The sequence below is a fragment of the Pogoniulus pusillus genome, chromosome 9, assembly GCF_015220805.1.
Source record: "Pogoniulus pusillus isolate bPogPus1 chromosome 9, bPogPus1.pri, whole genome shotgun sequence".
NCBI classification, from domain to species: Eukaryota; Metazoa; Chordata; class Aves; order Piciformes; family Lybiidae; genus Pogoniulus; species Pogoniulus pusillus.
The window spans coordinates 39,083,897-39,224,459 of record NC_087272.1 but is presented as its reverse complement, the minus strand read 5'-3'; the positions used below and the strand labels follow the sequence as shown (position 1 = coordinate 39,224,459).

Here is a 140,563-nt window from a genome sequence, read left to right as displayed (position 1 = left end):
TGACCCTGAGCCCTCTTTTAATTCCACCCCCCCCACCATTAACTGTGGTGTTTTCCAATGGTTGTTTGCTTAGAATAGTGTTTAAACACCAACCCTGGCTGAACTCCCTTCATTTCCTTGCATGTAGTGTGCTGGGGAGGGGAAATGTTAACTGTTGTGGCCCCACCTGGAGTACTGCTGCCAGCTCTGGGCTCCCCAGTTGAAGAGGGACAGGGATCTGCTGGAGAGTCCAAGGGAGGGCTGTAAGGATCCTGAAGGGACTGCAGCACTGCCCAAAGAGGAGAGGCTGAGGGACCTGGGGCTGGGCAATATGGAGAGAAGGCTGAGAGGGGATCTGGGCAATGTCAGTCAACAGGTGAGGGCTGGGGGTCAAGAAGGGAGGGACAGGGACAGCCTCTGCTCACTTGTGCCCTGGGATAGTCCATGCACCCAAAGAGTGGCTGGCAATGGCTCCATGGCCAAGTGCAGGCCAGGGACAAGCAGAGTCCCTCAGGGGTCAGTCCTGGCACCAGTCTTGTTCAACAGCTTTGTGGGTGCCATGGACAGAGGCACTGAGTGCAGCCTCAGCAAGTTTGCTGCCCACACCAAGCTGTGTGGTGCAGCAGCCAGGCTGGAGGGCAGGATCCATCCAGAGGGACCTGGGCAGGCTGCAGAGGTGGGCACAAGCCAAGCTCAGGAGGTTCAGCAAGATCCAGATTTATAACCCTTGATTAGATCCCCTCTCAGCCTGTGATCCTGCAGAAGCAGTGAGGCCAGCAGACTCAGTGACTAATCATTCTGATCAGACTCATTCTAACCAGACTCTAATCAGTGAGGTCATTCCACCTTGCTCTGCTGAGACCCCACCTGGAGAACAGCGACCAACTCTGCACCCCTCAACACACCAAGGGCAAGGGCCTGATGGAGCAGGTCCAGAGCAGGGACATGAAGATGCTCAGGAGGTTGGAGCAGCTCTGCTATGAGGACAGGCTGAGGGAGCTGGGGGTGTGCAGTCTGGAGAAGGGAAGGCTTCAGGCTGATCTAATAGTAACCTGCCAGTACCTGAAGGGGGCTACAAGAAGGCTGCAGAGAGACTGTTTGCAAAGGGCTGCAGGGACAGGACAAAGGCAATGGCTTCAAACTAGAGCAGAGCAGATGGAGACTGGAAATGAGGAAGAAGCTCTGCACCACGAGGGTCATAAAACACTGCAGCAGCTTGCCCAGGGAGGTGGTTGAGGTCCCATGTCTAGAGATACTAAAGGTGAGGCTGGACAGGGCTGTGGCCAACCTGATCTAGTTGGGGATGTCGCTGCTGAGTGCAAGGGGGTTTGGACTGGGTGAGCTTTGGAGGTCCCTTCCAACCCAGCCCACTCTGTGATTGAGTGAAAGCTAATCACAGCAGGATGCTGATGGTCTGGATTGCTGCTAGGCTAACACACAACCACTACATCAACAAAGGAGGAAAGGGCAGGAGCAGGGAAGTTCAGCAATAAGCCTTTGTTTGGGATCTTCTTTCCCATCTATTCTCTCTTAAATAGTCAGGCTCTGGCACTATGCCCCAAAGTAAATATAAAAGGAGGAGGTTGGTTTTTTGTCTGCTGCACATCAGCAGCATGCAGCAGATGTTTGAAAGCTGTGACTGCACTGACAATGACATCATACAGGGTCTGATAGCTGCACAGGGTGAAAACCATAGACTCATAGAACCAAGCAGGTTGGAAGAGAGCTCCAGGCTCAGCCAGCCCAACCTAGCACCCAGCCCTGCCCAACCAACCAGACCATGGCACTAAGTGCCCCAGCCAGGCTTGGCTGCAACACCTCCAGCCACGGCCACTCCACCACCTCCCTGGGCAGCCCATTCCAATGCCAATCACTCTCTCTGCCAGGAACTTCCTCCTCACAGCCAGCCTAGACCTGCCCTGGCACAGCTTCAGTCTGTGTCCCCTTCTTCTGGTGCTGGCTGCCTGGCAGCAGAGCCCAACCCCACCTGGCTACAGCCTCCCTGCAGGCAGCTGCAGGCAGCAATGAGCTCTGCCCTGAGCCTCCTCTGCTGCAGGCTGCACCCCCCCAGCTCCCTCAGCCTCTCCTCACAGGGCTGTGCTCCAGGCCCCTCCCCAGCCTTGCTGCCCTTCTCCAAACACCTTCCAGCACCTCAACAGCTCTCTGCAATTCAGGAGCCCACAACTGGACACAGCACTCCAGGGCTGGCCTGAGCAGTGCTGAGCACAGGGGCACAAGAACCTCCCTTGTCCTGCTGCCCACACTGCTCCTGAGCCAGCCCAGGATGCCATTGGCTCTGCTGCCCACCTGGGCACTGCTGCCTCCTCTTCAGCTCCTCTCTGCCAGCACCCCCAGCTCCCTCTCTGCCTGGCTGCTCTCAGCCACTCTGGCCCCAGCCTGTAGCACTGCTTGGGGTTGTTGTGGCCAAAGTGCAGAACCCTGCCCTTGGCCTTGTTCACTCTCATCCCATTGGCCTCTGCCCACCCCTCCAGCCTGGCCAGATCCCTCTGCAGGGCTCTCCTACCCTCCAACAGCTCCACAGCTGCTCCTAGCTTGATGCCATCTGCAAACTCACTGCTGCTGGACTCAATCCCCTGCTCCAGATCATCAATAAAAATTCAGACCTGCTCTCCTACCATGGACTTGCTCATTGCATCCCAAAGCCTTCAACAACTCTGACTAGGGGGGAAGCATTTTCTGATGTCCCTGAGGAACTGGGCAAGAAGGCAACAAGGAAAACCCTCAAAGCTTTTTGATCAGGAAAATGGAGGTTTACACAGATATTTTTTTTCCTCCCCCCCAAAGTAGCTGCTTAAAAAGATGCCAATTTTTTTTTTCCTTCTGAAAGACTCTAAGTTGGGTTAGAAAAAAAATGAAAATTTCATTTCAGAGAAGTTTTCAGGCTCTGATCAGTTTAGTGCAGTGAAATCTGAGAGGGGATTTTAAGTGTGGGTGGGGGGGAAATATGTGTAGTGTGATTTTTCCTTTCTGCTTCTGCATAAATCTTCCTGGGAACAGGATCCATGTTCAAAGAAAACACAGAAGGTCTCCTCTAGAAGTGCTACAGTTTACTACAACTGCCACAAAGGAAATTCATGGAGACTTTTTTTTTTTGATGAGCAAAAGAGGAATGTGTGAATTTAGATCCAGAGGTGAAATGGAGGAGGAGGAGGAAGATGCTGGCAGTTTTATTCTACTTGTTAAGGGGGAAGAAGAGCAAAGGAGTGGGTTTTAATTCACATTCTTAACCTACCTATTCAGAGTCATAGAAGCAGTCAGGGTTGGAAGGCAACACAAGGAGCAGCCAGTTCCAACCCCCCTGCCATGGGTAGAGACATCCTTTCCTATATCAGACTGCCCACAGCCTCATCCAGCCTGGCCTCAAACACCTCCAGCCATGGGGCCTCAACCACCTCCCTGGGCAACCCCTGCCAGCCTCTCACCACTCTCCTGCTCAACAAATTCCTCCTCATGTCCAGTCTGAACCTACCCATCTCCAACTCTGCTCTGCCTCAGCTCCAAACCATTGCCCCTTGGCCTGTCTCTAGACCCACTAATGTGAAGTCCCTCTGCAGCCTTCCTGCAGGCTGCCTTCAGCTCTTGGCAGGCAGCTCTGAGGTGCCCCTGGAGTGTAATGCTTTGAAGGACAAGGGAGGCTCTTCTGCCCCTGTGCTCAGCACTGCTCAGGCCAGCCCTGGAGTGCTGTGTCCAGCTCTGGGCTCCTGAATTGCAGAGAGCTGTTGAGGTGCTGGCAGGTGTGGAGAGAAGGGCAGCAAGGCTGGGGAGGGGCCTGGAGCAGAGCCCTGTGAGGAGAGGCTGAGGGAGCTGGGGGGGTGCAGCCTGCAGCAGAGGAGGCTCAGGGCAGAGCTCATTGCTGCCTGCAGCTGCCTGCAGGGAGGCTGCAGCCAGGTGGGGTTGGGCTCTGCTGCCAGGCAGCCAGCACCAGAAGAAGGGGACACAGCCTGGAGGCTGTGCCAGGGCAGGTCTAGCCTGGATGTGAGGAGGAAGTTGCTGGCAGAGAGAGTGATTGGCACTGGAATGGGCTGCCCAGGGAGGTGGTGGAGTGGCCGTGGCTGGAGGTGTTGCAGCCAAGCCTGGCTGGGGCACTTAGTGCCATGGTCTGGTTGGTTGGGCAGGGCTGGGTGCTAGGTTGGGCTGGCTGAGCTTGGAGCTCTCTGCCAACCTGCTTGGTTCTGTACTTCTGATGCCTGATGGATGAGTGTAGAGCTCCAAAATGCAACAGAGCCAGGAACACAACAAGGAGCTTTTCAACTTACTGTTGGCTACAACCAGAGTGCTCCTCAACCGTAAGGCAAGATAAGCAGGTGGCAGTTATTAGTGTCAATGACTCATTAAAGAGTAGAGAACAAGTACATAGAGCTTTATCTCACCTCTATAACCACCACAATCCATGTTTCCACCACTCCAAGGAACACTCTGTTGTCACTGACCGTCAAAATAAGCTACAGTTGAGAACTGCCTGCACCTCTGAGCAAAACAATATGGTGAATTGTAGCAAATTAACCCCACAGTGGAAAGGATGAGGTCACTTGGATGGGGGAAAAGTGGCATTTTGTGCCCTGGGCTTAGAATCACTCAGGTTGGCAGAGAGCTCCAAGCTCAGCCAGCCCAACCTAGCACCCAGCCCTGCCCAACCAACCAGACCATGGCACTAAGTGCCCCAGCCAGGCTTGGCTGCAACACCTCCAGGCACAGCCACTCCACCACCTCCCTGGGCAGCCCATTCCAATGCCAATCACTCTTCTGCCAACAGCTTCCTCCTACCATGCAGGAAGCCATTGTTTGAAGCCATTGCCCTCATCCTATCCTCTGGAGCCTTTCAAGGCCTGTCTGGATGTGCTCCTGTGTGCCCTGAGCTAGATTGTATGGTCTTGCTCTTGGCAGGGGGGGTTGGACTGGATGATCCCTTTGGGTCTCTTTTTTCCCAGAGAGAGTGATTGGCATTGGAATGGGCTGCCCAGGGAGGTGGTGGAGTGGCCGTGGCTGGAGGTGTTGCAGCCAAGCCTGGCTGGGGCACTTAGTGCCATGGTCTGGTTGGTTGGGCAGGGCTGGGTGCTAGGTTGGGCTGGCTGAGCTTGGAGCTCTCTTCCACCCTGCTTGATTCTATGATTCTATGAACCCCTGACATGCTGTGAGCCTGTGATCATCCTGTCCCTGCAGGCAAACAGCCTCCCTGCAGCCCTCTTGTAGGCCCTTTCAGATACTGGCAGGCTGCTTTTAGGTCTCCTTGGAGCCTTCTCTTCCCCAGGCTGAACACCTCTCAGCTCCTTCAGCTGCTTCTCCAACTGCTCTGTCAGCCCTAGGAGGTGAGACCTGCCTCAGTCTCTGTGCTGCATGTCCTGAGGAAGCAATCCCAAAGCCAAGGCTTGACAAATCATCAGCTGGCAAAGGCAAACAGACCCTGATCCAGCAGGAGCTATGCAAACACAATCCCTCCTGTTTGTTATCCTCTTTTTATCCCCTTACCCCCCTGCTCTTTGAGGCTTTGGGTATATGCATGGCTCATATTTGAGCTTTTATCTGCAGCCATTAGGGCTGGAAACTTCCCTTTTTCTGTTTTTAATGCTGAGATGCTCACAGGAGCTGAGGGAAACATCAAATAGCAGGAGGCACGTGAGAAACATCTTAAAGCTGGCAGCACTGCACATGAAAAGAGGCAGCTCTTGCCTTGAACAGCTCCAGTCCAAACAGGAGGCAAAGGCTGGGAGGAAAGCATCACTGCCACAATTCTTACAGACACAGCAAGATGAAAGCATCACCTGGCAAAGGTGGAGCTGAGCCTGCATCCAGTGAGGCTGTTTAGAGCCCAAAGTCACAGGGCTGCTTTCCTCCTTCATTATGCAGCCTTAATTGCCACGGGGGAAAGGAACTCTTTTTGCATGTTGCCAGGGGATTGTGTTTTCCTTCCTTAAAGCCAGGCAAATGAGGCAATTGCTGTGATAAACCATGCTAGGAGATGGCTTCAGTGGGCCATGAGCTCCACAAAGGCAATTTGTTGTGTTAAGGGATACTTGTATGCTGCAGCAAGAGCAAGGAGAACAGTGGCACAGCATCCAGGGAAAGTCCTTCTGGGACAGATTCAGTGAGTGGTCTTCATTTGAGAGTCAGGACAGAGTCACAGAAGCACAGAATCAAGCAGGTTGGAAAAGACCTCCAAGCTCAGCCAGCCCAACCTAGCACCCAGCCCTGCCCAACCAACCAGACCATGGCACTAAGTGCCCCAGCCAGGCTTGGCTGCAACACCTCCAGCCACAGCCACTCCACCACCTCCCTGGGCAGCCCATTCCAATGCCAATCACTCTCTCTGGGAAAAAAGAGACCCAAAGGGATCATCCAGTCCAACCCCCCCTGCCAAGAGCAAGACCATACAATCTAGCTCAGGGCACACAGGAGCACATCCAGACAGGCCTTGAAAGGCTCCAGAGGATAGGTTGAGGGCAATGGCTTCAAACAATGGCTTCCTGCATGGTAGGAGGAAGCTGTTGGCAGAGAGAGTGATTGGCATTGGAATGGGCTGCCCAGGGAGGTGGTGGAGTGGCTGTGGCTGGAGGTGTTTCAGAGGAGGCTGGCTGGGGCACTTAGTGCCCTGGGTTAGTTAATGAGAAGGGTAAGGTGCTAGGTTGGACTTGATGATCTCAGAGGTCTTTTCCAACCTGGTTCACTCTGTGATTCTCTGACTCTGGATGTGGTCAACCCAAGTTACCATTTCCTGTGATTCATGCTGAAGCAACTGAAGTTATCTTCTCCACTGACATCTTGCAACCCTCACCAGAAGTTCTGTTAACTTCAAATACTCAACTTAGTCTTGCAGCCCTGCATTTAGGGATTTACAGCAGGACTGGCCCAGACTCCTGAGGCTCATTCTAACATTCCTCACAGAATCACAGAATCAGTCAGGGCTGGAAGGGACCACAAGGAGCAGCCAGTTCCAACCCCCTGCCATGCCCAGGGACACCCTACCCTAGAGCAGGCTGCACACAGCCTCAGCCAGCCTGGCCTCAAACACCTCTGGGGATGAGGCTTCCACCACCTCCCTGGGCAACCCCTGCCAGCCTCTCACCACTCTCCTGCTCAACAACTTCCCAACATCCAGCCTGCATCTCCCAGTTTCTAGCTTGGTTCCATTCCCCCCAGTCCTGTCACTCCCTGACAGCCCAAAAAGTCCCTCCCCAGCTTTCTTGTAGCCCACTTCAGATACTGCAAGGCCACAAGAAGGGCACCTGGGAGCCTTCTCCTCTGCAGACTGAACAGTTCCAAGTCCCTCAGTCTCTCCTCCCAGGAGAAGTGAATCACAGCAATAACCAGGCTGGAAAAGACCTCAGAGATCATTGAGTCCAGCCTAGCACCCATCCCTTCTCATTAACTAACCCCTGGCACTGAGTGCCTCATCCAGGCTCCTCTGGAACACCTCCAGGGATGGGGACTCCACCACCTCCCTGGGCAGCCCATTCCAATGCCAATCACTCTCTCTGCCAACAACTTCCTCCTCACATCAGCCTAGACCTGCCCTGGCACAGCCTGAGGCTGTGTCCCCTTGGTCTGGACATTTTCCAAAGCAAAAGGGAAACTGTTATTGAAGAGCACAAAGTTCTTGTGTTGTAAGAACAGGGTAACAGAAGAGCAGGAGCAAGGAAGGATGATAACAGGGAATCTCCTCAAACATATTTAAACTACCAAGTATCTGGCAGCTGCAGTTCCAGGGGCACTTTGAAACAAACATGAACTGAGCCCCTTGGCCAGCCTTGGTGAACACAGCTTTGGGCAGCAGGATTGAGAGACAGATCTGCAGGCAACCTCCTCCTTGCTAGCATCTTGCAGTCAAAAATCTCTTCCTAGTTCTTAGGCTAGTCCCAGACTTAGAATCATAGAATCAGGCAGGTTGGAAGAGAGCTCCAAGCTCAGCCAGCCCAACCTAGCACCCAGCCCTGGCCAACCAAACAGACCATGGCACTAAGTGCCCCAGCCAGGCTTGGCTTCAACTCTCTCTGCCAGGAACTTCCTCCTCACATCCAGCCTAGACCTGCCCTGCCACAGCTTGAGACTGTGTGTCCTTGTTCTGTCCCTGGCTGCCTGGCAGCAGAGCCCAACCCCACCTGGCTACAGCCTCCCTGCAGGCAGCTGCAGGCAGCAATGAGGTCATAGAATCATACAGAGAGTGATTGGCATTGGAATGGGCTGCCCAGGGAGGTGGTGGAGTGGCCGTGGCTGGAGGTGTTGCAGCCAAGCCTGGCTGGGACACTTAGTGCCATGGTCTGGTTGGTTGGGCAGGGCTGGGTGCTAGGTTGGGCTGGCTGAGCTTGGAGCTCTCTTCCAGCCTGCTTGATTCTATGATATTCCATGGTGAGCTTCTCCCTAGGCTGGATTCAACTGCCAAGGCTGAGTTTACAAGCAGGTGACATGCATGAAAGGATCTAATTCAGTGGCTGCAAACTCTATGCTCACATCTCCTGCCACCCCATGGCACACAGACTGCAGCATTTTAGGTTGGCCTGGATGATCTTGGAGGTCTCTTCCAGCTTGGTTGATTCTATGATTCTATGAAATCATGGAGCCAGGCAGGTTGGAAGAGACCTCCAAGCTCAGCCAGTCCAACCTATCCCCCAGCCCTATCCAGTCAACCAGACCATGGCACCAAGGGCCTCACCCAGGCTTTGCTTGAACAGTGAAAATACACTGAAGGATATCAAGTCATAAAATCATAGAATCAACCAGGTTGGAAGAGACCCCCAAGATCATCCACTCCAACTTAGGCACTCACAGGGTGAATGTGATCAACTGATGTGATGCTGCCAGGAAAACAGAGGTTCAGCTGTGGGGTGCATCAGCTCAGTAGTCCCTGGAGTGGGAGATGTGCTCATGCTGCTGTGTGTGACTGTTAGGATCTGACCTGCCCAAGCCCATAGCATCTGAATTCCAGCTGGGAGAAGGGCAAAGAAAGGGCATTAAGAATAAGAGAGAGGTGGAGGATTCACTGCACAAGCAGAGAATAAAGGAGTGTGGGTGGCTTAGACTAGAAGGCAGTCAGCTGGCTCCTGGATGTTCACTGCTAAGTGGCTAATCAGCAGGCAGTCATTAAAGAATTAAGGGAGATGGCAACCCTGGCACAAGGACAGCTGAGCAGAAAGTGACAATGGATAATCTGGAGTGGGAATTCAAAAGCAAGCTCTCATCCTGAGGCACCTTAGAACGTTGTCTCCAGTGGCAGGAAGGAAGAAGATGCTTTTAATGTGGGCTTAGTTGTGACTAAGGCTAAGAGGCCTGAAGCAGGGGTGGGGCAAGCCAGGACTTCTGCTGAAGCAAGGGTGGGAGGGAAACAAAGGCTTGGGCCAGTATGTCCCTTCCCAAAGTGATAAACAGGTAGCCACAGGTGCTTGTTGGTGTTTTGCCCAAATGAGGGAGAGCAAGCCCTGGGGTCACCTCATATGGTGAGTTTGGCAAATGCCTTCCTGATTGGTGAATCTCTGTGGCCAAAAGGAGCCTTTGCACTTGGGCAACAAATAGAAATGGAGCCTCAACCACCTCCCTGGGCACCCCATGCCAGCCTCTCACCACTCTCCTGCTCAACAACCTCCTGCTCACCTCCAGCCTCACTCTCCCCACCTCCAGCTTTGCTCCATCCCCCCCCATCCTGGCACTCTCTCACAGCCTCAAAAGTCCCTCCCCAGCTTTTTTGGAGCCCACTTCAGATGCTGGAAGGCCACAAGAAGGTCCCCTGGGAGCCTCCTCTGCTCCAGCCTGCACAGCCCCAACTCTTTCAGTCTGTGCTCACAGCAGAGCTGCTGCAGCCTCTCAGCATCCTCCTGGCCCTGCTCTGGACACTCTCCAGCATCTCCACAGCCCTCTTGTCCCAGGGGCTCCAGAGCTGGATGCAGGACTCCAGGTGGGGTCTCAGCAGAGCAGAGCAGAGGGGCAGAATCCCCTCCCTGGCCCTGCTGGCCACACTGCTGCTGCTGCAGCCCAGGCTCTGCTTGGCTTTCTGGGCTGCAAGTGCACACTGCTGGCTCCTGTGCAGCTTCTCCTCCAGCAGCACCCCCAAGTGCCTCTGCTCAGGGCTGCTCTGCAGCCACTCACTGCCCAGCCTGGAGCTGTGCTTGGCATTGCCTCCACCCAGCTGCAGGACCTTGCCCTTGGTCTTGTTGAACCTCCTGAGCTTGGCTTGTGCCCACCTCTGCAGTCTGCCCAGGTGCCTCTGGATGGATCCCTGCCCTCCAGCCTGGCTGCTGCACCACACAGCTTGCTGTCATCAATCAAACATCCCTGACTTCCAGCTTCTTTTCCCCAGTATCCTGACACTCACACAGTCCTTCCTGCTCTTAGTCCCAGTATCACAGGATAAGGCAGAACATGGGAGGATGGGTCAAGGGTAATAATGCCCTTAAAAACCCCAACCAACCCACACCAGAAACTGCCAAAACAGAACTGATGGAATTAGAATGGAGCTCAAGGTTTTCTTTTTGCCCTCAGACAACAGAAGTTCTCTCTGCATGACACAGTAAATCTGGTTTCCTGGTGCCACACTAAAATGCTCAGAGAGCAATGCTTGTTCTGAAAGGTGGCTTTGGTGTTTCCCACTCCCCACACACTTTGTAGTTCTTCCATCTTAATTCATAGAACCACAGAACCAGTCAGGGCTGGAAGGGACCACAAGGAGCAGCCAGTGCCAACCCCCTGCCATGCCCAGGGACACCCTACCCTAGAGCAGGCTGCACACAGCCTCAGCCAGCCTGGCCTCAAACACCTCCAGCCATGGGGCCTCAACCCCCTCCCTGGGCAGCCCCTGCCAGCCTCTCACCACTCTCCTGCTCAACAACTTCCTCCTCACCTCCAGCCTCACTCTCCCCACCTCCACCTTTGTTCAATTCCCCCCACTCCTGCCACTCCCTCACAGCCTCAAAAGTCCCTCCCCAGCTTTTTTGTAGGTTCCCTTCAGATCCTGGAAGGCCACAAGAAGGTCCCCTGGGAGCCTCCTCTGCTCCAGCCTGCACAGCCCCAACTCATAGGAGTGCTCATAGGAGAGCCTGGAAGAGTTTGGGCTGTTCAGTCACTTCTGAATTCATGCCACTTCTCCTTCAAATGTCCTGCTTGGCTCTGGCTTATGTTTTTTTATCTTCCCCTCCCTCCCTTCCTTACTCCAGATGAATGAAAGAGGCCCCCTGGAAAGATGAAATGTGAAGGACAGGTCCTGGCAGCTCTGATTGGGTTTGAATAGTTTCATGTCCTTTTCTAGTTTCAAGTTCTTTAGGGTTTAGCCTCCTCCTTAGAAGCCATTAAAAGCCATTTCTGATTCACTGAGCTGAGATTATGCAGATTGCTGCTGAACTCAGAACAGCAAAGGTTGCAGCCCTGAATAAAAAGAATCAGCAGGCACTGAACAATGAGGCACATTCACCTGTGCACAGCACATTTCACCTGACTGCATCACAAAACACTGCTGAAACTCAAGAACCACCCTGGAGGCCTTCATTCTTCCTCCCATCCTCACCAGCTCAGCCTGCTGACAGTCCTTCAGTTGTTGGTACCTCTTTTCCAGTGGGAATCACAGGCAAACCAAGCCACAGCTTCTGCCAATGGATGACTGGAGTCAATAATTCATCCTGGGCCATTTCTTACCTGATCATGAAAGCTTGGTGCAAGTTTTCTCCAGTTGTCTTCCTCCAGGTACTCACAAAACCCTGAAAAAAAGGGAGAGAATAGAATAGAATCAACCTCCAGGCTCATAGACTCATAAACTCATAGAATCAGGCAGGTTGGAAGAGACCTCCAAACTCACAGACTCAAGCTCATAGAATCCAGCAGGGTGGAAGAGAACTCCAAGCTCATAGACTCATAAGCTCATAGAACCAAACTCAAAGCTCAGCCAGTCCAACCCAGCACCCAGCCCTATCCAATCAACCAGAGCATGGCATTTAGCTGTTAGCACACTCACAGCTGACACTTCATTAGATTAGGAGGGCTTTAAGTAAGTCAGCAGTAATTGGCTGGGAGAGCCTCATGCAGATGGGCCAGAGCTGGAGAAGGTAACATTCTCTACATTTAGAATAGAATCATAGACTCAAGCAGGTTGGCAGAGAGCTCCAAGCTCAGCCAGCCCAACCTAGCACCCAGCCCTGCCCAACCAACCAGACCATGGCACTAAGTGCCCCAGCCAGGCTTGGCTTCAACACCTCCAGCCACGGCCACTCCACCACCTCCCTGGGCAGCCCATTCCAATGCCAATCACTCTCTGCCAGGAACTTCCTCCTCACATCCAGCCTAGACCTGCCCTGCCACAGCTCCAGGCTGTGTCCCCTTCTTCTGGTGCTGGCTGCCTGGCAGCAGAGCCCAACCCCACCTGGCTACAGCCTCCCTGCAGGCAGCTGCAGACAGCAATGAGCTCTGCCCTGAGCCTCCTCTGCTGCAGGCTGCACACCCCCAGCTCTCTCAGCCCCTCCTCACCCCCAGCTGCTCCAGGCCCTTCTCCAGCCTCCCTGCCCTGCTCTGGACAGGCTCCAGCCCCTCAAGGTCCTTCCTGGAATGAGTGACCCAGAGCTGAAAACAGCACTCAAGGTGTGGCCTCCCCAGTGCTGAGCCAAGGGGGATGATCCCCTCCAGTCCCTGCTGCCCAGCCTGTTTCTAACCCAAGCCAGGATGCCATTGTCCTTCTTGGCCAGCTGGGCACTGCTGGCTCATAGTCAGTCAACTGCCAGCCAGCACCCCCAGGTCCCTCTCTGCCTGGCTGCTCTCCAGCCACTCTGTCCCCAGCCTCTAGCACTGCAAGGTGCAGTTTTCCAACCACATCCCCCCCAAGTCTGTAGCTTGGCATGGAGCTGTAGAGAGCAACGAGGCCTCCCCTCAGCAGCAGCTCTCAAGTCTGGCACCATTGAAGAGGGAGGGAGGAGGAGGAGGAGGAAGAGCAGAGGCAGAAGATTTTTCAAGCACTGTTTGTCACCAACACCCTTGGTGCTCTGACATGGAGCAGGTCTGAGATGAGGAACCAGAGATGCTGATGGCATTGGGAAAGCCTGAGGGCTGCCTGACTGCAGCTAAGCATCCCCTCACACACAGCTAATTAATTAATGTGGCAGTTAATTACCAGGCTGGTTTGGTCTGCCAGAGCAAAGCTTTGATAGGCAGTGCCTGGCCAAGGCATTTACTTCAGTCACAGAGTCCCAAAGTGTCAGGGGCTGGAAGGGACCTCCAAAGCTCAGCCAGTCCAACCCCACCTGCCACAGCAGGAGCACCTAGGGCAGATCACACAGGAACACATCCAGGTGGGGTTGGAATGTCTGCAGAGAGGGAGACTCCACAGCCCCCCTGGGCAGCCTGTGCCAGGGTTCTGGCACCCTCCCAGGGAATAAATTCCTCCTAATCTTCAAATGAAGCTTCCTCTGCTTCAGCTGCCACCCAGTGCCCCCAGTGCCTGGCTCCAACCTCCTACCACTCACCCTACACACATTGAGAACCATTGCTGAGGTCACCTCTCAGCTCCTCCTCTCCAAGCTCCAAGCCCCTACTCCCTCAGGCTCTCCTCACCAAGAAGATGTTCCACTGCCCCCAGCACCTTTGTGGCTCCATGCCAGACCCCATGCCAGTCCAGCCAAAATGAAAAGCAAACATTTTTGCTCCTGGCCCCTTGGCACAGTTCCATTATTACCCTGATGGCCTCAGCCTGGCACCCCCCAGGCAGTCGTCTGAATCCAGCCAGAGTTAAGCTGAGATTACAAAAGGTACAGAGAGGTCAGGCTAGGTCGGGAGGGGGGTGGAGAGGGGGCACAAAAGCAGCCAGAAGGCAGCCATAGACAAGCTGGGTCCCTGATACAGTGCACCTGGCCTTCCACAGCCTCTTGTTTGCTGCTTGGAGTTCTTTTCCTCTCAATCAGAACAAAACTGAGCCAATAAGCAAACAAGACCTTGAGTTATACTTTTTCCCCCCTCCCTCTGCAATACTTCCTCCAAATGCCTGAGAGATGTTTGAATGGAATCACTGCCAGCATAGCTGAAACTCTTTGCTAGCCCAAATTCCCCTGGCACATGCATGATCACAGGAGGTTAGGGGTTGGAAGGGACCTCCATAGACCTCACAATGAACCAGCTTGGAAGTGACCTCTGAGGTCATCGAGTCCAACCTATCACCTAACCCTGCTGATTAACTAACCCCTGGCACTAAGTGCCCCAGCCAGGCTTGGCTGCAACACCTCCAAGCATAGCCACTCCACCACCTCCCTGGGCAGCCCATTCCAATGCCAATCACTCTCTCTGCCAGCAACTTCCTAACAACATCCAGCCTAGACCTGCCCTGCCACAGCTCCAGGCTGTGTCCCCTTCTTCTGCTGCTGGCTGCCTGGCAGCAGAGCCCAACCCCACCTGGCTACAGCCTCCCTGCAGGCAGCTGCAGGCAGCAATGAGCTCTGCCCTGAGCCTCCTCTGCTGCAGGCTGCACACCCCCAGCTCCCTCAGCCTCTCCTCACAGGGCTCTGCTCCAGGCCCCTCCCCAGCCTTGCTGCCCTTCTCTCCACACCTGCCAGCACCTCAACAGCTCTCTGCAATTCAGGAGCCCAGATCGAGTCCAACCCAAATGATGCTACTAGGGTGGTCAAAGAAGCACAGCAAGGAGCAGGCTGTCCTGCTCTGGCAAGGGGGGTTGGCCTGGAAGAATTTTGAGGTTCCTTCCACCCCCTAACATTCTATGATTCTGTGTCATTTGCTGATGATTGCAGCCTCAGTGTCTACAGCAGCACTGAAGGGAAGATATTTTCCTCTCTAGGCACGATCTTGAGCAGACTTCCCTGCCTACAAGGGGAGATTGGAACTGGATGACCTTCAAGGTCCCTCCCAAACTCAACCATTCTATGATTCTATGACTTGGGTCTTAACTATGGGTCAAGAACTGGCTGGAGGGCTGGGCCCAGAGTGTGGTGGTGAATGGTGCCACATGCAGCTGGCACTGGTGCTGTGCCCCAGGGATCAGTGCTGGGCACAGTCCTGTTCAGTGTCTTCATTGATGATCTGGAGCAGGAGATTGAGTCCAGCAGCAGTGAGTTTGCAGTGACACCAAGCTAGGAGCAGCTGTGGAGCTGCTGGAGGGCAGCAGAGCCCTGCAGAGGGACCTGGCCAGGCTGGATGGGTGGGCAGAGGCCAATGGGATGAGAGTGAACAAGGCCAAGGGCAGGGTTCTGCACTTTGGCCACAACAACCCCAAGCAGCACTGCAGGCTGGGGCCAGAGTGGCTGAGAGCAGCCAGGCAGAGAGGGAGCTGGGGGTGCTGGGAGAGAGGAGCTGCAGAGGAGGCAGCAGTGCCCAGGTGGGCAGCAGAGCCAATGGCATCCTGGGCTGGCTCAGGAGCAGTGTGGGCAGCAGGACAAGGGAGGTTCTTGTGCCCACCCCTGTGCTCAGCACTGCTCAGGCCAGCCCTGGAGTGCTGTGTCCAGTTGTGGGCTCCTGAATTGCAGAGAGCTGTTGAGGTGCTGGCAGGTGTGGAGAGAAGGGCAGCAAGGCTGGGGAGGGGCCTGGAGCAGAGCCCTGTGAGGAGAGGCTGAGGGAGCTGGGGGTGTGCAGCCTGCAGCAGAGGAGGCTCAGGGCAGAGCTCATTGCTGCCTGCAGCTGCCTGCAGGGAGGCTGTAGCCAGGTGGGGTTGGGCTCTACCTAACTGATTCTATCACTTGGTCAACAGATAAGTGGACTGGAAGTCAGGGGAGGGAAAGCACCACCCCAGGACACCACCAGGGTGTCTTTGAGGCATCAGAACATTCAGAGCTGATTCTGGGAGGAGGCCACGAAAGAGAAAGAGTGGTTTAAAAATACCTCTGCCCTTTCAGGAGCTCTGCCTTGCCTCTGCCAGGAGCAGGGAACGGAAGCTCACCTTACACTTTAATCAGTGTTTCCCCCCTCACTTAATTTTAATCTGACCCTGAGTAATGCCCCCTAAGAAGATTGATTGAGAAGCAGATTACAGCATTCTAATTTGCTAATGAGGAGGCATCATCCTCAGAATCACAACCTCCAGTAGGGACTTAGGAGAGGCAGCAGGAAATAAGATAAATGAAAGCATTGAGCTCCCCTTGGCTTTGTCTTCCAGCTGCAGCACTACCCCCCAGAGCTCCCCAGCCCTGCCTCAGGTGGGAAGGGCCACAAGGAAGGGCCTAGGAACACCCTAGAGAGGGATACACATGGGGCAGAGATTTGTATGGAATGAGGTGGTTCCTGCAGTGCAGTGCCCCAAGATCAGCAGGCTCAGGTCAGGATGCAAGTCTGGGTTGCAACTGGCCCAGGGCTTCCAAGGAGATCTGGGGGGTCTGTGCACAGAGGATAGACCCCAAAGGCTCACAACTTACAGCCAGAGGGAGGGAGAGCAGATCTGCCATCACAGAATCAAGCAGGTTGAGGCTGTGGGCAGCCTGATCTAGTGTGAGGTGTCCCTGCCCATGGCAGAGGGGTTGGAGCAGGCTGATCCTTGTGGTCCCTTCCAACCCTGACTGATTCTGTGATTCTGCTTCTGAAGCTGTGCAGTCATAGAACCATAGAACCAAGCAGGTTGGCAGAGAGCTCCAAGCTCAGCCAGCCCAACCTAGCACCCAGCCCTGCCCAACCAACCAGACCATGGCACTAAGTGCCCCAGCCAGGCTTGGCTGCAACACCTCCAGCCACAGCCACTCCACCACCTCCCTGGGCAGCCCATTCCAGTGCCAATCACTCTCTCTGGCAAGAAGCTTCCCTAATAACAAACTTCATGGCCAAGATTTTCTGGGAACAGCAAATTGTGAACTACAGGACACCCCTGGGACTGAAACACAGGGAAGCACAGAGCTCCTGTAACGGGGCAAGGAAGGGAGGAAAGGGCCTCCAGGGAGATCATCGAATCATGGAATGTCAGGGGCTGGAAGGGATCTTGAAAGCTCTTCTGGTCCTGGCTCCCCCTGCCACAGCATTAACACCCAGAGCAGATCACACAGGGGCACAGCCAGGCAGCCCTTGACTATCTTCAGAGAGGGAGACTCCACAGCCCCCCTGGGCAGCCTGTGCCAGGGCTCTGGCACCCTCACAGGGAGAGGCTGAGGGAGCTGGGGGTGTGCAGCCTGCAGCAGAGGAGGTTCAGGGCAGAGCTTATTGCTGCCTGCAGCTGCCTGCAGGGAGGCTGTAGCCAGGTGAGGTTGGGCTCTGCTGCCAGGCAGCCAGGGACAGAAGAAGGGGACAGAGCCTGAAGCTGTGCCAGGGCAGGTCTAGGCTGGATGTGAGGAGGAAGTCCTTCTGTGATTCACAACCTCCCTGGGCAACCTGTGCCAGGCTCTCACCACCCTCACTGCAAACAACTTCCTAACATCCACTTTCAATCTCCCCTCTGCCAGTTCAAACCCATTCCTCCTCATCCTCTCATTTCCAGACCTTGTCAGTAGTCCCTCCCCAGCCCTCCTGCAGCCCCCTTCAGATCCTGCAAGGCCACTCCAAGGTCTCCTCCAAGCCTTCTCCTCTCCAGGCTGCACAGCCCCAACTCTCTCAGCCTGTGCTCACAGCAGAGCTGCTGCAGCCCTCTCAGCATCTTGGTGGCCTCCTCTGCACTGGCTCCAACACTTCCACGTCCTGCTTGTCCACAAAGGATTCAAGCCTTTTGTGTATTAACCTTGCCTCCCTCTCTGGACCTGCTGCTTGAGGCATCTCAGCGTTCACCCAGAGCCCTGCAGAACCTCTCAGTGGGGGCCACTGGTGGGCATCCTCCCTAGGCAGGGGCAGGATGTCCTGCTTTGCCAAGAGCAAGCACTTGGGATGCCTCCTCCTTGCTGATTCCCTGCTGCACCTCTCCACCTTCAGTGTCCCTGAGGCCCATGCTGCCTTTTAGGGTTTTTTAAGGCCAGGCTAAGTTATAAGGCCAGGCTTTTAAGAGTAATCACTCTAATATTAGGTTCAAGGCACATCTTGGACCTAAGGCCAGGCTTTTAAGATGAATCAGTTTAATATTAGAAACAAATATGCCAGGATTAAACCCAAGGTAAAACTCAACACTGCTCTGTGAATCAGAGTATCAGTCAGGGTGTGAAGGGACCACAAGGAGCAGCCAGTGCCAACCCCCTGCCATGCCCAGGGACACCCTACCCTAGAGCAGGCTGCACACAGCCTCAGCCAGCCTGGCCTCAAACACCTCCAGCCATGGGGCCTCAACCCCCTCCCTGGGTGGGAGCTGTGGGTGCTTCACACAGCTCTCACTCTGTCATTTCAGTGTGGATCACACAAAGTCCTCCCAATGTGGCCAGGCTGAAGAGATGGGAAATGAGCATCCCCACAGCCATCCATCTCCTCTCCACCCCTTTCCCTGCCCACCATCTCCCACCTGAATCATTTACCTCCATTCTAGCCCTCAAACTGCCCAATTTTGCCTCCCAGCTCTTGATTTGCTTACACTGCAAATGGAAATGTAATGACCTGAGCTATATCATCCCTTTTTATTTGCACCTCTCTCCAGGCTAAGGAGACTTAACTCACCTTTTGAAATGTTCATAACATTGTCATTGCTGGAGGTGTTACCAAAAAAAGCCTGGCTGGGGCACTTAGTGCCATGGTCTGGTTGGCTGGGCAGGGCTGGGTGCTAGGTTGGGCTGGCTGAGCTTGGAGCTCTCTGCCAACCTGCTTGGTTCTGTGATATGGAACATACAACTCTAGAACATATCCACTGCACAACCTAGAAATGGGTAGATTCAGACTGGGTGTTAGGAGGAAGTTGTTGAGCAGGAGAGTGGTGAGAGGCTGGCAGGGGTTGCCCAGGGAGGTGGTTGAGGCCCCATGGCTGGAGGTGTTTGAGGCCAGGCTGGCTGAGGCTGTGTGCAGCCTGCTCTAGGGTAGGGTGTCCCTGGGCATGGCAGGGGGCTGGAACTGGCTGCTCCTTGTGGTGCCTTCCAGCCCTGCCTGACTCTGTGATTCTATGACTTTATGATCCTATGCCTCTATGAATCTACAATTCTATGCCTCTGTGGGTCTATGACTTTCTATGACTCTATGGTTCTGTGCCTCTATGGTTCTATGACTCTATGATTCTATGACTCTATGATTCTATGACTATGATTCTATGACTCTATGATTCTATGACTCTATGATTCTGTGGCTCTCTGCCACTATGACTCTATGGTTCTATGCTTGTATGACTATGACTCTATGTTTCTATGGTTCTATGACTCTATGATTCTATGCCTCTATGGCTATGATTCAGTGACTCTTTGACTATGACTTTATGATTCTGTGACTCTGTGGCTCTATGATGCTATGACTCTGTGACAGTATGATTCTGTGACTCTATGGCTCTCATTCTGTGACTATGACTCTGTGATTCTCTGACTCTATGATTCTCTGACTCTGTGATGCAATGACTATGACAGTATGATTCTACGACTCTATGACTCTCATTCTGTGACTATGACTCTGACTCTGTGATGCTGTGACTCTATGACAGTATGATTCTATGACTCTGTGAGTCTCATTCTGTGACTGATTCTCTGACTCTATGATGCTCTGATTCTATGATGCTATGACTCTATGACAGTATAATTCTATGACTATGACTCTCATTCTGTGACTATGACTGATTCTGTGACTCTATGATGCTATGACTATGACAGTATGATTCTATGACTCTCATTCTGTGACTATGACTCTGTGATTCTCTGACTCTGTGATGCTATGATTTATGATCCTGTGACTCTGTGATGCTATGACTATGACAGTATGATTCTATGACTCTCATTCTGTGACTATGACTCTGACTCTGTGATGCTATGACTCTATGACAGTATGATTCTATGACTCTATGAGTCTCATTCTGTGACTGTGATTCTGTGATTCTATGACTCTATGATTCTCTGGCTCTATGATGCTATGATTCTGTGATTCTATGACTCTATGACAGTATAATTCTATGACTATGACTCTCATTCTGTGACTATGACTCTGATTCTGTGACTCTATGATGCTATGACTATGACAGTATGATTCTATGACTATGACTCTCGTTCTGTGGCTATGACTCTGATTCTGTGACTCTATGATGCTATGACTATGACAGTATGATTCTATGACTCTATGACTCTCACTCTGTGACTATGACTCTCATTCTGTGACTCTATGATGCTATGACTATGACAGTATGATTCTATGACTCTATGACTCTCATTCTGTGGCTATGACTCTGTGATTCTGTGACTCCATGACAGTATGATGCTATGATTCTGTGGCTCTATGACTCTATGTCCATCTCTCCATATAGACACAACACACCTGCAGCATCCAATCACCCCATCCACACCACTTGCCCCTGCTTTCCCTTCCAAGACTTTGACCTCACAGCTCCTACAGCGAGCTAAGAACTGAGCTGGGCTTATTCTACTTATTTTTGGTTCTTTTTTTGGTTTGGTTTGTTTTTCCCAGGTAGCAGCAGTGCAGAGTTGTGCTCATTAGTATTCATTAATACTTTTCCACGAGGAAATTAATGATTCCATCCTCACTGCAGAGTCTGAAAGGTACATAGTGATTAAAAGATGGAAGGGCTTGCATAAGTGCCTACCTTCTGAAGCCTGACTGTGACGTGGGCTGTGCAGGGGGTGTGGGGGGGAGAAATGATCCTAAGAATATCCTAAGGACTGTGTCAAGATTCCTCCTTGCATCAGACATGTTAAGACTGCCTGAGGCACCTCCTTTCAGTCGTCTCCTGCTCTGCATCTGATTACACAACCCAACCATGCCTGCAACTTAGAAGTGGGGTTGAATGGGCTCCTAAACCACCTTCTCTCCCAGGAAGGAACATTTCAGGTGCCTTAAATATAAGAGGAGCTGCCTAATGTCATTTCAGACGGCTCTGAGAAGCCTGTCTGGCTTGCAGCTGCTGCTCCAGCAGGGCACAAATCCTGCCATAAATCCCATGTCAAAGCTGCCAACACGTTTCGATGACTCCAGCGACTGCCAGCATCTCCAGAGACATTTTCTGTCTGGCTACCTGAATCCCTCCTCTCCCCCCCACCTCCCCAATTCAATTACAGCTGAACAGGGAAAACAGAGAGTCAGCAGATAAACTCAGATAGAGCTCCAGCCAGCATTTCCCAGCCACGCTGCACGTTTGGGCTCTTTTCTCCCTTTCAGTCACTCCTCTCTGCATTGAGCTGATTGCCTCTCCGGGGTGGCTTTGGTGAAATGGCTGACAAATGAGCAGCAGCTGCAGCAGCCTGGGCTGAGGAAACGCTTGTCTGGGTTCAGAGAGCAGCAAACCCAACATCTCCACCCTGCCTGCTGATCCTGCTGGGGCTGAGGTTGAAGTCATAAGGATGGGAGCACTGCCTCTCCTCAGCCTGCCTGCTGGCTTGGGGACTGGGCTTCTGCCACCAAGCCATCCCTGAGGGAGGCATCACTTCCAGGCATCATAGAGCCATAGAACCAAGCAGGCTGGAAGAGAGCTCCAAGCTCAGCCAGCCCAACCTAGCACCCAGCCCTGCCCAACCAACCAGACCATGGCACTAAGTGCCCCAGCCAGCCTTGGCTGCAACACCTCCAGCCACGGCCACTCCACCACCTCCCTGGGCAGCCCATTCCAGTGCCAATCACTCTCTCTGCCAACAACTTCCTAACAACATCCAGCCTAGACCTGCCCTGCCACAGCTCCAGGCTCTGTCCCCTTCTTCTGTTGCTGGCTGCCTGGCAGCAGAGCCCAACCCCACCTGGCTACAGCCTCCCTGCAGGCAGCTGCAGGCAGCAATGAGCTCTGCCCTGAGCCTCCTCTGCTGCAGGCTGCACCCCCCCAGCTCCCTCAGCCTCTCCTCACAGGGCTCTGCTCCAGGCCCCTCCCCAGCCTTGCTGCCCTTCTCTCCACACCTTCCAGCACCTCAGCATCTCCCTTCAATTCAGGAGCCCACAACTGGACACAGCACTCCAGGTGATAGAGAAGGAAAAATGCTTCTGCAGCCTTAGGACAGGAATGGAAACAGGAAGAGAGGACAAAAGGACTGTGCCAAGGTTATGAATGTACCTTCCATGCTGTAGAGCAGCTGAGGTTGAAAGAGAGTTCAGACAAACAAATCTCCTTACCAGTCAGTTCTCTGGGATGTGATGTTCCAAGTTCTGCAAATCTTCCAAACTGAATGGAAGGGAGCTCAGAGCTCTTCTCCTCCACCCTCCCCATCATGCCCGGGGACACCTCTCAACTAGGCTCAGCTGCTCAAGGTCTCATCCCACCTGGCCTGCAGCACCCCCAGCAAGGAGGTAGATGCAGCTGCTTGGGCAGCCTGGGCCAGACTCTCTCCAATCTCACACTCAACAGCTTCTTCCTCAGCTCCACTCTCAGCCTGCTCTGCCTCAGCTCCAAACCATTGCCCCTTGGGCTGTCTCTAGAGCCCCTGATGCAAAGTCCCTCTGCAGCCTTCCTGCAGGCTGCCTTCAGCTCTGGGCAGGCAGCTCTGAGGTGCCCCTGGAGCCTTCTCCCCTGCAGGCTGCACCCCCCCAGCTCCCTCAGCCTCTCCTCACAGGGCTGTGCTCCAGGGCCCTTCCCAGCCTTGCTGCCCTTCTCTCCACACCTTCCAGCACCTCAACATCTCTCCTGAATTGAGTGGTCCAGAACTTAAGTCGAGCTGTTGCTGTTAAACCTCAGAGTAGGTAGCCTGCAGCAGCAGCCAAGGCTGGCAGTGTAAACACAAGAGGCAATCATTCTGTGTAGGAAGTGTGCTCTCCCCTTCCCTGTCTCAAAAGCACACTGCAAACCCCAGAGCAGGCAGGCACCAAAGCTGAAAGAGAGGAGGGGGTGAAAAAAAAAGACACCCCCCCCCCAAAGAAACACCTCCTTAGTTCCCCCTAGTTCCATTACTTTTGTATTTCATAGAATCACAGAACCAAGCAGGCTGGAAGAGAGCTCCAAGCTCAGCCAGCCCAACCTAGCACCCAGCCCTGCCCAACCAACCAGACCATGGCACTAAGTGCCCCAGCCAGGCTTGGCTTCAGCACCTCCAGCCACGGCCACTCCACCACCTCCCTGGGCAGCCCATTCCAATGCCAAACATTGTGGTTGCCATGGTAATTATGCCTTTAACAAGGTAAGCAAGAGCCTGGAAAGTTCTGCTGGGGATGGGGGAAAAGGCAGCAGCCCAAGGTCACAGATGATGGTTCCCAAAGAGGCTGAGATCCTTTCTTCTGCCATATGCTTCTACTGCAGCTTTACCAGCCCAGCACGAGGAGTACCCAGCCACATTCCTCCCTCCTTGCTTTGTCTGTCACTGCAGGGCAGCTGCTGGAGCACAGAAACTAGGGGAAGGATTTGGGAGCCACATCAGCCTCCTTGCTACCCTGCTGAGAGGATGGCAGGAGAACCACAGAAGGTCAGGGGCTGGAAGGGACCTCCAGAGCTCATCCAGTCCAAACCCCCTGCCAGAGCAGCAGCACCCAGAGCAGATCACACAGGAACACACAGAATCAGTCAGGGTTGGAAGGAGCAGCCAGTGCCAACCCCCTGCCATGCCCAGGGACACCCTACCCTAGAGCAGGCTGCACACAGCCTCAGCCAGCCTGGCCTCAAACACCTCCAGCCATGGGGCCTCAACCACCTCCCTGGGCAACCCCTGCCAGCCTCTCACCACTCTCCTGCTCAACAACTTCCTCCTCACCTCCAGCCTCACTCTCCCCACCTCCAGCTTTGCTCCATTCCCCCCACTCCTGCCACTCCCTCACAGCCTCAAAAGTCCCTCCCCAGCTTTTTTGGAGCCCCCTTCAGATGCTGGAAGGCCACAAGAAGGTCACCTGGGAGCCTCCTCTGCTCCAGCCTGCACAGCCCCAACTCTTTCAGGCTGTGCTCACAGCAGAGCTGCTGCAGCCTCTCAGCATCCTCCTGGCCCTGCTCTGGACACTCTCCAGCATCTGCACATCCCTCTTGTCCCAGGGGCTCCAGAACTGGATGCATCCACAGCCAGGCAGCTCTTGAATATCTCCAGAGAGGGAGACTCCACAGCCCCCCTGGGCAGCCTGTGCCAGGGCTCTGCCACCCTCACAGGGGAAAAATTCCTCCTCCTGTTTCCATGAAGCTTCCTCTGCCTCAGCTGCCACCCAGTGCCCCTTGTGCTGTCCCTGGGCATCACCCAGCAGAGCCTGGCTCCAGCTCCTGCCACTCACCTGCACACATTGAGAACCACTGCTGAGGTCACCTCTCAGTCCCCTCCTGTCCCAGCAGCACAGCCCCAGCTGCCTCAGGCTCTGCTCCTAACAGAGCTGTTCCATTCCCTTCAGCACCTTTGTGGCTCTGTGCTGGACTCTCTCCAGCAGTTCTGTGTCCCTCTTGATCTGGGGGGCCCAGATCTGGACTCAGCACTGCAGATGTGGCCTCAGCAGGGCAGAGCAGAGGGGCAGGAGAACCTCTCTCCACCTACTCACCACAGCCCTTCTAATCCAGCCCAGAATGGCATTGTCCCTCCTGGCCACCAGAGCACATTGCTGCCTCATGCCCATCTTCCCATCCACCAGGACCCCCAGATCCTTTTCCCTTTGCTGCCTTCCAACAGCTCAGTCCCCAACCTATCCTGCCTCCTGGGGCTGTTCTTTCCCAGGTGCCAGACTCTCCCCTTGCCCTTGTTGAATGGCACTGAGCAGCTCTGTTCCTCTGCCTGCCCTCACAGACCTTTCTGTGGCTTCTAAGAAGCCTTTCTCTGCTTGGTGAAGCTGAGGTTCTTCTGAGAAGTGACAGAAAAGAGATTTCTCTTTTTCTTCCCTCTCTGTGCATCAGATAATCTAATTTGGAGAGCTTTTATCTGCTGTTTCCCCCTCCCCTTTGCTCTGTGTGGGTTTTTCACCTAACACCACCAGCAAAAAAACAAGGAACTGAAAAGAGACTTTAGAGGAAGGAAAATGTAGAGCCTCATAATTTAACAGAGAGGTTCAAAAGGAGGTGAGAAGCTAAGGAGCTAAAAAATCTGTTTGTTTTCATCTGCCTGCTGCCTTCAGGGCACAAGTCTTTAAATAACTCTAGACTCAGTGGCTTCTGCTCCACCAGAAGAGCCTGGGTTTGGTTGAGTCTCCCTGGAAGCAGGGCAGAAAGCTTTGCACCTGGTTTGAGCAGAGCAACCTTTTGTCTTCCTGTGATCAATAAAAATCTGAGAATCAAGCAGGTTGGAAGAGACCTCCAAGCTCATCCAGCCCAACCTAGCACCCAGCCCTGGCCACAACCTCCCTGGGGGTGTCCAAGGTTGGATGAGTCCTTGAGCAACCTGTTCTAGTGGGAGGTGTCCCTGCCTATGGCATGGGGTTGGAGCTGCCTGAGCTTTGAGGTCTCTTCCAACCTAAACCATTCTATGTGTCCAGTTGTGGGCTCCTGAATTGCAGAGAGATGCTGAGGTGCTGGCAGGTGTGGAGAGAAGGGCAGCAAGGCTGGGGAGGGGCCTGGAGCAGAGCCCTGTGAGGAGAGGCTGAGGGAGCTGGGGGTGTGCAGCCTGCAGCAGAGGAGGCTCAGGGCAGAGCTCATTGCTGCCTGCAGCTGCCTGCAGGGAGGCTGTAGCCAGGTGGGGTTGGGCTCTGCTGCCAGGCAGCCAGCAGCAGAAGAAGGGGACAGAGTCTGAAGCTGTGCCAGGGCAGGTCTAGGCTGGCTGTGAGGAGGAAGTTGCTGGCAGAGAGAGTGATTGGCATTGGAATGGGCTGCCCAGGGAGGTGGTGGAGTGGCCGTGGCTGGAGGTGTTGCAGCCAAGCCTGGCTGGGGCACTGAGTGCCATGGTCTGGTTGGTTGGGCAGGGCTGGGTGCTAGGTTGGGCTGGCTGAGCCTGGAGCTCTCTGCCACCCTGCTTGATTCTATTTCTATGATCCCCACACCCAGCCCTCAGGTATTTATAGCCAAGTCCCCCCACAGCTTGTCCTCTGCACACTAACCAGCCCCAGGGCTCTCAGCCTTTCTTCATAGCAGAGATGTTCAAGTCCCCCCTAGTCCTCCTCATAGCTCTTCATGAGACTCTCTCCATCCCTACCTCTCTTTATGTACTGGACACTAATTACAGCTCAGAATTCACCTCAGGAATCAGGCCCTCCAGATCTCATCAACCTGAAAGCTTGGAAGAGGCAGAGGAAGTTCCATGGAAACAGGAGGAGGAATTTTGTCCCTGTGAGGGTGGCAGAGCCCTGGCACAGGCTGCCCAGGGGGGTGTGGAGTCTCCCTCTCTGGAGATATTCAAACCCCACCTGGCTGTGCTGCTGTGTGATCTGCTCTGGGTGCTGCTGCTGTGGCAGGGAGGTTCTCCTGCCCCTCTGCTCTGCCCTGCTGAGGCCACATCTGCAGTGCTGTGTCCAGCTCTGGGCCCCCCCAGTTCAAGAGGGACACAGAACTGCTGGAGAGAGGCCAGCACAGAGCCACAAAGATGCTTTCCCTCTTCCTTAAATCACTTCTTTGATCTCTTTTTTTTTTCTCACTCATTTTTCCCTCTCATATCTTTTTTCCTCTCGCTTTTTAAGTCTATTTTTATCTCTTTTTTCTCTTTTTCTTTTTTCTCTTTTTCTTTTTTCTCTTTTTAATATTTTTTATCTTTTTTCCCTCTCTTTTTTAATCATTTTTAAATCTATTTTTTTCTCTCTTTTTTCCCCTCTCACATCTTTTTCCTCTCACTTTTAACATCTATTTTAATCTCCCTTTTTTCTCCTTTTTCTTCACTCTTTTTTCTCTCTTTTTATCTTTTTTAATCTTTTTTCCTTCTTTTTTAATCAGTTTTTAAATCTCATTTTTCTCTCTTTTTTTCCCTCTCATATCTTTTTGCTCTCACTTTTTATGTCTACTTCTATTTCTTTTTTTTATCTTTTTTCTCTCTCTTTCTCTCTTCTTTCTCTAATATTTTTAAATCTTTTTCCCCCTCTCTTTTTTTAATCACTTTTTAAATCTCTTTATTTATCTCTTTTTTCCCCTCTCATGTATTTCCCCCCTCACTTATTAAGTCTATTTTTATCTCTTTTGTATCTTTTCCCCTCTCTCTTTTTTCTCTTTTCAATCTTTTTTTATCTTTTTTACCCTCTCTTTTTTTTTAATCACTTTTTAAATCTTTTTTTCCTCTCCCTTTTTCTCTCCCTGTTTTTCCTCCTTCTTTCTCTTTTTTATCTCTTGGTTCCTCTTTTTTTCTTCCTTTTTTACCTGTTTCATCTATTTTTCCTCACTCTCTTTTCTATCATTTTTTTCTTTCTCTTTATCTCTTTTTTCCTTTATCTCTTCCCCCCTTTTATTCCTTTCTGTAAATCTCTTTTTCTCTCCCTTATCTCTCTATCTCTTTTTACCTCTCATTTTTCTCCTTTTTTTTCCTTTTTAATGTATTTTTTCTCCCTGTTTTATCTCTTTATTTTTCTCACTCTTCTCTCTCTCTCTTTTTATCTCTTTCTTCATCTTTTTTTCTCTCTCTTTAATCTATTTTTTCCTCTCTTTTTTAGATCTCTTTTTTTCTCTCCTTTTTCCTTTCTCTCTCTTTTATCTCTTGTTTCCTCTTTTTTTCTTCCTTTTCTCCCCTCCCTGTTTTATATCTCTTTTTTTCACTCTTTTTTCTCTTTTTATTTTTTCTTTTTTTCTCTCTCACTTTTTATGTCTTTTTTCCTTTTTTTTCTCTTTACCCCCTTTTTTCTTCTTTTTTTTTTAAATCTCTTTTCCTCTCTTTATTCCTCTCTTTCTCTCTTTTTTTCCTCTATTTTTTCTTCCCCCACACTTTTAACTTTTTTCTCTCTTTTTCTTTTTTCTTCTCTTTTCCTCTCTCTTTTAGTTCTCTTTTTCTTTCTTGTTTTCTCTTTTTTCTCTTTTTACATCTTTATTATAATTTTTTCTCCTTTCTCTTTTAAATCTCTTTTTTCTCTTTTTTAATCTCTCTTTTTTGTCTCTCTTTTTTCACTGTTTTTTCTCTTTTCTCTCTTTTTTCCCTCTCTTTTTTATCTTTTTCTTTTTTAAATATTTTTCTCTTTTTTCTCTCTCTTCTTTTTTCTTTTTAATCTTTTTTCCTTTATTCCACTCTCTCTGATTTCTTTTTTCCCTCTCTCTTTTTCCCCCCTCTCTCTTTTCCCCCCCTTCTCTTTTTTCCCCTCTCTCTTTTTTCCCCTCTCTCTTTTTTCCCCCTCTCTCTTTTTTCCCTCTTTCTCTCCTTTTCCCCTCTCTTTTTTCCTCTTTCTCTCCTTTTCCCCTCTCTCTTTTTTCCTCTTTCTCTCCTTTTCCCCTCTCTCTTTTTTTCTCTTTCTCTCCTTTTCCCCTCTCTCTTTTTCCCCTCTTTCTCTCCTTTTCCCCTCTCTCTTTTTTCCTCTTTCTCTCCTTTTCCCCTCTCTCTTTTTTTCTCTTCCTCTCCTTTTCCCCCTCTCTCTTTTTTTCCTCTTTCTCTCCTTTCCCCCTCTCTCTTTTTTCCTCTTTCTCTCCTTTTCCCCTCTCTCTTTTTTCCCTCTTCCTCTCCTTTTCCCCCTCTCTCTTTTTTCCTCTTTCTCTCCTTTTCCCCTCTCTCTTTTTTCCCTCTTCCTCTCCTTTCCCCCTCTCTCTTTTTTCCTCTTTCTCTCCTTTTCCCCTCTCTCTTTTTTCCCTCTTCCTCTCCTTTTCCCCCTCTCTCTTTTTTCCTCTTTCTCTCCTTTTCCCCTCTCTCTTTTTTTCCTCTTTCTCTCCTTTCCCCCTCTCTCTTTTTTCCTCTTTCTCTCCTTTTCCCCTCTCTCTTTTTTTCCTCTTCCTCTCCTTTTCCCCCTCTCTCTTTTTTCCCTCTTTCTCTCCTTTCCCCCTCTTTCTCTTTTTTCCCCTCTCTCTCTTCCCCCCCCCCCCCCCCTTCTTTTTTTCTTGTGGTTTTACGTTTGTTTTTCCCACATTTAAAACATTCATTTCTCTTCTCTATCCCCAGTTTTCCAGCAGGGATCTGAAAGCAGACAGCAGCAAACCCAGCTCAGCATCAGGCTGCCCTTGCCTGGTCCAAATCTGTGTGGAGTTCAGCAGCAACAGATGGCCCTGCCGTTTGCATACCAACTGACCCCAGCTCTAGCCACTTCCTCTGCTGCAGTCCTTTCCCGTGTGCTATGCAAAATCCAGCAGGCAGATAGTGTCACCAGCACCTTAGTCACCCAGCAGACACCTCCCCTTTCCCTGGAGCCTCCCAAAGTCACATCCTGCTGCCATTCCCAACCCCCACAGAACCACAGAATCAACCAGGTTGGAAGAGACCTCGAAGATCATCCAGTCCAAGTGTTCCATGGAGCACAGAATCATCACTGAGGCTGGAAAAGACCTCTGAGATCAGCAACTCCAGCCAATAACCTAGCACCATGACAAAGAAGATGCTCTGATGGGCTGGAGCAGCTCTCCTATGGAGACAGGCTGAGAGAGTTTGGGTTGCTCAGTTTGCAGAGGAGAAGGCTCTGAGGAGACCCTGGAGTGGCCTTCCAGTGTCTGAAAGGGGCTACAAGAATGCATGGGAGGGACTTTAGAGGGTGTTGGGTGGTGATAGGACTGGGGGGAATGGATCCAAGCTAGAGGAGGAGAAAGTGAGATCAGGCAATAGGAAGAAGTTCTTGCCCATGAGGGTGGTGAGAGACTGGAGCAGGTTGCACTGAGAGGCAGTGGAAGCTTCATCCCTGGGTGTTTTTAAGGCCAGGCTGGATGAGGCTCTGGACAGCCTGATCTAGTGTGAGGTGTCACTGCCCGTGGCAGGGGGTTGGAACTGGCTGATCCTTGGGGTCCCTTCCAGCCCTGACTGATTCTGTGCTGCTGTGCTATGGTACCACAGTGGAGAGCATCTGCTGCGTGTTGGCTTTGAATCTTTGCTGTGGCAGAGGAGAAACTGCAGGAACCCTGCAAAGGTTGGGAACACTGCTAAGAGACAAACAGCCTCTTAATGCCCACCTGGTCAGGTGGAGGTGTCCTTGCCCACAGCAAGAGGGTTGGAACTAGCTGATATTTAAGGCTGGGGAGGGGCCTGGAGCAGAGCCCTGTGAGGAGAGGCTGAGGGAGCTGGGGGGGTGCAGCCTGCAGCAGAGGAGGCTCAGGGCAGAGCTCATTGCTGCCTGCAGCTGCCTGCAGGGAGGCTGTAGCCAGGTGGGGTTGGGCTCTGCTGCCAGGCAGCCATGGACAGAAGAAGGGGACAGAGTCTGAAGCTGTGGCAGGGCAGGTCTAGGCTGGATGTTAGGAAGAAGTTCCTCAGAACAAGAGTGATTTACATAGGAATGGGCTGCCCAGTGGAGCCCCCATCCCTGGAGGTGTTGAAGAGGAGGCTGAATGAGGCACTTAGTTAATTAGAAGGTTTAGGTGATAGGTTGGACTCGATGATCTCAGAGGTCTTTCCCAACCTGGTTCATTCTGTGGCTCTGTGATTCAGACGGCACTGGGATGCTGCTTCCCATGCTCCAGAGATGCTTTTCCTCCTCTCCATCCACAAGCTCCCTGCCAAAGCCAGAGGGAGAGCAGAATTCTCCCCTCCTTTCTGCTCAGGCAAACATCCTGGGAAACAGAGCCCTATGCCAGGATATGAGGGATTTGCCTGGAGGGTCCTGGAAACAGTGACTAAGCCCCCCGGGGGTGTCTACAAACACATCAGAGCTGCAGTAAACGTTGCAGGAGCTGAAATCTGTGCCCGGGCTGCACAGGTAGCCCTGGGCTGGGCTGGCTGCCACTGCTTCCAGAGCCACACAGTGCCTCTGGCTTGGGGCTGGCAGGGAAAGCCAGGAGCATCCCCAGACACACCCCCCCCACCCCCACCCCCCCAACCACACTGTCTGGTTGTGCTGACTCCATAACATCTCACTTCTCTCATTAAGAGCAGAATATTCTGTTCCCTTTCCAAATGTCACTTGGTGATTATCTCAGCACTCCCTTAGGCAAAGCAGGGCTCTCAGCAAGCCTTAGAAAGGCGGCAACAAACATACTCCTGCTGCCCACCCATGCAACATAGAGGGGGAGGCTCCAGTGGTTAGCCCCCAGAAGAGAGCCCAGCCCCACTCACACTTGTGGCTTGGACAGATTCACTCTGGTATGGGTCAAGAACTGGCTGGAGGGTGGTGGGGAATGGTGCCACATCCAGCTGGCAGCTGGCACTGGTGCTGTGCCCCAGGGATCAGTGCTGGGCACAGTCCTGTTCAATGTCTTCATTGATGATCTGGAGAAGGGGACTGAGTCCAGCAGCAATGAGTTTGCAGTGACACCAAGCTAGGAGCAGGTGTGGAGCTGTTGGAGGGTAGGAGAGCCCTGCAGAGGGACCTGGCCAGGCTGCATGGGTGGGCAGAGGCCAAGGGGATGAGAGTGAACAAGACCAAGGGCAGGGTTCTGCACTTTGGCCACAACAACCCCAAGCAGCACTAGAGGCTGGGGCCAGAGTGGCTGAGAGCAGCCAGGCAGAGAGGGAGCTGGGGGTGGTGGGAGAGAGGAGCTGAAGAGGAGGCAGCAGTGCCCAGGTGGGCAGCAGAGCCAATGGCATCCTGGGCTGGCTCAGGAGCAGTGTGGGCAGCAGGACAAGGGAGGTTCTTGTGCCCACCCCTGTGCTCAGCACTGCTCAGGCCAGCCCTGGAGTGCTGTGTCCAGTTGTGGGCTCCTGAATTGCAGAGAGCTGCTGAGGTGCTGGCAGGTGTGGAGAGAAGGGCAGCAAGGCTGGGGAGGGGCCTGGAGGTGTTGCAGCCAAGCCTGGCTGGGGCACTTAGTGCCATGCTCTGGTTGGTTGGGCAGGGCTGGGTGCTAGGTTGGGCTGGCTGAGCTTGGAGCTCTCTTCCAGCCTGCTGGGTTCTGTGATTCTCTGATGCTATCAGACAAGCTGCAATGTTATCTGCAGGATTCACCACAGTGAGCTGAAGCACTGAGCTGGAGCAATCTGTCTGGAAACCTCTGTTAATTTTTTTTCTTTTAATCTAGGTTTCTGATGCTTCCTGATCTGTCCTGAGCAGCACAACACCAGCAAAGCCACTTCTCTTTCCTCTCTGGATGCCTTTGCTGCTGCCAGATGGAACTGGGAAACAAAGAAATGAGAACACTGCAGATTGGAGACAGTGAAATGAGAATTGCTTCTGAGGAGCACAGAATCACTGAATGCTGGAGACATTGAGGGTATAACAGCACAGAACCTTACAGGTTGGAAAGGACCTCCAGAGAGCATCCAGTCCAACCTTCGCTGGCAGAGCAGGATCACCCAGGGCAGGTCACACAGGAACATATCCAGAGGAGAGCTGGAAAGTCTCTAGAGAAGGAGACACCACAGCCCCTCTGAGCAGCCTGCTCCAGAGTTCTGGCACCCTCACTGGAAAGAACCATAGAACCAAGCAGGCTGGAAGAGAGCTCCAAGCTCAGCCACCCCAACCTAGCACCCAGCCCTGCCCAACCAACCAGACCATGGCACTAAGTGCCCCAGCCAGGCTTGGCTGCAACACCTCCAGGCACAGCCACTCCACCACCTCCCTGGGCAGCCCATTCCAATGCCAATCACTCTCTCTGCCAGGAGCTTCCTAACAGCAGCCAGCCTAGACCTGCCCTGGCACAACTTCAGGCTGTGTCCCCTTCTGGTGCTGGCTGCCTGGCAGCAGAGCCCAACCCCACCTGGCCACAGCCTTCCTGCAGGCAGCTGCAGGCAGCAATGAGCTCTGCCCTGAGCCTCCTCTGCTGCAGGCTGCACACCCCCAGCTCCCTCAGCCTCTCCTCACAGGGCTCTGCTCCAGGCCCCTCCCCAGCCTTGCTGCCCTTCTCTCCACACCTTCCAGCACCTCAACAGCTCTCTGCAATTCAGGAGCCCACAGCTGGACACAGCACTCAAGGAAGTGTCTACCCATGGTGAGGTGACAGTTCTCTGTTCCAGTTTGCATACATTGCTGTGTGGCTTATTGCTGTGCACCACCTAAAAGGCATTGGCCACATCCACTTGATGACCACCCCTTACATACTTAGAGACATGGATCAGATCCCCTCTCAGCCTTCTCCTCTCAAGACCAAACAGCCTCAAAGCTCTCAGTCCCTCACTGAAGGTTCAGACCTGTCCTTTCCTTCTGCTTTTCACTATCAGTTACAAATCTGTCCTCAAGAAAACTCATTCCCCAAAGAGTGCTCCTGCTCCACCTTCAGAACTGAAAGTTCAACATCTTTGTGGGTGCCATGGACAGAGGCACTGAGAGCAGCCTCAGCAAGTTTGCTGCCCACACTAAGCTGTGTGGTGCAGCAGCCAGGCTGGAGGGCAGGATTCATCCAGAGGCACCTGCACAGGCTGCAGAGGTGGGCACAAGCCAAGCTCAGGAGGTGCAACATGAACAAGGGCAAGGTCCTGCAGCTGGGTGGAGGCAATGCCAAGCACAACTCCAGGCTGGGCAGGGACTGGCTGCAGAGCAGCCCTGAGCAGAGGCACTTGGAGGTGCTGCTGGAGGAGAAGCTCCACAGGAGCCAGCAGTGTGCACTTGCAGCCCAGAAAGCCAAGCAGAGCCTGGGCTGCAGCAGCAGCAGTGTGGCCAGCAGGGCCAGGGAGGGGATTCTCCCCCTCTGCTCTGCTCTGCTGAGACCCCACCTGGAGTTCTGCCTCCAGCTCTGGAGCCTCTGGGACAAGAGGGCTGTGGAGATGCTGGAGAGTGTCCAGAGCAGGGCCAGGAGGATGCTCAGAGGCTGCAGCAGCTCTGCTGTGAGCACAGCCTGAAAGAGTTGGGGCTGTGCAGGCTGGAGCAGAGGAGGCTCCCAGGGGACATTCTTGTGGCCCTCCAGCATCTGAAGTGGGCTCCAAAAAAGCTGGGGAGGGACTTTTGAGGCTGTGAGGGAGTGGCAGGAGTGGGGGGAATGGAGCAAAGGTGGAGGTGGGGTGAGTGAGGCTGGAGGTGAGGAGGAAGTTGTTGAGCAGGAGAGTGGTGAGAGGCTGGCAGGGGTTGCCCAGGGAGGTGGTTGAGGCCCCATGGCTGGAGGTGTTTGAGGCCAGGCTGGCTGAGGCTGTGTGCAGCCTGCTCTAGGGTAGGGTGTCCCTGGGCATGGCAGGGGGTTGGCACTGGCTGCTCCTTGTGATCCCTTCCAACCCTGACTGATTCTATGCTGCTCTGCCACCTCCTGTGTAAAGCAACTTAGCTCCCAGCAGCCTGAGGATGTCTGTGAGCTGCTTCCCAATCTGCTTTGCACTGAGCTGCAATTACAGCAAAGCATTTGAGATTCAGAGTAAGAAAAAAGAAGGCAGGAGGGGGCAAATAAAAATCATTTTCTTTACATATCTTCTTTGTTTTTTATTACTTCTGTTACGTTTTGATAGCATTGCTGGCAAAATATTGAGCTGCAGATAAATGTGGCTGTGGGTTCATGACTTTGCTAATGATCATGAGTCAATAGGTCTCATGATACCTCCAGCAGCTTGCTAGATAAAGGACTACACTGATGCTTGTCTCTGCAGGAAGACAGTTGGGAAAGCTAAGTAAATGCTGACTGTCCCAGCCACCACCAGAAGAAGGGGACACAGCCTGGAGCTGTGGCAGGGCAGGTCTAGGCTGGATGTTGTTAGGAAGTTCCTGGCAGAGAGAGTGATTGGCACTGGAATGGGCTGCCCAGGGAGGTGGTGGAGTGGCCGTGGCTGGAGGTGTTGCAGCCAAGCCTGGCTGGGGCACTTAGTGCCATGGTCTGGTTGGTTGGGCAGGGCTGGGTGCTAGGTTGGGCTGGCTGAGCTTGGAGCTCTCTCCCAACCTGCTTGGTTCTGTGATTGTAAGGTAAATGCAAGTCCAGCTGCCATGTAGCTGCAATTCCTTCAATGTTGTTTGCAGGAGGGTTGGAACTGGCTGATTCTTGTGGTCCCTTCCAACCCTGACTGATGCAGGGGGTTGGAACTGCCTGATTCTTGTGGTCCCTTCCAACCCTGACTGATGCAGGGGTTTGGAACTGCCTGATTCTTGTGTTCCCTTCCAACCCTGACTGATGCAGGGGGGTTGGAACTGCCTGATTCTTGTGGTCCCTTCCAACCCTGACTGATGCAGGGGGGGGTTGGAACTGGCTGATCCTTGTGGTCCCTTCCAACCCTGACTGATGCAGGGGGTTGGAACTGGCTGATCCTTGTGGTCCCTTCCAACCCTGACTGATGCAGGGGGTTGGAACTGGCTGATCCTTGTGGTCCCTTCCAACCCTGACTGATGCAGGGGGTTGGAACTGGCTGATCCTTGTGGTCCCTTCCAACCCTGACTGATGCAGGGGGTTGGAACTGGCTGATCCTTGTGGTCCCTTCCAACCCTGACTGATGCAGGGGGGGTTGGAACTGCCTGATTCTTGTGTTCCCTTCCAACCCTGACTGATGCAGGGGGGTTGGAACTGGCTGATCCTTGTGTTCCCTTCCAACCCTGACTGATGCAGGGGGTTGGAACTGGCTGATCCTTGTGGTCCTTTCCAACCCTGACTGATTCTATGATCCTAAGTATCTGCCCATGGCAGGGGGCTGGAACTGGCTGATCCTTGTGGTCCTTTCCAACCCTGACTGATGCAAGGGGCTTGAAATTTTCTGATGCTTGTGGTCCCTTCTAACCCTGACAGATGCAGGGGGGTTGGAACTGGCTGATCCTTGTGGTCCCTTCCAACCAGTGAGTCTATGGTTTGCTTCCCAGGCACTAGATGGAGCTGGGCAACTGAGGCTCATTCCCTGCCTCCCTGCAGGGGAAGCTGAGGGAGGTGCTGGGGACTGGCAATCACTCAGGCTGCCACCTCTTAGAAGCTGGTGCCAGGGCTCTGTGATAGGGTTTGCTTGTTTGACTAGCAGCAATAATAGCCTCCCACGGCAACTCTAAGCCTCATCCTGCCATGGCCCTGAACTAGGGCAGCATTTGGATAGACAGCTCTATTGTGCCCTTTGCTTTGAGGCTCGACGGCTAACACAAACAGCTCTTTTCTTCCCTGGGGAGCCAGGGCTCACTCCCAAACAACTGCAGACTTTTGGACAAACACAGCTCTCCAATTAAGAGCAGTAAACAGGATTATCCAGGCTGAAAAAGGCTCTTTATCACTAAAAAGTTGGGGGGGGGGAGAGGGAAGTTGTCTCTTTAGCATTCATTGTAATTCTATTAAACGGCAGCCTAATGACTTTGTCACATCCCGAGCTCAGAGCCTTCAAAGAGGGGGCAAAAAGCTGCTTGAAGGCAGCCAAGCCTTGGGAGGGGAGAGATCTGTACGAGTCATGCTGTATAATAAATGCAGAATTCATGGGGGGGGGTTATTTTGGGAGGGGGGGGGTTTGGGGTTGAATCAAAGCCCTTAAGATGCAATCTTTGCTTGAAGGCAGGCAAAGAAATAAGTCCTGTTGAGCTTTTTGCTCCAGATGAGAGATTTTGGTGGTGGCTGCTTGAGAGATAAAAGAGCATTTGCCTCTAAATGGGTTAGGAAATGCTTGTCTCTAGGTATAGAAAGGAATATTTGCCTCTAAATACATCAATCAATGCTTGTCTTTACATATAGAAAGGAATATTTGCCTCTAAATATATTAATCAATGTTTGTCTGCACATATAGAAAGGAATATTTGCCTCTAAACAGATCAGTCAATGCTTGCCTCTACATATATAAAGGGATATTTGCCTCTAAATATATCAATCACTGCTTGTCTCTACATATATAAAGGGATATTTGCCTCTAAATATATCAATCACTGCTTGTCTCTACATATAGAAAGGAATATTTGCCTCTAAATATATCAATCACTGCTTGTCTCTACATATAGAAAGGAATATTTGCCTCTAAATAGATCAATCAATGTTTGTCTCTACATATAGAAAGGAATATTTGCCTCTAAATAGATCAGTCAATGCTTGCCCTTACACATATAAAGGAATATTCACCTCTAAATATATCAATCAGTGCTTGCCCCTACACATAGAAAGGAATATTTGCCTCTAAATATATCAATCACTGCCTGTCTCTACACATAGAAAGGAATATTCACCTCTAAACAGATCAATCAATGCCTGCCCCTACACACATGAAGGAATATTTGCCTCTAAATATATCAATCAATTCTTGTTTCTGCCTAAATAATTAGAGGCAAATATTCCTTTATATAGGAAGAGACAAATATTTATTGATATAAAGGAGTATTTGCCTCTAAATAGATCAATCAATGCTTGCCCCTACACATATAAAGCAATATTTGCCTCTAAATAGATCAATATTTTTTTCCTCTTCATATAAAAATGTTTGTTCCTAAATCATAGAATGAAGCAGGTTGGGAGAGAGCTCCAGGCTCAGCCAGCCCAGCCTAGCACCCAGCCCTGCCCAACCAACCAGACCATGGCACTAAGTGCCCCAGCCAGGCTTGGCTGCAACACCTCCAGCCACGGCCACTCCACCACCTCCCTGGGCAGCCCATTCCAATGCCAATCACTCTCTCTGCCAGCAACTTCCTGACAACATCCAGCCTGGACCTGCCCTGGCACAGCTTCAGACTCTGTCCCCTTCTTCTGCTGCTGGCTGCCTGGCAGCAGAGCCCAACCCCACCTGGCTACAGCCTCCCTGCAGGCAGCTGCAGGCAGCAATGAGCTCTGCCCTGAGCCTCCTCTGCTGCAGGCTGCACCCCCCCAGCTCCCTCAGCCTCTCCTCACAGGGCTCTGCTCCAGGCCCCTCCCCAGCCTTGCTGCCTTTCTCTCCACACCTGCCAGCACCTCAACAGCTCTCTGCAATTCAGGAGCCCACAACTGGACACAGCACTCCAGGGCTGGCCTGAGCAGTGCTGAGCACAGGGGCACAAGAACCTCCCTTGTCCTGCTGCCCACACTGCTCCTGAGCCAGCCCAGGATGCCAAATGCATAAATAAATGCTTGAATCTACATATACAAACAAATATTTGCCTCTACATACATTACCTGTTCTCTACATAGAGAAATATTTGCCCCCAGATATGTAAATAACTGCTTGTTGGTTTGTAGGTTGGACTGGATGATCTTGGAGGTCTCTTCCAACCTGGTTGGTTCTATGATTCTACATATATAAAGGAATATTTGCTTCTAAATCACAGAATCAGTCAGGGTTGGAAGGGACCACGAGGATCATCCAGATCCAAACCCCCTCTTGTCCCAGGGGCTCCAGAGCTGGATGCAGGACTCCAGGTGGGCTCTCAGCAGAGCAGAGCAGAGGGGGAGAATCCCCTCCCTGGCCCTGCTGGCCACACTGCTGCTGCTGCAGCCCAGGCTCTGCTTGGCTTTCTGGGCTGCAAGTGCACACTGCTGGCTCCTGTGGAGCTTCTCCTCCAGCAGCACCCCCAAGTGCCTCTGCTCAGGGCTGCTCTGCAGCCAGTCCCTGCCCAGCCTGGAGTTGTGCTTGGCATTGCCTCCACCCAGCTGCAGGACCTTGCCCTTGGTCTTGTTGAAGCTCCTGAGCTTGGCTTGTGCCCACCTCTGCAGCCTGCCCAGGTGCCTCTGGATGGATCCTGCCCTCCAGCCTGGCTGCTGCACCACACAGCTTGGTGTGGGCAGCAAACTTGCTGAGGCTGCACTCAGTGCCTCTGTCCATGGCACCCACAAAGCTGTTGAACAAGACTGGTGTCAGGACTGACCCCTGAGGGACTCTGCTTGTCACTGCCTCCACTTGGCCATGGAGCCTTTGGCAGCCACTCCTTGGGTGCAGCCACCAAGCCAGTTCTGTATTCATCCAGTGCTCACCCCTCACACCCATGTGGCACCAGCCTGGGGACCAGGCTGTGGTGTGGGACAGTGCCAAAGGCCTTACCTCTAACTATATCAATAAATGTTTGTCTCTACACATATAAAGGAGTATTTGCCTCTCTCTATATATATATCAATTTTTTTTCTCTAGACATATAAATGTTTGCCCCTAAATGGATCAATAAATGTTTGTCTCTACATAGATAAGTATTTTTCTCTAATAGATCAATATTTGGGTGCTAGGTTGGACTGGATGACCTCAGAGCTCTCTTCCAACCTGGTTGATTCTATGATAAAAGGTTGTCTCTACCTATATAAAGAAATATATGCCCCTAAGTCTACCACTAAACATTTGTCTCTCTACCCAAGTGGCATGGAAGGTCAGAAAGGACCAAAGAGTTTAGCCCACCAGCACCTTGCTGTACCAGCTGGGTGCCAGCTGCTTTAAAGGTGACAACAACCCCCAGGGCAGAGGAGGTAAAAACTGCCCTGTCAGTAAGAGTTGGAGCTGGATCCAAAGCTCCAGCAGCAAGTACCCAGGTGAAGTGGCTGTAACTACCTGCAGGGAGGCTGTAGCCAGGTGGGGTTGGGCTCTGCTGCCAGGCAGCCAGCAACAGAACAAGGGGACAGAGGCTGAAGCTGTGGCAGGGCAGGTCTAGGCTGGCTGTGAGGAGGAAGTTGTTGTCAGAGAGAGTGATTGGCATTGGAATGGGCTGCCCAGGGAGGTGGTGGAGTGGCCGTGACTGGAGGTGTTGCAGCCAAGCCTGGCTGGGGCACTTAGTGCCATGGTCTGGTTGGTTGGGCAGGGCTGGGTGCTAGGTTGGGCTGGCTGAGCTTGGAGCTCTCTGCCAACCTGCTTGGTTCTATGAACATGAGGGCTCCCAGCCTGTGCCACATGGCTGCAGATGTTCACATGATGCCTACAAACCTTCTAATCTCTCTTGGCTCTAGAACATCTGTGACACAGGTTAATTACACATTGTGTAAAGGTAAAGCATAGGGGATTTAATTAGCTTGCTGATTACTGATTCCAGTTCCATTGGCTCCCTTTGCTTGCCCTTCTAATATGAAACAGGATTGAGCATTTATTTTCCATGCTTTTCCCTGCTCTGCTCTAGTTTGAAGCCATTGCTCTCATCCTGTCCCTGCAGCCCTTTGCAAACAGTCTCTCTGCAGCCTCCTTGTAGCCCCTTCAGGTACTGGAAGGCCACTATTAGGTCTGCCTGGAGCCTTCTCTTCTCCAGGCTGCACACCCCCAGCTCCCTCAGCTTGCCCTTGCAGCAGGGATTCTGCACACATCTAGGCTGGTGCAGAGGTACCTCAGTGGGTACAGTCCCTGCTGGCTGTGTGGCTTACAGCGTGCTGCAAAGCATCCTTTCCCTCTGCAGCCTGTGTCAAGCCAGCTGAATGAATCTCTGGGCAGAGCCATTGAGAGCAAAAGGCTCTTCCTCTGCCTTCCCTGATCCTTGTGCATTGAGCATTGTTGCTGCATTTCTGCCTTTCACAGATGGATTGCTAGGAAAGGTGTGAAACTGCCTCGGGCACCAAGCAAGCAGAGGCAGCATGCCAGGGTGCTAAAATAAACCCCACACCCCTGTTTCACCAACTGCAGCTGCAAGGTGTCTTGCTCCACGCTGAGCTTCACCTCCTCTACCCTGGCTGGCTTCTGCTTTACCCAAGAATGAAGGCAGCAGTTTAGGGAACCAGAGAGCAAATGCCAGGTGCAATCCTGTTAAAGGATGGGCAGACTCTGCTGAGTGCTGAACATGTCTGCACTGCCACATCTGAGACCAGACATGGAAATGCTTTGGACTGAGCAGCCTTCAGCAGGTCCTTCCCTGCTCACAGGGACATGCAGCACAGAAACCACACAATGTTAGCAGCTGGAAAGGACCTCCAAAGCTCATCCAGTCCAAACCCCCTCCCAGAGCAGGATACCAAGAGCAGATCACACAGAAACCAACCAAATAGCAACAGCAAACAGTGACAGATGCCACTCTGGGGTGCATTAGAAGGACTGACTGGATAGGGCTGGGTGCTAGGTTGGATTGGATGATCTTGGAGGTCTCTTCCAACTTGGTTGATTCTGACTATGAGTAGATAGAGAGAGGTTCTCCTGCCCTTCTACTCTGTGCTGCTGAGGCCACATCTGCAGTGCTGTGTCCGGTTCTGGGCCCCCCAGTTCAAGAGGGACACAGAACTGCTTGAGAGGCCCCAGCACAGAGCCACAAAGATGAGGAAAGGAATGGAACAGCTCTGTTAGGAGCAGAGCCTGAGGCAGCTGGGGCTGTGCTGCTGGGACAGGAGGAGCTGAGAGGTGACCTCAGCAGTGGTTCTCAATGTGTGCAGGTGAGTGGCAGGAGGCTGGAGCCAGGCTCTGCTGGGTGATGCCCAGGGACAGCACAAGGGGCACTGGGTGGCAGCTGAGGCAGAGGAAGCTTCATGGAAACCTGAACAGAACAAAGGGACACAGTCTGAAGCTGTGCCAGGAGGTGTTGAAGCCAAGCCTGGCTGGGGCACTTAGTGCCATGGTCTGGTTGGTTGGGCAGGGCTGGGTGCTAGGTTGGGCTGGCTGAGCTTGGAGCTCTCTGCCAACCTGCTTGGTGCTATGACTTTAAAGGTCCTAGTGGAACATGTCCCTGCTGACTGCAGAGGGATTGGACTGAATGACCATTGGAGGTCCCTTCCAACCCAAACCCTTCTGTGTGACCAAGATGGACCTTGATTATTTTAGTGCAGTTTAAGTGAGAGAGTCTGAAGAGGACTAAGCTCTACCACTCACATACAGCATTTGGGTAAGGGGGTAAAAAAACCCAATCCTTGCTGAGAGAGGGATCATGCTCCATAAGCAGCAGGCTTCCACAATGCAGGAAGTTTAAGGCTGGAAGCATATGAGGGTGGAGATGGTCCCAAGGGTGTACTGCCACCTGGTCAAGTGACACAGAAGCATATCAGAGGCCCAACACTTATCAGGGTAAATACTCAAAGTTTACAAGTGTTTTATCTGGTCTAACTAACCCAGAAGCTGATCTGTGAGGAGCATCTCCCAGTGCAGCCAAGCAGCTCTGTGCTGGGAGCCTGCAGCACTTCAGCCAGGGCAGGCAAAGGCTGTTGCATGAAAACATGGTGCAGGCTTTGGAGCCCTGAGTAGGAGGTGGTGTTAATACTGCTGCACAGAATGTGTCTTTAGTAGTGCTTCACATCAAAGGAGTGTGGTTAGATACTTGCTGCTTGGCCATGAAGATCCAGGAATGAGCACAGCAGTGGGGAGGATTAACTCCAGTGGAGCTTGAAATGAGAAGATATTACCAGGCTTACACTCACTGGCTGAGACAGTGACACAGATTTCCCCTACAACTCTTTCCCTCTCCTCTGGAATTCCCTTTTCTTCCCTTTTTGCCCACCCAGAGTTTCCTCGTTTAGAACCATAGAATCAGTCAGGGTTGGAAGGGACCACAAGGAGCAGCCAGTTCCAAGCCCCTGCCATGCCCAGGGACACCCTACCCTAGAGCAGGCTGCACACAGCCTCAGCCAGCCTGGCCTCAAACACCTCCAGGGGTAAGACATCTACCACCTCCCTGAGCAACCCCTTCCAGGCTCTCTCCACCCTCATAAGGAAGGACTTCTTCCCAACATCCAGGCTGAATCTCCCCATTTCTAGCTTGGTTCCATTCCCCCCACTCCTATTACTCCCTGACAGCCTAAACAGTCCCTCCCCAGCTTTCTTGTAGCCTCCTTTAGATAATGGAAGGCCACAAAAAGATCACCTAGGAGCCTTCTTTCCAGACTGAACAGCCCCAACTCCCTCAGTCTCTCCTCATAGCAGAGCTGCTTCAACCCTCTGCTCATCCTCGTGGCATTTAGGCAATTCCCTTGTGCCTGTAGTTAAACCTGTCACTGATAAAGGCATTTCCTTCTCACTGTGATGTTTTTCATCCTAACTTGGTCAGCATTCATGGATTGATGCTTGCTGAGGTAGGATGCTTTAGGACAGAAGTGCCAGAGTCATTGACATCACCATCTGGGGCTCCTGAAGCACCTGTTTGTCTCCCAGGGCAAGAATTCTTTGGCCTCTGGGGAAGGGGGAAGAGAAAAGGAGCTTCTGCTTCCTCATTTGTGCTTTTAACCAGCTGGAAAACTCAGTGGATTTAGCATCATGGAACCGTTTGGGTTGGAAGGGACCTGCAAATCTCATCCAGTCCAAGTCCCTCTGCACTCAGCAGGGACACCCTCCACTAAATCAGGCTGCCCAGAACCCTGAATGTCTCCAGGGATGAGACCTCAACCACCTCCCTGAGCAAACTGTCCCAGTGTGCCACTACCCTCATAGACTCAAGCAGGTTTGCAGAGAGCTCCAAGCTCAGCCAGCCCAACCTAGCACCCAGCCCTGCCCAACCAACCAGACCATGGCACTAAGTGCCCCAGCCAGGCTTGGCTGCAACACCTCCAGCCACGGCCACTCCACCACCTCCCTGGGCAGCCCATTCCAATGCCAAACACTCTCTCTGCCAGGAGCTTCCTCCTCACATCCAGCCTAGACCTGCCGTGGCACAGCTTCAGCCTCTGTCCCCTTCTTCTGGTGCTGGCTGCCTGGCAGCAGAGCCCAACCCCACCTGGCTACAGCCTCCCTGCAGGCAGCTGCAGGCAGCAATGAGCTCTGCCCTGAGCCTCCTCTGCTGCAGGCTGCACCCCCCCAGCTCCCTCAGCCTCTCCTCACAGGGCTCTGCTCCAGGCCCCTCCCCAGCCTTGCTGCCCTTCTCTCCACACCTTGTTTCTAACATCCAATCTAATTCTTCTCTGCTCTCATTTAAAACCTTGTCCCTCATCCCTGCAGGCCTTTGAAAACAGTCCCTCTGCAGCCTTCCTGTAGCCCTCTTCAAGTACTGAAAGGTCACTATTAGGTCTCCCTGGAGCCTTCTCTAGGCTGAGCACCCCCAGCTCCCTCAGTGTGACCCCATAGCAGAGCTGCTCCAACCCCCTGATCATTTTCATGTCCCTCCTCTAGACCCACTCTATCAAGTCCATGCCCTTCCTGTGCTGAGGGCTGAAAGCAGCAGTCCAGGTGAGGTCTCACCAGCACAATGCATTTCAATTTCCAGACAGCTACATCCACTGCTGCAAAGAACAATGCTGATGTAAATCAGAGCTATCAGGGATGGAGAACAGGCTCTGCTGCTCACTGCTCCTGGGGTAGCACAAGCAGCAATGGATGGAAGCTGCAGCACAGGAGGTTCCAGCTCAACACAAGGGGCAACTTCTTGCCTGGAAGGGTCCCAGAGCCCTGGCACAGGCTGCTCAGAGAGGCTGTGGAGTGTCCTTCTCTGGAGCCTTTCCAGGCCTGTCTGGATGTGTTCCTGTGTGCTAGATTGTGTGGTCCTGCTCTGGCAGGGGGCTTGGACTGGACGATCTTGGAGATCTCTTCCAACCTGTTTGATTCTATGATGACCTCTTTGGTTCCCTTCCAACCCCTGGCATGCTGTGAGCCTGTGATGGCTGAGCTTTGTGTGCATTCCAGACCAGGAGTGCAGGTAGGCAGGCAGGGAGTCCCCATCAGAACTGCTAATAGAGAGAAGCCACTCTAAATTTGGAGTGAATTTGAGCATGAGGAGCAACATCAGACCACAGAGCATCCCTCGGCTCCCCGGAGCCTGCCTACGTGTGCCGAGCCCGTGTGTGGCTGCCTATCAGTGCAGGCAGAGCTGCCAGGGGGCAGGATGCCAACCCAACAGCTAACACTGTCATTAACTTGAGCCTTTGCTGTGATTGCTTCATTGTCAAACATGTTTGTTAGAACACAGAGCAGGCGGCGACAGCCGGAGAGGGAAGCAAGAACAAGGCAATGAAGACAGTTTGCTTGACATGCAAATTACCTTCTCAGCTCTAATCAGCTTCGGCAGAGCATGCACCGAGCAGCTTCGGGTTAGCACCCGGGAACTGCTGCTCTGGGTCCTCATGGTGGCTAAGGTAAGCTGCTTGCTTCCCAAACCATAGAACCAGGCAGGTTGGCAGAGAGCTCCAAGCTCAGCCAGCCCAACCCAGCACCCAGCCCTGCCCAACCAACCAGACCATGGCACTAAGTGCCCCAGCCAGGCTTGGCTGCAACACCTCCAGCCACGGCCACTCCACCACCTCCCTGGGCAGCCCATTCCAATGCCAATCACTCTCTCTGCCAGGAACTTCCTCCCAACATCCAGCCTAGACCTGCCCTGCCACAGCTTCAGACTCTGTCCCCTTCTGTTGCTGGCTGCCTGGCAGCAGAGCCCAACCCCACCTGGCTACAGCCTCCCTGCAGGCAGCTGCAGGCAGCAATGAGCTCTGCCCTGAGCCTCCTCTGCTGCAGGCTGCATCCCCCCAGCTCCCTCAGCCTCTCCTCACAGGGCTGTGCTCCAGGCCCCTCCCCAGCCTTCCTGCCCTTCTCTCCACACCTGCCAGCACCTCAACAGCTCTCTGCAATTCAGGAGCCCACAGCTGGACACAGCACTCCAGGGCTGGCCTGAGCAGTGCTGAGCACAGGGGCACAAGAACCTCCCTTGTCCTGCTGCCCACACTGCTCCTCAGCCAGCCCAGGATGCCATTGGCTCTGCTGCCCACCTGGGCACTGCTGCCTCCTCTGCAGCTCCTCTCTCCCACCACCCCCAGCTCCCTCTCTGCCTGCCTGCTCTCAGCCACTCTGGCCCCAGCCTCTAGTGCTGCTTGGGGTTGTTGTGGCCAAAGTGCAGAACCCTGCCCTTGGCCTTGTTCAACCTCATCCTATGAAAACCCCCAAACCATCCAACCATTCTCACTTGTCTCTGCTCTGGAGACAGCTTTACCCAACAGCACAGCTCCAACATACCTCTGAACACAGGTCCTCGACTGCTGAACCCAAGACAATGTCACAGGAAGACTTTCACCAGTCTCAGACTGAGGCAGCAGGAGATGAGGGGGGGGTGGGAGGGGTTTATATTTGCTCTGGCCATGGCCTCCTTTGCACCTGTTTGCACCACACTGGGCCTCTGGGTTGGTGTTTCAGTCCAACAGCTGAAGACCATCAGGTCAGGGTGGGATGGTGCTGATTTGCATGGTGGTTTGGGTTATTTTACACCCCAGCCTGCCAGCTGGAACTCATTCCTGATCACTGCCTGAGCAGCTTGTGGGGCAGGGAAAGGGGAAGAGGGAGAGGGAAGGAGAGAGTGGAAGAGAGGGGAGGGGGAAGGAAAAGGGGAAAGAGGAGAGACAGAGGGGAAGAGGAAGGGGAAAGAGAAGGAGAGGAAAAGGAGAGGGAAAGGAGGAGAGGGGAAGAGGAAGGAGAAGGGAAAGGGGAAGGAAGAGAGGGAGGGAGAGAGTGGGAGGAAGGGGAAGGAAAGAGAATTAGGAAGGTGAAGGAAAATGGGAAAGAGGAGAGGGAAAGGGGAAGAGGAAGGGGAAAGAGAAGCAGAGGGAAAGGGAGGGGAAAGGAAAAGAAGAGGGGAAGAGGAAGAAGAAGGGGAAAAGAAAGGAGAAGGGGAAGGAGGAGAGAGAGAGGGTAAGAGGAAGGGGAAGGAAAAAGAGAGGGAAGGGAAGGAGAAGGAAGTGAAGGGGAAGGAGAAGGAGAAGGAAGGGGAAGGAGAGGGAAGGGAAAGGATAGGGAAGGGGGAGGAAAAGGGGAAGGAGGAAAGAGAAGGAAAGACAGAGGGGAAGAAGAAGGGGGAGGGGAAGGAGAGGGGAAAAGGAAGGGGAAGGAAAGGGGAAAGAAGGGGAAAGGCAAAGAGGAAGCTGTGGTGCAGAGGGCCATGGTTTAGCCCCAGACTTTGTAGACTCAAAATGGTTGAACTGGATGATCTTAAAGGTCTCTTCCACCCAAACCAACGCTGTGGCTCTGTGATGCTTCACAGCCAGTGCCTGTGGCCAGGTCTGAGGGGTATAAAATCTAGTGGCAGTCAGATGCCAGTCACTGAAGGGGGTAAAAGGGATTAGCTCTCCAAAGCTTAACTGTGAGCAGAAGTTGAATGCATGCAATTTGTGTACCTGCAAATTCTGTGTGGGAGGTAGAGTCTGGGTCTGCCATTTCCAGGCAGTGTCCCCTTTGTTTCAGCAAGTGTTAATCACAGGTGCAGAGATGTGCTGGGTTGGGATCCTTGTCAACAGCAGAGAAAGTACCACCCAGCAGTAATCCTCTTCCAGCACAGCAGCAGAACTAAGCACTGGCAGGAAGGAAGTGTTTGCTTTGGCAGATGAAAGCCAGCAAAATCAAATCACAGAACCAAGCAGGCTGGAAGAGAGCTCCAAGCTCAGCCAGCCCAACCTAGCACCCAGCCCTGCCCAACCAACCAGACCATGGCACTAAGTGCCCCAGCCAGGCTTGGCTGCAACACCTCCAGCCACAGCCACTCCACCACCTCCCTGGGCAGCCCATTCCAATGCCAATCACTCTCTCTGCCAGGAACTTCCTCCTCACATCCAGCCTAGACCTGCCCTGGCACAGCTTCAGCCTCTATCCCCTTCTTCTGGTGCTGGCTACCTGGCAGCAGAGCCCAACCCCACCTGGCTACAGCCTCCCTGCAGGCAGCTGCAGGCAGCAATGAGCTCTGCCCTGAGCCTCCTCTGCTGCAGGCTGCACACCCCCAGCTCCCTCAGCCTCTCCTCACAGGGCTCTGCTCCAGGCCCCTCCCCAGCCTTGCTGCCCTTCTCTCCACACCTGCCAGCACCTCAGCAGCTCTCTGCAATTCAGGAGCCCACAACTGGACACAGCACTCCAGGGCTGGCCTGAGCAGTGCTGAGCACAGGGGTGGGCACAAGAGCCTCCCTTGTCCTGCTGCCCACACTGCTCCTGAGCCAGCCCAGGATGCCATTGGCTCTGCTGCCCACCTGGGCACTGCTGCCTCCTCTGCAGGTCCTCTCTGCCAGCACCCCCAGCTCCCTCTCTGCCTGGCTGCTCTCAGACACTCTGGCCCCAGCCTGCAGTGCTGTTTGGGGTTGTTGTGGCCAAAGTGCAGAACCCTGCACTTGGCCTTGTTCACTCTCATCCCATTGGCCTCTGCCTACCCATCCAGCCTGGCCAGGTCCCTCTGCAGGGCTCTCCTACCCTCCAACAGCTCCACAGCTGCTCCTAGCTTGGTGTCATCTGCAAACTCACTGCTGCTGGACTCAATCCCCTGCTTCAGATCAACAATAAAGATACTGAACAGGACTGTGCCCAGCACTGATCCCTGGGGCACAGCACCAGTGCCAGCTGCCAGCTGGATGTGGCACCATTCACCACCACTCTCTGGGCCCAGCCCTCCAGCCAGTTCTTGACCCATACCAGAGTGAATCTGTCCAGGCCAGCAGCTGCCAGCTGTGCCAGGAGCTGCTTGTGTGATGTTTCTTTCCCCTTGCTCTTTCAAACCAGAAAGATGATGTCCAGGAGAAGCAGAGCCATGATGCCAAATGCTCTCTCAGGAAGCTGTGCTGTGGTCAGCAGAAAGGGAGATCTGCTCCAGCAGTGTCCTTCCTCTTGCAGTTTTGTTACAAGCAGTCACAGGGAAGAAGAAAACCACCCGTAGAGGACTTGTTAACAAAAGCAGGGATTCTCTCTCTTGCCTACACTGCTAAAATGAATCCCATTTCCCAAGAGAGGCTCTCTCCCAGTTTAGAGCCATGAGCTACCCAGGCCTGGAGGACAGAAATGAGATTTACTCCCTTGTGAGGCTAATTGGAAGATTTTAATGAGGGAGATTAGACCACTGGCTGTGAAGGAAAAATAGTCCTGAGATAAGAGAGGGAGGTTGGAAAGTAGGAGGAAGGAAGGGAGTGGGTTTGAAAGCCGTCCTGGGCAGCTCTGCCACCTGGAGGGGTTTTGTATCTCCAGGTTTCTTTTAACCTGTATATAGCTGGAAATAGAGAATCAGAGGTGCAGAGAATGGTTCAGGTTGGAAGGGACTTCGAGGATCATCCAGTTCCAACCCCCCAGCACAGGCAGGGACACCTCCCACTAGAACAGGTCGCTCAAGGTCACATCCAGCCTGGCCTTGAACACCTCCAGGGAGGTAGTGGAATCATGGAACCACTGAATCATGGAATCATAGAATCACAGAATCATGAAACCATAGAATTATGGAATCATGGAATCACAGAATCAGTCAGGGTTGGAAGGGACCACAAGATTCAGCCAGTTCCAACCCCCTGCACAACTCACCCTAGATTGGATTGCTCAAAGCCTCAGCCAGCCTGGCCTCAAACACCTCCAGGGATGAGGCTTCCATCATCTCCCTGAGCAACCCCTGCCAGGCTCTCACCACTCTCATGCTCAACAACTTCCTCCTCACATCCAGGCTGAATCTCCTCATTTCTAGCTTGGTTCCATCCTCCCCAATCCTGTCACTCTCTGACAGCCTCAAAAGTCCCTCCCCAGCTTTCTTGTAGCCCCCTTCAGATCCTGGAAGGCCACACGAAGGTCACCTGGGAGCCTTCTCCTCTCCAGACTGCACAGCCACAACTCTCTCAGCCTCTTCTCACAGCAGAGCAGCTCCAGACCTTTGATCATCCTCGTGGCCCTTCTCTGGACACCTTCCAGCACATCCTGGCATGCAAGGATTTGCTTGGCACAGCTGCCTAGCCCCCTTAAAATACAGAAAGGTCACAGAAAGGTCACCTCAGGGTCTTCTCCTCTCCAGCTTTTCATTACTGCAGTACCCTGAGGGAAGCTTCCAGTACCTGAGCTTGTCTGTGTGCTGGGCATTGCTTAAATGACCCTGCCTCATCAGAGAGGTGCTGTAGCTGATCATCCTCATGGTCCTTCTCTGGACACCTTCCAGCACATCCTGGCATGCAAGGATTTGTTAGGCACAGCTGCTGGGCTGGCAGGCAGCTCAGCCAGACTCCTTCCACCACCCACCAGCTCTGCCAAGTCACCAGGACTGCTCCTCCTGGGGCCTGGTGGGATGAAAAAGGCAAGTTGCTGTGGTGAAAGCTGCCCATGGCAAACTGTTCTCCTCCTCCTGAACCTTCCTTGCTTGGCAGCACAAAGTGGTTTGGGGGACAACCACCACACTGCACACCCGAGCCCAAACTGAAAGGGCTGCCCTCTGCCCCTCACAGTGCAGCACTTTCCACCTCTGCCCGTGGCAACTGTGCACAAATTGGCTCATTCTATTTGATCAGCTGAGCTGCTGCTTCTGTTCTTGTGCAGGGAGGCAGGGGAGAGGAGGGAAGGCAGGCAGATGGCTGAGGAGGTGAAATCCATGAGAGCAAATTAGTCCCTGTGAAGCTCTCTGCTGCCATGGGTAGATCACAGCCCTGTGCTGCAGGGTCAGTGCCTAGCCCAGCACTAAACCTGCCTTCTAGGTAGCTAGAAACAGCCTGCATCAGCAGCTCTGTGAAGTGCTCAGCCCTCAGCATAATCCTAAAAGAAGGAGCTGGCTGTCATTTTAAGAAGAAAGATTTCTCTCCAGTGCCTGAGGCACTCAGATTATTCTTTCACTCATCACCTCTAACCTTTTCCAAAGCTGCCTGCTCTCCCTGGACTTAGAAGCATAGAATGGTTTAGGTTGGAAGGGACCTCAAGGATCATTCACTTCCAATCCTCCAACATAGGCAGGGACACCTCCCACTAGAACAGGTTGCTCAAGGCCTCATCCAACCTGGCCTGGAACACCTCCAGGGAGGTTGTGGAGCACAGAATCACACAATGTGATCAAAGATCAAAGATCACAATGGGGGATTCTGTGCTCCACAACCTCCCTGGGCAACCTGTGCCAGTGTCTCACCACCCTCACTGCAAACAACTTCTTCCTAACATCCACTTTCAATCTCTCCTCTGCCACTTCAAACCCATTCCTCCTCCTCCTCTCATTCCCAGACCTTGTCAATAGTCCCTCCCCAGCCTTCCTGCAGCCCCCTTCAGACACTGGAAGACCACTCCAAGGTCTCCTCCAAGCCTTCTCCTCTCCAGCCTGCACAGCCCCAACTCTCTCAGCCTGTGCTCACAGCAGAGCTGCTGCAGCCCTCTCAGCATCTTGGTGGCCTCCTCTGCACTGGCTCCAACACTTCCATGTCCTGCTTGTGCTGGGGGCTCCAGAACTGCTCCCAGGACTGCAGGTGGGGTGTGAGGAGAGCAGAGCCAAGGGGCAGAATCCCCTCCCCTGCCCTGCTGCCCACACTGCTCTTGCTGCAGCCAGCATAGGGTTGGCCTTTTGCTGTCCATCCTACAGTATATAGGATACTGACTTCAGGTGGCCTGTGTGGGACACAGAAGAACTGCTGGGAGCACTGCTGGGAACACTCCTGTTGGGAGGCAGAAGAGCAGCTGGGAACACTGTGGCAGAAGAGATTTGTTTGTATTTTGTGGATGCTTGGAGCAGAGGCTGAGTAGTAAGCACTGAGTACCAAACCACCCACTCAAGTCAGCCTCCCCGGGTGCATCCACCTACCTTTAAATAATGCAGTGCAGAAAGAAAGCAGGGGGAGGGGGGCGGGGGGGAGTAATGAAAGAAGTTATTCACCAAACAATGCTTCCAAGTGAGTCTCTCTGATGTGCCTGCACTAAATCACTCCAGGTTTGTCAGGCAGGATTATTTTTACCCAAGTGATATTTTGCATTCCACAGCTTCCCATTTCCTGGAAAGGAAAACACTCTTCAAATAGACATCTCCACCCCAGGTAGGCAGGAACAAGGTGATGCACAGACTGGCTCCACCTGCTCCAGGCCAGCGTTTGGCACAAGGAAACAGCAGTAAACAGAAGGTTGCAAAGCTGAAGTGAAAGCAGACAGACCATGACAACCTGCCCATGACAACCTGCCCACGATAACCTGCCCACGACAACCTGCCCACGATAACCTGCCCACGATAACCTGCCCACGATAACCTGCCCACAACAACCTGCCCATGATAACCTGCCCACGATAACCTGCCCACGATAACCTGCCCATTATAACCTGCCCATGATAACCTGCCCACGATAACCTGCCCATTATAACCTGCCCATGATAACCTGCCCACGATAACCTGCCCACGATAACCTGCCCATGATAACTTGCCCATGATAACCTGCCCATGACAACCTGCCCACGATAACCTGCCCACGATAACCTGCCCATAATAACCTGCCCATGACAATCTGCCCATGATAACCTGCCCATGACAATCTGCCCATGATAACCTGCCCACGATAACCTGCCCACGATAACCTGCCCGTGACAACCTGCCCGTGACAACCTGCCCAGGGCCCTTTCAACCCAAACCATTCCCATAGAATCATGGAATCATGAGCCATGGAATCATGGAATCATAGAATCATAGAATTATGGAATCATGGAAACACAGAGCCATAGAACCATAGAATCATGGAATCATGGAATGATAGAATCATGGAATCACAGAACCATAGAACCATAGAATCATGGAATCATGGAATCACAGAACTATAGAATCATGGAATCATAGAACCATAGAATCATGGGATTGTGGAACCATAGAATGGTAGAATCATGGAATAAAAGAACCATAGAACCATAGAATCATGGAATCATGGAATCACAGAGCCATAGAACCATAGAATCATGGAATCACAGAACTATAGAATCATGGAATCATAGAACCATAGAACCATAGAATCATGGAATCATGGAACCATAGAATGATAGAATCATGGAATAAAAGAACCATAGAACCATAGAATCATGGAATCATGGAATCACAGAACTATAGAATCATGGAATCATAGAACCATAGAATCATAGAATGATGGAGTCATGGAATTATGGAATCACAGAGCCATGGAATCATGGAATCACAGAACTATAGAATCATGGAATCATAGAACCATAGAATGATAGAATCATGGAATCACAGAACCATAGAAACATGGAATCATGGAACCATAGAATGATAGAATCATGGAATAAAAGAACCATAGAATCATGGAATCATGGAATCACAGAACTATAGAATCATGGAATCATAGAACCATAGAATCATAGAATGATGGAGTCATGGAATTATGGAATAACAGAGCCATAGAATCATGGAATCATAGAACCATAGAATCATAGAATCACAGAACCATAGAATCATGGCAGTATGGAATCACAGAACCATAGAATCAGTCAGGGTTGGAAGGGAGCACAAGGAGCAGCCAGTTCCAACCCCCCTGCCATGCCCAGGGACACCCTACCCTAGAGCAGGCTGCACACAGCCTCAGCCAGCCTGGCCTTAAACACCTCCAGGGATGGATGTGAGATTTTGTGTGAGAGCCTGGAGAAGACAATGAGTGGAAAATGGGAGGAAGACTGTGAGGAGCTTTTTGGCATTGCACAGCATCCATCCTCCAGCATCGGGACAAGGCTCACTGCTTTTAGACCAGAGCTGAGTAGAGTTGTACTGGACCTTAGTGTGGCCCCTCAATATCTTGGGGGGGCCTACAAGAAAGCTGGGGAGGGAGTTTTTAAGCTATGAGGTAGTGATAGGACTGGGGGGGAATGGAACCAAGCTAGAAATGGGTAGGTTCAGACTGTTCCCGATCCAGGCCAGGATGCAGTGTGTGTATGTGTGAAAGAACTGTTCTGCCGTGGGAAGTTAGCTGTAAATGTCTTCTTTTTGCTTGGCTTTGGGTTTCTTCCCCCCCCACCTCCTTTAACAGAATTACAACCAGAAGGTTTTTCCAACTCCAAATATTTATCCACCCAGGAGTACTGCACTATATCCATCACCCACTTGCGGACCCAAGAGCCGTGGAAGATCTCTCTACCTGATCTCCCTGAGCTCTGTGAGCTGCTTGGAGCTAGTTTATGTTAAATAATAATAATAGGGATAAAAAAGAACCCCTCCAGCTAGGCCAAATGACAATAGCAGAGCTTGTTAGCTGCCTGTTTACACTGAGTGAGCTCAAGCTGCCAGCACGACAGGAGAGGATGTATATTTTAGATAACACAATCTGGTTTCTATCTTTTTGTCTATTTAGAGTTTCACCCTATCGAGTCTCTCAGCCAAGAAACTGAGGATCAGGTTTAATAGAGGGGGAGGAAGGGGGAGGGAATCCCAGTTTATCCCAAAAAAAAACCCCAAAAGCAATAGGTTTGGGCATGAAGAGAAGTTAAACTTCATCAATTCCACTTGGAAGCTGAGTCAAAGGGCTCAGGCTCCTCTCTCAGCTCTGAACGTTGCAGTGATGCAGCAAAAGGCAATAGATTAGCAGGAGTTGGGGTTCAGCTGCCTGCCCTTTTGGCCCTGGCTGAGCAGAAATAAGCTCTGAGAACTGCCTCCTGCAGGCTTTATTTCTCACGACTTTCCATAACATTTCAAGTCAAACATCCACTTCTGCTCTGCCTGCCCTGTAAACACCAACCCGAGAGCCAAGCCAGATCCTCTGCTCCTCCTGCACAGCCGCAGGGCTGAGCCCCGCGCCCAGAGCGGCTCCGGGCGCTGCCGGACCTGCTGCGAGCATCTGCCCCTCCTGGCCGCCTCCACTTGCTGCCTCCCTGCTGCCTGCCTCAGCTCCTGCTCTCTGAAATAACCTTTCCAGCTAATAAGTCTACTTCTGCTCTAGTGAGAAAAATTCTTTTCCTTCCTTCCTTCCTCCCTCTCTCCCTCCTTCCCTCCTTCCCTTCTCCCTTCCTTCCTCCCTCCCTCCCTACTCTCCTTCCTTCCTTCCTTCCTTCCTTCCTTCCTTCCTTCCTTCCTTCCTTCCTTCCTTCCTTCCTTCCTTCCTTCCTTCCTTCCTTCCTTCCTTCTTCCCTTCTCTCCTTCCCCCCTCCCTTCCTCTCCTCTCCTCTCCTCTCCTCTCCTCTCCTCTCCTCTCCTCTCCTCTCCTCTCCTCTCCTCTCCTCTCCTCTCCTCTCCTCTCCTCTCCTCTCCTCTCCTCTCCTCTCCTCTCCTCTCCTCTCCTCTCCTCTCCTCTCCTCTCCTCTCCTCTCCTCTCCTCTCCTCTCCTCTCCTCTCCTCTCCTCTCCTCTCCTCTCCTCTCCTCTCCTCTCCTCTCCTCTCCTCTCCTCTCCTCTCCTCTCCTCTCCTCTCCTCTCCTCTCCTCTCCTCTCCTCTCCTCTCCCCTTTCTTCCTCCCTTCCTTCTTTCTTTCTTTCTTTCTTTCTTTCTTTCTTTCTTTCTTTCTTTCTTTCTTTCTTTCTTTCTTTCTTTCCTTCTTTCCTTCTTTCCTTCTTTCCTTCTTTCCTTCTTTCCTTCTTTCCTTCTTTCCTTCTTTCCTTCTTTCCTTCTTTCCTTCTTTCCTTCCTATTGTTTCTCATCTAGTTTGAGGTGTCTCTGCCCATGGCAGGAGGGATCAGGACTGGATGATCCTTGAGGTCCCTTCCAGCCCTGACAGCTCTGATTGCATTTGCTGAAGCTGCTGCTGCAGACTCCACTTTGCAGGCAGATCTGCAGAGATGTGAGTGCTCCTGGCAAGCAGAAGGCAGAGGCCATGGAGCTAACTCCCTGTGTAAACCCAGGTCTTTACAGACCTGATTCTTCATTCACTTCCACCTTATTGTGACCTTCCAGTATCTGAAGGGGGCTACAAGAAAGCTGGGGAGGGACTTTTGAGGCCATCAGAGAGTGACAGGACTGGGGGGAATGGAACCAAGCTAGAAATGGGCAGATTCAGACTGGATGTTAGGAGGAAGTTGTTGAGCATGAGGGTGATGAGAGCCTGGAAGGGGTTGCCCAGGGAGGTGGTGGAAGCCTCAACCCTGGAGGTGTTTGAGGCCAGGCTGGCTGAGGCTGTGTGCAGCCTGCTCTAGGGTAGGGTGTCCCTGGGCATGGCAGGAGGGTTGGACCTGGCTGATCCTCGTGGTCCCTTCCAACCCTGACTATGGCTCTGTTCTATGACTTCAGGTGCTTTGCCCAAGCCCTCCCTCACTGCTGCTTCCATCTCCATTGTGCTGAGTTCTGCCTGTGCTTGGTCAAGCAAGGACAGGCTGGCCCAAGAAGGTTGATGTCACACTGCCTGTGCAGGTCAGGGTATTATGCAAGCTGATTGCCACCAAAGCAAGCAAACCCAGGACACAATAGGAGCTGAGAGCCTGGTTAAAATGAATGGGAGTTTTGCCTGAGTAAGGTTTGTAGCTCAGGCCTTTAATACAAACCAAGTCAAAGAAAATCCATTTGACTCAGCACTAGGCTTAGCTGCTTTGAAAGCTTTGAGCAACACCTCTGATGTGACTGACCTTGAAGAAATCTGTTACTGATGGTGCCAGCAGCCAAAAAGGAAGGTCTGGATTCCTACAGAGGCTTTGCAGGGTGGTTTCCAAGGAAATATATTGCAGTGGAAGCAAAAGCAGCAAAGCAATTCAGAGAAGCAAGTAAGTGGGTCCAGACATTAGTTTGTTCTCAGTGGATATAAAATGTGGAGCCAGAGAAAGGGCAGAAAAATTCTATTTCACCTCAGGAATAATAATTACTAAGAAATAATACATCATTAACAAAGAATCATAGAACTGGCAGGGCTGGAAGGGGCCTCAAGGATCATCCAGTTCCAACCCTCTCACCATGGGCAGGGACACCTCACACTACTTCAGGTTGCTCAGAGCCATATCCTCAGGTTTAATTACTGAGAAACAAGAGGTGGCTACACAACTACTGCTGTAGAACAACCATAGCAGCTTCCAGTGATGGGCTTCAGCCTGCCAGGAGCACAGAGCAGAGATCTGGGTGCTGTGTGGTCAGGCTGCAGCCTGCCAGGAGCACAGAGCAGAGATCTGGGTGCTGTGTGGTCAGGCTGCAGCCTGCCAGGAGCACAGAGCAGAGATCTGGGTGCTGTGTGGTCAGGCTGCAGCCTGCCAGGAGCTGATCACATTGGGGGATTCTGTGCTCCACAACCTCCCTGGAGGTGTTCAAAGCCAGGTGGGATGAGTCCTTGAGCAACCTGCTCTAGTGGGAGGTGTCCCTGCCTGTGGCAGGGGGATTGGAACCGAATGATCCTTGAGGTCCCTTCCAACCTAAACCATTCTGTGATTGTAACCAGGAGAAATGCCTGAGACACAGGCAGGCAGAAACACAGAAAGAGGGAGGGAAGCCAGGGGGATGAATCACAGAATAGATCTGGTTGGAATAGTTGTGGCAGGGCAGGTCTAGGCTGGATGTGAGGAGGAAGTTCCTGGCAGAGAGAGTGATTGGCATTGGAATGGGCTGCCCAGGGAGGTGGTGGAGTGGCTGTGGCTGGAGGTGTTGCAGCCAAGCCTGGCTGGGGCACTTAGTGCCATGGTCTGGTTGGTTGGGCAGGGCTGGGTGCTAGGTTGGGCTGGCTGAGCTTGGAGCTCTCTTCCAGCCTGCTTGATTCTGTGATTCTATGATTCCAGACCTCCAAGCTCATCCAGTCCAACTCTCCACCCAGCGCTGAAGGCTCAACACTAAACCATGTCCCTAAGAGCCAGGTCCACCCCTAGGGATGGTGACTGGGCAGACCATTCCAGTGTCTGAGAACCCTCTCTGGGAAGAAATAACTCCAAGCACCCAGCCTGGTGCAGCTTGGAACCGTTTCCTCTGCTCCTGTGGCTTGCCCCCAGGCTGGCTAACCGAAGGGCAGCACAGTGTCTGTCTGTCCTAGCCTGCAGAGGAGGGGATGTGATCTGCTGAGCAGAGACCCTAGGGCAGATGAGAGCCCAGCCAAAACCTGACTTCCACTGTCAGCTTACACTTAGAGGATGTGATGCCAAAACAAGCCTGTGAGGAGGATACCAGAGGGGAGTTTTAATAACAGCTTCCCAAACTTCCTGAGGTTGTTTATACCTTCCTTCAGACTGATGGAAAGCTTTGTCCTCCATGTGGACTGGTGTGAAACACCTTGCAGCTAGTGCTAAAAGACCTGGGAGGGGAGAGCACAGCACATCCTCTCCCTGCCAGGGAGAGAAGTGTGGCTTAGGGACCTCAAGAGAGAAAAACCCAGCCACGTCACTACAGCTTCTGGGGCTTCAGCCAAAGCTTCTCCTCCTTCAAACTAGCATCTCAGACAAAGTATCGGTTCTTCTTAGAGCCATTTCATGGGACTTTGTCACTGATATGGGCAGAGGAATCAGTGCCCCCTCAGCAAGTGTGCAGGTGGCACCAAGCTGTGTGGCACAATCATAGAATCATAGACTCAAGCAGGTTGGCAGAGAGCTCCAAGCTCAGCCAGCCCAACCTAGCACCCAGCCCTGCCCAACCAACCAGACCATGGCACTAAGTGCCCCAGCCAGGCTTGGCTGCAACACCTCCAGCCACAGCCACTCCACCACCTCCCTGGGCAGCCCATTCCAATGCCAATCACTCTCTCTGCCAGCAACTTCCTAACAACATCCAGCCTAGACCTGCCCTGCCACAGCTTGAGGCTGTGTCCCCTTCTTCTGGTGCTGGCTGCCTGACAGCAGAGCCCAACCCCACCTGGCTACAGCCTCCCTGCAGGCAGCTGCAGGCAGCAATGAGCTCTGCCCTGAGCCTCCTCTTCTCCAGGCTAAACAACTCCAGCTCCCTCAGCCTCAACTTGCAAGAGGGCAGGGATCCAGCCAGAGGGACCTGGGCAGGGTAGAGGCTTTGCTGAAGCTTTTTTTTCTTCCTCAGGCTTGAGCAGGGCTCTGGGCCAAATGGAATGGAATTCAACATGGGCAAGGGGAGAGTCTGGCACCTGGGAAAGGACAACTCCAGGGAGCAGGATAGGTTGGGGACTGAGCTGTTGGAAGGCAGCAAAGGGGAAAAGGATCTGGGGGTGCTGGTGGATGGGAAGATGGGCATGAGGCAGCAATGTGCTCTGGAGGCCAGGAGGGACAATGCCATTCTGGGCTGCATTAGAAGGGCTGTGGTGAGTAGGTGGAGAGAGGTTCTCCTGCCCCTCTGCTCTGCCCTGCTGAGGCCACATCTGCAGTGCTGTGTCCAGATCTGGGCCCCCAAGATCGAGAGGGACACAGAACTGCTGGAGAGAGTCCAGCACAGAACCACAAAGATCAGGAAGGGAATGGAACAGCTCTGTCAGGAGCAGAGCCTGAGGCAGCTGGGGCTGTGCTGCTGGGACAGGAGGAGCTGAGAGGTGACCTCAGCAGTGGTTCTCAATGTGTGCAGGTGAGTGGCAGAAGCTGGAGCCAGGCTCTGCTGGGTGATGCCCAGGGACAGCACAAGGGGCACTGGGTGGCAGCTGAGGCAGAGGAAGCTTCATGGAAACATGAGGAGGAATTTTTCCCCTGTGAGGGTGGCAGAGCCCTGGCACAGGCTGCCCAGGGGGGCTGTGGAGTCTCCCTCTCTGGAGATATTCAAACCCCACCTGGCTGTGCTCCTGTGTGATCTGCTCTGGCAGAGGGGTTGGACTGGCTGAGCTTTGGAGGTCCCTTCCAGCCCCTGACATTGTACAATTCTATGACTGGATGAAGAGCTGTGAAGCACCAGATGAAGATCATTAGCCTGGCCAGAAAGAGGCCTGCACTCCGATGTGTGCCCATGCAAATGCCACTGACAGTGGCACAAAGGTCAGGAGTTACAACTGTGACTCAGCCTTGGAGGCACTGCAGATGGGAAGCAGCTCCTAATGAAGGGCTTGTTTGGTGAGCCAGGGGAAAAAAGATGGTGTTTGCAGTACAGATCCTAGAAGACAGATGCCCACATTTCAGAAATGACTTCCAAACTGGCACTGCTTGGCACTCTCAGAGGAGAGGGAGGAAAGGAAGCACAATGAAAAGGATGCTCTTCATCACCCAGCATATTGGTGTCAGAGCTGTACTTACCCACCGTGGCCCAGGAGGCTTTGAGGAGAAGGTGTGGTGTTGGCTGTGGCAGTCTCTAGACCTGCACAATCCTTTAAAGCTTCTCACCTGAGCTGATCACCTGCTCAGCTGTGTCCAGTTGTGGGCTCCTGAATTGCAGAGAGCTGTTGAGGTGCTGGCAGGTGTGGAGAGAAGGGCAGCAAGGCTGGGGAGGGGCCTGGAGCAGAGCCCTGTGAGGAGAGGCTGAGGGAGCTGGGGGTGTGCAGCCTGCAGCAGAGGAGGCTCAGGGCAGAGCTGATTGCTGTCTGCAGCTGCCTGCAGGGAGGCTGTAGCCAGGTGGGGTTGGGCTCTGCTGCCAGGCAGTCAGCAACAGAGGAAGGGGACAGAGTCTGAAGCTGTGGCAGGGGAGGTCTAGGGTGGATGTGAGGAGGAAGTTGCTGGCAGAGAGAGTGATTGGCACTGGAATGGGCTGCCCAGGGAGGTGGTGGAGTGGCCGTGGCTGGAGGTGTCTAAAAGGAGATTGGCTGGGGCACTTAGTGCCAGGGGTTAGTTAATGAGAAGGGTTAGGTGACAGGCTGGGCTTGATCCTACAGGTCTTTTTCAACCTGGTTAGCTCTGTGATTCTCTGAATTGTTGAGCCTGGAGGGGACCACAAGGATCAGTCACTTCCAACCCCTCTGCCATAAGCAGGGACACCTCACACTAGATCAGGCTGGCCAGAGCCTCAGCCAGCCTGGCCTTAAAATCTTCCAGGCATGAGGCTTCCACCACCTCCCTGGGCAACCCCTGCCAGGCTCTCAGCACCCTCATGCTCAACAACTTCTTCCTAACATCCAGTCTGAATCTTCCCATTTCTAGCTTGGTTCCATTCCTCCCAGTCCTATCACTCCCTGACAGCCTAAGAAGTCCCTCCCCAGCTTTCTTGTAGCCCCCTTCAGGTCCTGCAAGGCCACAAGAAGGTCACCTGGGAGCCTTCTCCTCTGCAAACTGCACAGCCCCAACTGCCTCAGCCTGTCCTCACAGCAGAGCAGCTCCAGCCCTCTGCTCATCCTCATGGCCCTGCTCTGGACATGTCCTAGCACTTCCAGATCTTGCAAAGGGGCTCCAGCCTGAGGGCTGAAGGCTCTAGGCAGCCCACACCTTACACCAGGGGATGCTCTACCTTGGCCTGCTCGAGCCACGCTGTCAGAAGGACAGCTGCTTGCCCCCTGCCATGAGCTAGAAGCAGCAGGAGGATTACACCTGTCTTTGCCAGTTCTCTCATTAAATAATTTCCTGCCTCCAGTTCTGTGCTTTATTTCCTGCCTGGAGTCTGAAGGATTCATGCTGGCAGCTGAAGAGAGCCACTGTTGTGAAACACTGGCACTGCCTGCGGGGCCAGGAGCAGCAGCAAGGCTGGCTGGGGAGCCTGCCTGAGGTGTTTGCTCTTCTTTGGAGCAGCCTTTGAGTGTGAGCTAAAAAAGGTGGCTCTGGTACAGCTCACTAAGTCATAGGATCATGGAATCCAGCAGGATGGAAGAAACCTCCAAGCTCAGCCAGTCCAACCTAGCACCCAGCCCTGTCTGATCAACTAGAATGTGCACATTGGCTAAAGCACAGGAGAGCCAAGTTCAGCTTCACCATCTGGAGAGAAGGCTCCAAGGAGACCTGAAGGGGGCTACAAGAAAGCTGGGGAGGGACTCTTTAGTCTGTCAGGGAGTGATAGGACTGACGGGGATGGAACCAAGCTAGAAATGGGGAGATGCAGCCTGGATCTTAGGAAGAAGTTGTTCAGCATGAGGGTGGTGAGAGCCTGGGAGGGGCTGCCCAGGGAGGTGGTGGAAGCCTCATGGCTGGAGGTGTTTAAGGCCAGGCTGGCTGAGGCTGTGGGCAGCCTGATCTAGTGTGAGGTGTCCCTGGGCATGGCAGGTTGTTGGAGCTGGGAGATCCTTGGGATCCCTGCCACCCCTGACAATTCTGTGGTCCTATTGCCAGCCTCAACACAGCAGGGATGGGAGATTTGGGGAAACCAGCCTGCAAAAGTGCATGTTCACTTCAGCTCTTAGAGCCCTGTGCTGCTGCTGTTCAATGCTGGCTCCAGTGCACTGCAGGGACACCTCACACTAGAGCAGGCTGTCCAGAGTCTCAGCCATACTCAACATCTCCAGGGATGAGGCTTCCACCACCTCCCTGGGCAACCCCTTCCAGGCTCTCAGCACCCTCATGCTGAACAACTTCTTCCTAACATCCAGGCTGAATCTCCCCATTTCCAGCTTGGTTCCATTCCTCCCAGTCCTATCACTGCCTGACAACCTAAAAAGTCCCTCCCCAGATTTCATAGAATCACAGAATCAAGCAGGTTGGAAGAGACCTTGAACCTCATCCAGTACAACCTAGCACCCAGCCCTGTCCAATCACAGAACCAAGCAGGTTGGCAGAGAGCTCCAGGCTCAGCCAGCTCAACCTAGCACCCAGCCCTGCCCAACCAACCAGACCATGGCACTAAGTGCCCCAGCCAGGCTTGGCTTCAACACCTCCAGGCACAGCCACTCCACCACCTCCCTGGGCAGCCCATTCCAATGCCAATCACTCTCTCTGCCAGGAGCTTCCTAACAACATCCAGCCTATATCTCCTCATATCTTGATCTAGATTTAAATCTAGGTCAAATCTAGGTCTAGATCCAGATCTAGATTTAGAGCAGATTTACACTGGACGTTAGGAACAAATTCTTTACCATGAGGATGCTGAAGCACTGCAGTAGCTGCCCAGGGAGGTGGTTGTGGCCCCATCCCTGGAGATATTCAAGATGAGGCTGGACAGGGCTTTGGGCAGCCTGAGTTGAGGATGTCTGTGCTCATTCCAGGATGGGACTGAATGATGACCTTTGGAGGTCCCTTCCAGCTCAACCCCTTCTATGATCCAATGATCTCATCCAAGCCCATAAGAAGTGGGCTGAACAGGGAGTTCCTTTTCAGGAGCCAGGAAGGTAAAAGTGGGTTTCAGGAGTGGATTTCAAGCCCCCAGAACTTGCTTTCTCCATCCTCCAGAGCAAGCCTGGCATTTCCAGGAGAAGATTTGAATACCAAATTATTGGAACCAGGAGGGGGGGGGGGGAAAGGTTTTTAATTTTTGGCAGCTCAGGACAGGTTTGGGCTGCTCAGTTTTTGACAGTAAGGCAAAATATATTCTCACCCTGGGTGGTTTTTGCCCCCCCTTCTCCTTTTACAGAACGCTGACATTTTCAGATGCATTTCCTCTCAAACTGCAGCTCCTCCTGAACACTTTCAGTGCTGCTTTCTCACAGTGCTTCGCTCTCAGGGCTCCTCACTGCCAGCCAGGGGAGCAGCCAAGGAGCCAGGGAGGAGCTGTGGAAATGCATTAGCTATGCAGGCACTTTGGAGCAGCTCAGAGCAGCACTGGACCTCTTCAACCCTGCCACACTTCAGCCCTGGCCTTTGGGAGCAATTGGGAGCAGCAGGTCAGGAGCACAGCAGAGCTCCCAGCTTGCTTCTGGGTCAGGGGGGAGGTTGAAAATGGTCGGGGGGGTAAAAACAGCCAGGTCAGGGGCAGCTTTGAACAAAAGGACCCTCAGCTCCCACTCTGCCTGGCTGCTCTCAGCCACTCTGGCCTCAGCCTGCAGCGCTGCTTGGGGTTCTTGTGGCCAAAGTGCAGAACCCTGCACTTGGCCTTGTTCACTCTCATCCCATTGGCCTCTGCCCACCCATGCAGCCTGGCCAGGTCCCTCTGCAGGGCTCTCCTACCCTCCAACAGCTCCACAGCTGCTCCTAGCTTGGTGCCATCTGCAAACTCACTGCTGCTGGACTCAATCCCCTGCTCCAGATCATCAATAAAGATACTGAACAGGACTGTGCCCAGCACTGATCCCTGGGGCACAGGACCAGTGCCAGCTGCCAGCTGCATGTGGCACCATTCCCCACCACTCTCTGGGCCCAGTCCTCCAGCCACTTCTTGACCCTTACCAGCATGAAAAACAGACTTGATCTATTTTCACCAGCACACCCAAACAAACTCCCTGGTGGGAGCCACTTTTTGGTAGTGCTGTTGCTGGCAGCTCCCACGTGCTTGGCTTTACCTTCAGTGAGATGACTTCAGAGCTCAGAGCTGCCTTGAGATAGGCATTTCTAAGGCTTGGGCATCAGCTGGCATATGCAGCTGCTGGCAACAGGATGGCTGCTGCCTCAGACATCCAGCACTAACGTGCAGAGGATGTCTTTGATGAGGCAAATTAGCAGAGCTGGAAATTGCAGCCTGATTTTTAGGCACCCAAGCCTTACCTCAAGTGCTGAGATGAGTTACTTCTCATGTTTGGCAGCTTTGGCAGCTGCTCTAATAAATCACACCCCCACTGCTCACAAAGCTTGCACCACAAGAGATGATAAAGCAGGTGATGCTCCAGCTGGCAGAGAGCAGCAGGGCTAAGGGCAAGGTGGATACAGCAGTGCCTGATACATCAGACCACAGCAGGGGCTGGAGCAGCTCTGCTGTGAGCACAGCCTCAGGGAGCTGGGGGGGTGCAGCCTGCAGGGGAGAAGGCTCCAGGGGCACCTCAGAGCTGCCTGCCCAGAGCTGAAGGCAGCCTGCAGGAAGGCTGCAGAGGGACTTTGCATCAGGGGCTCTAGAGACAGCCAAGGGGGAATGGTTTGGAGCTGAGGCAGAGCAGGCTGAGAGTGGAGCCTGTTGAGTGTGAGAGTGGTGAGAGTGTGGCACAGACTGTCCAGGGAGGCTGTGGCTGCCTCCTTGCTGGGGGTGTTAAACACCAGGTTGGATGAGACTTTAGGCAGCTGAGTTTGGTTGAGAAGTGTTCCTGGGCAAGGTGGGGAGGTTGAAGGTGATGAACTCTGAGGTCTTTTCCAACCTGAGCCATTCTGGGCTTGTATGACTTTGAAGCTGTTCTGATAACCACAGTGTTCCTTAGAACAACGCCAGTGGCTGATACCTCTCCTTAACAATGAACTGTGTGCTCAAGGGCTCAAGAGAGAAGGCTCCCAGGTGACCTTCTTGTGGCCCTTCAGCATCTGAAGGGGGCTACAAGAAAGCTGAGGAGGGACTTTTTAGGCTGTCAGGTAGTGATAAGACTGGGGAGGATGGAACCAAGATAGAAATAGGTAGATTCAGCCTGGATGTGAGGAGGAAGTTGTTCAGCATGAGGTTGGTGAGAGCCTGGAAGGGGTTGCCCAGGAAAGTCCTGGAAGTCTCCATGGAGGTGTTTAAGGCCAGGCTGGCTGAGGCTGTGGGCAGCCTGCTCTAGTGTGAGGTGCTGTGAAACACAGGAACACATCCAGGCAGATTTGGAATATCTCCAGAGAAAGAAACTCCACAACCTCTCTGGGCAGCCTGCTCCAGGGCTCTGCACCCTCACTGGAAAGAAGTTTCTCCTCATAGAACCAGGCAGGTTGGCAGAGAGCTCCAAGCTCAGCCAGCCCAACCTAGCACCCAGCCCTGCCCAACCAACCAGACCATGGCACTAAGTGCCCCAGCCAGGCTTGGCTTCAACACCTCCAGCCACAGCGACTCCACCACCTCCCTGGGCAGCCCATTCCAATGCCAATCACTCTCTCTGCCAGCAACTTCCTAACAACATCCAGCCTAGACCTGCCCTGCCACAGCTTCAGACTCTGTCCCCTTCTTCTGTCCCTGGCTGCCTGGCAGCAGAGCCCAACCCCACCTGGCTACAGCCTCCCTGCAGGCAGCTGCAGGCAGCAATGAGCTCTGCCCTGAGCCTCCTCTGCTGCAGGCTGCACCCCCCCAGCTCCCTCAGCCTCTCCTCACAGGGCTCTGCTCCAGGCCCCTCCCCAGCCTTGCTGCCCTTCTCTCCACACCTGCCAGCACCTCAACAGCTCTCTGCAATTCAGGAGCCCACAACTGGACGCAGCTGAGCAGTGCTGAGCACAGGGGCAGAAGCACCTCCCTTGTCCTGAGCCAGCCCAGGATGCCATTGAGCAGAGAACTTCATTGTTAAAAAGGAGTATCAACCTCTGGCCTCATCCTAAGGGAAACTATGGTTAACAGAACACCTTCAGTGAAAGAAGGTTCCAAAGTTCTTCCATCTCTGGCCAGTGCTGGGTTCTAGGTTGGACTGGATGAGCTTGGAGATCTCTTCCAGCCTGCTTGATTCCATGATTTGGAGCTGATGGAAGTGGTGTGCTCCTTTCCCTCCTCCAGCTGTAAAGGCTCCAGCTGCTGCTGGGAGGGGGGGCATGGTGTGCTGCCTTCCCTCCTCCAGCTGTAAAGCCTCTGCAGCTGTGCTGCTGGGGAAGCCGAGCCAGAGAAGGGAGGAGCGAAAGGCAATAGCAGCCCATGGCACAGATCTTTGTCTGATGCTTCCACCTCGTGGCCAACTCAGAAAAGGACAATTCCAGTGGAAGTATGAAGCCAGGTCAGGGAAATTCGGAGTTTTGAAAGGTGTCCGGAATGCTTAGCTCCAGCTCTATGGACAGGGATGAGTGGGCTTGGAAGTTGGGTAAGTTTGGCCCCTGGAATGAATCAAACATCAATGCCAGCTGAGGAAGTGCAGGTGGTGCCTCCTCCACTCATAGAGTCATAGAATCAGGCAGGTTGGCAGAGAGCTCCAAGCTCAGGCAGCCCAACCTAGCACCCAGCCCTGCCCAACCAACCAGACCATGGCACTAAGTGCCCCAGCCAGGCTTGGCTGCAACACCTCCAGCCACGGCCACTCCACCACCTCCCTGGGCAGCCCATTCCAATGCCAATCACTCTCTCTGCCAGGAGCTTCCTCCTAACTGCCTTTGGAGCTCCCAGAAGCTCTCTGTGCTGAGGGGTGCAAGGGCTGGGATGGGCCCAAGCTGACAAGGCACAAGTTTACAGACAGAGACTGCATGGGGTCAGAAAGGACCCTCAGAGATCATCTTGTCCAGCCCCACCCCTGCAATGAGCAGGGACACCTCTAGCTGGACCAGGCTGCCCAGGCCCACGTAGGGTGCTGAGCCCAAGCCTTCATCTTGCTGTAGACTCTGCTGGTGAGGCTTCCAAGGTGCATGGACTCTGCTTCAGCTGCCCCTTGCATGGAGCAGCCCAGCTCCATGAGGTGACTTTCCCCTCCTCCTTTTTGCGTGTATGAAAGTCTTTCCTCTCCTTTCCTAGGGATTTCACCAGCACACAGCTCCTGTACCCCACAGGCTCTAACAACCACAGAGTCACAGAATCAGTCAGGGTTGGAAGGGACCACGAGGATCAGCCATTTCCAACCCCCTGCCATGGGCAGGGACAACTAAGGAGCAGAGCTAAGCAAACCATATAGGAGTTGGCTGCTAGAAAGTGTTACTCATAGAATCTGTCAGGGTTGGAAGGGACCACAAGGAGCAGCCAGTTCCAACCCCCTGCCATGCCCAGGGACACCCTACCCTAGAGCAGGCTGCACACAGCCTCAGCCAGCCTGGCCTCAAACACCTCCAGCCATGGGGCCTCAACCACCTCCCTGGGCAACCCCTGCCAGGCTCTCACCACTCTCATGCTGAGCAACTTCTTCCTAACATCCAGGCTGAATCTCCCCATTCCAGTGCCAATCACTCTCTCTGTCAAGAACTTCCTCCTAACATCAAGCCTCTACCTCCCTCAGCACAACTTCAGACTGTCCCCCCTCGTTCTCTTGCTGGACTACATCCTCCATGTTAAATTAACCACAGCAGGAGAACAGAACCAGAGGGCAAAATCTGGTTCATAAAGAAGGTGAACTCAGAACAGGCTTACAAAAACCCAAATATGCAGCCAGAGACAGAAAAACCAAGGTGGGACCTCCTGAGCCTCTGTAATCATCAAAGCTTTGGGCTAAAGACTGACACAAGTCACTTTTGGTCCCCTGATCAAAGCAACCTTCTCATAAGACCTCTTATTGCACACCAGTGCTGGCAGGGGCAGAGGGTGCACATCGTGGGCCAGTGGCACAGCCATGTCCCTCTGCATCCCACATCCCCACTCTGCTTGGGGAGTGCAGAGCAACAGACCTCAGCACACAGGGTGCCAAGGAGGAAGCCCAGTGCCCACCCCAGGGCCCAGCCCTCCAGCCAGTTCTTGACCCATAGCAGAGTGATTCTCTCCAAGCTAGGAGCTGCCAGCTGTGCCAGGAGCTGCCTCTGGCAGGCAGTGCCAAAGGCTTTGCTGCACTCCAGGCAGACTCCATCCACAGCCTGCCCCACATGCACCAGGCAGGAACTTGATCATAGAAGGAGCTCAGGTTGGTCAGGCAGGACCTGCCCTTCCTAAACCCCTGCTGGCTGGGCCTGAGCCCTTGGCCATGCAGTAGCTGCTGTGTGATGGCACTCAAGAGGACCTGTTCCATGCCCTTGCCTGGCACTGAGGTCAGGCTGAGAGGTCTGGAATTTCCCAGTTCCTCCCTCCAGCCCTTCTTGTGGATGGGCATCACACTGGCCCCTTTTGAACCACCTTTTTGTGCCTAACCATCACTCTGGACCCCCACTTCACCCTTTCTTCAGACCCTTCATCCCAACAAGCCACCACTTTGGAAACACTTCCTTTGTTTTTTATTTTATTCTCTTTTTTTTTTTTTTTTTTGTTTTGCCTTCCTTCCCTTTCCCTCCCTCCTTTGTTTTTTGTTTGTTTGTTTTTTTTTTATTCTAAAATATAACCTTTTTTTTTTTTTTTTGTTCCTTTTCTTCTTATTTTTTTAGGTGGACATTCAAAGTGCAACAGTTAAAACGTGCCTGTGGGATACATCACAGTAACAAAAATAAAAGGAGCACGAGGACAACAAACCAAGGCATAGAGCCAAGAGGGCAGTGATAGAGCTGTCATAAATGTTTTGGCAGTATTCTAGAGGTCTATATAAAAATACTTATATACATATTGATGTATAACATCATCGTATCTCACGTCCTTCATCACCTCATTAGGACCACTTTGTACAGCTTTGCAGCCCACCCCCCCCCCCCCCCCCAAGCTGGAAGGAATTCAGGTTTTGGCCATTCCCAAATCAAAGCAAAACCAACCTAAAAATCAAAGGCAGAAGCTGTGTTTTCCCTAAGGCTGAACACTTGATTGTCGTTCTATGGTTGCTGGAGGAAGGACTAAAGAAACCAGAGAGGGTTGGGGAGAGCTCTTCCAGTGGCTTCTCCAAAATTGAGCCATAAGAGCTTAAAGAGGAAAAGAAAAACACAAGGTCTGTAATACTGATTGTGTTGTAAAAGTTATCAGAGGATCAAGCAGCTTGGAAGGGACCTCCAAGATCATCCAGTCCAACCTAGCACCATCAGAGAATGGCTTAGGTTGGATGAGACCTCCAGGCTCATCCAGTCCAAACTATCACCATCATAGAATCAACCAGGTTGGAAGGGACCTCCAAGATCATCCAGTCCAACCTAGCACCATCAGAGAATGGTTTAGGTTGGAAGGGACCTCCAAGATCATCCAGTTCAAACTATCACCATCAGAGAATGGTTTAGGTTGGAAGGGACATCCAAGCTCATCCAGTCCAACCTAGCACCATCAGAGAATGGCTTAGGTTGGATGAGACCTCCAGGCTCATCCAGTCCAAACTATCACCATCATAGAATCAACCAGGTTGGAAGAGACCTCCCAGATCATCCAGTCCAACCTAGCACCATCAGAGAATGGTTTAGGTTGGAAGGGACCTCCAAGATCATCCAGTTCAAACTATCACCATCAGAGAATGGTTTAGGTTGGAAGGAACCTTCAAGCTCATCCAGTCCAACCTAGCACCATCAGAGAATGGTTTAGGTTGGAAGGAACCTTCAAGCTCATCCAGTCCAACCTAGCACCATCAGAGAATGGTTTAAGTTGGAAGGGACCTCCCAGATCGTCCAGTCCAACCTAGCACCATCAGAGAATGGTTTAAGTTGGAAGGGACATCCAAGATCATCCAGTTCAAACTATCACCATCAGAGAATGGTTTAAGTTGGAAGGGACATCCAAGATCATCCAGTTCAAACTATCACCATCAGAGAATGGTTTAGGTTGGAAGAGACCTCCAAGATCATCCAGTTCCAACCCCCTGCCATAGGCAAGGACACCTGCCACTAGAACAGGTTGCCCAAGGCCTCATCCAACTTGGCCTTGAACACCTCCAGGGAGGCTGTGGAGCACAGAATTACCCTGTGTGATCACATTGGGTGATTCTGTGCTCCACAACCTCCCTGGGCAACCTGTGCCAGTGTCTCACCACCCTCACTCTAAAGAACCCATTCCTAACATCTAGTTGGGAAAGAAAAAATCACCCTCCCATGCTTCTCTCTCACTAGGAAATCTCTTTGCTCTGCTTCTCATTCCAGTTTCCAGGTCAGCTTAGCTGATTCCAAGCCTGCAGTAAGCTGAGTTTGGCTAGACCCCTGCAGTTCTTCTACTCATGATACTCCTTCACCAATTGAGAAGGAAGGGACAACCTCTGCCCACTTGTACTCTGGCATAGGACAAGAGGCAATGGAATGATGCTCCACCACTTGAGAAGGAAGGAACAACCTCTGCCCACTTGTGCCCTGGGATAGGACAAGGGGCAATGGATGTAAACAACAGCACCAGGAAGTTCCATCTCGAAGTGAGAAAGAACTTCTTGACTGTAAGGGTCACAGTGCACTGGCATAGGCTGCCCAGAGAGGCTGTGGAGTCATCTCCTCTGGAGCCTTTCAAGAGCTGTCTGGATGTGTTCCTGTGCAACCTGCCCTGTGGTCCTGCTCTGGCAGCCCTGTCTGGATGTGCTGCTGTGCAACCTGCCCTGTGGTCCTGCTCTGGGAGGGGGGGGTTGGACTCAAAGCTCTCCAGAGGTCAATCCCAACCGTTAGTATCCTGCAATCACCACGCATCAGAGCCACGTCCACCTTTTGGGTCTAACCTCGAGATGCTCGGAATGAAACCAGTGAGGGGGAGGGGAGAGCCTATGAAAATGTCCTTAGATTCCAGTAAGTGGCATAACAAAACTCGCTGGGGCTCATCTTCAAAGCCTGAAGAGCACTAGGCCATGTGCAAAAGTGCAGGTGAAATTCCTTGCCTAGCTTGCCGGCGTAGCTGTGGCGGCTACACAGCAAATCAAGGCGTGTGTGGGCTCAAGAGGCCATTCAGACAGCTGGCATATCCAGGGGAGAATTTGCATTTCATAGTTCCTAGCTGGAGGGAGACTTGATGCTGTCTCATCGGTCCTGGCTGCATCAGGAGTCTTTCTCTTTCACAGTTGTCACCGTACAGAGCCCAGTGACGTGCGCCCGGCTTGAGCGCAGCTCCCAGGAAGACATTCGGTCTGGATCAGTGGGCTTTAAGAAGTGGAGGATGCTCCATGGCTCATGGCCCCTGCTGATTGTCAGCTTCCAGCAGGGTTGGAAATGCAGGTGGCCTTGCTTCAGGTCGTTTTCACATCTTCTAAGTGGCATTTGGGAAGCCAGAGCCAGAATCGTTTCCTGTGGCACTGAGAATGTTGCCTTTGCTTTCCTCTGGAGCCGAGGGGGCCTTGGGTAGCTTTGGGAGTTAAACCACAGTTTGCCAGGGCAGCATCCCACTGCTGCTCCCATTCTTCTTGTGCTTCCTAGGGAAAATGCTGCCACAGAGGGGTCAGTCTGCACTGCATTTGCATTGGCTGGGTCGTGCCAGAGGCTCAGCACGTCCTGTGAGGCACTGAATGAAGGGTTGAGTTGGAAAGCTCAGCACCAGGAGGGATGAAGCCCTTGGCAGTGATGTAGCTTTTTATCACATGTTAAGTCTTCCAAAGCATCATACCTCAATAAAACACTGTCCAGTGATAGCAGTTAACCACCACACTTTGCTGGCATGAAATGGCATCCAAAACCAGGCTGATTTGCATGCACCTTCTTTCCACAAGAAAACAAAGCAAGAAGGCTTCTGGAAGCAGTTCCCAGTTGTAGTTACAGCTAATAGTCAGAGTTTTCCATTCCTGTTTACACCTGAAAGCTAAGACAAGAATATTGGGCTGCAGAACTGTTTCTGCTGCTTTAAGCTTGAGCTCCAGGCTGGCAGAGATGTCTTTGTTCCATTCAAATATCAAATGGATTCTTCACAGCTAACCCCGGGGTAGGATTTCCTTTGAGCAGCTATGAATGGGACATTGCTGGGGATTTAGCATCATCTTCCATTCTCCAGCATTTTGGGAGTCTGGCATCAAATTCTTTAGCCAAACATTGTTTGTTTGGTTGTTTGTTTTCCCTTGGATTCCACTTTAATAAGAGGGCAAAAAAATATTGCTTCTAAGGTATCTGCTTAGCAAAGCTACTCAGCTCCAGATAGAACCCAAAATCTTAATGCTTTTCCTTCTCCCCTCCATGTTAAAGTAGTTTCAGCTAAACAGAGCAGCTACTACCCTGTGCAGAGCCCCAGAAAAACAAATAATGAAAAGAGAATTGGTCCAGACAGAAAAATTTTCAGGTCAGGGTTTTGAGTTTTGGCTGTTTGGGGTTTGTTTGGGGTTTGTTTTTTTCCCCTCCTTGTACTTAAAACCTCAGTTTCTTGAGATTGCTTTTGCTGAAGGACAATGAATTGTAACATATACACTTAGTGTTACTGGAAACAGTAGTAGTATTACCTTGAAAACAGCTACCTTCTAGAGTTAATAAAGGCTTACAAGGCTTCTAACACCTATTATAGACTGGGGCTTCATTATTATTATCATCATTATTATTATTATTCCCCTTTAGTTGGATTAATGGTTAAAAAGTTACATGTTTTGTAGTACCAGTCCAGTCCTTTGTGGTTTTAGACCTTTCTTTTTTTGGTCCCAGAGTGGTTTTCTTTATTTATCAGCATGTTCTTCACTTCACATCAGAGTTCAACAGCAGCTGACGTTGAGATTGAGGGAGGAAGCACCCAAAAACCACCTCCATCAGCGACCCCTCCTCCGATCCGTGGCTGCGCTCCCTTGAGTAGCCTCGGCTGCTTGAGTAGCCTCAGATCCTTGAGTAGACACTTATTTACATAATTACAAGGGTGAAGTGTTGCTGCAGTGGAATTCCATCCATGCAAGTCATTAGAATGCCCTTGAAACACAAAACTGCTCTGTTGGTGGCCTTCCCCTTCCCTCGTCCTCCCGCCGGCTGGAACGGCAAACGACGCTGAGATGCTACTGAAGTACTGCAAGAAGCAACGGGAACAAAAATCCATCTTCCACCTGTCTCTCACATTCAGGCTGGGGCTGAGTCCTCTGCCCAGCACTGTGAGTTCCTCTCTACAAATCCACCTCCTCCTCACATCCTTGACACGACAATAAAGTGGTTTTTCTTTGCTCTGTGGGGACAGGAGTCTGAGGACCGCACGGCAAGCTTCTCCATGGGCAGAGCTGGAGGGGGGGCTGGGAGCTTACAGGAAGCTGTCCTCCACCAGGTCTGAGGAGTCAATCCCAATGTCATCCATCATGTCAATGTCCTCAATGGTCTCGTCCTCTCTCTTGATGAAAGTAGAGCTGCTGGAGCCAGTTTCAATGGCACTTTCTTCAGATGTCTGGGAGCTGGAAGAGACAAGCATCCCAAAGGTGAAGTACTTGGCAAAGAGGGCTGGATAACCACTTGTGATGGTTTGGGTGTTACCTGCCCCACACACCCCCCACCCCACTATGAAATCACCCAGACTAGACTCAGCCAAGCTGCAAGTTAAAGAATGAAGCTTTATATTCACAGCCTAGCACAATATACAAGCAGAGAGTTACAGTATAGACAGCACTTAGTGCCATGGTCTGGTTGATTGGCCAGGGCTGTGAGATAGGCTCATGTAATGACTTAGAATCATAGACTCAAGCAGGTTGGCAGAGAGCTCCAAGCTCAGCCAGTCCAACCTAGCACCCAGCCCTGCCCAAACAACCAGACCATGGCACTAAGTGCCCCAGCCAGGCTTGGCTGCAACACCTCCAGCCACGGCCACTCCACCACCTCCCTGGGCAGCCCATTCCAATGCCAATCACTCTCTCTGCCAGGAACTTCCTCCTCACATCCAGCCTAGACCTGCCCTGCCACAGCTTCAGGCTGTGTCCCCTTGATCTGTTGCTGGCTGCCTGGCAGCAGAGCCCAACCCCACCTGGCTACAGCCTCCCTGCAGGCAGCTGCAGGCAGCAATGAGCTCTGCCCTGAGCCTCCTCTGCTGCAGGCTAAACAACTCTCCAGAGTGAACTGCCCCAACTCTCTCAGTCTCTGCTCCTAGCAGAGGTGCTCCAGCAGCTAATGCCCATTGCCAACCATGACCCCAAATCATAGCTGTAACCCACCTGTGCCTGTTCCTTTTGCCAAGCTCATCCTCAGAAACAGGGTCAATGTCAGGCAGGGGGATGATGTAGCCACTGTCAGCACTCAGCCTCTGCTCATCAAAGCCACTCTCCCTGTCCTTGAGCTTGTCTTCATTCTTGTAGGTGACCCCAATGTAGGCGTTGTCACACTCCCCTCTCATGCGTGTGACAGCTGGGTGGTCACTCTTCAGGAAGTCCAGGTGAATCTTCTCATAGCTCTGGAATGAGTCATTTCAGAGCCCTCATTAGATGCTGATCACTAAGGCTTCAAGTGGGTAACTGTGGGGCAGTCACCCAGAAAATAACCTGAAGCCATGAGCCAGCAATGCTGGATAGAGAGGCCAAGATGCTTCAAATGATGTGGAGGGACAAGAGCCACATTTTAGGTGAGGTAGGAGTGAGTGTGGCAGAGCACAGGGCAGACAAACAGGCATGAAAAAGTGGTAGGGAGAGAGGGAAGGATGTGGAGGTCTGGGGGAAAATAAAATGCTCAATGATGGGGCAGGCAGAGCTTGGTTCAGGTGATGTAGGGATGAGTGTGGCAGAGCACAGAGCAGCATCTTCAAATCACAGAATGACTCTGCTTGAAGGGAGCTCAGAGCTCATCTCCTCCAACCTCCCCACCATGCCCAGGGACACCTCTCAACCATACTCAGCTGCTCAACACCTCATCCAACCTGGTCTTTAACACCCCCAGGCAGGAGGCAGCCACAGCCTCCCTGGGCAGCCTGTGCCAGTCTCACCACCCTCACACTGAAGTGACACTTAGGTTTTAGGTGATGTAGGGGTGAGTGTGGCAGAGCACAGGGCAGACAAATGGGCATGAAAGGGTAGTAGGGAGAGGGGGAAGGATGTGGAGGCCTGTGGAAAAATGAAATACTGATTGATGGGCCAGGTAGAGCTTGATTTAGGTGATGATCTTCAAGAAAAGCCTGGATGAGGCACTCAGTGCCATGGTCTAGCTGACTGGACAGAGCTGGGGGATAGGTTGGATTGGATAAGCTTGGAGGTCTCTTCCAACCTCGCTGATGCTATAATTCTATGTAGAGATGAGTGTGGCAGAGCACAGAGCAGTGTCTTCAAAGAACCACAGCTCACCTTGGAAGGGACCTCTTAGCTCATCTCCTCCAACCTCCTCACCATGCCCAGGGACACCTGTCACCCATACTCAGCTGCTCAAGACCTCATCCAACCTGGTCTTCAACACCTCCAGGGAGGAAAGCAACCACAGCCTCCCTGGGCAGCCTGTGCCAGTGTCTCACCACCCTCACTGCAAAGAACTTCTTCCTAACACATTGGGTGATTCTGTGCTCCACAACCTCCCTGGAGGTGTTCAAAGCCAGGTTGGATGAGGCCTTGGGCAACCTGGGATAGAGGAGGTCTCACTGCCCATAGCAAGGAGTTGGAACTGGATGATCTTTAATGTCCCTTCCAACCCAAACCATTCTGTGATTAACATAATTTCCCTCTAAACCAATCCATAGAGAAAAACAAACCAACCAACCAACCCCAGAAGCCACCAAAACCCACAGAAAATACCCAAGAGCAAACCTTTTTGTACTCTCCAGGCAACAAGCTCTCCACAATCTCACTCAGATGGTAAAAAGAAGGTCTTTTCTCTGGCTCACTGTTCCAGCACTTCACCATGATCTCATACCTGCAGAAAAGATGGAAATCAGTTTACCCAGCTGGTAATGCAATGAGGTTTAACAAGACCAAGTCCCAGGTCCTGCACTTTTGTCACATCACTCCCAAAAGCAATGCTACAGTCTTGGGGTGGCAGAGTGGCTGGAAACTACCCAATGGGAAAGGATCTGGGGGGGTGCTGTAGATGAACATGAGCCAGCAGCGTGCCCAGGTGGCCAAGAAAGCCAACAGCATCCTGGCCTAAATCAAAAACAGTCTTCAGCAGGAGTAGGGCAGTGATGGTGCCACTGTAGTGAGGGCACAGCTTGAGTACTGGCTTCAGTTCTGGGCACCACAATATAGGGAAGACAGAAATAGACACAGTATAGAAAGTGAGGTGCTGGAGGATCATAGAATCAGCTTAAAAAGTGTTAATCATAGAATCAGGCAGGGGTGGGAAGGGACCACAAGGATTATCTAGTTAGAATCATGGAATCAATCAGGGGTGGGAAAGGACCACAAAGATTATCTAGTTAGAATCATGGAATCAATCAGGGGTGGGAAAGGACCAGAAGGATTATCTAGTTAGAATCACAGAATCAGTCAGGGGGTGGAAGGGAACACAAGGATTATCTAGTTAGAATCATGGAATCAGTCAGGGGTGGGAAAGGGCCACAAGGATTATCTAGTTCCAACCCCTCTGCCATGGGCAGGGACAACTAAGGAGCAGAGCTAAGGAAACCAGGTGGGAGTAGGCTGCTAAAAAGTGTTAATCATAGACACATAGAATCAGGCAGGGTTGGAAGGGACCACAAGGGTCAGCCAGTTCCAAACCCCCTGCCATGGGCAGGGACACCCTACCCTAGTGCAGGCTATCCAGAGTCTCATCCAGCCTGGCCTTAAACACCTCCAGGGATGAGGCTTCCACCACCTCCCTAGGCAACCCATTCCAGGCTCTCACCACCCTCATGCTGAACAACTTCTTCCTAACATCCAGGCTGAATCTACCTATTTCTAGCTTGGTTCCATTCCCTCCAGTCGTATTACTACCTGACAGCCTAAAAAGTCCCTCCCCAGCTTTCTTGTAGCCCCCTTCAGGAACTGCAAGGCCACAATAAGGTCACCTGGGCCAAACTGAACAGCCCAGAGGATGCCCAGAGAAGAGTAACAAGGCTGGTGAGGGGCATGGTGGGCATCATATGAGGAGTGTCTAAGGGAGCTGGGGGTGGAGAAGAGAAGGCTGAGGGGAGAAACTAAAGCCAAAGCCATCTGGCAAGTGGGCAGGTGTGGAACAGTCAAACACAGACATACACTTCATTGGTAGCGTGGTCAGGTTTGGCCATTCGGTATCCACTCTTGATCTTGTTGTAGAAAGTAGAATCAACCATCATGCCAGGGTATGGTGTGCCTCCTATGGATGACAGAGAAGACAAAGTACTGCTCTGTGCTTGGCTATTCATGGAGAGTTCCCAAATACCCTCTTGTTGTTCACATCCAAAAGGGTTGCCATTATCATTTGAGATGCCTTCAATACAGGGCTCATGTTTCACTGCAGAGCTACTGCCTTAGAGGTATAGCATGGTTCAGGTTGGAAGGGAGCTCAAAGATCAGCCAGTTCCAACTCCCTGCCACAAGCAGGGACAGCTTCCACTAGAATAGGTCACTCAAGGCTTCATCCAACCTGGCCTTGAACACCTCCAGGGAGATTGTGGAGCACAGAAGCAAAGATCACATTGGGTGCTTCTGTGCTCCACAACCTCCCTGGGCAACCTGTGCCAGTGTCTCACCACCCTGACTGCAAACAACTTCCTCCTAACATCCAGTTTCAATCTCCCCTCTGCCAGTTTAAAGCCATTCCTCCTCCTCCTTGTCATTCCCAGACCTTGTCAATAGTCCCTCCCTAGCCCTCCTGTGGCCCCTTCCAACCCCTAACACCCTGTGAGCCTGTGTTCCTTCAAGGAAGGTTGGACTTGATGCATTCAGTTTTGGGGCTCCCCAGTTGAAGAGGGACAGTGATCTGCTGGAGAGAGTCCAAGGGAGGGCTAAGAGAATGATGAGGGGACTGCAGCACTGCCTGGTGAGGAGAGGCTGAGAGACCTGGGGCTGCTCAGTCTGGAGAAGAGAAGACTGAGAGGGGATCTAACCAATTTCTATAAATCTCTCAGGGCTGGGGGCCAGGAGGGGGGGACAGGCTCTGCTCACTGCTCCCTGGGATAGCACAAGCAGCAGTGGATGGAAGCTGCAGCACAGGAGGTTCCAGCTCAACACAAGGGCAACTTCTTGCCTGGAAGGGTCCCAGAGCCCTGGCACAGGCTGCCCAGAGAGGTTGTGGAGTCTCCTTCTCTGGACCCTTTCAAAGATCACATTGGGTGATTCTGTGCTCCACAACCTCCCTGGGCAACCTGTGCCAGTGTCTCACCACCCTCACTGCAAACAACTTCTTCCTAACATCCACTTTCAACCTCCCCTCTGCCAGTTTAAAGCCATTCCTCCTCCTCCTGTCATTACAAGACCTTGTCCATAGTCCCTCCTCAGCCATTCTGTAGGTCCCCTCAAAACAAAGCTAACCAATATCATTTTGTAAGGTGTTTGCTATTTAAACCAGCATGGAAAACCCTGGAAATGAATGCTTGGGGCTTTGGGGTTTATTTTGTAGGCTTTGTTCAGATACTTTTGTTATCTTTTCAAAGAGTAACAATCCCAAACTGTTCACCTGAAATGCCTCAGTTGGCCCTTTTTGCTGTTGTCATTGAGGACACAAAGCCCTGCTTCTTCAGGTGGCAGAAGCACCACCAGCACTTGGCACATTTGATGCTACAGCTCTCTCCTGCCACTGGTTTTTGTGTGACCTTAGGCAAGTCACTCGCCCTTAGCACCTGCACAACAGCTGAGAGTGATGTGGCTTGAGTTAATATTGGCTTTAAAGGCACAGCCTTTATCCTCTCTGTACCCAAGGTCTTCCCACCAGGGCAATTAGCTTTAGACAACAGCTACCATGCCAGATGTGTGGGCTGTAAGGGAAGTTGGACTTGCCCCCTGAGCTGGCAGTGTTAAGTGATCATCTGAGGCCACAGCATCCAGACATCACTGCACTTGTGCTGAGCTGTCACTAACACATCAGTAGATGGTTCAAGATGAAGTCAGTGCTGCAGCAGGATGTCAGAGGTCACCTTCCTAGCAAACACTGCTGAGGATATGCTTTGCTGCCTGACAGAGACCACTTCTCTCCCTCAGGTGGAGCAGGCACACCTACAACACCACTCCAGAAACCTCAGCTCTTTCAAAAGGAGGATTCCCACCTGAAACTGCCCTTCAGGACCTTCCTTACAGCCAGGGCAGTGAGCAGAAGCTCAGCCCTGCCTCAGCTCCCCAGCTCTGCAGTGACCCTCCCAGGATAGATGCAGGGTGCTGTGATGCCCAGAGGTTAGAGCAATCCATAGCACAAGGAGTGGTGCAGCTGCTGCTTGCTGGGAAGCAGCTCTGTGGCAGCTTGCTTTGGAAAATGGCATTAAAGTTGGGATTGCCACAGGGCAGTGGTAAACACCACAGAGGCAGGATTAATTCTGCTGAGATTCAATCTGGGCAATGCACTCCCAGTGAAGCCCGGGAGGAGGATTAATGAGGCTGAGCAAAGAGCCAGGCTGCTCCCAGCTGGGAGCTGTACATCAGCTGCAACCTCTAGGCATTGTCATGACCACTTTGCACTGCCATAAACCAACCCCTTGAGCAGTGCTGCCCTGGAAATGAGGGAGCAGAATCCCAGAGGACTGACATTTGGAGTTGTTCTGTAATGAGGTTAAGACAGGCTCTGCTGAAATGCATACCAAGAGTCTGTTTTGAACTAGCCACTGGGCTGCAGCCTCGGGTGCCCCATTGCAAGAGAGCAGCCAGGAAATCCAGGCTGGGGTGGCACACCAATACTGCAGTGCAGAAGCTTTCCACTCACTGATCTCTGCTTCTGAGCCAAAAAGCAAAAGAGAGGGGGAAAAAAATTTTAAAAAAAGGGGGGTGGGGGAAGGAAAGAAAAAAAAAAAAGGTGGAGAGGAGGAAAAAAAAGGAAAAAATGGAAAAAAAAAGGAAAAGTAAGAAAAAGTAAGAAGAAAAAAATAAGGAAAAGTAAGAAGAAATAAAAAGAAGTGAGGCAAAGTGAGGCAAAGTGAGGCAAAGTGAGGCAAAGTGAGGCAAAGTGAGGCAAAGTGAGGCAAAGTGAGGCAAAGTGAGGCAAAGTGAGGCAAAGTGAGGCAAAGTGAGGCAAAGTGAGGCAAAGTGAGGCAAAGTGAGGCAAAGTGAGGCAAAGTGAGGCAAAGTGAGGCAAAGTGAGGCAAAGTGAGGCAAAGTGAGGCAAAGTGAGGCAAAGTGAGGCAAAATAAGAAAAAAAGAAAAAAGAAAAATAAGAAATAAGAAAAAATAAGGGAAAATAAGTGAAAGTAAGAAGAAATAAAGAGAAATAAGAAAAATAGGAAAATTTATGACAATTTAAGAAAAAATATGAAAAAATAAAAATAAGAAATAAAAAGAAGTAAGGAAAAGTAAGGAGAAATAAGAAAAAGTAAGAAGAAATAGGAAAATTTAAGGGAAAATATGGAAAAAATAAAAAAGAGAAATTAAAAATTAAGGGAAAAGAAGAAAAAGAAGAAATAAGGAAAAAAAAGAGAAAATTTAAGGAAAAATAGTTTAAAAAAGAAAAACAAGAAAAAATAAGAAAAACTGATAAAAAGTTAGAGCAAAAATAATAAAAAATTAAAAAAGAAAAATAAGGAAAAAAAGAAAAAATGAGAAAAAAGGGAGAAAAAGTGAGAAAAAATAAGGAAAAGTAAGAAGAAATAAGAAGAAATGGAAATAAGTGAGAAAAAGTGAGAAAAAATAAAAATAAAAAAGAAATAAAAATATGGGAAAAATGAGAAAAAGTGAGAAAAAGTGAAAAAAATCAGAAAAAGTGAGAAAAAGTGAGAAGAAATAAAAATAAATAAGAAAAAAATTAAGAAAAATTAATAAAAATAAGAAAAAAAATTAAAATAAAGAAAATCAGAAAAAAGTAAGAATAAGATAAAATAAGTAAAAGTAAGAAGAAATAAAATAAGTAAAAGTAAGAAGAAATAAAAAGAAATAAGGAAAATAAGGAATAAGATAAGAAAAAAGGAAAATGGGGGGAAAGGAAAATGGGGGAAAAGGAAAATGGGGGGAAGGAAAATGGGGGAAAAGGAAAATGGGGGGAAGGAAAATGGGGGGAAGGAAAATGGGGGGAAGGAAAATGGGGGGGAAGGAAAATGGGGGGGAAGGAAAATGGGGGGGAAGGAAAATGGGGGGGAAGGAAAATGGGGGGGAAGGAAAATGGGGGGGAAGGAAAATGGGGGGGAAGGAAAATGGGGGGGGAGGAAAATGGGGGGAAAAGGAAAATGGGGGGAAAAGGAAAATGGGGGGAAAGGAAAATGGGGGGAAGGAAAATGGGGGAAAAGGAAAATGGGGGGAAAGGAAAATGGGGGGAAAGGAAAATGGGGGGAAAGGAAAATGGGGGAAAAGGAAAATGGGGGAAAAGGAAAATGGGGGGAAAAGGAAAATGGGGGAAAAGGAAAATGGGGGAAAAGGAAAATGGGGGAAAAGGAAAATGGGGGAAAAGGAAAATGGGGGAAAAGGAAAATGGGGGAAAAGGAAAATGGGGGAAAAGGAAAATGGGGGGAAAAGGAAAATGGGGGGAAAAGGAAAATGGGGAGAAAGGAAAATGGGGGAAAGCAAAATGGGGGAAAAGGAAAATGGGGGAAAGGAAAATGGGGGGAAAGGAAAATGGAAAAAATAAGAAAAAAAAAGAAAAAAAAAGAAAAAAGGGAATAAGAAAAAATGAAAAAGAAGAAAAAATAAAAAAGGGAGAAAGGAAAAAAAAAAGAAGAAAAAAAAAGAGAAAAAAAGGAGAAAAAAAATAATAAAAAGGGGGAAAAGTGGAAAAAAGAAAAAAAGGAAAAAATAAAAAGAGAAAAAAAAAGAAAAGAAAGGAGGAGAAAAAGAAGAGGGAGAAAAAGAAGAGGAAGAAAAAGGTATCTTTCAAAGCAGAAAAGTGAACCCCCCTGTAAAAGACCAAGGAGCTGTTGATTTCAGATGTGTCTTTTCACAGTGGAATCTGAGAGTCTTCCTGCAGAGCAGCTTGAGCTCTGCCGGCTTTAGTCACTGCAGTAAGAAAGAGACCACTCAGGCTACGTACCAAGAGAGAATATCTCCCAGAGCAGGATGCCATAAGACCAAACGTCGCTGAGCGTCGTGTACAGGTTGTCAAAAATGCTCTCAGGTGCCATCCACTTGACTGGCAGGAAAGTCTGCAGCCAGAAGGAAAGAGAGAACATGTCCTGAACAGGCTGGCCAGCAGGAGCAGGGCAGCCCTTCTGCCCCTCTGCTCAGCACTGCTCAGGCCACCCCTGGAGTGCTGTGTCCAGCTCTGGGCTCCTGAATTGCAGAGAGCTGTTGAGGTGCTGGAAGGTGTGGAGAGAAGGGCAGCAAGGCTGGGGAGGGGCCTGGAGCAGAGCCCTGTGAGGAGAGGCTGAGGGAGCTGGGGGTGTGCAGCCTGCAGCAGAAGAGGCTCAGGGCAGAGCTCATTGCTGCCTGCAGCTGCCTGCAGGGAGGCTGTAGCCAGGTGGGGTTGGGCTCTGCTGCCAGGCAGCCAGGGACAGAAGAAGGGGACAGAGTCTGAAGCTGTGGCAGGGCAGGTCTAGGCTGGATGTTGTTAGGAAGTTGCTGGCAGAGAGAGTGATTGGCATTGGAATGGGCTGCCCAGGGAGGTGGTGGAGTGGCTGTGGCTGGAGGTGTTGCAGCCAAGCCTGGCTGGGGCACTTAGTGCCATGGTCTGGTTGGTTGGGCAGGGCTGGGTGCTAGGCTGGGCTGGCTGAGCTTGGAGCTCTCTGCCAACCTGCTTGATTCTGTGAACTAGAGGGAGGCTGTAGCCAGGTGGGGCTGGGCTCTGCTGCCAGGCACCCAAGGACAGAACAAGAGGACATGGTCTCAAGCTGTGCCAGGGCAGGTCTAGGCTGGATGGTAGGAAGAAGTTCTTCCCAGAAAGAGTGATTGGCATTGGAATGGGCTGCCCGGGGAGGTGGTGGAGTCCCCATCCCTGGAGGTGCTGAGGAGGCTGGATGAGACAGTGCCATGGTTTAGTTAATTAGCAGTGTTAGGTGATAGGTTGGGCTCGATGATCTTTTTCAATCTGGCTAATTCTGTGATTCTCTGTCCCTGGAGGTTTTGAAATCTCCCTGGATGAGTTCCTGTGTGCTTTACCCTGAGTGTCCATGCTATGGCAAGGGGTTTGGACTGGATGATCTTCAGAGCTTCCTTCCAGTCCCTAACAATCTGTGATTCTGTGACTAACCTCTCTCTACTGAGAAGCCTTGTGTTAAATGTTTAGTGATTGTTTTTCATCCCACATAACACAGAGGTGCCAGGATCAGAAGCAATGCTGCTATTTGCTTCCCACAAATGCTAATTACAGCCATTAAGAGTAATGATTTTCTCACTAGCAAACGCTCAGGCTGATTGAAGGTGTGATACAAAAGCTGGCACTGCTGGTCCGGATCAGATGTGTCACTGATTGATGTGCCACTGCTCTCTGTATTATAGTGACAGCTCCTTACTGATTAGGGAACTTGAGCATCTCCCCTGTGAAGAGAGACTGAGAGCCCTGGGGCTGTTTAGTCTTGAGAACTGAAGATTGAGATGGGATCTGATCAATGCCTATCAATACCTGAGGGGTGGGTGTCAAGTGGAGGAGGTCAATCTCTTTTCAGTAGTGCACAGCAATAAGGAACAATGGATGGATGCAAACCAGCACAGAGAAGGTTTCACCTCAACATGAGGAGAAGCTTCTTTACAGTGAGGGTGAAACAGCCTTGCAGCAGGCTGCCCAGAGAGGTTGTGCAGTCTCTGCCCCTGTAGGCATTCAAATCCCACCTGGATGTGTCCCTGTACGATTTACGCTGGGTGATCCTGCTCTAGCATGGAGGTTGGCATGGATAGGTTGGGCTGGATGATCTTGGAGATCTCTTCCAACCTGGCTGATTCAATGACTCTATGATTCCACAATGATCTCTGGAGGTCCTTTCCAACCTCCAATGACAACCTGCGATTCTGTGGATGCATCCAGCCACAAAACTTGCCAATTAAAATGCAAACCACTTGCCAATTAAAATGTGAGCCTCTTGCCAATTAAAATGCAAGCCAGTGAAGGACTGAGAGTGTCCAGGCCCCTTTTGGCTTGAAAGCAGAACCAGGAAAGATACAGGAATTAGTGAAGGAAAATCGTTCTCGGGAGCGATCATCCCAAGGGTCAATTAGCGAACGACAGGAACATTAAGCAGCATTTCAAGCTGACACTTCTCATTTGGGTTCAGTCAGAGCTCAGGAGATTAAGAAGTACATACACTGCCCTTGGAGACATAGTTGGAATCGTGCATGATGTCTCTAGCCAGCCCAAAGTCACAGATCTTCACAATCTTGCCTTGAGCCAGGAGGACATTACGAGCCGCCAAGTCACGGTGCACGCACTGCAGGGAGAGAAGTCAGGATGGTCAAGGATGTGCTAATTCCACGTGGGCTGCTCCCACTACAAAGACCCCTGCAAAAAATATCTGTTGGCCTTCTAGATGTGGTTTTTACAAGACCTTCTGCTGAGCAGCCACTTGTGTGGCTCCAAGCACTGGCACCAGCTCTGAGACCCAGCAAGGGCTCCTGCAGGTGCATCGCAGTGAGGAGGAGACAAAGGTGATGCCACCACTTCCCTTCTACCCATCGTGTACTCATGATATGCCTATGGTCCTGACCACCCTGATCTGTTGCTGTATGGACCCTCCACCCAGACCCTGCCAAGCATCTCTGACACCCTGACTCTGTGAGTTTTGTAGGCTGCATCAGGAGAAGAGGACTGGGGTTGGGGGTTGGACTAGATGACATCTGGAGGTGCCTTCCAACCCAGACCATACAGGAAGGCTGTGTAGGGAATATTTACAAGGTCTTGTAACGACTGGATGAGGAGGAATGGGTTTAAACTGGAAGAAGGGAGATTGAAAGTGGATGTTAGGAAGTTGTTTGCAGTGAGAGTGGTGAGACACTGGCACAGGTTGCCCAGGGAGGTTGTGGAGCACAGAAGCACCCAAGGTGATCAAAGATCACCTTGGGTGCTTCTGTGCTCCACAACCTCCCTGTAGGTGTTCAGGACCAGGTTGGATGAAGCCTTGAGCAACCTGTTCTAGTGGGATTTGTCCCTGCATAGGGTGGGGGTTTGGAACTGGCTGATGCTTGAAGTCCTTTCCAACCTAAACCATTTTATGACTGCTGCTTTGATGTTTCCACCCATGATGATCTCAGTTGCCAGCAGAGTGACAAAGCTGGCTGCAGTCCCCAAAAAAGAATAAGATGTTGCCTCATGTTTTGGGAACCTGAATTGAAATCCTTAGCTGCTAATGGAAATGCTTTGAGCTTTTCTTCCATTTTCATTGCTTTTTTATTTACTTACATTTTTAGAAGCCAAGAATTCCATCCCCCGTGCAACCTGGTAGGTGAAGCTCAGCAAATCGAGTAGGCTGAGGCCCTCTGAACTGTCATCTGAAAGCAGGTTTTTGACTTCTGACTCTGTTGGAGAGGGAGGGAAAAAGGTGTTTATGCTGTGGAGAGTGAAAACAGCATCCATTTCCCCTGCCTATTATGATTGTGAGCTGATGATTTTAGCAGACTTTAAGCCATGGCCAAACCAGGTTTTTCCTAACAGCTAACCGCTTTCAACATCTGCAGCAGCCACTGCCACAGGCTGCCTCTCAAAAAACACCCAGTGTTTAAAATAGAGAGCTTGGGTTTTCTCTTGTCTGTGGTTTGTTGGGTTTCTGGGGGGGTTGGGTTTTTATTTTCCACAGGCAGCTGCAGGAAAAGGTGAAGTTAAAAAGGGTTCACTGCTCAAGTTTCTTGCAACGCTCGGTGTGTGGTACGAAAAGAACCCCTGTTTATTTAGAGGTGGTGCCTCTAAAAAGCCTCCAAATAGAATCATAGAATCAACCAGGTTGGAAGAGACCTCCAAGCTCATCCAGTCCAACCTAGCACCCAGCCCTATCCAATCAACCAGACCATGGCACTAAGTGCCTCATCCAGTCTTTTCTTGAAGACCCCCAGGGACGGTGCCTCCACCACCTCCCTGGGCAGCCCATTCCAATGGTGGTGCCTTTTTTTTCCTGTGCATGTGTGTCCATTCTTTACTTTGGCTGAACACTGTTATGTATCCCTGCAAGTATTCCCTGGGACTAATCCAATACCAGCAAAACAACAAAAAAGTCAGGAATTTCATGGTTCCTATTTTCTTTCATGAAAGATGTCAGCAAAAATGCAGGCAAAATTCAGTGATTCATTTAGCCCAAGCTGAACTAGAGCACAGGATGAGTACATTAGTCTGGCCTTGGACATGCTTCAGTTTCCAAAGCCTAGAGGCAGAAGTGATGGTGCCTATTTTTAAAGCCAAGCACATTTGGTTTCTGAGAAGAGGGCTGGGGAACGGGTTGCAGTCATTATCTTTGTTACGTAACCAGGGAAAGTATTTGGGAGCCTTCTGCCTTTGGGAAGTGTCAGTTGATGGCAAATGTAAGTGGAAACAGAGCAGTATCAGCTACTCTTATTGCTGCTTATAGCTGATCCTGCTTGTTGTTGTGCCTGTCCTTCAGTGCTGTTGCTGTTGGTCAGTGCTGTTGTTGTTCATTGCCCATGCTGTTCTTCATTGCCATTGCTGCTCATTGCTGATGTTCTTTGTTGCCATTGTTGTTCACTGCCTTTGCTGCTGTTGCTCTTCATTGCCATTGCTGCTCGTTGCTGCTGATGTTCATTGCCATTGCTGCTCGTTGCTGCTGATGTTCATTGCCACTGCTGCTCGTTGCTGCTGATGTTCATTGCCACTGCTGCTCGTTGCTGCTGTTGTTCCTTGCCACTGTTGCTCATTGCTGCTGTTGTTCCTTGCCATTGCTGCTCATTGCTGCTGTTGCTCTTCATTGCCATTGCTGCTCATTGCTGCTGTTGCTCTTCATTGCCATTGCTGCTCATTGCTGCTGTTGCTCTTCATTGCCATTGCTGCTCAGTGCTGCTGTTGCTCTTCATTGCCATTGCTGTTCATTGCTGCTGTTGCTCTTCATTGCCATTGCTGCTCAGTGCTGCTGTTGCTCTTCATTGCTGCTGTTGTTCTTCCTTGCTGCTGTTGTTCTTCATTACCATTGTTGTTCATTGCCATTGCTGCTGTCGTTCTTGTTGCCACTGCTGCTCATTACTGCTGCTGTTCTTCATTGCCACTGTTGTTCTTCTCTGCCGTTGTTGCTCACTGCTACTGTTGTTCTTCATTGCCATTGTTGCTCACTGCTGCTGTTGTTCTTCTCTGCCGTTGTTGCTCACTGCTACTGTTGTTCTTCATTGCCATTGTTGCTCACTGCTGCTGTTGTTCTTCTCTGCCATTGCTGCTCACTGCTGCTGTTGTTCTTCATTGCCGTTGTTGCTCACTGCTGCTGTTGTTCTTCTCTGCCGTTGTTGCTCACTGCTGCTGTTGTTCTTCACTGCCATTGCTGCTCACTGCTGCTGTTGTTCTTCTCTGCCGTTGTTACTCACTGCTGCTGTTGTTCTTCTCTGCCATTGTTGCTCACTGCTGCTGTTGTTCTTCTCTGCCGTTGTTACTCACTGCTGCTGTTGTTCTTCTCTGCCATTGCTGCTCACTGCTGCTGTTGTTCTTCTCTGCCGTTGTTGCTCACTGCTGCTGTTGTTCTTCTCTGCCATTGCTGCTCACTGCTGCTGTTGTTCTTCTCTGCCGTTGTTGCTCACTGCTGCTGTTGTTCTTCTCTGCCGTTGTTGCTCACTGCTGCTGTTGTTCTTCTCTGCCGTTGCTGCTCACTGCTGCTGTTGTTCTTCTCTGCCATTGCTGCTCACTGCTGCTGTTGTTCTTCTCTGCCGTTGTTGCTCACTGCTGCTGTTGTTCTTCTCTGCCATTGCTGCTCACTGCTGCTGTTGTTCTTCTCTGCCATTGCTGCTCACTGCTGCTGTTGTTCTTCATTGCCGTTGTTGCTCACTGCTGCTGTTGTTCTTCTCTGCCGTTGTTGCTCACTGCTGCTGTTGTTCTTCTCTGCCGTTGCTGCTCACTGCTGCTGTTGTTCTTCTCTGCCATTGCTGCTCACTGCTGCTGTTGTTCTTCTCTGCCGTTGTTGCTCACTGCTGCTGTTGTTCTTCACTGCCATTGCTGCTCACTGCTGCTGTTGTTCTTCTCTGCCGTTGTTACTCACTGCTGCTGTTGTTCTTCTCTGCCATTGTTGCTCACTGCTGCTGTTGTTCTTCTCTGCCGTTGTTACTCACTGCTGCTGTTGTTCTTCTCTGCCATTGCTGCTCACTGCTGCTGTTGTTCTTCTCTGCCGTTGTTGCTCACAGCTGCTGTTGTTCTTCTCTGCCGTTGTTGCTCACTGCTGCTGTTGTTCTTCTCTGCCGTTGCTGCTCACTGCTGCTGTTGTTCTTCTCTGCCGTTGCTGCTCACTGCTGCTGTTGTTCTTCTCTGCCATTGCTGCTCACTGCTGCTGTTGTTCTTCTCTGCCATTGCTGCTCACTGCTGCTGTTGTTCTTCTCTGCCATTGCTGCTCACTGCTGCTGTTGTTCTTCATTGCCGTTGTTGCTCACTGCTGCTGTTGTTCTTCTCTGCCGTTGTTGCTCACTGCTGCTGTTGTTCTTCTCTGCCGTTGTTGCTCACTGCTGCTGTTGTTCTTCATTGCCATTGTTGCTCACTGCTGCTGTTGTTCTTCTCTGCCATTGTTGCTCACTGCTGCTGTTGTTCTTCACTGACAGTGTTATTCATTGCTATTGTTGTTGCTCATTGCCATTGTTGATGTTTCTTGGCATTGTTGCTCATTGCTATTGCTGTACATTGTCATTGTTGGCCATTGTTATTGTTCATTGCTATTTTTGTTGTTCCCTGCTGTCGTTGTCCATTGCTATTCTTGTTGTTCATTGCTATTGCTCAAAATTCAGGGCAAAAAGCCTGTTGAGGGATCTTAATCACAAGACCTCTAAGGAGAGGCTGAGGGAGCTGGGATTTAGCCTGGAGAGGAGGAGGCCAAGGGGAGACCACATTTCTCCCTACAACTGCCCTAATGGAGGTTGTAGGTAGGTGGGGACCAGCCTGTTCCCCAAGTAACAACCAGTAGGATAAGAGGAAATGGCCTCAAGTTGCACCAGGGGAAGTTTAGGTTGGATATTAGGAGAAATTTCTTCACTGAAAGGGTCATCAGGCACTGGAACAGGCTGCCCAGGGCATTGGTGGAGTCACCATCCCTGGAGGAGGTTAAAAGCCATTTAGATGAGGTGCTCAGGGGCATGGTCTAACAGTTGTGTACAGGGAGATATAAGGTGATGGATGGATCTGATAAGCTCAAGGAAAAACTTTTTCACTGTGAGGGTAGCAGAGCCCTGGAGCAGGCTGTCCAGAGAGGTTGTGAATTCTCCTCTGGAAACATCCAAAACCTACCTGGACACATTCCTGTGTGACCTGCCCTGGGTGATCCTGCTCTGATAGGATGATTGGACCAGATGATCTTTCAAGGTCCCTTCCAACCCCTAACACGATTCTCTGATTCTTTTCCAAGCCAGCAATTCTACAGCTCTATGAAAATCTTGCATACTAGCAGACTGACACAACCACAACCCCAAAGAGTGCCATGCAGAGCCCAGAAACTCACTGCTCCAGCAAAAAAGCAAGCAGAGAACTGAACCCCTTCTGCTCCAGGAGCTTCTCTCCTACTCCCAGAGCACACAAGCATAAGCTTTCAGCTTATACTCATGAGTGTGCAGAACACAACTGAGTAGTTTACATCCACACAGAAGGCACAAATAATTCACACAGGCAATAATTCCTTGGATTGATGGATGCAGAAAGGACAATTCTAGCCTACCTGACATGGATTTCTTCTTATAAGAAGCTGGGCGATCGTAGACAGATCTCTGGATGTCAGAGTACTTAGATCCCTCCTTCCTCTCCAGCATGGGCACATACTGAGTGGTGTCAGCTTGTTTCATGTCCATGTACTCCCCAGTGTTCTCAAATGATAATATCACATAACTGAAATTGGGAAAAAGCAACAGAGAAATCAGCTAGGGGGGTCCAGGTGACTCCCCTGACACAGCATCCTGCAGACCTGACATTTCTCTCATGGCCTTCATGCACAACAGCTGGCTGAGAAGCACAGAATCAGTCAGGGTTGGAAGGGACCACAAGGAGCAGCCAGTTCCAATCCCCCTGCCATGCCCAGGGACACCCTACCCTAGAGCAGGCTGCCCACAGCCTCAGCCAGCCTGGCCTCAAGCACCTCCAGCCATGGGGCCTCAACCACCTCCCTGGGCAACCCATTCCAGCCTCTCACCACTCTCCTGCTCAACAACTTCCTCCTCACCTCCAGCCTCACTCTCCCCACCTCCACCTTTGCTCCATTCCCCCCACTCCTGACACTCCCTCACAGCCTCCAAAGTCCCTCCCCAGCTTTTTTGTAGCCCCCTTCAGATGCTGGCAGGCCACAAGAAGGTCCCCTGGGAGCCTCCTCTGCTCCAGCCTGCACAGCCCCAACTCCCTCAGTCTGTGCTCACAGCAGAGCTGCTGCAGCCTCTCAGCATCCTCCTGGCCCTGCTCTGGACACTCTCCAGCATCTCCACATTCCTCTTTTCCCAGGGGCTCCAGAACTTGCTAAGGAATGCATAAAACTCACAGATGATAACCATGTGTTGTTACCCAAGGGTGGTTGTTCCCAGGTACCACTGCAATTAAACACAAATGCTTCAAATTTTCCCCTTGGTAACCAGTCAGGTGTGTAAAGATCAGCTCTGGAGCCCTCAATATAGAGGGGACATGGACCTGATGGAGCAAGTCCAGAGGAGGCCACAAAGATGATCAGGGGATTGGAGCAGCTCTGCTATGAGGACAGACTGAAGGAGCTGGGGGTGTTCAGCCTGGGGAAGAGAAGGTTCCAGAAGCCTGCCAGTACCTGAAGTGGGCTGCAAGAAGGCTGCAGAGAGACTGTTTGCAAAGGCCTGCAGGGACAGGCTGAGGGCAATGGCTTCAAACTAGAGCAGAGCAGATTGAGATTGGATGTTAGGAACAAGTTCTGCACCATGAGGGTAGTTGAACACTGGGACAGGTTGCCCAGGGAGATGCTTAAGGTCCCATTCCTGGAGATATTCAAGGTGAGGCTGGACAGGGCTGTGAGCAACCTGATCTAGTTGAGGATGCCCCTGCTGAGTGCAGAGGGGTTGGACTGGATGAGCTTTGGAGGTCTCTTCCAAGCCAGCCCATTGATGATTCTGTACTGCCTGGCCTCCCCACATCCCTCTGCATACAAGCATTACTACCTAGGGCTTTTTAGCTCCTGGCATTCCAAACAGTAGATGTAATTTATGCAGCCAGACAGTCTGCATTAAATCCTGCTCAGTTGAGTAGTCCTGGCTGTACTCAGCCACCAAGGCAGCTCAGCCATTTGCCTGAGTGATTGTTTGAAAGGATCTCTGTTCACCTTCTAACTCCTGGCTAATTTTAGGACACAGCTTGATTGCTGACAAGCTTCTCCCCTCCTCATCTGGAAGGAGCTATGGGATGAACATTAACTGTAAGGAAACTCCTGAGACTGGCTAAGCCACTGCTAGATCAAGGACACCACTTGAATTTAGAGAGCAAACATTGTCAGCTTTCTTTGAAGGAGTTTGAGACAGTGGAAAATCCCCAAGCAGGGAAGAAAAGGAACCCAGAGAGTTGTGCTTTCTGTTTAAAACCTGTGTGGGTAGAGACAAAATACCATTTTTAAATGGAAAAGAGGAACACTGGGCTCTGCTCTAGGAGCAGAAATGGTCCTCAAGACCTCAAGATGGTGCCACATGGGTTTGATGGGTGAGCACTGATGGATACAGAACTGGCTTGATGGCTGCACCCAAGGAGTGGCTGCCAATGGCTCCATGGCCAAGTGCAGGCCAGGGACAAGCAGAGTCCCTCAGGGGTCAGTCCTGGGGCCAGTCTTGTTCAACAGATTTGTGGGTGCCATGGACAGAGGCACTGAGTGCAGCCTCAGCAAGTTTGCTGCCCACACCAAGCTGTGTGGTGCAGCAGCCAGGCTGGAGGGCAGGGATCCATCCAGAGGGACCTGGACAGGCTGCAGAGGTGGGCACAAGCCAAGCTCAGGAGGTGCAACAAGACCAAGGGCAAGGTCCTGCAGCTGGGTCGAGGCAATGCCAAGCACAACTCCAGACTGGGCAGTGCCAGGCTGCAGAGCAGCCCTGAGCAGAGGATCTTGGGGAAGCTGCTGGAGGAGAAGCTCCACAGGAGCCAGCAGTGTGCACTTGCAGCCCAGAAAGCCAAGCAGAGCCTGAGCTGCAGCAGCAGCAGTGTGGCCAGCAGGGCCAGGGAGGGGATTCTGCCCCTCTGCTCTGCTCTGCTGAGAGCCCACCTGGAGTCCTGCATCCAGCTCTGGAGCCCCTGGGACAAGAGGAGATGCTGGAGAGTGTCCAGAGCAGAGCCAGGAGGATGCTGAGAGGCTGCAGCAGCTCTGCTGTGAGCACAGCCTGAAAGAGTTGGGGCTGTGCAGGCTGGAGCAGAGGAGGCTCCCAGGGGACCTTCTTGTGGCCTGCCAGGATCTGAAGGGGGCTCCAAAAAAGCTGGGGAGGGACTTTTGAGGCTGTGAGGGAGTGGCAGGAGCGGGGGGAATGGAGCAAAGGTGGAGGTGGGGAGAGTGAGGCTGGAGGTGAGGAGGAAGTTGTTGAGCAGGAGAGTGGTGAGAGGCTGGCAGGGGTTGCCCAGGGAGGTGGTTGAGGCCCCATGGCTGGAGGTGTTTGAGGCCAGGCTGGCTGAGGCTGTGTGCAGCCTGCTCTAGGGTAGGGTGTCCCTGGGCATGGCAGGGGGTTGGCACTGGCTGCTCCTTGTGGTCCCTTCCAACCCTGACTGATTCTATGGAGAGCCTCCAGTACTGTTGGGCCTGCAGGCATCTGGACACAGGGAAATATGGATTTAGGATACCTGTCACAAAGTGCTGAAACCTTCCCAAATCCCTGGAATCTGACCAGTAAAAGTCTAATGAGAAGAATTAGGGAGAGCTTTCAACCAGTGAGTGAGGGGAATAGAACAGGAGTTAGCAATGATACTTCCTCCAAATAGTAGTGAGTTTTTTCCCCACCTTCTGGTGCTTTCATCAGCTGGGTTCATCCCAAAGATATCCAAATCCTTCTTCAGCTTCTCTGGGTGACGGTTCAGGAAATTGTCCCTGTTCTTATGCAGGTAGTTCACCAAATCACCATAAAAGCAGTATTCAGTGATGATGTAAATAGGACCTGATAGAGGGAAAAACAAAATAGTGAACAGTGCACTGAGGAGAGAAAGAAAAGAAGGGCCCAAAATAACATAAAACAAAGTAGTACATAAAAGCACTGAGTGTGGACATTATTGCATTGACTAAGATAGGGCTGCAGCTGCTACCAAATGTCAAGTAGGGTTCTGAAACCTTTAGCTCATTTATATTCACTGTTAAATCACAGAACCAAGCAGGTTGGAAGAGAGCTCCAAGCTCAGCCAGACCAACCTAGCACCCAGCCCTGCCCAACCAACCAGACCATGGCACTAAGTGCCCCAGCCAGGCTTGGCTGCAACACCTCCAGCCACAGCCACTCCACCACCTCCCTGGGCAGCCCATTCCAATGCCAATCACTCTCTCTGCCAGGAACTTCCTAACAACATCCAGCCTAGACCTGCCCTGGCACAGCTTCAGGTTGTGCCCTTTTCTTCTGTTGCTGGCTGCCTGGCAGCAGAGCCCAACCCCACCTGGCTGCAGCCTCCCAGCAGGTAGCTGTAGGCAGCAATGAGGTGATCCTTGACTTGAAAGCTGTGTGCTTTGTTAAACACCAGCTGGTGGCTCCACAGCAGGCCAGAGCAAACCTGCCTTGGGTCAGCCCAACCCACCTGCTTTAGTACAAGCTCCCAGCAGGTTCACGATGTTCAGGTGGGGGCCAAGGTGTGTCATTATCTTCAGTTCAGACATGAGGGCCTGCTTTTCACTGGATCTAGCTGTAGCTGTTGGGGGGAAAAAAAGCCACATCAGCCACTCAGGGAGAGCAATCATCTTTTTCATACTAGCAAACCATGTCACAGGCTCACAGGACATCAGGGGGTGGAAGGGACCCAAAGAGATCATCCAGTCCAACCCCCCTGCCAGAGCAGGACCACACAATCCAGCTCAGGGCACACAGGAACACATCCAGACAGGCCTGGAAAGGCTCCAGAGAAGGAGACTCCACAGCCTCTCTGGGCAGCCTGTGCCAGGGCTCTGGGACCCTTCCAGTCAAGAAGTTCTCCCTTGTGTTGAGCTGGAACCTCACCATCTCTCTTGAATTCAGGAGCCCACAACTGGACACAGCACTCCAGGGCTGGCCTGAGCAGTGCTGAGTTGACCACTCCTGCTGCCCACACTGCTCCTGAGCCAGCCCAGGATACCATTGGCTCTGCTGCCCACCTGGGCACTGCTGCCTCCTCTTCAGCTCCTCTCTCCCACCACCCCCAGTTCCCTCTCTGCCTGCCTGCTCTCAGCCACTCTGGCCCCAGCCCCAAGTGCTGCTTGGGGTTGTTGTGACCAAAGTACAGAACCCTGCACTTGGCCTTGTTCAGTCTCATCCCATTGGCCTCTGCCCACCCAAGTGCAGAATCACTTCACCAGATTCTCAGCTCTGTTGAGGTGGGAACTCTTCAGTGACCTCAGCTTCTCACTCAAGGTCTGCCTATTTCTTCCTTTTCCTTTGTCCACACACATTCATGGCTGTTTTACCTTCTTCTGACCTTGCTGACTTAGTGTGGCTGCTACACTCCATGGAGCTAAACTCACCTTTTGGATGCTTCCAGAAGCCTGAATGCTTTCGGTCTTGAAATGCCACGAGGCAATTTAAAGCACAGTTTTAAATGTCAGTTGTTCCACAGCTCAATTTCAACCTCAGAGGTGGAGAAGCTACACAAGCAATGCTTAAACAACGCTGTGGGGAGATTCCCCTGCCCAGCTAGGGAAAGGGAGCTGCAGCAACTTACGTTTCAGCATTTTCACAGCTACTTTCATCACCGGCTGAGAGCGACTCAATCCATAGGCAGTGCCTTCCACTACTTTCCCAAAGGCACCAGAGCCAAGGATTCGACCTGGACACAAGGGAGAGCAGGATTCATTTCACAATGTCACAGCAATTCACAGGCTCAAAGGATGTTAGGGGTTGGAAGGGACCCAAGGAGATCATCGAGTCCAACCCCCCCCTGCCAGAGCAGGACCATACAACACAGATCACAGAGGAACACATCCAGACAGACCTTGAAAGGCTCCAGAGAAGGAGATTTCACAACCTCTCTGGGAAGCCTGTTCACCTCGTTTCAGGCTGCCATTGCTCTACAAGTGGTGATTCTTGTGTGGGAAGAGCACAGTCATTTAGCCAGACCCCTGGTGTTACTGTTAGCATTGTTGGTACCAAGCAGAAAAAGGCAAATGTGAAATGCTGGCACAGAACCAAGCAGGCTGGGAGAGAGCTCCAAGCTCAGCCAGCCCAACCTAGCACCCAGCCCTGGACAAGCAACCAGACCATGGCACTAAGTGCCCCAGCCAGGCTTGGCTTCAACACCTCCAGGGACAGGGTATCATAGAATCAAGCAGGTTGGAAGAGAGCTCCAAGCTCAGCCAGCCCAACCTAGCACCCAGCCCTGCCCAACCAACCAGACCATGGCACTAAGTGCCCCAGCCAGGCTTGGCTGCAACACCTCCAGGCACAGCCACTCCACCACCTCCCTGGGCAGCCCATTCCAATGCCAATCACTCTCTCTGACAACAACTTCCTAACAACATCCAGCCTAGACCTGCCCTGCCACAGCTTCAGGCTGTGTCCCCTTCTTCTGTTGCTGGCTGCCTGGCAGTTGCCTGGCTGGTTGCCTGCCTGTTCTATCAGTGCTGGCTGTTTATATCAGTCAGATGAGCTGAAGCACACCAAGAGCACAAACAGGCAGGCAGGGCCATCAGCCATCTGCAAGAAGCTGCAGTCCATATTGATCACACATGAGGGGAAGCTTCTCTGAAGTTAGTGGGCAAGTGTGTTTCATATGCTGGAATCAGTGTTGCTGTAACAAAATGACTGATGCTCATATACACTTTACTCATCCCACAAATCCCTTCAGGCAAAAACAAAAATGGGGATTATCATATCCTGTCTCCTGGTATGGATGGAAGAGTTGTGCACAGCTAGAGTGAGATTCTAGAGAACACTCTGCAAAGTTCTCTGCTTCATAGTTTCCATACTGAAGAACTTCATCCAGGCACCACTGACTCCGTGAGCAAACCCCTATATGTGCTCCAGATGTCAGGATATTCATATTCATAGAATCAAGCAGGTTGGAAGAGACCTCCAAGCTCAGTCAGCCCAACCTAGCACCCAGCCCTGGCCAACCAACCAGACCATGGCACTAAGTGCCTCATCCAGGCTTTTAGGATCACAGAATGAAGCAGGTTGGAAGAGAGCTCCAAGCTCAGTCAGCCCAACCTAGCACCCAGCCCTGGCCAACCAACCAGACCATGGCACTAAGTGCCCCAGCCAGGCTTTTAGGATCACAGAATGAAGCAGGTTGGAAGAGAGCTCCAAGCTCAGCCAGCCCAACCTAGCACCCAGCCCTGCCCAACCAACCAGACCATGGCACTAAGTGCCCCAGCCAGGCTTTTAGGATCACAGAATGAAGCAGGTTGGAAGAGAGCTCCAAGCTCAGCCAGCCCAACCTAGCACCTAGCCCTGCCCAACCAACCAGACCATAGAATAGAAGTCATAGAAGTCATAGAATCAACCAGGTTGGAAGAGACCTCCAAGATCATCCAGTCCAACCAGCCAGACTTGGCTTCAGCACCTCCAGCCATGGCCACTCCACCACCTCCCTGGGCAGCCCATTCCAATGCCAATCACTCTCTCTGACAACAACTTCCTCCTCACATCCAACCTAGACCTGCCCTGGCAAGCTCTCTGTTTTATTCTATGTCCCTTGTCAGCTTCCAGCACAGCTAGAACAAGCAGTGGCCTTCACTATGCAGGTACACAGCATCTTCCCCTTGACATTAGTCTGCAGCTTGAACTTGGCACCTTTAGCACCTCTGAAGCTGTTTTCCGGTGTGCAGTGCCATATGTTTCTGCTGTCCTCTAGCTCCAGCTCCTGCTTTTATTGCACACATGGGTTGTTTTCCAAGGGGAAACTCCAGCCAGAGCATAGCTACATCATTAACAAGCACAAGGAACCGTTGAAGAATGCTTATCTGAGCTACCACTAAAGAACCTCTCCAGGGCTATGACAGCAGAGTTTGTCACGCACAGAAACTCTGTGATTCCTTTTCAAGAGTCCTGTGCTCCAGAGGTTATTCTTCCCCAATCAGGATGTGAGAAAGCTTCCCACTAAATTTCAAGCTAATTCAAACAACCTGAGTCTGAAATTTGGCCCTCTGAAACTTTTCAGACCAGAGGTCTGGGAACCATATGGCAGGATGCAGCCCTTCAGAATGTGATGGCATTTGCTGATGTTCCTTGATCTTCTCATCTTTGCAAGCCAATTCCTCCCCAAACCACATTGCTGGCTGAGCACGAGGTGCACATCTCCCTCTCCATCACTGAGCCAGGGTGCATGTGGAGGTGGTGAGAGTGCTTCCAGAGCAGCAGGGAGTGATTGCTGCTCTTTCCCAGTTTCACTCCTCTCCACAGACACAGCCCAAGCCCCATGTGTTTTACACCTGAAATTCAGAGCCAGGTAAGATCTGTCTGATCAAAAGCTTGAGGCACCTGAAATGATGTCACATACTTGATGTGGAGGCATTTGCTTTTGTCAGTGTAAAGGCAATGCTGTGATCTGCTGGCTGCAAAGAGCTGCCCTGCTTCCCTGCCATGGAGGGAACACGCAGGCACAGGTCATGGAAGGAACACACAGACACAGGTGCTGGAAGAGCAGCTCTGCTCCTCTGCCATGGAGGGAACACACAGACACAGGTGCTGGAAGAGCAGCTCTGCTTCTCTGCCATGGAAGGAACACACAGACACAGGTGCTGGAAGAGCAGCTCTGCTCCTCTGCCATGGAGGGAACACACAGACACAGGTGCTGGAAGAGCAGCTCTGCTCCTCTGCCATGGAGGGAACACACAGACACAGGTGCTGGAAGAGCAGCTCTGCTTCCCTGCCATGGAGGGAACATGCAGGCATAGGTCATGGAAGGAACACACAGACACAGGTGCTGGAAGAGCAGCTCTGCTTCTCTGCCATGGAGGGAACACACAGACACAGGTGCTGGAAGAGCAGCTCTGCTTCTCTGCCATGGAGGGAACATGCAGACACAGGTGCTGGAAGAGCAGCTCTGCTTCTCTGCCATGGAGGGAACATGCAGACACAGGTCATGGAAGGAACACACAGACACAGGTGCTGGAAGAGCAGCTCTGCTTCCCTGCCATGGAGTGAACATGAAGGCACAGGTGCTGGAAGAGCAGCTCTGCTCCTCTGCCATGGAGGGAACACACTAACACAGGTGCTGGAAGAGCAGCCCTGCTTCTCTGCCATGCAGGGAACATGCAGATCCAGCAGCAGCTCCAGGTTCCTCAGACTAGCAGAAGTACAGAGCCTGGGGGTGAGAGCTGTGTCATTCTGGGTACTCATCCATGAGCTAAGCATGTCAGAGAGGTGCTGTATTTCTGCTGGAGGGGACACAAATGCAAAGGTGAGGTCTGTGCATTTGTTGCAGGCACAGCTGGATTCCTCTTTGGCTAAAACCGGGATGGGAGGATCAGCCCACCCCATATTAAACCATAACTCTCTTGGTCTACATCAAAAGCCAAGCAAGTGAGAAGCTTCATGGTCTACACCCAGTTTCTAGACTCATGAGGAATCAGGTACCACATCTCCAAGTGCTGTGTAACTTGAGCCTTGCCTTCTGAAAATGGGGATGGGTCTGATCCTGCCTCCAGACCAGAATTTCCTTTCATGGAGGCCACCAAGACCATTCCTGCCTATAACTACCTGCAGGGAGGCTGTAGCCAGGTGGGGTTGGGGTCTGCTGCCAGGCAGCCAGCAACATAACAAGGGGACACAGCCTGAAGCTGTGGCAGGGCAGGTCTAGGCTGGATGTGAGGAGGAAGCTCCTGGCAGAGAGAGTGATTGGCATTGGAATGGGCTGCCCAGGGAGGTGGTGGAGTGGCCGTGGCTGGAGGTGTTGCAGCCAAGCCTGGCTGGGGCACTTAGTGCCATGGTCTGGTTGATTGGGCAGGGCTGGGTGCTAGGCTGGGCTGGCTGAGCTTGGAGCTCTCTGCCAACCTGCTTGATTCTATGACAGGAGCAATTCTGTCACCTCTCTTCAGCCACCCCAAGCTCCTGAGAAATAGAAGCACTTGGACTCTGGCTCCTCTGATGGCCCTGCCCTCTGCCCCCTCAGCCAAAAGAGGAGGGCCAGGTGCTGCTGGGACCTTGCCACTTCTCAGCAGAGGCAGAAAAAGGCAGTGGCACTCCAGCAGCTGACTGTGTTATCACACTCCTCACTCTGCCACACAGGCTTGGCCAGCCGCCGAGCACTCTGAAGGGCAGCAGCAGGCTACAGCGGTGGTGGAGGGGTGGCAGAAAGGGAGATTTGCAGTGTAACCCCAATTTATCAACTGAAGCTGCAGCCAGCCAGTGTTCAGAGCTGGCATCTAACACAGTGCTGCACTCCAGGCACTACTAGCTAGCAAAACAAATGAATGCCAGCTGGCTTACACAGCTAGGATGGGAAATGCTCATCTGGCTGAGCCAGAACAGCTTCAGATCCTGCTTCAGAGCCTCCCTGGGCTGAAGGTGTAAGTGCTTCGCTGTCATCTCCCTCTTTGATAAGAGAGAACCTGCACAAATCAGAACTACCAGCCCCAGAAACAGAAGAGTTCCCTGTCAGCAAGCATTTGAGATGATAAGAGTGCCAGAGGAACCCTTGAGTGGCCCAGGCTGCTAAAATGACAAGTGGCTTCAGCTCTCAAAGCAGAGTGGCCTGGATACACTTGGAAGGGCCACTGGAGCACTTCTCCTATGAGGGCAGACTGAGGGAGTTGGGGCTGTGCAGGCTGGAGAAGAGGAGGCTCCAAGGTCACCTTATTGTGGACTTCCAGGATCTGAAGGGGGCTCCAAAAAAGCTGGGGAGGGACTTTTGAGGGTGTGAGGGAGTGTCAGGAGTGGGGGGAATGGAGCAAAGCTGGAGGTGGGGAGAGTGAGGCTGGAGGTGAGGAGGAAGTTGTTGAGCAGGAGAGTGGTGAGAGGCTGGCAGGGGTTGCCCAGGGAGGTGGTTGAGGCCCCATGGCTGGAGGTGTTTGAGGCCAGGCTGGCTGAGGCTGTGTGCAGCCTGCTCTAGGGTAGGGTGTCCCTGGGCATGGCAGGGGGTTGGAACTGGCTGCTCCTTGTGCTCCCTTCCCCACTCCTGCCACTCCCTCACACCCTCAAAAGTCCCTCCCCAGCTTTTTGGAGCCCCCTGCAGATCCTGGAAGGCCACAAGAAGGTCCCCTGGGAGCCTTCTCTGCTCCAGCCTGCACAGCCCCAACTCTTTCAGGCTGTGCTCACAGCAGAGCTGCTGCAGCCTCTCAGCATCCTCCTGGCCCTGCTCTGGACACTCTCCAGCATCTCCACAGCCCTCTTGTCCCAGGGGCTCCAGAGCTGGATGCAGGACTCCAGGTGGGCTCTCAGCAGAGCAGAGCAGAGGGGGAGAATCCCCTCCCTGGCCCTGCTGGCCACACTGCTGCTGCTGCAGCCCAGGCTCTGCTTGGCTTTCTGGGCTGCAAGTGCACACTGCTGGCTCCTGCTGAGCTTCTCCTCCCCCAGCACCCCCAAGTCCCTCTGCTCAGGGCTGCTCTGCAGCCAGTCCCTGCCCAGCCTGGAGTTGTGCTTGGCATTGCCTTGGCCCAGCTGCAGGACCTTGCCCTTAGTCTTGTGGAACCTCCTAAGCTTGGCTTGTGCCCACCTCTGCAGCCTGTCCAGGCCCCTCTGGAATAACAAAGTAAGGAAGCAGAAGAGGGAGAAAGAGAGCAGCCACAAAAAGCAAGCCCTGCAGTTCTTCAGCACTGAGCCATCCACAGCATGGATTAATAACTCAGAAGAGATTTGCAATCAAACTGCACAACTGCCTGCAGGCTTCCTTTGGCCTCTCTGCACATAAGGGGCACACCTGTCCTTGTTCAGGGACGTGGTTTAATGTTGATCCTTCAGTGCTGGGTTGAGAGGGTTGGACTGGATGGTCTGCAGCCAACAGGGACATCCTCAACTAGATCAGGTTGCTTAGAGCCCTGCTGAGCCTCACCTTGAATATCTCCAGGGATGGGGCCTCAAACACCTCCCTGGGCAGCCTGGTCCTGTGTTTCACTACCCCCATGGTAAAGAACTTGTTCCTAAAATAGATAGATCTCCCAGATGAAATATGTTGGTGCCCTTCTTGTGGGTGCCTTAATAGCAGTCAGTGCTGAAGAAGGCACTTAACGCTGGGAGAGGCCCCATAAGCCATGTCTAGGTGGGCACTGCACATGGGGCATGTGGAGAAGAGCTGGAACAGAGACACAGGAGGTTATAAAACAAGGAGCTTAAGGCTGAGCCTGCTGCAGAAGAGGAAGGTGTAGAAGAAGAGCTAAGGAGAACAGACATGAAGAGGCTCTGGACTCAGTAGCCATACCCCAAATCCCAGCAGCAGAGAGACCTCAGAACTGTTCTTAATTGTCCCTTCAGGGAAACTTACCAAGCACTAACCCATCTCGAGGGAACTCCCATCTGGAGTCATAAGGCAGTTGCATTGGGTCCACATAAATGTATTCATGGCCATCAGGGCTGATGGACTCGATGACTCTCCACCTTATCTCATACCTTGGCTTCTGCAGAGCACATGGAATGCAAAAGCAGCTGTTAGCCCTGTGCCTGCCTGCAGGTCAAGCCCCAGCACCCAAACTGAGACACTTCTCCACCTTACCTGCTTCCATATGATGACCAGGACGATCAGAGAGATGATCACGATCACTAACAGCACTAAGACTGCAGCAGCCACTGTTAGTTCTGATCTCAAGGCTGTGGAGGAGAAAGACAGAGAGTGTTTTCCTCCTGAGCCACAAGGAACACGACACACTCAGACATCCACCTCCCTTCCCCTGCCTTTTCCATGGCATGAACACTGGGCAGGAGCAGCCCCTGAGGCTGGTGACTAAAAAAAGCCTTTCCAAGCCCAGAGCTGCTTTGCCTTCCTGTTCCCAGGCCAAAAGCAGAGATTGCCTAGAAGAAGCAATGGATGGAAGCTGCAGCAGATGTGATGCACCTCTCCTCCCTTCTACTCTTGCTGGGAAGCATCTGGGACAAGTAAATGCTCTTCATGGGGCTTTTTAGTCTGGAGGAGACTGAGAGGGCATCTAATCAATGTCTATAAATATTTAAGGGCTGGCCAGGAGAAGGGGAACAGGCTCTGCTCACTGCCCCCTGGGATAGCACAAGGAGCAATGGATGGAAGCTGCAGCACAGGAGGTTCCAGCTCAACACAAGGGGTAACTTCTTGACTGGAAGGGTCCCAGAGCCCTGGCACAGGCTGCCCAGAGAGGCTGTGGAGTCTCCTTCTGTGGAGCCTTTCCAGGCCTGTCTGGATGTGTTCTGTGTGCCCTGAGCTGGATTGTGTGGTCCTGCTCTGGCAGAGAGGTTGGACTGGATGAGCTCTTTGGGTCCCTTCCAACCCCTGACATCCTGTGAGCTGTGATCCCAAAACCAGGGGTCACAAAGTGGCATGGGGTCACCTGTAGAACCTCTCATCCCCAGAACATCCCAGGGTGGGGGGAAAAAAAAAATGATTTTCCCTTCTTTATCTTCAGCACTTCAACTTTTCATCCATTGAGACTGAACTGGGAGTGTGTTAGAGAGAGGTCAGGCTGGCTGCAGTTTCAGAGAAGACCAAACCAAACTCACTGGGAGCTATGAGCTTCAGTTCCCGAGTGACGGCGCCGAGGTCGTTCCTTGCCACGCATCGCACGGTCAGGGTTTCCTCTACCTTCTGGAAGGTCACCTGGCTCTCCACGGTGTTCTTCTCATCCAGGTGGGCTTCCATGTGTATATCAGAGATATTGTTAGACAAAAGAGTCCACGAGGTGTCGTTGCTGCATCTGCAAAGAAGGATAATAAGGGAAATGGGTGCTGGGTGGAGGTATGGATAAAGAAGAGAACAAGAATCACCTTGCTCTGGACGTTTGTCCTGACAACAATCCCTTTAAAGACCAGAAGTGCTTAAGGGCTGTCTTTAGGCATAGTTTGCATCTTTCTTCCTCCAGAGTAATTTGCCTTCTGACCCTCATTACTGGTGCCTGACAATGCAGCCTATCGAGTCTGGTATAGCTGGACTGTGTATGCCCATGTATGTAAGTCTATGTACCCCCATAGACTTACAGCACTGCAAGGATCTCTCCTTCTCCCTGAATCCTTAGTACAAGACTCCCTCTGGGGCAGGGCAGCACAATTCTCACACAAAGCACTGAGAGATTTTAGCACAGTGAGAGCAGAACACAGCTGGGATACACCCAGGGCTCTTAGCCCTCTTCCAAGCTTCTTGTCTCTCTCCCTGGTAGATAATTTCCCATGGCAAAAAAAAACAACAACCTTTTTTCCAGGGACAATCCAATCTAAAGCTACCAGAAATAGGAGTAACCACTCCATGTGCCTAAAATACTTTGCAGCTGAAAATTTCAAGCACTGGAATGATCTGCCCAGGGAAGTGGTGGAGTTCACCAACCCTAGATGTGTTTGAGGGTCTCTTGGATGTGTTGCTTAGGGATGTGGTGCTTAGGGATGTGGTTTAGGATGAATCTTGTAGAGTAGGCTTCTAGTTTGGACTTGATGATCCTGAGGGGCTTTGCCAACCTGCATATCTCTGTGATTCTGTGACCTAGCAGAAGATGTTCCTGCCCACACAAGGGACTGGAACTAGAGGACCTTTAAGGCCTCTCCCAACTCAAACCATTCTATGTTTCTGTGACATTTTCAACACAGCTTTGACAATGTGGCAGAAGCAGAGATGGGAATGGGCCTTCCCTTCACAGAGTCACAGATGAGAGACTTTCCCAACCTGGATGTTTCTGTGATGATAATTAGGGGACAAGTCATTATAGGGAGAATGTAGAAGGATGTTGCTGACTGAGCTGCCTGTGACACAATAAGGACTCCTGAAGGGGATGGACATCTACTTCTTGAGATCCTTCCTCAAACTGAGGCTGAAATCTACTGCATTTGCTTGTTGAACACAAAGCTTTGATGAGAGGAACTCCTGCACTGATGCATTGTGTCTTCTGCAAGGATGCACAGACAGCTTCCTGTGCATCCCTTGGCATTGGCACTGCCAATCTCTCTCGGAATATGACCAAGGTACCTCTGGAAAGAAGAACAACGACCTAGAGCTGACTGACCTTTGGTGAGAAACACATGCTAGGGTTAAGTAACAAGGTTAGGCAAATGAAGGGCAGGAGAAGCCATGTTTTAGACAAGAGAGCAGCCTCTCCTCTTACTTTTTGAGGTCCTTGCAAACCAGCCATTCCACGTCAGGGAGCGGGATCCCCTCTGCCAAGCACCTCACCGTCTGCCCGCCCGCCGAGCCGTGGTGGTCGTCCACCAGGTCTAAGATCAGAGCTGGCACTGGGAAGAAGTGAAAATATTCAACAAGGTCTATTAAAAAAACCCCAAATCTGAGATTCTGAATGAGCTGGGGTTGGACTTGATGACCTTTGGGGGTCCCTGCCAACCCAGACCATTCTCATCCTCCTCAGACACAACTGCCACAGCAATTTCTGTCTTCACTTCTCATCAACAGGGGGGAATTTTAACCCCTCTGTCAGACAAGAAGTAACTCTCTGCTAGATGCTGTGTTCTGCCTCCTCTCAAAACAAGGGTAAGGGACTCCTGTGAGTTGGAGGAGAAGACTCCTGTGAGCTAGCAGGGGGTGAGAATGGTAGACTGCATTATCATGAAAGGCTGGAACGATAAACATAGAATCATAGAATCAGTCAGGGCTGGAAGGGACCACAAGGAGCAGCCAGTCCCAACCCCCCTGCCATGCCCAGGGACACCCTACCCTAGAGCAGGCTGCACACAGCCTCAGCCAGCCTGGCCTCAAACACCTCCAGCCATGAAGCCTCAACCACCTCCCTGGGCAACCCCTGCCAGCCTCTCACCACTCTCCTGCTCAACAACTTCCTCCTCACCTCCAGCCTCACTCTCCCCACCTCCAGTTTTGCTCCATTCCCCCCACTCCTGCCACTCCCTCACACCCTCAAAAGTCCCTCCCCAGCCTTTCTGTAGCCCCCTTCAGATCCTGGCAGGCCACAAGAAGGTCCCCTGGGAGCCTCCTCTGCTCCAGCCTGCACAGCCCCAACTCTTTCAGTCTGTGCTCACATCAGAGCTGCTGCAGACTCTGAGCATCCTCCTGGCCCTACATGCTGGGAGCAGCTTTTGCTAGCAGCAGGTAGAAGAGACTATGCTGTGTAAGAAGCAAAACAGAGCAAACTGTGCTCAAATACATTTTTTTCTCTTGGGCTGTTAACTTATTTACTTTAAAGGTGGGAAGCAGGGCCACAACCAGTCTATAATAAACAAACCCAACCTGAAATTCTGAATGAAGCAGGGCAGGTGGTGTTTGGCTTAGTAACAGGTCCTTATCTCTTGTAGGACAGAGCAGAGCCTAGGTTAAAGCTATGAAAAGCTAGAGGAGGCTCAGGGCAGAGCTCATTGCTGTCTGCAGCTCCCTGAAGGGAGACTGTAGCCAGGTGGGGTTGGGTTCTGCTGCCAGGCAGCCAGCAGCAGAAGAAGGGGACACAGGCTCAAGCTGTGGCAGGGCAGGTCTAGGCTGGATGTGAGGAGGAAGTTCCTGGCAGAGAGAGTGATTGGCACTGGAATGGGCTGCCCAGGGAGGTGGTGGAGTGGCCATGGCTGGAGGTGTTGCAGCCAAGCCTGGCTGGGGCACTTAGTGCCATGGTCTGGTTGGTTGGGCAGGGCTGGGTGCTAGGCTGGGCTGGCTGAGCTTGGAGCTCTCCTCCACCCTGCTTGAGTCTATGGTTCTATGAACAGGAAGCACCGTGGCTGTGCCACGTCCTCATGTCATACCAGAGCTATGGTTCTTGTTGTCAGCTGGAACAACTTAGGCAGGAGGATAAAGTTTCTTTTTGGCTCAAGGCCAGTGCAGAAGTGAAAGCCAGGGGCAGGGTAGGAGAGCTGCAAGGACTCGGCACGCACACACTCCTCCAGACACCACAGCTCATGCCTTTCTTATTTCCATGCTCCAAGCAAACCAAGATGTCAGTGAATCAAGCCTCTGCTGTGTGCCAGTAGGGTTTGGGGGGCTCCTTACCTTGTATGAGTAAGGAGAAGGTGTATCTTTGACTCTCATCTTCATTTTCAGCCACCAAAGTGTAGTTTCCACTGTCTTCTTCCTTGGCCCGGATCAGCTTCAATACACTCTGAAACCTGCAGAAATGAGAGGCTTTGGTTGCATGTTCACAGCCTGTAATCTGGGGCTGCAGAGATTACAGTGTAGTGAAAATCAGCATTTTTAGCATGTATTTAGCTGAAGCCATTCCTCAAGTGGTCAAAAGCTACCAACAGGCAACTGAGGAACAAGTGAGCCTAGCTCCACTCTGCAGGGATCAGACAAAGCCTCTGCTATCACTGGAAATAGACAGAGATTGCTGGTGTGAAGAGAGGCTGCAGGGACTGAAGAGGCTCAGTGCTCTGAAACCAAGATGTCAACAGTTTGGAGGAGTCAATGTTGTGAAGGGAACAAGAAGAGGCAGATAAGGCATTGGCCTTTGGAGTAGAAATATCCCTGGAGGTGCTCAAGAAAAGACTGGATGAGGCACTTAGTGCCATGGTCTGGTTGACTGGATGGGGCTGGGTGATAGGTTGGACTGGACAATCTTGGAGATCCCTTCCAACCTAAACCATTCTGGTGATGCTAGGTTGCACTGGACAATCTTGGAGGTCCCTTCCAACCTAAACCATTCTCTGATGATGCTAGGTTGCATTGGATGATCTTGGAGGTCTCTTCCAACCTGCTCGATTCTATGATAACAAAGAAATTCATTTTAATTGCCACTGAAGAAGCAGCAACAAAGTTAGGTGGGATAGAGCAGGAGGCATTCAAGAAAAGACTGGATGAGACACTTAGTTCCATGGTCTAGATGACTGGATAGGGCTGGGTGATAGTTTGGACTGGATGATCTGGGAGGTCTCTTCCAACCTAAACCATTCTCTGATGGTGCTAGGTTGGACTGGATGATCTGGGAGGTCTCTTCCAACCTAAACCATTCTCTGATGGTGCTAGGTTGGACTGGATGATCTGGGAGGTCCCTTCCAACCTAAACCATTCTGATGATGCTAGGCTGGACTGGATGATCTTGGAGGTCTCTTCCAACCTAAACCATTCGCTAATGGTGCCAGGTTGGACTGGATGATCTTGGAGGTCCCTTCCAACCTATACCATTCTGATGATGCTAGGCTGGACTGGATGATCTTGGAGGTCCCTTCCAACCTAAACCATTCTCTGATGGTGCTAGGCTGGACTGGATGATCTTGGAGGTCTCTTCCAACCTGCTTGATTCTATGATCTTTGGGGAGGGAAACTCCCAAGTCCTTGTGGGTCAGAAGAATATTTTTACCTTGTTTCCTGGACTCTGGTGGAACTGGTAACAATCTCAGTCAGATTTTCAATCAGGGTCACGTTGTCCTTCAGCCAGTACATTTTGGGTGCTGGATATGCCTGCACATCAACCACAAAGTTTTTGACTTCGTGTAGATCGACGGTTTCCAGGGAGCTGAACCGAGGCTCCAGGTGAACAAAGCCTTTGTCTGGAAAAGAAGCAGCCCTGAGTAAAGGACCTGGGGCAGGGGGTTTTAAGAGTGGCATTGTCCAACGTGGCCACTCAAAGTCAGAGACCATACCATGAACTGTGATCACCACTTTCTTGTTTTCCTTGACCTCCTTGGTTGCGTGCCGAGCAGTGCATTCGTAATCCCCTGTGTCTTTCACCGATGCCTCAGGAACAGTCAAGGTGTAAACCAGCTTCTGTGATGGCACTTTGATATCATCAAGGTTTATCACACCTTTCTTTTTCTGCAGGTTGGAGAAAGGAAGGGGAGAAAAAGAAAACAGGTGTAAGCAATTGAGCTGAAAGCACACCACTGAGGATCGTTACAATCAGGATGGTGGAGCACTGGAAGAGGTTGCCCAGGGAGGTGGTTGAAAGCCCATCCCTGGAGGTGTTCAAAGTGAAGCTCAACAGGGCTCTGGACAAGCTGATCTAGTTGAGGGTGTCCCTGCTGAGTGCAGAAGGGGTTTGGACTGGATGAGCTTTGGAGGCCCCTTCCAACCTGGGTGATCTTACGATGCCACTGCAGCAAAAGCAACCCTTTGAACAGCCCTGTGAGGAGAGGCTGAGGGAGCTGGGGGGGTGCAGCCTGCAGCAGAGGAGGCTCAGGGCAGAGCTCATTGCTGCCTGCAGCTGCCTGCAGGGAGGCTGTAGCCAGGTGGGGTTGGGCTCTGCTGCCAGGCAGCCAGCAACAGAAGAAGGGGACACAGTCTCAAGCTGTGGCAGGGCAGGTCTAGGCTGGATGTGAGGAGGAAGTTGTTGGCAGAGAGAGTGATTGGCATTGGAATGGGCTGCCCAGGGAGGATGTGGAGTGGCCGTGGCTGGAGGTGTTGCAGCCAAGCCTGGCTGGGGCACTTAGTGCCATGGTCTGGTTGGTTGGGCAGGGCTGGGTGCTAGGTTGGGCTGGATGAGCTTGGAGCTCTCTTCCAGCCTGCTTGATTCTACGATGTGACCCCAGTTGGCAGTTTTCACATGTTCTCCAAACGTGTCAAGGGTTCCTTACTAGACACTCCTCACTAGTGAGTGATTACACTGACTCTTAAGAGTGCACTTAAGATTAAGATTATGGACTTGAGCCTTGTGGCTGAGAGCCCAGGGTTTACAAAAAGCCATTGCAGAGATTCAGACCCTCAGCAGCAGAGCTCTATGCAGATGCCAAACACATTCCCAGACCTTTTTTATTTCCACAACGTTTCTATCTTTTGGAATCAGCACAAGACCTGAGAGACAACATTCCTCACTCAGAGGATGGACCTCTGGTTAGACCTCTCCTGGGGGAGTTCAAGGCCAGGCTGGATGGAGCCTTGAGCAGACTAATTGAGACGTGTCCCTGCCCACGATGAGGAGGCTGGGGGAGATGAGCTCTGAGGTCTCTTCCAACCTGAGTCATTCTGTGACTCTGTGATTCTCTGACTCTAGGATTCTCTGACTGTGATTCTGTGCCTGTGAGCCTGTGATACTCTGACTCTAGGATTCTCTGACTGTGACTCTGTGACTGTGAGCCTGTGATCCTCTGACTCTAGGATTCTCTGACTGTGACTCTGTGACTGTGACTCTCTGACTCTGATTCTCTGATTCTGTGACTCTGTGATTGATTCTCTGACTGTGATTCTGTGCCTGTGAGTCTGTGATCCTCTGACTCTAAGATTCCTTGACTGTGACTCTGTGATTCTCTATGATTCTCTGACTGATTCTGTGACTCTGTGACTATGATTCTCTGACTCTGTGACTATGATTCTGTGACTCTGTGACTATGATTCTCTGACTGATTCTGTGACTGCGTCTCTGTGACTCTCTGACTAGGATCCTCTGACTCTAGGATTCTCTGACTGTGATTCTGTGCCTGTGAGCCTGTGATCCTCTGACTCTAGGATTCTCTGACTGTGATTCTGTGCCTGTGAGCCTGTGATCCTCTGACTCTAGGATTCTCTGACTGTGACTCTGTGACTGTGAGCCTGTGATCCTCTGACTCTAGGATTCTCTGACTGTGGCTGTGACTCTCTGACTCTGATTCTGTGACTCTGACTGATTCTGTGACTGTGAGCCTGTGATCCTCTGACTCATAGGATTCTCTGACTGTGACTCTGACTGTAACTCTCTGACTCTGATTCTCTGATTCTGTGACTCTGTGATTGATTCTCTGACTGTGATTCTGTGCCTGTGAGTCTGTGATCCTCTGACTCTAAGATTCCTTGACTGTGACTCTGTGATTCTCTATGATTCTCTGACTGATTCTGTGACTCTGTGACTATGATTCTGTGACTCTGTGACTATGATTCTGTGACTGATTCTGTGACTGCCACTCTGTGACTCTGACTAGGATCCTCTGACTCTAGGATTCTCTGACTGTTTCTGTGACTGTGATTCTCTGACTGTGACTCTAATTCTCTGTGACTCTGTGATTCTTTTCATGCTTTGCACACTTGCTAACAGCAAATTCTAACTTGTAGGGGTCGACCTTTATTTAGCATTAACCTATCAGCAAAAGAAATCACTTTGTTTTCTCTCCTCACTTGTCCTCCTTCAGAGAAAAGAAGAGTATTTCACAACCCCACCTTCTTCCCCAGTAAGGAACTGCAAACATTCAAACAAAAGAGAGGCACTCACCACTTTCCCAGGGTAATTCCACTGCAAATTGACCACCTCATTGTCAAAGACCACACAAGTTACCACGATGGTCTCGCCTGTCTTGTAGACAGTTTTAATAGCTTCGATTTCAACTGGCAGCTGTGGAGTAGCTAAGAGAAGAGAGAGAAGAGCAGGTTTAGTACTTGGAGTTTCAAGGGAAGAGTTCTGCTTCACTTCTACTACTGAAGTATTTGGAGTTTCAAGGGAAGAGTTCTGCTTCACTTCTACTACTGAAGTATTTGGAGTTTCAAGGGAAGAGTTCTGCTTCACTTCTACTACTGAAGTATTTGGAGCTTCAAGGGAAGAGGTCTGCTTCATTTCTACTACTGAAGTATTTGGAGTTTCAAGGGAAGAGTTCTGCTTCACTTCTGCTACTGAGGAATTTGGAGTTTCAAGGGAAGAGTTCTGCTTCACTTCTACTACTGAGGAATTTGGAGCTTCAAGGGAAGAGTTCTGCTTCACTTCTGCTACTGAGGAATTTGGAGCTTCAAGGGAAGAGTTCTGCTTCACTTCTTCTACTGAAGTATTTGGAGCTTCAAGGGAAGAGTTCTGCTTCACTTCTTCTACTGAAGTATTTGGAGCTTCAAGGGAAGAGTTCTGCTTCACTTCTGCTACTGAGGAATTTGGAGCTTCAAGGGAAGAGTTCTGCTTCACTTCTTCTACTGAAGTATTTGGAGCTTCAAGGGAAGAGTTCTGCTTCACTTCTGCTACTGAGGAATTTGGAGCTTCAAGGGAAGAGTTCTGCTTCACTTCTGCTACTGAGGAATTTGGAGCTTCAAGGGAAGAGTTCTGCTTCACTTCTACTACTGAAGTATTTGGAGCTTCAAGGGAAGAGTTCTGCTTCACTTCTTCTACTGAAGTATTTGGAGCTTCAAGGGAAGAGTTCTGCTTCACTTCTACTACTGAGGAATTTGGAGCTTCAAGGGAAGAGTTCTGCTTCACTTTTAGTACTGAAGTACTACCTGAGAAAACTCAGTGAAAGTGGCACTGATTTAGAATGATTTACAGCATGAAGCACCCAGGCATGGAGCTCAATCCCACAGAGAAGTGCTCCATGCATAGGGGCTTTTATCTCCAGTCTTATCCCATGGGAAGGCACCAATCACTCTATCATTCTCTATCAAAGCAATTCCTTGTGTTGCTGAGCAGTGGCTGTCATCGAGAGTCCCTAAAAAAAAGAGCCTCCAGAACACCACCACCCACCCCAAAAAAAAGCCCCATCAAAGCTCATTTCATCATGCTGAGTTTTAAACTACCTACACTTAAAAGCCACTGGGAAACATCAGTCTTTTAAGCTCCATTTCAGCACAGAGGATTGAAAACCCATGGATTACAGAAGACTTGTCTGGCAGCTCTTTGGGGGAGAGGGGATAAGGTTAAGGACACTTCAACTCATCATAGCTGTGTTGGGCATTGAGTAAACCAGCAACTGACTGACCATACTGCCAGTGGAGTGAACTGCTCATCACTGAGGATGCATTTGAGGCTGTTTGGTGTGAGGCTGGGCTGAACATTATCACTTCTATTTCTGCTAAGTGAACAAAAAAGATAAATACCTCTTAAAATATAGATGAGGAACTCATCAGACTTGAACTCCACGCCTTGAACCGTTGTTTTGCATGTGTATGAGCCTGCAGGGAAGTTCCCAGTGAAGCCTTGTTTGCTGTCATAAGCAGCAGAGACAGCCTTGCCTAAAGTGTTCATTAAGGTCACTTGAGCATTTGGGTCGCTTGTTCGACAAGGGATAGTGGTGGAATCACCTTCTTCTACTAGGATGAACTGGTCTTCTGGGATGGAAGGAACAAAAGGCATGTCTGGGTCTGCAAAAACAAACCAAGAGGTGAATTGGTGCTGTTTGGGTTGTAGTAAGGCCATGTAGAAGAACTGGGGGTCGATGACAATCACTCACAGGTGGCAATTGGAACTGCTGCAGTTCATAGAATCATAGAACCAAGCAGGTTGGCAGAGAGCTCCAAGCTCAGCCAGCCCAACCTAGCACCCAGCCCTGCCCAACCAACCAGACCATGGCACTAAGTGCCCCAGCCAGGCTTGGCTGCAACACCTCCAGCCACAGCCACTCCACCACCTCCCTGGGCAGCCCATTCCAGTGCCAATCACTCTCTCTGCCAGGAACTTCCTCCTCACACCCAGCCTAGACCTGCCCTGGCACAGCTTGAGGCTCTGTCCCCTTCTTCTGGTGCTGGTTGCCTGGCAGCAGAGCCCAACCCCACCTGGCTACAGCCTCCCTGCAGGCAGCTGCAGGCAGCAATGAGCTCTGCCCTGAGCCTCATTATCCCACCTTGTCAGAGCCTGCAAGCAGGGCATGGTAACTGCAGGCTGCACCTTGGGTTGGATGTTTGGAGTAGCACTCAGCAAGACATTTGGTCAAAGCACAAAACAGGAAAGAGCTTGGGCTCCTTTGACCCCACCTGGGAACACTGTGTCCAGTGGGGGAATCCCAAACACTTTCCGTGTCAGAAAGCAGAAAGTCAGGAGAAAGGATTCTGCCCCTCAACACCACCCTTGTGAGACCCCATCTGGGAGCACTGTGTCCAGTGCTGGAGTCCCTATTATAAGAGAGATCTGGAAGTGCTGGAAGGGCTCCAGAGCAGGGCCGTGAGGATGCTCGGAGGGCTGGAGCTGCTCCACTCTGAGAACAGGCTGCAAGAGTTGGAGTTGTTCACTTTGGAGAAGAGAAGGCTTTGAGGAGACCTTCTTGTGGCCTTCCAGTGTCTGGAAAGGGCTGTAAGAAAGCTGGGGAGGGACTTTCTAGGGTGTTGGGTAGTGATAGGGCTGAGAGGAATGGATCCAATCTGAAGGAGGGGAGATTTAGATCAGATGTTAGGAAGAAGTTCTTCACCATGAGGGTGATGAGACACTGGCACAGGTTGCTCATGGAGGCTGTGGAAGCTTCATCCCTGAATGTTTTCAAGACCAAGCTGGATGTGGCTCTGGGCAACCTGATGTAGCATCCCTGCCCATGGCAGGGGAGCTGGAACTGGCTGATCCTTGTGGTCCCTCCCAGCCCTGACAGTTCTGTGATGCTATGAAATAAGTGACATGTTTGTTTGGGTTCTTTTGTCGTGTTGAGCATCACTGAAGCCACTTTTCATCCAAAATAGCTCAAGGTACTTATCTTTACTGCATTTCTACCATGTCCAACATGGCAGTTCTGAGGCACATCTAATTATGGTCACAGTCTGTGGTTTTTAAAACACAGTATTTAAGCAGGGAAGGAAGGAGGGGGGTGGGGAAAGGCAAACAAACTTCTGGTAGTTTCATTTCTGTTCAAGACAGCACAGTGCATGCCAGCTTTCCTGCCAGCCAACCCCCAAAGCCTGAGTTTCAAACACACAAAGCCAACTTCCAAAGCAGAGCCCTCAAGTTATCTCCCTTTGGCCATGCAGACTAAACAATCCCTGCCAGCCTGAAGCTTCTGTGCAAAGCTTCATGACTCAATTTAATCAATAGCAAGCCAAATCCCTCCAACAATAGACTTTCTGCTGCACTGGCAGGCTCTTTGCAGCCATATTCCAAACACAGCTCTCCATCCCAGAGAGGCTGCCAGCTCCATGGATTCATTTTCCCACTCTAATTTAAAACAGCAACAGGATTCACCTAGTCTGGGTTTTGCTGAGTGCTCTTAGTGAAAATAGGATATTGTGTGAAGTCTCCACGAGTTCCTCCTTGGCTACAGAAGATTGCTGCCACCCATTGCCCTCCTAATTCATTGCAGGGAGACCAATTGTGAAGACAAAAGGTTGCAGTGGAAACGGAAAGGCTGCTGTAATTTGGAGACAGGGCTGTGACTCTGCCTTTGTGACAGCTCGATGGTTAGAGAGTGGAAACAATGACAGGGTGTCGCTGCCCTGCAGATCTGGGAGGCTTTTAAAAACAAACCCAAAAAGACCTCTTGAAGAAAAGCACAGAATCAGAGAAACAGCATCACAGAACCACAGAATCAGAGCATCACAGAACCAGAGCATCAGAGCATCACAGAAACAGAGCATCAGAGCATCACAGAAACAGAGCATCATAGAACCACAGAAACAGAGCATCACAGAATCAGAGCATCACAGAATCAGTCAGGGTTTGGAAGGGACCACAAGGAGCAGCCAGTTCCAACCCCCCCTGCCATGCCCCTACCCTAGAGCAGGTTGCACACAGCCTCAGCCAGCCTGGCCTCAAACACCTCCAGCCATGGGGCCTCAACCCCCTCCCTGGGCAACCCCTGCCAGCCTCTCACCACTCTCCTGCTCAACAACTTCTTCCTCACCTCCAGCTTTGCTCCATTCCCCCCACTCCTGACACTCCCTCACACCCTCAAAAGTCCCTCCCCAGCCTTTCTGTAGCCCCCTTCAGATCCTGGCAGGCCACAAGAAGGTCCCCTGGGAGCCTCCTCTGCTCCAGCCTGCACAGCCCCAACTCTTTCAGGCTGTGCTCACAGCAGAGCTGCTGCAGCCTCTCAGCATCCTCCTGGCCCTGCTCTGGACACTCTCCAGCATCTCCACAGCCCTCTTGTCCCAGGGGCTCCAGAGCTGGATGCAGCACTCCAGGTGGGGTCTCAGCAGAGCACAGCAGAGGGGCAGAATCCCCTCCCTGGCCCTGCTGGGCACACTGCTGCTGCTGCAGCCCAGGCTCTGCTTGGCTTTCTGGGCTGCAAGTGCACACTGCTGGCTCCTGTGGAGCTTCTCCTCCCCCAGCACCCCCAAGTCCCTCTGCTCTCCAGCCTGGCACTGCCCAGCCTGGATTTGTGCTTGGCATTGCCTCCACCCAGCTGCACGACCTTGCCCTTGGTCTTGACTTGGTTTTCCTTCACTGTTTCAAGTCTGCTTAACAACAACAACACCTGGCCAGAGCTGTTTGGACACGAAGAGACACCTGCCAAAGCCTGCAGCCCCTGCTGAAACACCTGGCCTCAGGAATCAACACAAACTCTTTGCATTTGTGGTGGCAAACAGAGAAAGAGCTTTGGAAGAATCACTCTCCTCAGATAATGGAATTTAGCAGGTTGGCAGAGAGCTCCAAGCTCAGCCAGCCCAGCCTAGCACCCAGCCCTGCCCAACCAACCAGACCATGGCACTAAGTGCCCCAGCCAGGCTTGGCTGCAACACCTCCAGCCACAGCCACTCCACCACCTCCCTGGGCAGCCCATTCCAATGCCAATCACTCTCTCTGACAGCAACTTCCTCCTCACATCCAGCCTAGACCTGCCCTGCCACAGCTTGAGGCTCTGTCCTCTTGTTCTGTTGAGATCACACCTCACAGACTGCAAGAGCTGACTGGCACTGCAGAACAGCCTTTGGAACAAGTTATTGCTTCCTGACTGCATCCCCTTCCACAGTCTTCCTCGCAGTTGCAGACATCCTCTCCTTCACACAGCACAGTGCAGTTCTGCAGGGTGATTTGCAGTCTTTCCTCCTCTCTTTCCCTTCCTGTTCAAACTATTTACTGCAAATCTACTGGCTTGGGCTTTCCTGGCCCTGCAGTTGTGCCATACATGCCCTGAACCTCAGCCAGTGCTGAGGAAACATCCAGACAGGGCTTTACAAAGAAAAGTGGATTGTGGCTCACCCTCTGGTGCCTATCTCAGCTGTGACAGTAAAGATCTTTCTCCCATGAAGGGAGAAACCCTTAAAGGAAAGCCTTTAAACAGATTTCCAGTAAGAACAGGGAGGTCACAGGATCACAGCATCAGAGGATGTTAGGGGTTGGAAGGGACCCAAGGAGATCGAGTCCAACCCCTCTGCCAGAGCAGGACAATCCTATCTAACACAGATCACAGAGGAGCACATCCAGACAGGGCTGGAAAGGCTCCAGAGAAGGAGACTCCACAGCCTCTCTGGGCAGCCTGTGCCAGGGCTCTGGGACCCTTCCAGGCAAGAAGTTGCCCTTGTGTTGAGCTGGAACCTGCTGTGCTGCAGCTTCCATCCATTGCTGCTTGTCCTATGCCAGGGAGCAGTGAGCAGAGCCTGTCCCCCTCTCCTGACCCCCAGCCCTCAGAGATTATAAGCATTTATCTAATCCCCTCTCAGTCTTCATTTCTCCAGACTAAAAAGGTGGGAGGGCAAAGCTGGGGATAGGTGCTTCCAAAAAGAAGGGAAGCCTCTTGTGGATCCTAACAGGCTTCCCACCACTACAGAGAAAGGAGGCACAGGAGGGCTTGGGCAGGCTGTGTTTGCTTTGAAAATTACAGGGGACTGCATGGTAGCACCAGATGTCTAATCTTGCATCAGGCTGGCCAGCAACAACCCTTCTCATTTCTCCCTGTCTTGCAACAGCCACCCTGAGACATCTCTTTTGCTTTGTGTTTCCCAGGATCCAGGCACATGTGAGCTCTCCCCAGCTCTCAATCCAGGCTGTGAATGAGATGTAGCCTCCCTTATCTGGCAGCTGCTTTAGTGCCAGACATGGTAGTGGTTTGGTCACTACACAACCCAAAACATCCACCCAAGTCACCTCTTGAAAGGGCTGCTGCTGGTGGTGGTGATTCACACCTGGGATGCAGGCAAACCTGGAGGCTGAGAATGCTGCCATAGCTGAGCTGACCTGGCTGATAGCCAACCCTGGTGCTCAGGAGACCTCAGCTCTGAAGGTTCAAATCTGGCTCTCTTCTCAGCAACTAAAACTCTAACAAACCAAACCAACCCAAAAAAACCCCAACAAACAAGCAAAAGCAGAAGGAAAGAAGAGCTCTCTAGATCCTAGACTCACAGGGGCTGCTCTTGATTTGCACGTTAGGACTGGAGGTGAGGAGGAAGTTGTTGAGCAGGAGAGTGGTGAGAGGCTGGCAGGGGTTGCCCAGGGAGGTGGTTGAGGCCCCATGGCTGGAGGTGTTTGAGGCCAGGCTGGCTGAGACTGTGGGCAGCCTGCTCTAGGGTAGGGTGTCCCTGGGCATGGCAGGGGGTTGGAACTGGCTGCTCCTTGTGGTCCCTTCCAGCCCTGACTGGTTCTGTGATGCTAAACAGCCCTGGGGCTCATTTCTGGAACAGTTTGCTCAGGGAGGTGGTGGAAGCCTCATCCCTGGATGTTTTTAAGGCCAGGCTGGATGTAGCTCTGGGCAACCTGATCTAGTGGGAAGAGTCATAGAATCATACAATAGAATAGAATCATAGAATCAACCAGGTTGGAAGAGACCTCCAAGATCATCCAGTCCAACCTATCCCCCAGCCCTATCCAGTCAACTAGACCATGGCACTAAGTCTTTGCCCATGGCAGGAGGGATTGGAACTGAATGATCCTTGAGGTCCCTACCAGCCCTGACAGTTCTGTGATTCTCTGCCCCTGTGCCCAGCAATTCACCTCTGCCTAACATCTGTGGTCCAGCTCTCCCATCCAGACCTCAAGGCACGGCCATGGCACCCATCACTTACCAGGCACATAGATGTAGATGTTCTTCCCTTCCACTTCCCCATCCTCCACTTGAGTGTGGTTGTAGTAGCAAACATACCAGCCCGTGTGAGCTGCAGAGGCATTCTCTACTTCAAGCACCGTCAGGAAGAAGCCACTATTGTTCTCTTCGTGCCTGATGTCTATCCTGTGGCTTCCCTCGGTCACTGGGTACTGCCAGCTCACTTCGCTGTCTCCAGAGCACTTGAGTGTGAAATTGGAGCTGAGCTGCACCACCATTTCATTCCTGTTGGGAACAATAGTCGGCAGAGGGAGCTGGCAGAGGGCTAGGAAGGGTCCTGCAGAAAGACATGAATAAAGAGAGTGTGAACACAGCACGGGGATGGGAAAGAAAGCATCATAGATCCGGAGTAGCTGCTCTCCTGACCACTTCAGACACGCCGATGTGGCAGGAAATCTGCCCTTGTTAAAAGCCTCTGCCGTGCCCAGCCGATGGCAAACAGCTTCCCTTTGAAATGCCAAGTGGCTGCTTGCTGACTTTTGTTTGTCAAATCAAGAGGTGAAAGACAGAGGTGAAGTTAGAGATGGTTCCCAATCCACCCCTCAGCTTCCCAGCCCTAAATGAGGAGGGGTGCAGAGCAGTGAATCCACACTCTGGCTGCTGGGCTGTAGAGGTGAAGATAGAGATGATCCCAAATCCACAGCCCAGCTTCTCAACACCAAAAGAGGGGTGCAGAGCAGTGAAACCCACACCCTGGCTACTGGATCATAGAGGTGAAGATAGAGATGGTCCCAAATCCACAGCTCAGCTTCTCAACCCTAAATGAGAGGTGCAGAGCAGTGAATCCCACAGCCTGGTTGTAGAGGTGAAGTTAGAGATGGTTCCAGAATCACCCCTGAACTTCCCAGCCTCAAATGGGGAGGTGCAGAGAAGTGACCCCCACAGCCTGGCTGCTGGGTTGTAGAGATGAAGATAGAGATGGTCCCAAATCCACAGCTCAGCTTCCCAGCCCCAAATGAGGAGTGCAAAGCAGTGCAACCCACACCCTGGCTGCTGGGTCATAGAGATGAAGATAGAGATGGTTGCCAACCTACAGCTCAGCTTCTCAGCCCCAAATGAGAGGTGCAGAGCAGTGAACCCCACACCCTGGTTGTAGAGGTGAAGTTAGAGAGATGGTTCCAAATCCACCCCTAAACTTCCCAGCCTCAAATGGGGAGGTGCAGAGCAGTGAACCCCACATGCTGGCTGCTGGGTTGTAGAGGTAGAGATGGTTCCCAATCCACCCCTCAGCTTCCCAGCCCCAAAAGGGGAGTGCAGAGCAGTAAACCCCACATGCTGGTTGCTGGATTGTAAAGGTAGAGATGGTTCCCAATCCACCCCTCAGCTTCCCAGCCCCAAAAGGGGAGTGCAGAGCAGTGAACCCCACACTCTGGCTGCTGGGTCCTGGGTATCTCACAGCTCCTGCCAGCACTGCTCAGGTAAGCAGCAGCTCTGGCAGCCTTCCAGTATGCTCACCACTAAAAGTTAGAAACCACTTCCCAAGACCAACAGCTGCATTTCACATCTGGCTTCTATTTCTGCAAAGGGCCAGAGCAAGGGCTTGGACCAAAAAAAATCCTGCATCAGGTCTGTCTCTAGCCAAAATGTACAGAAGGTTTGTAGCCAAATCAAACTGGAATGCACGCCACTAGATGTTGTAGGTGGCACTTGGTGTTCAGCTGCAGTCTCCAGTTGCAGGCTCAGATCTGCAAGCCCAGGTACTTTGTAGGTGGGCTGGTGCAGAGCCAGATCCCAGAGGGATAATTAGAGGATGCACACAGTGACAAAAAAGAAAGGAGGGAAATCACCAGGGAAAGAGATTTGCTCTCTCAGCCTACTCAGTGACCTGTACAAAAGCAGATGGGAAGTCCCTGATAAGCAAGCACTTATGCTTCAGGCTGCAGGGGTGGGCACAAGGCAAGCCCAGGAGCTTCAACAAGACCAAGGGCAAGGTCCTGCAGATGGGTCGAGGCAAAGACAAGCACAACTCCAGGCTGGGCAGTGCCAGGCTGCAGAGCAGCCCTGAGCAGAGGCACTTGGGGGTGCTGGTGGAGGAGAAGCTCAGCAGGAGCCAGCAGTGTGCACTTGCAGCCCAGAAAGCCAAGCAGAGCCTGGGCTGCAGCAGCAGCAGTGTGGCCAGCAGGACCAGGGAGGGGATTCTCCCCCTCTGCTCTGCTCTGCTGAGAGCCCACCTGGAGTCCTGCATCCAGCTCTGGAGCCCCTGGGACAAGAGGGCTGTGGAGATGCTGGAGAGTGTCCAGAGCAGGGCCAGGAGGATGCTGAGAGGCTGCAGCAGCTCTGCTGTGAGCACAGCCTGAAAGAGTTGGGGCTGTGCAGGCTGGAGCAGAGGAGGCTCCCAGGGGACCTTCTTGTGGCCTGCCAGGATCTGAAGGGGGCTACAGAAAGGCTGGGAAGGGACCTCTGAGGGTGTGAGGGAGTGTCAGGAGTGGGGGGAATGGAGCAAAGGTGGAGGTGGGGAGAGTGAGGCTGGAGGTGAGGAGGAAGTTGTTGAGCAGGAGAGTGGTGAGAGGCTGGCAGGGGTTGCCCAGGGAGGTGGTTGAGGCCCCATGGCTGGAGGTGTTTGAGGCCAGGCTGGCTGAGGCTGTGTGCAGCCTGCTCTAGGGTAGGGTGTCCCTGGGCATGGCAGGGGGTTGGAACTGGCTGCTCCTTGTGGTCCCTTCCAACCCTGCCTGATTCTGTCTGCAGAGGGTGAAAGTGGTGTCTGAGCAGTAAACCAGGAGCAGGGGTGCAGGCTGCTCTTGGAGAGCAGTTTCTGGGCCCTGCATGTGCTACCTCTGCCTACAGACCCCTTCTATATTTGGCAGCCTGTGGCAAGCCCTGCCCTGCCCTCCAGCACCATTCCCTCGGCAGATGTCGGGAGGCTCGGCAGCAGCCCTGGCAGCCACGGGGAGGTGGTGCAGTGTGGGAGGATGTGGGGAGCCCACACAGGCAGCCCAGCCTGCTGCAGAAACCTCAGTGGGGCAGGGCTGGGAGAGTGGGAGGGAAGGAGGTTCACTTTCCCTGCCTGGGCAGACAAACAGGGCAGGAGGTTACAGCAGTGGTAAGGGTGTCAGAGCAGCCAGCACAGGCTAGCAGAAGTGTTGTCTTCTTGGAGTCTTAGCCCACTGAAGGGCAGGAGGTTACAGCAGTGCTGCCTTCTTGGAGTCTTAGCCCACTGAAGGGCAGGAGGTTACAGCAGTGCTGCCTGCTTGGAGTCTTAGCCCACTGAAGGGCAGGAGGTTACAGCAGTGCTGCCTTCTTGGAGTCTTAGCCCACTGAAGGGCAGGAGGTTACAGCAGTGCTGCCTGCTTGGAGTCTTAGCCCACTGAAGGGCAGGAGGTTACAGCAGTGCTGCCTGCTTGGGGTCTTAGCCCACTGAAGGGCAGGAGGTTACAGCAGTGCTGCCTTCTTGGCGTCTTAGCCCACTGAAGGGCAGGAAGAAATGAGTCTGCAAGCAGCTGGCAGCTATTTGGCATTTGCTATTGTTGGCACAATGAAAGCAAACTTAAACAGGGACTTGTGAAGGAATAGAGATGGAGAGGCTGAGAGGACTGAAGGGCATTACCTGTGAGAAAACATCCCAGGATCAGGAACATCCGTGGGGAAATACCCATAGCTACCAGCACCTGAAAGAGAAAGGAGGCAAGAGGGAGCCAGTTAATGGAGTGACAACAGTGTGACAGCTTGCAGGATTGCTCTAGCACAGCTTCCCGGGACACACAGCCCAGGGACCCCTGCTCACACCCACAGCCCTTGAAACTCGTGCCACAGGCATCTCACCTAGGCAGCTAAGACCCCAAGCCCCCTTAGAATCATAGAACCAAGCAGGTTGGAAGAGAGCTCCAAGCTCAGCCAGCCCAACCTAGCACCCAGCCCTGCCCAACCAACCAGACCATGGCACTAAGTGCCCCAGCCAGGCTTGGCTGCAACACCTCCAGCCACGGCCACTCCACCACCTCCCTGGGCAGCCCATTCCAATGCCAATCACTCTTTTCCCTGCTGGCAGCATAAGAAGCCAAGTCCCAGTGCTTCCCCTCCTCCAGCAGCCACCAAGCAGCTCCAATGCTCACAGCAGCCCCCAGGACTGAGCCCAGACAAGCATCTCTGTGCAGAGGCAGTGCCCTCACAGGCACTGGGGAGGATCCAATGGCCTCATGCAGTCAGTTCTCACCCTACCCTAGAGCAGGCTGCACACAGCCTCACACAGCCTGGCCTCAAACACCTCCAGCCATGGGGCCTCAACCACCTCCCTGGGCAACCCCTGCCAGCCTCTCACCACTCTCCTGCTCAACAACTTCCTCCTCACCTCCAGCCTCACTCTCCCCACCTCCACCTTTGCTCCATTCCCCCCACTCCTGCCACTCCCTTACTGCCTCAAAAGTCCCTCCCCAGCTTTTTTGGAGCCCCCTTCAGATCCTGGAAGGCCACAAGAAGGTCCCCTGGGAGCCTCCTCTGCTCCAGCCTGCACAGTCTGTGCTCACAACAGAGCTGCTGCAACCTCTCAGCATCCTCCTGGCCCTGCTCTGGACACTCTCCAGCATCTCCACAGCCCTCTTGTCCCAGGGGCTCCAGAGCTGGATGCAGGACTCCAGGTGGGGTCTGAGCAGAGCAGAGCAGAGCAGAGGGGGAGAATCCCCTCCCTGTCCCTGCTGGCCACACTGCTGCTGCTGCAGCCCAGGCTCTGCTTGGCTTTCTGGGCCCTTGGTCTTGTGAAACCTCCTGAGCTTGGCTTGTGTCCACCTCTGCAGCCTGCCCAGGTCCCTCTGGATGGATCCTGCCCTCCAGCCTGGCTGCTGCACCACACAGCTTGGTGTGGGCAGCAAACTTGCTGAGGCTGCACTCAGTGCCTCTGTCCATGGCACCCAGATGCTTCCCGAGCACAGTGCAGCAGGACAGTGCCTGTTGCTTATTTGGTCTTGCTAGAGAGCTGCTGTATAAAACACAAGCTGATGTTTTCCAGTGGAACAAATGCACAGCAGCCTGCAGACCAGCACAGCCGTTCACAAAGCAGCTCTGCTCCCCCCAGAGGTGTGGGCAGTCACAGAATCACAGGCTGCGATTTCAGCCTCCTAAGACATCCCTCCTGCAGGCAAGGAGCGCCTGTGTAATTACTGTGCCATCTAACGACTTTTCTGCTCCAAAGCCTCCAGCAGCCTGCTGGAAAACACCCACAGAAGCAGCTCCTGCAACACCTGCTCCCACGGCAATCAATGGGTGTTTTGTTGGTGGCTTTCACAGAAGCTGGACCTGGCCTAAAGCCAAGCTAGATTAAGAAAAGACTGCAGGGAAGGACCTCTAATCTGAAGCACAGAGCAAGGGATGAAATAAAGGATGATGTGTCAAGACAGGGACTACTCTTCAAAGGTCCTGGAGGGTTTCTATTCACCCTCTGGGCTTCAGTTCCTGATGCTGAGACAGAAAGCATGTAGATGCTTCCAGCTCCTACCAACACACCACTGCCATAGGGCAGTGAAATGCTTACGACTCAGAAACCAATTCCCCTTTCCTCCTGCAGCCTGCGGAGCAGGCAGCTCACCTTTGCGAAGCAGAAAGGAGCTGGGCACTCAAAATCCAACACAAAGGGCTCAGGAGTGGGATTAAAGCGCTTGCGGCTTCAGAGCGCCGCACAGACGGCTCCAGGACCTCGGCTGAGAGCGCTGCGGCAGGAGGGAGGAGGCTTGCCCCAGCTCTTGGGTTGGCAATGATCGCCGTTTGTTTAGGCGTTCGCCTCCCGTCGAGAACAGACGCTCAGCTACCAAAGGCAACCGGCAACAGAACAAGGGGACACAGCCTCAAGTTGTGCCAAAGCAGGTTCGAGATGGATGCTAGGAGGAAGTTGTTGGCAGAGTGGAATGGGCTGCCCAGGGAGGTGGTGGAGTTGCCATGTCTGGAGGTGTTGCAGCCAAGCCTGGCTGGGGCACTTAGTGCCATGGTCTGGTTGGTTGGGCAGGGCTGGGTGCTGGGTTGGAGGTCCCTTCCAGCCTGCTTGATTCTGTGATTCTATGTCCTTCAGTTTCATCCTCTTTGCTCATTTTTATCACATTTCTATCCCGTTTTTTTCTTTCCTGGTAAAGTAACTCACTCTAAACCTTGAGAGACTTCACAGTGGTTTGCTTTATCGATCTGACTCCTCACCTCCCTCCCAAGCTCCACTAGACAGTGTTATCCTCCTGTCTGTGAAGTTTCCTTCTGCCTTTTCTCTCTCCAAAGGCAGATCCCTACCCCTTTTTCCTTGTTTTTCCAGACCATTCAGTGCAAGTGATGCAGCACAGAAGGAGAGAAAACAAAGCCAGCTCGTCTCCCCTACACCCATCTGCAGAAGCTCTGCTGGTGTGGGCTTGCCCCGCTGCAGAGCTGTGTGTGTAACTGAGGGCTGAGCCCTGCAACTACACTGGTGCAGGTGATGGCATTTCCCAAGGGACCCTTGGAATTTGCTGTCTTGCTCGGGCTGCCTCAGAGATCAGTAAGAGCTGAGTTCCTCCATCGGCTGCTGCAGTTTTAAAACACAAGGACTTAACTAAATTTGCATTTCCCATCTGGCTCTGCTTTCACAACCCAGAGCTTTGATCTTTCCTCACTGTCCCGTTAATCTCATCAAGACCTAGAGCAACACATCCCTCTTGCTGTCAGAGACAGAGCAATGCAGTAAGGATTCACCTTCATCCACATGCAAAATGCATTTGAACTGGGTTAGCTACATCATGCAGCTGCTGGAGCCCTATCACCAGCAGATCTCCACAAGTCCGTGCTGGAGAGGTGAGAGGCTGGCAGGGGTTGCCCAGGGAGGTGGTCGAGGCCCCATGGCTGGAGGTGTTTGAGGCCAGGCTGGATGAGGCTGTGGGCAGCCTGCTCTAGGGTAGGGTGTCCCTGGGCATGGCAGGGGGCTTGGAACTGAGTGCTCCTTGTGGTCCCTTCTAACCCTGCCTGATTCTATGAATCAAAGTTAAACACATTTCCAGGCAAGAGAGAATTTCCTCATTCCCACAACACCTATCCATGGCTTTGCTTATTTACCATCACCTAATGCCTTGTATGCAGTGGTTTGTCTTTTGAAAGCCTTCCTTGTGGAAAAGCAGCCCTTCTTTGTCCTAAACAACCCAAACCTCAGCCCTGAATTAATGCACCAGCTCCAGTTCTTAACACTGCTCCTTCAAACTACAAACAGCTTCACCTCGCTGAAGCCAGTAGGTTAATGCCAAATGAAGCCCAGTATTAACAGCACACAAACAACACATCCAACCCAGCCTTACTTCCTTACACTTTGCTAGCAAACCCAGAAAATAAGTGAAAGGTAGATGATGCTGTGAGGGATTTGCCAGACTCTCTGCAGGGGAGGCTGATTGCCCAAGCTAAAAGAGTCACTGCATCTACTTCAACCACTGGGAGTTTGAAAGGATCTAGCTAAAATCCTGCTATCTTGCTTGTGTGCTTTAGTGATTAAAAAAAATAACCCAGGAAAAGAACATCTGAAGAACTGTTATCAGCGAGAAGTCAGTCCTCCAAATACTCACTGCCAAGCCCTGGCTTCCTACCGAGAAAGGTCTCACTGACTGCACCACAGAAGACAAAGTAGCAAAACCAACGTCCAGAAAGCATCCAAAGGAAATATGTCTTTTGAAAATCACGCTAATCCTAGGTGATTGTTCTACATGACCTAGACAGAAAGCACGGCAGACGACTAAGAAAAGCCGACAGTGCTGCAAAATCAAACAAAGACCTCTTTCAAGACAGACCTCCCCATCTACCAAAGGACTGGAAGCTACCAGACCCTGTTTCCTGCCAGCTGCCCAGGCGCTGCAGTTCACCCTCTTGGCCACAGGAGGGCAATGTTGATCCACGCTGACAGAGCGCCGCGGGGAGAAGGCAGCGCTTAGCCCCCGCTGGACGAGCTGGAATCTGAGCTGCCTCTCCTGCCGCAATTCCATTTTCTTATCTTTTAATTTCATGCGAATGCAGCGATTTGAAAACAAACAAATAAAGCCAAACGGGTCCCTGTCTCTCTGTATTTACACAAGTGATAGGACGGTAGTTGGATTACAACTCTTGGCACGTCATGATGTGATTATCCTTGTTATGAGAGGGCTGGATAATTTCAGGGGTGATTTTGTCAGTGGCAGTCTGTCCTTCTGGGAAGACTGGATTTTTCCAGGAAGAGCTAAGGCCAGCCCAAGAACAGAGGGGAACATTTCCTCCTTGTAGTATATGTTGCTAGAGGGGGGGTAGGGGAAGATCAAACAGGACGTCCTGAAACATCTCTTGGTTATCAATTCCAAAGCTTCAAACTCAGTTCTCCACCTCAGCAGAGCTGCCCTTCAAAACATCTCTTGGTTATCAGTTCCAAAGCTTCAAACTCAGTTCTCCACCTCAGCAGAGCTGCCCTTCAAAACATCTCTTGGTTATCCATTCCAAAGCTTCAAACTCAGTTCTCCACCTCAGCAGAGCTGCCTTTTAAAGCATCTCTTGGTTATCAGTTCCAAAGCTTCAAACTCAGTTCTCCACCTCAGCAGAGCTGCCTTTTAAAGCATCTCTTGGTTATCAGTTCCAAAGCTTCAAACTCAGTTCTCCACCTCAGCAGAGCTGCCTTTTAAAGCATCTCTTGGTTATCAACTCCAAAACTTCAAACTCATTTCTCCATCTCAGCAGAGCTGCCTTTTAAAGCATCTCTTGGTTATCAAGTCCAAAGCTTCAAACTCATTTCTCTACCTCAGCAGAGCTGCCCTTCAAAACATCTCTTGGTTATCCATTCCAAAGCTTCAAACTCAGTTCTCCACCACAGCAGAGCTGCCCTTCAAAACATCTCTTGGTTATCCATTCCAAAGCTTCAAACTCAGTTCTCCACCACAGCAGAGCTGCCTTTTAAAGCATCTCTTGCTTATCAAGTCCAAAGCTTCAAACTCATTTCTCCACCTCAGCAGAGATGCCCTTCAAAACATCTCTTGGCTATCATTTCCAAAGCTTTAAACTCAGTTCTCCACCACAGCCTTCAGTGCATTATTGGGTCTGAAAGTTTCACTGGGGAAAGGCTCAAACAACAGAAAATTTCTCCAGTGATAACGATTTGCATAAATATCCTCCTAAAAAGAATCTTGATCTGTGTCCCCTTTACAAGTACTTGCATCCAGCATAGCCTGTATGCAGGAATAACAGGACTATATCAAGCCTAGCCCGTTGCTGGGCTCCTGCAGAGCACTTCAGGCTCTGCAGGGCACATGGTGATGGCTGCTAACTGATGAGCCTGACTGGCCCAAATTCTTCAGCCCAACTTTCCAGGACAGACTTCACTAGTCTAGGAGCTAAAAGTGGGGAGGCATTTACCAAGCCTCTATTTCTCTGTGTGTTCAAAGAGGATTTCCCATCCTATCACAGCCAGAAGGTTGGTACTCCAACGTGAAATTGGTGTTCCAACCTCTACTCCTCTATTTGCTCAAAGAGGATTTCCCAGCCAGTCACAGCCAGAAGGTTGGTATTACAGTGTGAAATTGGTGTTCCAACCTCTACTCCTCTATTTGCTCAAAGAGGATTTCCCATCCTATCACAGCCAGAAGGTTGGTACTCCAACGTGAAATTGGTGTTCCAACCTCTACTCCTCTATTTGCTCAAAGAGGATTTCCCAGCCTCTCACAGCAAGAAGGTTGCTATTCCAATGTGAAATTGGTGTTCCAACCTCCACTTCTCTATTTGCTCAAAGAGGATTTCCCAGCCAGTCACAGCAAGAAGGTTGCTATTCCAATGAGAGATATTCCAAGGAACACTCAGGTTCTCAGGATCAAACCAGAGAATACTTCAAATCCCAACTGAAGTGCTCAGAAGCCCTGCATGGAAAAAAACCAACCAATCTCTGTTGACCACAAGAGCTAAGAAGTCTAACTATTGCAGACTTCTTCCCTTGGGTGCTCACACAAAGCTTTGTTGGCTTGAAAGAGATGAGTCAAGCAGGAGAGCAAGGAAAGAGGGAGAGAAAGGATTGTTTGGTTGCTTGCTTGCTTGTTTTCAAACTTATCAGAGTTCTTGCCTCTATCAGCCAAAACCAAAATGACCCAGAAGTCATTTTTTAGTCTTTAAAACAAGCAAAGCAAATGGGTTTTAGGGCAATTGCTGTGTCTGGAAATAACCAGCAAGGTCTGGGGTACAGCAAGGGGTTTTTTTCTGTCGTGCAGACGTTGTTGCTGAATCCCAGCTCGATGCCATAGTACTGCAGAGATATTTTATTAGCATACTTATTTCTTCCTGCTTTCTTCACATCCAATGCCTCGATATTGCTCTCATAGCCACATGAAGAATTAAGGAGCAAACAACAGCAAAGATGGGGGCTGTGCCCACCAGGTTTCCACATCTGGTACCTGGAGAGAAGTGCCAGAGCAAGGGGTCTCATTTTAAAGCAGTGGGAGAGTTGGTCTGCTCGTGGGCTCCTTAAATCCCAGCACTTCGTGCAGTCTCGTGGTTTTTCTTCTTGAAACTGTTTGTTCTTCAAGCTCTGAGGTTGGCTAAACCACTGCTTTAGCTCAGGGGCTTTCTACAACGTTCTTTGTAAACTGGAAGCTAAAACCAAAGTCCCTGTGCTGGGAGATCTTTCCCCAGTGCTTCTAAACTCAGATCTCCACAGTTCGGATATTGATCAGCCGATGACAGAGGAATCTTTGATGCTTGTCTCCTGGCTTTGATCTCCGTCTCTTGCCCCTCATCTGCGGGCACAGAATTAGGACAGCCTAGGTGGGACCCCAGCTGGGCTTTGTCTCGGCCCTAGATGATGCCGATGGCAACACAAGCCGCCCTTCTTTCCCCGGTGCGCCCCGTCGGGGAAACAGCGGGCCGCCTACAGCCAGCCGGGGCTGGGCTAGGGCTGGGGAGGGCTTGACGTTCACACTCTCCAGCCTCCACCAAACTGCAGGCGATTGCCAGACGCTGCCTGCCAGCGGGGAGCCTGGGCGGCAGCCCCCAGGGAACGGGAAAGTGGCGCTGCCGCGGCTGCCCCTCTGTCCGCCGCTCCACGGCGGGGCCCGATGGCTGGAGCTGCTTCGGATCAAAGGCAGCCCAGGACACTGGGCGAAGTGAGCAGAGATGGAGAGACAGCAGCTCCCAGCCACTTCGCTGCTTGTCCGGGAAACAATAGGAAAGCCTTTGCCAAGCCAGAGCGATTGTTTTTGTTTGGTTTTGATGTTCGGGGTATTTTTGTAAATAAGAAGTAGCTAGGAAGGAGAAAAGCAGTGCGGGGGGACGGAAAGGGGCAGAGCGAAGCCCTCTTTGCCTCCGGGGCTGGCTGATTCTGCTGGCACTGCGACCCGGGGCTGCTTCATCAGTCCTCTCCGTCGGGCCAGGCACAGATCGCGTGGGCGTGGGGTCCGGAGACGGGGTGGGAGTCTCGGCGGGGAACAGCCGTCGTGCCCCGCCTTGGAGCCGTGGGACTACGGGGTAACGGTCTGACGGATCCGTCAGTTCCCACAGGGGACGAGGCGATGCCCTGTCCGCCCCGAGCGCGCAGCCTCGGGTCCCAGAGGAGCGCCAGAGAGCTGGGACATTTGCAAGAGACTCTCCGAAAACGCCGTCGAGAGGCGCTGGAAAGGAGCCTCGGGCGCGGGCGGGGGCCAGGACATCGCCCCCGCTTCTGCCCCGCAGCCGCCTCCCCGCCGAGATGCGGGCGAGACCCGAGGGCTGGCGGCCGTGCCCCGGGGCTGCCGCTGCTGCCGCCGCCGCCTCGCTCGGTCTGTCGCTGCTGGCTCCAGAAAAAGTTATCCAAGTCCTGTTCTCTGGAACGGCTCCTGAGCCGCGGTGCTGCGTCCAAAAATGTTGAGCAATGCCGAGGACAGCCAGAAAGCCATTTCCTTCTTGCTCGCAGGACTTCTCCAGGGGACTCCAGCCTCGTAGAGGCTGGCAAGTTTGCAACCTTCTGCGCTTGGCAAAATCCAAACGGGTGGCCGCGAAGACTTCAGGCTCCCCCCGGGGCAGGAGGAGCTGGACTCCAGCAGTCCGGCGGGACATGCGGCAGGGCTGTCGCTCCCGTTGCGAGAGGGGCTGTAAGCTGGAAAGGCTCCAGGTACCAGTCCTGCCTAAATTCAGCATCTTCCGTTCCGCTGAGACGCGTAAAAGACGGGGTGCTAAGGCATGGAGATCCGTTTGCCCTGAGGGGTGTGGGGGGGGTGTCTTGTGCGCGCTCCCGCCCGCAAATTCGGAACATTTTAGGCTACTCGGTCAAGGGGAGTGAGGTAGAAAGGGGGATCTGAAGAGGGGAAGGTGGTGAAAAACAAAGGATGGGGGAAGGGACGGGAGAGCAGCGGGGTGAAGTAGGCAAGGGATGCGAGAAGAGTAGGAGCCGATAACTTCGTTGATGAGCGTACCCCTCCTAACCCCGGGCGGGCACCGTCGCTGCCCGCAGAGCCCCGGCGGGCCGCTCCAGCCCCCGCGGCAGGAATGCGGCGCGGTGGCCCCGCCGTCCCAATGTGTTTGTCATTAGTGTTGCCCGCGCTGCTCGCCGCCGCGCCCCGACGGCCCGCGGAGCGCCGGCTCACGGCTCCCCGCTCCCTTTCGCGGGGACTGCCAGCTCCCGCCGGCCCCGCCAGCCGAGTCCCGAGGGAAAGAGCCCGCCGTCCAGCTCAGAGCATCGGGAAGGGGAAAAAAATAAATAACCTCCCAAAAAAAAAACTCAAATCAACAACAAATAAATGGGAGGGAGAGAGAGAGAGAGAGAGAAAGAAAGGAAAAGGGGAAAAAAAAAAGTACGGAGAAACGGCGGGGGAAAAAAAATAAAAGATGGGGAAACTGCTTCTCATCTCTTACCTTCCCCTTTATAATCCGCAGCCCCAGTCCTGCAGATTGTAAAATATCCAAAATATGTCCACGTCTTTTGTGACTTTCCCCCACTCAGCCGCGCTCTTCCCCTCCAGCTCGTCCTCCCTCCCGATCCGACTGTAATGGTCTCACAAACCGCGTCCCGTAATTGATTCAATGTTATAGTCCATCCTTCCAAAACTAATCATTTGCTTTAAGTAAATAGCTGTCAGGAAATGAAGCCCCCCTCCGGCCCCTTCAGAATAAGAGCAGCACTGGCTCGCCCGGCGCCCCCAGCCCCGCGGCCGGAGGCGGGCGCGCCGGCGGGAGGCTCTTACGCAGGCAGAGGGGCCGGTCTCTCCCTCCAGATTTCACCAGCCTTGCAGGGGAGGGGGGAGGTTAGCCATATGGCAGGGGCGAGGGGGAGGAAAAGGGGGAAGAGAGGAGTTTTGCACTGCAGGGGGAGAATAGTCTGTTCTTTAAAAAAAAAAAAATTAAATAAGGCACAGCCCCCCCTTAAAAAAAAACTTTCATGAAAATTCCAAATGCTGCCGATTACATGAATGAGCCTTTCCCTCCTCAGACCCTCCGAGACGGTGGGTCGGGCGCTGGGCTCCGTGTCCCACGATCGCAGTGCGAGTTTATGGTTGGGGAGTTTGATCTGGAAACGAATTTGCGGCTTCCTCGTGTCCTTTGTACACCACTGAGCTTGGGCTTGGGCTAGAGAGCAGGATGGACGGCCGTGAGCCAGCCAGGAGCAGGAGGCACTGAGAGAGAGGGGGACAGACGAATTACTAACAGTTATGAATGAAAGATGCAACGAAAGGTAACCTTCGCCAGGAGCCAGACCTTCCAGACTCCGCTTCTCCGACGGGACCGGGAAAGCTCTTCTCTTCCTTTCTGCCTTTGCCTTGCCCAGGGCAAACAAACCCCGGTACCAGCCACCCCGGGGGGCACAGCGAGGACCGGAGGTGCCTGCAAAGCCGAGAGCAGCGCACGTCCGAGCCCGTCCTGTTTGAACACGCTTCAGACCCCCGCTTTGATCCCCGCCAGGGAGCCAGCACCGAGTATCTCTGCTTTGTTGGCCCCCGCTATCTGCTGGCGATAAGGGGTGGCCAAGGGAGCCGCTGATGAGCTGCCCTCGCAACCCTTCTGCTGCGGAAAGAGGCGAGAGGAGCCGGCGGGGCGATGCGGCGGCCGCGGGAGAGGGGGCACTGCAGCCCCAGGAACGGAGCGATGCGGGAGGACCCTGCCCGTCTGTCCTACCCCCTCATCACCTCCCGAAGAGGACACTGGCCCCAGAGCTGCGCCCCGAGGCTTCTCCCCCTTACTCCTATCCTCACTCCGGCCCTTCTACTCTGCACTTCTTTTTTTCCTTTTGATGTTAAACAAAAGTTTGTTCTCTGAGTCAAGCGGCAGGGGATTCGGCTTTTTTTCCCCCCACTTCCCTAAGCGAAGGAGAATTAAGCCTCTGAAGCGAAGATGCCTCGAAGGAAACGGAGGCAGAAACGGGAACGAACCCCCGCACGTCTAGGCTGAGGTGCCCCTGGCTGGGCTCACAGGGTCCCCAGCGGTGCTCCCGGCCCCTTGCGCCGCCCTCCTCTAGAGCATCCTCGGCTCGGCTGAGTGCACAACCTCGCTATTGCTTCCACATGTTCCTCCAGGAAATCATCGGAGTCAGATCTGTGAGCAGCCCCTGGTCGGAATGCTAACAGGATACCGTAATGCTTGTGAATAAACAACAGGCTTCCAGTGAGTCAAAAGCACGGCAAAACAACCCCCACAACAACCCAGGAGGTGAAAAAAAACACCACACCCTCCAACTCTACACCTGGGAGGGCAGCGAGCGTACCCAGCAGCCTGAACCCCTTAACTGGTGGAGGCAAAACTCCTATCGCGACTTGGGTAGGACCTGCGGGCTCTCAGGGATGTAAGACCCACGAAGCTGTGCAGCAGCAGCTACCTCTTGTGAGCTCCGAGGTGACCCCGCCGGGCTCGGGCCGTGGTTTACCGGCGTGAACGCATCTGGTTTAAGGCGGTGGAGGTAGCTCCCGGAGCAGCACCGTCAGGACGGCACGTACCGCCAGAGATACTCGAGCAGAAGGGAAAGGGAGGAGACGCCTTCTGTTTGCAATTACCTGCCTCATTTGAATAATGCCTTTGTCACGATCATTATCGAGAGGTCGTTAACGGCTTCCACGTGGGATCTCACAAGACCCAGCGAAAAACAAAACTGCAAATTACGAGGGGCTGGCAGCGCCAAGCCAGCCTGGCGCTGCGAGAGGGGACCAGGACGGTGATGTCCCGTCGGTCACGGACCCTCTCCAAGACTGCCGTGACGCTTTCCCCGACGTGATTCCCCCTTGCCCACGCTGAGGGCCGGCCAGCTCCAAGCCTACCACCCCAGGCTCTACCAGCACGGCCAGAACCGGGCAGCCCCTCGGCTGATCCCACTCCCAATTGTCGGCGGTGCTTATGGATTGGTCCCGCGCAGAGGAGGTGGCAGTTAAAATAAACCGTCCATGAGCGCTGCTGAGCTCTCTATCCCCCGCCCAGCGTGGAGCAGGGGGTCCCGTCCAGGAGGGCTGCCGAGCTCTCTATCCCCCGCCCAGTGTAGAGCAGGGGGTCCCGTCCAGGGAGGCGCTGGGGGTTTAGGGTTAGCGAGAGGACAGGCTGGGGGTTGGGGAGACTTTTACTACCATGGCCCCTCTCTCCTCCCGCCTTCCCCTCCTCCGAAGGGCTGGAGCTCAAGGCATCGCGCTAGCGTGTGTTTATGCAGCGACGGATGGAAGCTGCACGTCTGAGACAGAACCATAGCGCCCGGGCTAGAGCAGCTCTCGCTTCTTTTTAAGCTCCCAGCCTGCACCCCACCCCACCACGGGGAAGTTGGGGGGGTGTCCCCTCCCCCGGCCCGCGGTGCCTGGCTGCGTGCGGGCAGCAGACAGCGAGGGAGCGGCGGCTCGCTCCTCTCTGGGACGCTTCCGAGGAGGCTGAGAGACGCCCCACTCAGCATCCTTCTCCCCTGGAGGAGTCCCGGGTTGCTGCAAGTAACGAACCCTTTCCCGCCGCGCTCTCTCGAGGGTGAGCTGGGCAGAGCTCAGCTGGCTGAGGCAGGCTAATAGGTGGCTAATGGAGGTCCGAGCATGCCTCCTGCGGGGGGCGAGAAGGGGTGCCCTAGCCTGGGCCCCGCGGGAAGCTCCGCCGTGAGACCGCAGCCTTTTGTCTCGGTGGGAAGGCAGGGCTGGGTTTGATTATCGCTACCCACGCTGCACCGATGCTCAGTGCGAAGCTCAGCTGCAGCCTGCTCTCCCCTCTTCGCTTTCGGAGCAGCAAGCCCTGCGCCGTGAAGAGCAGCTTGCAGCAGAGACCCATCAGGCTCCTGAGAGCGGGAGAAAGCGGAGCGGCCTCTCATCGCTTGGCACTACACATCTGTGCTCGGACCTATCGCGGAGGGAGGACAAAACAGCTCTGAGGACTTCCTTAGCCAGTTAGAGAACCGCCAAGCTTCCCGGTCCCCCAGGAGGCGTGTGCTGCCCGCGGAACGGCCCTGTGTGCATTTACAGTCCTGCTAGGTGGCTTCCCCCTCCCTCCCCCCGTCGTCGTCCTTTCCACGACGCCAGATTCCCTCATTTTGTTTGTTCAACAGAATTTGGCTCCGAGTGGCAGGGATCCCGCCTCAACGGGAAAACAGGGAGCCAGACAAAAGAAACTAACTTTGCACAGCCTGCCCTCCCTAACCTTTATTTTGATCCCACTCATGGCCGCTTAAGGTAGCTCCCCATGCCTGTCGTTTCCCCACCGCGGCCGCTGCCGACACAACGCTCAGCTGGTTTGCTTTCGTTGTTGCATTTGGCTCTTGCCGTTAAAAGATGCCAAAAACAACCACGAAAGCCTCATTCTCTGGAAAACAGGCGTCGTTTTTCCTTCTGCTGCCGCCCTGACTTCTCGACTGGGGCAGGATGAAGAGGCTGCCCTGGTGCAGAAGAGATCTGAACTCGGTTCAGGGGCGAGGTGAGACAGCACAGGAGCAGGAGGAAAGCGACTTGTTCCTCTGCTTAGCCCTTCACTGGCGCCTCGCTGAGCGCTCCTCTCCTTCCTGCCCGCCCCCCTCCAGCCATCGAGGCCGGGATCCTCGGGGATCCCCGAGTGCTGCGAGGGCCTCCGAAGGTGCCCCTCGTCCCGTCGGGGGTGCCCGGGCAGTGCCGCCGCAGCCCGAGACACTAGAGGGCACCGGAGCCCGCGGAGCAGCGGGCCCGGCAGTGCTGGGGCACCGCCAGCCTCTGGCGTCTCTGGTGTTAATTAAGGGGTCGACAGGGTTTGGGAGGGTGGTGAAGCGGGGCCCTCCTCCCACCCTCGAGGGACTGAGGGCTTCGTCCCTGCAGGTCCAGCCCCGCCTTGTCCAGCCCTGGCCCAGCAGTTGGGGGGATGCGGCGTGCTGCAAGTAAAAGAGAGAAAGCAATCCCCCCCGAGCCATGGAGGAGAAGTCTTCCTTCTGAAACCAAAGGAGCTCCTCTGCTGCTCCATCCCGGTTCTGATTTGTGTTCAGAACTCCCCAGGCCCTTATCTCTGCCTTTGTTCTTCCAAGCTGCAGCAATTAACGAGTTACAGCAGGACACAAACGCAGTCAGACCAGGCTGCTCTGCTGCTACTTCACCTACTACTAGCACCAGTTTTGCCCCCTTGGGCTGCTTGCTCAGGGACCCTGCCTGAATTCTGCTCGGGGGGACCTGGCTGGTGCAGAGGCCACCCTGAACATAGTGGTCACAGTCACCCTTGATAAAGATGGACGTGGGCCAGTTCTGGTCTATGTCACTGTCTGTCCCTGCACATGCCTGGGCTTACCACGTCCTCCCTCCCACAGCCCAGCTAGGCTGAACATCACACAATGCCAAGCTCAGGGAAGACCTAAGGTGTCTTTTCACTGACTGCCCGGGATTGCCCATGCCCATCCCACAAGAGGTTTGCTTCTGATGCTTGGTGATTAACAACAGATCTCCTTTGCTGTTGAATAACTGCAGCTATGGCTACAGAACTATGGTTTCTAGAAGGATCTCTCTCTATCCTGAAAGGTTCATGATCCAAAATGCCATCACAAACAAATTGCTATCCCTCCATTTCTATGGCATGGAGAGGTTCTGAGAGGGGATCTCCCTTCAACCCATGGATAAAGAGAAGGGAAACCCAGCAATGTCTCCTAAGAGCTTGCACAGTTAGAGTTGATGTGGAGACAACGGATGCTGTGTGTTTCACCTGATACTTTCCAAAACAAGTCAACCTCAAACCCACTGTTAGGAATTGTAGGAATAAACATCCATGTTGACAAGGTCAGGAAAGCTCTAGACTTGACAACAAATGCAGTCACTGAATCCAGTCATTTGTTTTACTTTCCTTCACCAAGGTCATGCTGGGAGGTGTATTGGCAGGGCTGTGATTCCCATTGTTGTTCTGCTTGCAGAAGAACTCAAACCCAAGGCTGAGGTTAGCTCCATAATCCTAATTTGCCATGGAAGCAATCAAGCAGATAGGTGCCAATTGCACCTAGAGCTTTTCCAAGAGTGCCAGTGACTGAAGTCCAGGCTTTAGTTGGGAGACAGGATGGAATGTGCCCAGGTGGTCAGGAGAGCCAGTGGCATCCTGGGCTGGATCTAGTCTGGCCAGCAGGAGCAGGGCAGCTCTTCTGCCCTTCTGCTCAGCACTGCTCAGGCCAGCCCTGGAGTGCTGTGTCCAGTTGTGGGCTCCTGAATTGCAGAGAGCTGTTGAGGTGCTGGAAGGTGTGGAGAGAAGGGCAGCAAGGCTGGGGAGGGGCCTGGAGCACAGCCCTGTGAGGAGAGGCTGAGGGAGCTGGGGGTGTGCAGCCTGCAGCAGAGGAGGCTCAGGGCAGAGCTCATTGCTGCCTGCAGCTGCCTGCAGGGAGGCTGTAGCCAGGTGGGGTTGGGCTCTGCTGCCAGGCAGCCAGCAACATAACAAGGGGACATAGTCGCAAGCTGTGTCAGGGGAGGTTCAAGCTGAATGTTGTTAGGAAGCTCCTGGCAGAGAGAGTGATTGGCATTGGAATGGGCTGCCCAGGGAGGTGGTGGAGTGGCCGTGGCTGGAGGTGTTGCAGCCAAGCCTGGCTGGGGCACTTAGTGCCATGGTGTGGTTGGTTGGGCAGGGCTGGGTGCTAGGTTGGACTGGCTGAGCTTGGAGCTCTTTTCTAACATGGTTGATTCTATGAGTGACAAAGGGAAAAATCCAAGGGAAACTCTTTCTCTTTGCTGCCTCTTCTACAGAAGAATGTTTGGGCTTTTGCTTTAGTCTGAGGTCACTGAGTTTCAGTCTGTACCTCCTCAAATTCTGCAGGGAGCACTTTCTGCTTCAGTTATGAGTTTGTTTGCCTGTGGTTAACAGTCCTTTAGAGTACTCAGCTGTAGGCACTTGAGTTGATTAAGGTGTTCACAGAGGGAGAAGGGAGAAAGTGAGATGAGAAAATAATGCAAGTCACTTCGTGGAGCTCAGGCTTTGGTCAGAGAAGGAAGTTCTGGCATGGAAGAAGAACAGGGGATGCTGGCAGCATTCAGGTAGGTTCAGACTGTTGGGCTCCAGGTTGGCTTACTCAGATACTCTGAGTTTTAACCTAAACGTTCTTTTGAGAAAGAGTCTAATCTGGAAACTGGGCCAGATTCTGCGTGGTGTAAATCTGTTGTAACTCTGACTCCAAGGGAAGTACTGCAGATCGAATCTGGTATAATTAGGATTAAAAAAGGGGGCTGGGGAAGTCTTTTCTTTGGCAAGAGAAGTTAGAGAAGTGCTGTGAAGAAAAAATAATTCAAACCAGAAGATTGTTTCAGTGCTGTTTTAAATAACATATGCTATAGGGCACTTTGAAGGCATTTGCTCTCCATGGCAGCAGGGTTTTCCAACTTTCACTTTGCTTCCACTGACAGAGTTAACCCTTGCCAGGCAGCTGTGTTTGAAATAGGCTCTTTACAGGATGCTCTCCTTCTGCAGGGCCATGCTCCAAACAACAAACAAACAAAGAACAACACTCCATGAAAATCACAGAATGTGAGGGGCTGGAAAGGACCTCCAAAGCTCATCCACTCCAACCCCCCTGCCACAGCAGCAGCACCCAGAGCAGATCACACAGGAGCACAGCCAGGCTGCTCTTGAGCATCACCAGAGAGGGAGACTCCACAGCTCCCCTGGGCAGCCTGTGTCAGGGCTCTGGCACCCTCTCAGGGAAAAAAAACTCCACCTGATGTTTAAGTGAAACTTTCTCTGCCTCAGCTGCCACCCAGTGCCCCTTGTGCTGTCCCTGGGCACCACCCAGCAGAGCCTGGCTCCAGCCTCCTGCCACTCACCCTGCACATATTGATAAACATAGATTCAGTCAGGGTTAGAAGGGACCACAAGGAGCAGCCAGTTCCAACCCCCTGCCATGCCCAGGGACACCCTACCCTAGAGCAGGCTGCACACAGCCTCAGCCAGCCTGGCCTCAAACACCTCCAGCCATGGGGCCTCAACCACCTCCCTGGGCAACCCCTGCCAGCCTCTCACCACTCTCCTGCTCAACAACTTCCTCCTCATGCCCAGCCTGACTCTCTCCACCTCCAGCTTTGCTCCATTCCCCCCAGGCCTGGCACTACCTGGCACCCTAAAAAGTCCCTCCCCAGCTATTTTGTAGCCCACTTCAGATGCTGGAAGGCCACAAGAAGGTCCCCTGGGAGCCTCCTCTGCTCCAGCCTGCACAGCCCCAACTCTTTCAGGCTGTGCTCACAGCAGAGCTGCTGCAGCCTCTGAGCATCCTCCTGGCCCGGGTCTAGGGTGACATGAATAAGGTCACCCCTCAGGCTCCTCCTCTCCAAGCTAAGGAGTCCCAGCTCCCTCAGTTTCTCCTCATAAGGCAGATCTTCTACTCCTTTCATTGGTTTTGTGTCTCTAAATGATGCAATTGTTGCTGTGGCAGTAGGAAGCTTCCTCTTGCTTGGGGAAGTAGTGAATTTCCTTGTTCTAGCCACAATATGGGCACAGCAAGGAACCCAGATTCATACCTTGATTGTCATTAGTCGTTCTCACTGTGCAAGCCCTGCTACCTGACTGCTAAACTAAATGCAGAGAGAAGGAGCAAGTTCTGGAAGGTGTCCAGAGAAGGATGACAAAGCTGGTGAAAGGCCTGGAACAAACCCTATGAGGAGAGGCTGAGGGAGCTGGGGGTGTGCAGCCTGCAGAAGAGGAGGCTCAAGGCAGAGCTCATTGCTGTCTGCAACTAGCTGAAGGCTCTCAGTGTCTTCTTTTCGCTAGAGGATTCTGCTGAGGCAGTGAACAAAGACACCACAGTGAGCCTGAGTCTTTCTTTCATGCTGTTTATTGAACAGGTTTCATAGAACCACAGAATCAAGCAGGTTGGAAGAGATCTCCAAGCTTATCCAGTCCAACCCAGCACCCAGCTCTTTCCAATCACATTTATATGGGATGAGATTGAACAAGGGCAAGTGCAGGGTTCTACACTTTGGCCACAACAACCTCAAGCAGCACTACAGGATGGGGACAGAGTGGCTGAGAGCAGGCAGGCAGAGAGGGAGCTGGGGGTGCTGGCAGAGAGGAGCTGAAGAGGAGGCAGCAATGCCCAGGTGGGCAGCAGAGCCAATGGCATCCTGGGCTGGCTCAGGAGCAGTGTGGGCAGCAGGACAAGGGAGGTTCTTGTGCCCCTATGCTCAGCACTGCTCAGGCCACCCCTGAAGTGCTGTGTCCAGTTGTGGGCTCCTGAATTGCAGAGAGCTGTTGAGGTGCTGGAAGGTGTGGAGAGAAGGGCAGCAAGGCTGGGGAGGGGCCTGGAGCACAGCCCTGTGAGGAGAGGCTGAGGGAGCTGGGGGTGTGCAAATGTGGATTGCTCAGAGTGCAGCTCCTGAAAGACCTGTACTGCAGGAGCTGGGGAAGTGGAGCCCATTCTGATTTGACCCTTTGGAGGTTTCTTTCAGATAAAGAAAACTGTGAACGAATCCCTTGCCTTCCTGGCCACTATTCCCATCCATGTTTTGCTTCCTTTGCCTCACATTAACAGGCTAAGTCTGAGGAAATAGCATTGAGGATACAAAAAAATGCCCAAATCAGAGCAGTCCTCTCTGCTGGATCTCTTTGTACATCAGTCAAGGACATTGCAAAGAAGGAGCAGGGCAAGAGCAGGCCACTTCATTCCTCTTTTCTGCTTTCCTAGTCTGAGGGAAATAGAAACTGTCAAGAGAATACAGATTTTTCTCGCCCTCTCTCTTTGTAATAGGAGAAAACATCTCTAGAGCCAAAGTAAACCCAAATAAATTCTTGCAATTCCAATCCTTCACCAAACTTATTTTTTCCTACTCTCAGTTATTCTCCTCCCAATGTGCTTTATATTACATTGTAAGGAAAAGGTGGGTTTAAACTCCATGCCTCTACAAAGCTGCCTTGTTAACAAAGCTGGAAGCAGTCTCTGGTGGCCTGAATGAATCGACGAAGCCTGCTCCAATTATCCTCTTCCAGAACATAGTAGGGTTTAGTCGACTTGACAAGATGAAGGGTTGGAGGAAATGCTCTGCTCCAGAAACATCAGCAGCTGTACAGCTGGGGGCTGGCCCAAACAGCAGGCAGAAAGCATAGCTGCAGCCTCTGCTGCTAACAGGCAAGTCGGAGGCAAACAGTTCTGCTTAAGAGCAGTTGAAGTATGTAGGTAGTTAGACAGTTGGAGTGGACAGGAGCCACTGAAACCATCTGAGAAGCTGAGTGCTTTTGTGTTCTGGGAGACAAATGGTCCCCTAGCCCACTTAGCACCTGTCTGTGCCCCTCCAGTGCCCTTTGCCCTGTGGAACTGCTTGTTCTGACAGCTTCTGAAGCTCTCTCAGCTCCAAATTCCTTCTCCGTATGTCGGCTCTTTGCCTTGTTGCCTGTACCAATATTGACTCAGGCAAAGAAGGAGAGCTAAAAATAGCTCACTCCAGCACTGTCTGCAGACCTTCTGCCCAGCTCTGCTTTAGGCCTGTGAATCACAAACTGTCTTCATGGTTTGGACTATCCTTAGCATCTGAATGGAGATAGAAGGGACAAGAAGAGCTAGGGTAGGGAGTCACCTTGGGTAAGTGTCACTCCTCAGCTTGGAAGGGTAGGAGAGAAGCAGGATCACAGCTTCTCTCCTGTGATCCTGGAGATCACAGCCTCAGAGGATGTGTACATCCCATTTCAGCAGCAAGGATCACTTGGGATTAAGGATGTAACAGATTTGCTTTCAAAAACACGTTTGGATCTCTCCAAGAGCAGATCCTGCTGTCAAGGGATGCAGTTTAGTACCAGACTTGGTAGAGTTAGATAAAGACTGGATGAGGCACTCATTGCCATGGTCTAGTTGACTGGATAGGGCTGGGTGATAGGATGGACTGGATGAGCTTGGAGGTCTCTTCCAACCTGCTTGATTCTATGCTTGGATCTGATGATCTGAAAGGTCTTTTCCAACAAACAAATTCTATGGTTCCATGATTTCCTCTTTCCTCCTCACTCCCATTCTTATCTGTGCACTGCTTTGCCTGCCCCAACCCAGGAGAAGCAAGTGTGAAGTCCCAGGTCACTGGGGCAAGCAGTGTGAAGGGGCCTGTGTGTGGCATGGAGGGGGATGGTGTTACTGCAGTGGGTGGCAGCTTTATGAAGGTCAGTAAAAGCCTGCACTCCACCAGACCAGCAGAAAAGGTGAGTTTCTCAGCTGGAATCACTCAAACATGTGGCCCTGCCCTGATAAACACCCTCACTCCATTCTCCAGGAGTGCCTCTCTGCTGTGGTTAGTGAGTATCTCAGCCATCACAAGGAAAGAATCAGACTCTGAGAAAGGCACATTCAAATTTGGATTCAAACCAACTGCTGGCTTCCCACCCAGGAGCAAAAAATGAACTGAACCTGGCAGGCCTTGAGGCAATATGCAGGTAGGAGGCATGCAGCTGCCAACCACACAGGCTGCTTGTA

At 52.2% G+C, this 140,563-nt stretch overlaps 1 protein-coding gene and 1 long non-coding RNA gene across 2 annotated transcripts in view; both read right to left on the bottom strand.

Annotated features, from left to right (window-relative positions):
* LOC135178372 (uncharacterized) overlaps window positions 1-45,405 on the bottom strand; it is a 49,958-nt gene extending 4,553 nt beyond the window's left edge. Inside the window, exons 1-2 of the long non-coding RNA XR_010303486.1 lie at window positions 45,339-45,405; window positions 11,611-11,672 (exon numbers count right to left, since the gene is read on the bottom strand). This is a non-coding gene — a long non-coding RNA (uncharacterized LOC135178372). The remainder of the gene's footprint in view (window positions 1-11,610; window positions 11,673-45,338) is intronic.
* Window positions 45,406-69,898: 24,493 nt separating this feature from the next.
* Window positions 69,899-130,500, bottom strand: PDGFRA (platelet derived growth factor receptor alpha). Its single transcript, XM_064149288.1, has 24 exons — window positions 130,435-130,500; window positions 129,613-129,641; window positions 120,407-120,467; window positions 116,825-117,139; window positions 111,008-111,271; window positions 109,431-109,561; window positions 106,897-107,068; window positions 106,614-106,803; window positions 105,308-105,423; window positions 103,473-103,599; window positions 101,887-102,080; window positions 100,913-101,007; window positions 100,685-100,817; window positions 93,989-94,093; window positions 92,876-92,986; window positions 92,097-92,250; window positions 88,842-89,008; window positions 84,410-84,525; window positions 83,319-83,441; window positions 81,116-81,227; window positions 76,234-76,333; window positions 74,848-74,953; window positions 73,279-73,514; window positions 69,899-72,528 (listed from the first exon to the last, which is right to left on the bottom strand). Exons 3-24 carry the CDS (start codon window positions 120,453-120,455, stop codon window positions 72,381-72,383), a joined length of 3,264 nt encoding a protein of 1,087 aa, XP_064005358.1. The 5' UTR covers window positions 120,456-120,467; window positions 129,613-129,641; window positions 130,435-130,500; the 3' UTR covers window positions 69,899-72,380.
* Window positions 130,501-140,563: the final 10,063 nt, after the last annotated feature.

Coding starts and splice junctions, on each gene's coding strand:
- PDGFRA (XM_064149288.1), bottom strand. CDS start 120,455: ATGGGTATTTCCCCACGGATGTTCCTGATCCTGGGATGTTTTCTCACA. Junction 105,424..106,613: donor ACCAGAGTCCAGGAAACAAG/GTAAAAATATTC, acceptor TCATTTCTGCAG/GTTTCAGAGTGTATTGAAGC. Junction 72,529..73,278: donor GGCAAAAGGAACAGGCACAG/GTGGGTTACAGC, acceptor TGTCTCTTCCAG/CTCCCAGACATCTGAAGAAA.